This window comes from Cetorhinus maximus, chromosome 9, assembly GCF_964194155.1.
Source record: "Cetorhinus maximus chromosome 9, sCetMax3.hap1.1, whole genome shotgun sequence".
NCBI lineage: Eukaryota > Metazoa > Chordata > Chondrichthyes > Lamniformes > Cetorhinidae > Cetorhinus > Cetorhinus maximus.
Genome location: NC_135887.1, coordinates 14,105,963 through 14,242,193, shown reverse-complemented (window position 1 = coordinate 14,242,193; position 136,231 = coordinate 14,105,963). Strand labels below are relative to the sequence as shown.

At 40.4% G+C, this 136,231-nt stretch overlaps 1 protein-coding gene across 7 annotated transcripts; it reads right to left on the bottom strand.

Annotated features, from left to right (window-relative positions):
- Nucleotides 1-24,697: 24,697 nt before the first annotated feature.
- mettl16 (methyltransferase 16, N6-methyladenosine) lies at nt 24,698-132,276 on the bottom strand. 7 transcript variants are annotated; one of them, XM_078548096.1, is made up of 10 exons: nt 132,184-132,276; nt 129,208-129,336; nt 80,653-80,849; nt 75,593-75,733; nt 64,449-64,564; nt 61,986-62,128; nt 53,309-53,378; nt 52,285-52,374; nt 35,466-35,639; nt 24,698-28,354 (listed from the first exon to the last, which is right to left on the bottom strand). In XM_078548096.1, the coding sequence occupies exons 2-10, from the start codon at nt 129,333-129,335 to the stop codon at nt 27,716-27,718; spliced, it is 1,698 nt and encodes a 565-aa protein (XP_078404222.1). In that variant the 5' UTR covers nt 129,336; nt 132,184-132,276; the 3' UTR covers nt 24,698-27,715. The 7 variants fall into 7 exon arrangements, with proteins under 7 accessions (XP_078404222.1, XP_078404221.1, XP_078404224.1 ...); XM_078548095.1 differs by having other exon boundaries at nt 132,039-132,270; XM_078548098.1 differs by having other exon boundaries at nt 132,094-132,270.
- Nucleotides 132,277-136,231: the final 3,955 nt, after the last annotated feature.

Here is a 136,231-nt window from a genome sequence, read left to right as displayed (position 1 = left end):
AGCTAGGGAGGTGGGGGAAGCCATGAAGCAACTTGAAGGCTAAGATAAGAATATTAAAGTGGAGGCATCTGGGAACCTGGAGCTAATGTAGATTAGTGAGCTCAAGGATGATGGGTGAACAGAACTTGCTGCCTCTTAGGATATGGGCAGCAGAGTTTTGAATCAACTTAAGTTTATACATAGTGGAAATTAGAGACTAGCTAGAGAGCTGTAAAATAGTTGGAGGTAATAAAAGCATGGATAAGGTTTCCAGCACCAGATAGGCTGATGCAGTGGGGATATTACTGAGGTGGAAGTAGGTGGTCTTGGGATGAAGAGGATATAGGGTTGGAAGCTGAGCTCAAGATCATATAAGTTGCTGAGGTTATGGACAGTGTGGAAGGGGATGAAATCAGCAGCTAGGAAACAGATTTTGTGGCAGGTGCCAAAGACAATGTATATTTGGAGGACATTTTAGCTCATTCAGGACTGGATGTCGGATGCACATTTGAAAACACAGGATGAAGAGAGGTGGTGGTGAGATAGAACTGATCATTGGCTGTGTACGTGTGAGACCTGATGTGTCTTTGGATAATTTCGATGAGCAGCAATTGGATGAGAAATTGGAGGAGGGAAAGTAAAAATACTCAGGGGCCTGCAGAAGTAACGGTAGGCAGCAAGAAGAGAAGCCATTACAAGAGATTCTCTGGCTATGATGCTAGGAGGTACGTTTATAAGCCATGGAGAATGTTAACATCACTCTGACTGATCAGTGTTCTATTAACAAGCAGTTGGCTTAAATGCCTAGGAGGCCCTGGCTAATCCGCCTAAGATTTTCTGTGGCTGCCTCAGCGAAAATGCTCAATAACATTCAATATTTTCTCCACCGTCTCAATTATTGCCTTATCCCTTGATTCCCACAGTATCCAAAAATCTATTGATCTCTATCTTGAATATACTCCTCAGTAGTATACATAAATGATTTGGAGGAAAAGTAGTATTCATAAATGATTTGGAGGAAAATGTAACTGGGCTAATTAGTAAGTTTGCAGACGACACTAAGGTTGGAGGAGTTGCAGATAGTGAAGAGGATTGTCAAAGGATACAACGGGATATAGATCGGTTGGAGCCTTGGACAGAGAAATGGCAGATGGAGTTTAATCCAGACAAATGCGAGGTAATGCATTTTGGAAGGTCTAATACAGGCAGGAATTATACAGTAAATGGCAGAACCCTTAAGTGCATCGATGGGCAGAGGGATCTGGGTGTACAGGTCTACAGATCCACAGGTCACTGAAAGTGGCAACGCAGGTGGATAAGGTAGTCGGGAAGGCATATGGCATGCTTGCCTTCATTGGCAGGGGTATTGAGTATAAAAGCTGGGAAGTCTTGCTGCAGCTGTATAGAACCTTGGTTAGGCCACACTTGGAATATTGCGTGCAATTCTGGTCGCCACATTACCAGAAGGATATGGAGGCATTGGAGAGGGTGCAGAGGAGGTTTACCAGGATGCTGCCTGGTCTGGAGGTTATTAGCTATGAGGAGAGGTTGGAGAAACTCGGATTGTTCTCACTAGAGCGACGGAGATTGAAGGGTGACTTGATAGAAGTTTACAAAATTTTGAGTGGCATGGACAGAGTAGATAGTCAGAAGCTTTTTCCCAGGGTGGAAGAGTCAATTAACAGGGGACATAGATTTAATGTGAGAAGAGAAAACTATAGAGGAGATGTGCAGGGCAAGTTTTTTATGCAGAGGGTAGTGAGTGTCTGGAATTCGCTGCCAGGGGAGGTGGTGGAAGCAGGTACGATAGTGGTGTTTAAGAGGCAGCTTGACAAATACATGAATAGGATGGGAATAGAGAGATACGGACCCCGGAAGTGCAAAATGTTTTAGTTGACGGGCAATATGATCGGCGCAGGCTTGGAGGGCCGAAGGGCCTGTTCCTGTGCTGTACTTTTATTTGTTCTTTGTTCTTTGTACACAACAATTGTGCATCCATAATTTTCTGGGGTAGAGAGTTCCAAAGATTCACAACCCTTTGAGTGAAGAAATTTCTCCTCATCTCAGTCCTACATGGCTGGCCCCTTATTCTGACTCTGGGACCCCATAGTTCTAGACTCCTCAGCCAGAGGAAACATCCTCCCGGTATCTACCCTACCAAGGCCCTTAAGAATTTTATGACCTGAATTTTGCACCTGTCGGGCGCGCATGATCGGTAGACCTGGAAGCAGATGTGGAATCCGCTCCCAGCCGACATTGAGGAAGAAACGCGATTTTACACAGGCTGGCCAAACACATGCTGATCGAGCCTCAGCACTGGCGTGGGGGTGGGGGGGGCAGGTGCGTAGGAAGTGGGCGGGCTCCGAGCCAAGTGAGAGCACAGGCAGGCGGTTTACAACGAGCCCCCCGAAGGAGCTGCCGTATTGTTCAAAGCATATTTGTGCACACAAAATGCCATAAACTACCTCTAATGCAACTACAAACAACTGACAGTAATAGTTCCGAACTCCTCAACCTTCAAACATCTTCTGGGCATTTTATCCCGTCCTGGATTGAGAATGATGCAAAAACGTGAAGGCCTCCTGGCCGATTGACCCATGCAGCAAGCGTAAAAGCACACGGGCCACTAAAAACCCCGGTCGATCAGAGCTTTAATTGACTTAATTGGAATTTTAATTGTCAGTGAGCACACTTCTGACTCCCGTGCATACCGAGCGACTGTGATATGATGCGACGTCACTATGATGGTGGGACACCAGCCCATTTTCTCATCATAGTTCGGTATGCACACATCCAATCGCACCACGTAAAATCCTGGCCTATATGTTTCAATGAGATCACTTCTTATTCTTCTAAACTCCAGGGAATATAGGCCGGGTCTGCTCAATCTTTCCTCATAGGAGTACCCCCTCTTCCTAGGAATCAGGATAGTGACTAATCGCCTGACTGCTACTCTGTCCAATAACTTTATGCAATTTTCCACATTTCCAAACAATCTCACTGCATTCCTCACTTTCATTCTGTTGCTGGACTCTATTACACTGCGATTTCAATTACACATGTATCTCATAGTTTTGGTGACTTGCACTTCCATTCTTTTGATGCATTGCACTGTCCCATTAATTTATCCTTTTATCATCTGACCAACATTCATTCCACTTCCTTCAAATAACATGTATTTCCATGGGAACCTGAATGGGTCTTAGCCTTACCTGATTTTTGTGGGATATGTGGAACATTCTTTGCTCCAGTTCTACTCAGGTCCTCTTCCTTACCTAATTTTCTGTTACACTAATGACAGTATCTGTGCCGTTTCCTGCTCTCTCCCCAAGCTGGAAAATTTCCTCAACTTGCTTCCAATTTCCACCCTTCCCTTCCTCAACTTCTCTATCTCCATTTCTGGAGATAGGCTGTTGACCAATATCCACTATTAGCTCACTAGCTCTCTCAGTTATATTGACTACACTTCTTTCCATCCTGTTTCCGGTAAGGAGTCTATTCCATGCCCCCATTGCATTTGTTCTGCTCTGTTCCTTCAACACCAGTGTTTCCAGCATGCCTTTCCTTTTCCCTCACCCAAGGATTCCCCTCCGATGTGGTTGACATCACCCTCCCCCTTTCTCCTAGAATCACAATGGGGTTACCCTTGTCCTCACCTTCAAACCCACCAGCTTCCACATTCACCCTCTGCCATTTTCGCAACCTCCAGTGTGATGCCTCCACCAAACACATCTTTCTCTCCCCTTTCGTCATTGCAAAGGGACCATTGCCTCCGCAACACCCTGTATGATTTCTCGTCCCCTCCCTTTCCCACATCATCTTCTTGTGAAGCCACAGAAAATGCAGCATTGGCTCTTTCCCTTCCTCCCTTCCCAACGTCCAGGGCCCCACACTCCTTCCAGGTGAAACTGTGACATACTTGAACATCTTTCAATTTAGTATCCTCCATTTGCTGTTCACAATGCAGTCTCCTCTACAGTGAAGAGACAGTAGCATAGTTGTAATGCAACTGGACTAGTAATCCAGAGGCCCAGGGACAGGGGTTTAACTCCCACCCATAGCTGCTAGTGGAATTTAAATTCAATTTAATTAATGAAATCTGGAATTGAAAGCTCTCAGTAATGGAACTATCATTGTTGTTAAAAAAAAATCTGGTTTACTAACATCCTTTAGGGAAGGAAATCTGCTGTCCTTACCAGATCTGGCCTCCGTGTCTCCAGATGCACTGGTTGACTCTTAAATGTCCTCTGAAGTGGCATACCAAGCCACTCAGTTCAATGGCAATTAGGGAAGGGCAACAAATTCTGGCCTTTCCTGTCTTCCACTCTATCATAAACCTTCCCTTTTATTCTTTCTTCCCTTCCCCATTTTCCCCATAAAGCCTGTTACATCCCTAACCTTTTCCAGTCCTGATGAAAGGTCATCGACGTACATTAACTTTGTTTCTCTCTGCACAGATGCTGCTTGACCTGCTGAGTATTTCCAGCATTTTCCGTTTTTATTTCCACTCCACTGGGGCAGTGTTCGACATTTCTTCTATTGCCTTTCACTTACCTAACTTATAATGCTGTACAAGCTTACACATCCATTCCACTGCTGAACCTTCATGTGTTTCAGTTCTACTGCTTGCTCTGCCTAATACCCTTTTCAGCAAATGAGGCCACCATAGGGCAACGTGTAGATGAGGAAGAGAAGCAGACCAAAGTAACGCTGGTGGGGATGGAAGAGAAACCATTGGTATGTAAATAAAAATGGATAGTTAAGAAAAGCACCAAGCGAGGACAGTCCCATTCAGCTGGAATGGAGGAGAGACCTTGGATGATGTCTGGCGTGGTCGACCATGGTAAAAGCTGCAGAAGGGTCGAGAAGAATAAGAAAAGGCATGAAATGTGTGAGATTCAAACAGGGAGTTGTGGGAAAATTGTCATTTTGGGAGGCAACAGCACACTTAAGGACGTTACAGTGGGAAAAGAGATTGAAGATATGGGGATACAGGAGTTTGCAAGGAGAGGGGGCTCAAAGGTGGTGCTTTTGAGTCTGGGGTATTGATGGTGACTTTGAAAACGAGAGAGAGAGAGTGCCTCAGGATAGGAAACTATTTAGAATATCCACTGGTCTCGGGACCAGGAAGAGAAATTGGAGTGGTCAGCAGTTTTGTGGGAATGGGGTTGAAGGAGCAGGAGGTAGGTCTCATGGATCTTAGAGAGGTCATGGGGAAAGATGGGACAGAAACAATACAGAGGTGGGGTTGAGGGCTAGGGTAGGAGGGGCTTGGGGTGAGGTTTGGCCTAGTAGACAAGGGTAGGAGGAAGGGTAGAAGGAATTAAAAAAGATGGTCTCTATCAGATTGATAAGGAAATCCATGAGTTCTTTGCACTTGTTAGGGTTAAAGGATGGAAGGGGCAGGACAGACAGTTTAAGCAGGTGGTCCATAATGAAGAAAGTAAGTTGCAGCTACCCTGACTTCCTGGATTGTAAGAGAAGTGGCCTTTTTGGAACAACACAGCTGTGCTGTGCCATAATGACATGCAGAACTGTGCTCCAATGATGATCCATTGACATGACTTACTACTCTCACACTACATTGGCACATTATACTGTGCTCACATTTCATTTCAGCTCATTTGCATGGGGGTCATACTCAAGAATGGAAAGCCTGGCTGAATATGTTTTGCCTCTTTCATAAATTTAGGATGCTGAAGCTACTTGTCATGCTCACACCACTGCCCTGGCTGAGATGAGCTAATACAATACAAATCAGGAATCGAGGCTGTGACCTTTCTAGTCTGTATGGTTCCATTTGTACATTGAACTGTTTAACAAAAATTAAAGTTGTTCTTAAGAATGATCTAATCTCTTCTGTAAGTCAGCATTGTCATAATATAGGCAGTTCAACAGATGCTGGACAAGTACATCAATGTATTTTCACAAACAATAACTCAAGCATCATAACCTACTTGTGATTGTGACGAATATTTACAGGCTATATGGTCAGGTCATCACTGTAAAAGCGTCTGTTGCTGTGTGTCTAATGATTTGCCCTGAGCTCTGGATTTCATTCTCTGACTGGACTTTGTCAAATGTTCCAGATTATTATCTAAACACGTCACTGAGTAATCACTGACTGAAACCATATGGGAAGGATAGTCTAACAGGAATAGTTTATTCAGTACACTGTATTGATTTACAGTCAGGGTTTGATTATTTGGCTATAATTTAGAATGCTCTTGACAACCTGTTGTTTATCTCACTTGACTGCATAAGCAACGTAGTAAAGGGGATCTTGAACTGAATCAAATTTGGTTGCAATTCTGAAATTCTACGCTAAAAATAAAAATTATTTGTACATTTTCCCCAAAGTCTCCTTGTGCCGCGTTTAATACTATAACCCAACAGTTCCAAAGCCTCCGCCAAAGTTGTTTTTTTAAAACAGGCCACTAGGAGATACACAAAGACAATTTGAAGTGGCTCATGAAAATGTGATGAGTAAAAAACATTTGGCCCATCAAAGTTTAGGCCTCAAAAGCATGACCTCCCAGCTTGGCATCTAACTGTATAGTGAATTACCCCAAATGTCTTTGCTTCTATGAGAACATAAGAAATAGGAGCAGGAGTAGGCCATTCAGCCCCTCAAGCCTGCCTCACCATTCAATAAGATCATGGCTGATCTGCCCCGGGCCTCAACTCCTCTTTTGTGCCAGCTCCTCATAGCCCTTAACTCCCCGATATTTCAAAAATCTATCTACCTCCTCTTTAAATACTTTCAGTGATCTAGCCTCCACAACTCTCTGGGGTAGAGAATTCCAGACATTCACTACCCTCGGAGAGGAGAAAATCCTTCGCATCTCAGTTTTAAATGAGTGCCCCCTTATTCTGTAACTATGTTCCCTAGTTTGAAATTCCCCCACTAGTGGAAACATCTTCTCAACATCTACCCTGTCAAGCTCCCTCAGAATCTTGTATGTTTCAATCAGATCACCCCTCATTCTTCTAAACTCTAATGAATAAAGGCCTAACCTGTTTAGCCGTTCTTGTTAAGTCAACCCCTTCTTCTCAGGAACAAAACAACTATTTCTTCTAAAAATGTATCACTTTTTGAGTAAGGATGATTCTTCCAGATATCTTTAGCACTTAATTAAAGGAAATAATTGTCTGCCATTGCAAAAATTGATAGCACTTCCAAAGTAATCCATTAAATACAGAGCACTTTAGGATGTCATGAGGACATAATAAGTTGCTATGTAAATGTGAGCTCTTTCTGTCTGTCTGTTCTCAATTTACTTCCATTGATTTCCATTCATGTTCTATGGTCCTACTTTCTTGGTTACTGTCATGTGATACTTTCCATGTTATCCAGTACTTAAAACCCATTTACTGGCTCAGTTGGCTGGATGGCAGCTGTGGATCAGATTGGTGCCAACACACACGGTTCAATCCCTGTTCTGGCTCGGGTGGATTCGGGACCTGCCTCATTGCCCAAACTCACGGTGCTGTGTGTCAGGCCTGTCTTTGGGCAGAAAACTGAAGAATTAAGGTGCAGTGGCTAGTTGTATAATTTTTATCACCATCTCAGATTAGGGGTTGTACCTGATTCTTTCTAGTTTCTATAGGTCAGAGGTGGCACTTTCACGGGTGGAACTCCCAAACTTGCTCTTTATGTACATCTTCTAGCTGGTTCCCACCCTCAGGTCTCTCCTACTGAGACCATTAGCCCTGTAGTACTCCACTGCTATGGTGACCAAACATATCCTAAACCATTAATCTCATTTTGCACTATAAACAAAACTTTGATCTAAAGTAATTAGAAACTCCAAATAACTGTAACATTTTCTTTGAATGACTCTTCCTTACTTTAGTTTCTTTTTCGGGGGTGGGGTTCATGTACCAGTGCCTGACCTGCATGGCTAGTTGATTGTTCTGTGTATCAGAGAGGGGGAGATTGGGAATTTAATGTAGGGGTATGTGTGCTGTCAGCATTCCAATGTTCTAGCCAGAATTTTTTTTCTTCACATTTAGTTTTTCTGCTCAAGGAAAGGGATGTGAGCCTTGGGCACTTTTACACAGTAGTGATCCAATATCAATAATAAAAACAGCCCCTCATCAAATATGGTGTGGGCAAGGTGCAATGTTAAGCTCCCTCCATCTTTGGCTTACCCAGTGTCTTCACACCAGCTCTAGGAGAACCAGCAGACAGGAGCGTTGTGAAATTTCTGTTGTGCACACTAGCCATCCTTTCTGAGCTTTCTGACTGATTGTACTAAATTGTGGGCAATTCATTTTACTGTAGCCATGAGTAAGTGGGTTGGGATTAACCAAACTCATTTCACAGAAGACCCCATCAGCAAGCAGGAGGGGGAGACTTTCATCCCAGCTGTCTCACTGACCTTGAACCTAGATTCTGGAGGTGAAAGAGGAGTGTGCTGATATATTCTGCTAAGCTGTTCTGCAGAAAAATGCCATATGATTCACACTCACTCCAAACTTCGTAAATTTATTCCACTTAAGTTACTTCTTTGTATAATGACAGAATGAGTTTTATATTTAATTTTTTATTAAATCAAGTTCTTAGAGAGTGGAGCCTACTCTTCTGTGCAGAATTTTGGGTTGAGATGGCATCTGCAATATTAGTAACAAGTACCTTAATGCTTTCATATGATATTCCTTTGTCCATTAGTTTTAAACAAAGATGTTAACCCATTTTTGGTTAACAAATTTTTGGAGATTTTTGGGTAGGAGATAAATACAATAACTATCAATAATATCACTAGAGGAAAAGTACTAGGGAAACTAATGGGGCTAAAGGATGATAAGTCCCCTGGACCTAATGGGTTGCATCCTAGGATATCGAAGGAAGTAACTACACTGATAGTGGATGTACTGGTAGTAATCTTCCAAGAATCCTTAGATTCTGGAAAAGTCCCAGACGATTGGAGAATAGCTAATGTAACACCCGTATTCAAAAAGGGAGACAAAAAACAGGTAACTATAGGCCAGTTAGCTTAACATCTGTCATTGGGAAAATGTTGGTCTATTATAAAGGATGTAATAGCAGAGCATTTAGAAATACATAATATAAACAAGCAGAGTCAGCATGGCTTCATGAAGGGGAAACCATACCTAAAAATTTATTAGAATTCTTTGAGGAGGTAACAAGCAGGATAGATAAAGGGGAACCAGTAGACGTAATATATTTGGATTTCCAAAAGGCATTCAACAAGGTACCTCACATAAGGCTACTTAATAAGATAAGAGCCCATGGTGTCGGGGGTAGTATATTAGCGTGGATAGAGGGTTGGCTAACTAATAGAAGACAGAGAGTTGGGAGAAGGGGGACATTTTCAGAATGGCAACCTGTAAGTAGTGGAGTGCCACGGGGATCAGTGCTGGGGCCTCAATTATTTACAATATATATTAATGACTTAGAGAAGGGAAGTGAATGTACTATCGCCAAGTTTGCGGACGACACAAAAATAGGTGAGAAGGCAAGTGGTGAGGATGACACAGCAGTCTACAGAGGGATATAGACAGGTTAAGTGAGTGGGCAAAAACTTGGCAGATGGAATATAATGTGGGAAAATGTGATGTTATGCACTTTGGCAGGAAGAATGAAGGAGCTGAATATTTTTTAAATGGAGAAAGTCTGCAGAAGGCTGCAGCACTGAGGGATTTGGGAGTCCTTGTGCATGAATCCCAAAAAGCTAGCATACAAGTTCAACAGGTAATACAGAAGGCAAATGGAATGTTGTCCTTTATTTCAAAGGGAATGGAGTATAAAAATAGGGAAGTCTTACTAAAACTATACAAGGCACTAATTAGACCACATCTAGAATACTGTGAACAATTTTGGTCCCCTTATCTAAAGAAAGATATACTGGCATTGGATCCCGAGTATGGAGGGATTTTCTTATGAGAGGTTGAGTAGGTTGGCCCTGTTCTCATTGGAATTTAGAAGAATGAGAGGCGACCTTATTGAAACAAAGGATTCTTAGGGGGCTTGACAGGGTAGATGCTGAGAGGTTATTTCCCCTTGTGGGGGAGTCTAAAACCAGAGGGCATAATCTCAGAGTAAGGGGCGCCCATTTAAGACAGAAGTGAGGAGGAATTTCTTCTCTGAGGGTAATCAACCTGTGGAATTCTTTACTGCAGAGGGCTGTAGGGGCTGGGTCATTGAGTATATTCAAGGCTGAGATAGACAGATTTTTAATCAATAAGGGAATCGAGGGTTATGGGGAAAAGGCAGGAAAGTGGAGTTGAGGATTATCAGATCAGCCATGATCTCATTGAACGGCGGAGCAGACTCGATGGGCCGAATGGCCTACTTCTGCTCCTACGTCTTATGATCTGATCTGTCAGGTAAGACTTTAGAAACCAGGGTTTGCAGTTGGTGGGTTGTAAAGAAAGATCTGGAGGCTGCTCACCAGCAACAACAGGTAGTGGCTGGGGAAGGGCAGCAAGAGGGAAGAAGCGCCCAGGCTTGTCTTGCGTGGGACATCCCCAATGGTTAAGGATTTTTCTAAAACAGCAACAACTTGCATTTAAATAGCACCTTTAAAGTAGTAAAACGCCCCAAGGCACTTTAGTGTATCAAACAAAATTTGACACTAGAACATAAAACGAATAGGATCAATCCCTTCAGGCTCACTGTGCCATTCATCAAGATCATGGCTGATCTTCTAACTCAGCTACTTCTGCACTATTCCTGGATTCCCTTCGTATCCAAAAATCACTGACTTGAATATACTCAGCGACTACAATTCCCTGTGGCAGAAAATATTTAAAATTCAGCACCCTTTGAGTGAAAATATTTCCCCTCATCTCAGTGCTTAAATGGCTAATCCCTTATCCTGAGACTGTGACCCCATTAAGAATCCTGTATTTCAGATTACTTCTTATTCTTCCAAACTCTGGGGAATGCAGGTCTAGTCGACTCAGTCTCTCCTCATAGGACAATCCCCTTATCCCAGAAATCAGTGAGCTTTCTTTGTACTCCCTCTATGACAAGTGTGTCCTTCCTTAAGTAAAGAGAACAAAACTGTACACCTAAATAATTGCACGAAGACTTATTTGCTCCATATGATTCAATCCCTTTGGAATGACAGCTAACATTCTGTTTGCTTTCCTAATTGCTTGCTGAAACTACGATTTGTGTACAAGGGCACCCAGGTCCCTCTGAATACCAACATTTCCCAGTTTCTCACCATTGAAAAATTATTCTGCTTTTCTATTTTTCCTACCTAAGTGGAACTCTCCATATTTCTATACATAATATTCCATCTGCCACACTCAATTAACCTGTCTAAATCCTTTTGCAACTTCCTTGTGCTCTCCTCACAGTTTACCTTCTCACTTCAGTTTGCATCGCCAGCAATCTTCGATACGCTCCATTACACTCGGTCACCTTATCTAAGTAGTGTGTAAGTAGCTGAGGCCCAAGCATTGATCCTTGCGATACCCCACTAGTTATAGCCTGCCAACCTGAATTGATCAGTTCATTCCTACGCTGTTTTCTACCCATTCACCAATCATCAATCCATGCTAATATATTACCACCAATCCCACAAGCCCTAATTTTGTGTAATAATTTCTTGTGTGGCATCTTATTCCATGATTTTTGAAAGTCCAAATATGCTACATCCATAAGTTCCCTCATATTTAACTTACTAGTTGCATCCTCATAAAAAAAACTCTGAACAGATTTGTTAAACATGATTTCCTACACAAGAAAACATATGGGCTTGATCAAAGAAGTAAGCTTTAAGGACCATCTTAAAGAGAGGCAGAGAGTTTTAGGGAGAACTTAAAGGCCTAGGAAGCTAACTAGGAAATTAGCTCCAGGGAACTGATGGAACTTTCCAGATGGGCTCAGATTATCCAAGATGCTACAACCCACCCCCATCTAAAAGCTTCCCTGAAATTATTGTATGGATTCACAACGAAGTTGGAGCATGTTTCTGATTCAGCACAGCCATACCCATGAACAAAGTCCTCAGTTTCCTATTTGATTCCCATATTTTGCTAACATCTTGACAGCTTTACCATAAGGGGCAGAAAATGATAAAAAAAATGCCATCAGGGTCCAATGCACGTCATGGGACCATAATTTGTGTTCGATTTGGAGCCCCGAGGAGCCAAAATGGCAGTGATAAAGCGAGGGAAATTGAAGGAAACAGCACCTCCATTTTAACTACTTTCCACTCTTCTCCTGACAATCCAGGAGAGTTAGAATTCCCCACATTTCATGGCAAGTTAAAAGCAACCAAAGTAAAAATGACTTGGCAATATCCCAAAAATCGGTAAAATAAAATGTACACCCAGGAGTACGTTACACCCAATTTATGAAACTGCCCATTTCTTGAACTGGGCAAACCCATTGCACAGATTATATAACAGGCAGTTTCACTGTTCATTTCATGAAATGGCCAGTGCTATGTAAAAGTTTTAAAATCTTAGTCGTGAAATTGTTGCTCAAGCCTGTTGCTTCGTACAAACTTAACATCATGTACTAAGTTGCTCAATAACAGCATGACCATTGCAAATTTGGGAAAGCAAGTTTGTCCACGAAGGCACACGTGGTGGTTGGTGGAAGGTGTAAAATTTAAGAGTCATACGGACTCGAAACATTAACTGTGTTCCTCTCCGCAGATGCTGTCAGATTTGCTGAGTTTTTCCAGGTATTTTTGTTTTTGTTTTGGATTTCCAGCATCTGCAGTTTTTTGCTTTTATCTTAGTGTAACATTTAATATATGTTTCAAAAGGACCAGGCATGCAAAGTAATTGTTTACACCTTCCCATTTGACTTCAATGGCTCACACAGCAGGTAATGGAAGGTGTGGAATTCCATGCTGGAAGTGAAAATAACATGGTGTTGACTTCCAAAAGTTCATATGGCAAGTAACACTTAGTTCATTGGTGACAAGTTCATATCTCCTTTGTTGTACCCAGATGAAAATGTGATGGCATTCACACCTCTTGTACAACCAGTATATAAGCATAGAAATCTAGAGAGGATATGATGTGCACGAGGCATAGAGTATAAGAGCAGGGAGGTTATGTTGGAACTGTATAAAACGCTAGTTAGGCCACAGCAGTACTGTGTGCACTTCTGTTCACCACACTATAGGAAGGATGTGATTGCACTGGAGAGGGTGCAGAGGGGACATAAGTTCAAGGTGAGGGGCAGGAGATTTAGGGGGGATGTGAGGAAAAACTTTTTTACCCAGAGGGTGGTGACAGTCTGGAATGCACTGCCTGGGAGGGTGGTGGAGGCGGGTTACCTCACATCTTTTAAAAAGTACCTGGATGAACACTTGGCACGTCATAACATTCAAGGCTATGGGCCAAGTGCTGGTAAATGGGATTAGGTAGGTAGGTCAAGTGTTTCTCACGTGTCGGTGTAGACCCGATGGGCCGAAGGGCCTCTTCTGCACTGTGATTCTGTGAGCTTCACCAGGATTTGCCTTGGCTGGAGCATTTCAGCTATGAAGAGAGACTGGATAGGCTGAGGTTGTTTTCCTTAGAGCAGAGAAGGCTGAGGGGGGACCTGATAGAGGAAACACAATTATGAGGGGAATAGATGGGTAGATAGGAAGCAATTTTTTCCTTAGTGGAGGTGTCAATAACTAGGGGGCATAGATTTAGATTTAAGGTAAGGGGCAGGAGGTTTAGAGGGGATTCGAGGAAAAACTTCTTCACCCAGGGGGTGGTTGGAATCTGGAACACACTGCCCAAGGAGGTGGTAGAGGCAGGAACGCTTACAACATTTAAGAAGTATTTAGATGAGCACTTGAAACACCATAGCACACAGGGCTACAGGCAAAGTGCTGGAACATGGGATTAGAATACATAGGTGCTTGATGGCTGGCATGGACATGGTGGGCCTGTTTCTGTGCTGTATGACTGTATAAAACTTTCGTGCTTACATCTCTCGGTGGTGTGGACAAGGTTACCAAGAGCAATGGTAAGTGCATGGCTACCAAGGAAGCAGTCCAAGACATCATACGACAAGCCCACATTGACACTGGCCATAGTGGTGAAGACAGGAAACTTTCTGAAAAGTATGCAAACACCTCATGGTCTCTTATAGGACAGTCGTGAATGGTGGCGGACAATTAAACAACTCACTGAAGGAAGAGGCTCCACAAATATTCCCAGCCTCAATGATGAAGGAGCCCAGCACATCAGTACAAAAGATAAGGCTGAAGCATTTGTGACAACCTTCAGCTAGAAGTGCCAAGTGGGTGATCCATCTCAACCTCCTCCAGAAATCCTCAGCATCACAGATGCCAGTCTTCAGCCAAATCGATTCAGTCCTTGTAATATCAAGAAACAGCTGAAGGTATTGGTTACTGCAAAAACTATGGGCCCTGACAATATTCTGGCAATAATACTGAAGACTTGTGCTTCAGAACTTGCCATGCCCCTAGCCAAGCTGTTCCAGTACAGCTACAACACTGGCATCCACCCAGCCAAGTGGAAAATTGCCCAGGTATGTCCTGTACACAAAAAGCAGGACAAATCCAACCTGGCCAATTACCACCTCACTGGCCTACTCTTGATCATCAGTAAAGTAATGGAAAGAGTCATCAACGGTGCTATCAAAGTGGCACTTGCTTCACAATAACCTGCTCACTGACGCTCGGTTTGTGTTCTGCCAGGACCACTCAGGTCCTGACCTCATTACAGCCTTGGTTCAAACATGGACAAAAGAGCTTATCTCCCGAGGTGAGGTGAGAGTGACTGCCCTTGACATTAAGACAACATTTAAACAAGTGTGGCACCAAGGGGCCCTAGCAAAACTGGACTCAATGGGAATAAGGGGGGAAACTCTCCGCTGGTTGGAGTCATACCTAGCACAAAGGAAGATGGTTGTGGTTGTTGGAGGTCAGTCATCTCAGCTCCAGGACATCACTGCAGAAGTTTGTCGGGTAATGTCCTAGGCCCAACCATCTTCAGCTACTTCATCAATGACCTTCTTTCCATCATAAGGTCTGAAGTGGGGATGTTCGCTGATGATTGCACAATGTTCAGCAGCATTTATGACTCCTCAGATACTGAAACAGTCCACGTCCAAATGCAGCAGGACCTGGACAATATCCAGACTTGGGCTGACAAGTGGCAAGTAACATTCACGCCACACAAGTTCCAGGCAATGACCATTTCCAGCAAGAGAGAACCTAACCATTGCCCCTTGACATTCAATGGCATTACTATCGCTGAATCCCCCACTATCAATACCCTGGGCGGGGTTACCATTGACCATAAACTGAACTGGACTAGCCATATAAGCACTGTGGCTACAAGAGCAGGTCAGAGGCTAGGAATCCTGCGGCGAGTAACTCTCCTCCTGGCTCCCCAAAGCCTGTTCATCATCTACAAGGCACAAGTCAGGAGTGTGATGGAATACTCTCCACTTGCCTGGATGAGTGCAGCTCCAACAACACTGAAGAAGCTTGACACCATCCATGACGAAGCAGCCCACTTGGCTGGCACCCCTTCCATAAACATTCACTCCCTCCACCACCGACAGACAGTGGCAGCGGTGTGTACCATCTACAAGGTGCACTGCAGGAACTCACCAAGACTCCTTAGACAGCACCTTCCAAACCCACAACCGCTACCATCTGGAAGGACAAGGGCAGCAGACACATTGGAACACCACCACCTGTAAGCTCCATCCAAGCCACTCACCATCCTGATACTGTCACTGGGTCAAAATCCTGGAACTCCCTCCCTAACAGGACTGTGGACAGTGAACAGAGGTATCATGAGGCTATAAAGATGGCTCCTTACCAAGCACTCACTGGAAATAAACAGTACGGCCTCAGGTCAATTTTGCCAGATGAGTTCCTCTACAGAATCTTCTCAGCCTTTGAAGAAGAACTGGAAAGACGTCTTGAGTAGAACATGATAAATCCTGGTCCTGGAACTGGCCCCTGGGACCATCCTCCATGGACAATCCTGAGCTGACCCCAGAACCATCCACCATGGAAGATCCTGAGCGAGTCCCAGAACCATCCACCATAGATGACCCTAGGTCAGCCCTGGACCACCCACCATGGATAACCCTGAGCCAGCCCCCGGATCATTCAACGTGGATGATCCTGAGAAATTCCTGGGAACATCTTCCATGAATGACCTGAGCAGTCCTCTGGATCATCCACTATAGATGATCCTAAATCTGATGAAGAACTTGATCCTGCCAGATGTGCAAGGAAGGTGGCACACCAGGGCATTACACAGCAAGCCAAGTGGATGTTGGCACACAGCATAAGATCACTTCAGGCTGTTGGTGTTGGAGACGATGTGGGTGTCCCAGTGTCAGCATTTGTCTGCAGCAAAGGTGACCCACCAAACGTTATAGGCGTGGTGCTGGCAGCAGATGGGACTGACTACACCATTGGAACAGATAAGGGGATTGTGAAAGACAAACTTGCCAGGAATCAATTTGAATTTGTGCAGTACAGTGGACTGAGTGCAGAAGACATTCCGCCAGAACAACTCAGCCTTCATGAGATTGTATGTGCTTAAAGCGTTTGTGGTGGGCAAGGCTTCCAGAGATGTTACTGCAAGATTAACTGCTTATCAAGATGATGTTTCTGCCACAGCCGCAAGTCCTGTGGCAACATTGACCAGTGCTGACATATTAAATATGCTGTTTGCAATGGACAGGGTACAGACCATACTCAACCAGCCTGTGCTTGCAAAACTCAAAACACAGTATCCAACATTAGATGTGATTCTGCAATTAGACAACATTTGCTGAATAATCCTCCATTTACTAAGAATTACGCTGACAACCAATTTAAGATTGTCAGTCAGGCTCAGTGTGGCGCTTATATTTATAAACAGGGCTCTGTTCTTCGCAGACAGAAAGAACATGTACATACATTGCGCCTGTTTCAGCTAAACAAAATATGTGACAGCCATTCACCGACTCATTCCTCAGGGCAATGCCTTGACCAATCAGGGTCAAGCTACCAGGCTTAAATTTCAAACAATGCTTGACAGTTAACTGTCAGTCACCATCAGTGGTGCATTCTCCACAAAAATGCCACTTGCCAACCAATCCACACTCTCTTCACATACAGTATATATTGTTGTCTTCCACTTTATTGGTATTCTTGCGAGTGTCCTGATGAATTCAAGACAAAAAGCTTAGACATTCTTTTTCAGCAATACTCATGTATGATTTATTTATTTGATTTTGCTGTATTGTAATCATTGATGAATATAAGCTACCTCTGAATGGTTTAGATAGAATTCTGGATTTAACATAAGACGACAGTAAACAAAATTAAGCAGATTATACATTTGTGAATGAAATTTTATTTTTTGTTCATAAAAGTTGGTCATTTCATGAACTGGGCAAGTTTTCAAATACTCATTTCATGAACTGGATGGTCAAACTGTCAGTTTCATGAGCTGTGCAGGTAGGGAGGCAGTGGTGTAGTGGTATTGTCACTGGACTAATAATCCAGGGTAATGCTCTGGGGATCCAGGTTTGAATCCCACCACAGCAAATGGTGAAATTTGAATTCAATGGCCTACATGTGACTCCAGACCCACAGCAATGTGGTTGATTCTTAAATGCTCTCTGAAAGGCACTCAGTTCTCAAGGGCAATTAGGGGTGGGCAATAAATGCTGGCCTAGCCATCGACGCCCACAATTTAGCTGGCCATTTCATGAAATGTGCTGTTTCACAAATTGGGTGTAACATATATATATATATATATATATAAAATTAGAGTGAACTTGGTGACAACTGTTGGTCATAGTCTTATCGTTATACAACTCAATCCACTATTAAATTAGATATTTGTTAACATGTTTTGACTTTGTAACAGACTAGTTATATCCTGTTGGGAATATAATATAAAACTGAGCACTGTGCAAATGAATCTGGCAGTACTGAATCAGAAACATGTTCATATTTCATTATGTGAATCCGCACAATTAAGTGTTTAAGAAACTAGTTGACCATGGAGGGTGGGGGGTTGCATCTCAGACAAGCTCAGTCCTGTTTGGAAAGTTCCAGTTATCCACATTAGTTGCCTCTCCTGGGAAAATCTGATGCACCTCTGGAATGTTCTACACTGCAGTCTCTATTAAAAGATGTCATCAACTTTTCATCAGTGTTGGGCGAGTTTTCTATTGCTTGCTTACAAAACGTAGCAACGATAAATTCTGCATCTAAACACATTACTGATTTCCAGCTTTGCTAATGCGTCAGTCACTTCAGAATATTGTCATGAAAAGTGACTCTCATTTGTTCAGTCTCTCTACCTCTAGATTTAAAGATTTTGCAACTTTTTAAATATCACTTACGTCCCATTCTGGTGAAAAAATTCCAGAATGTGGTAAATCAGCTGATGGTCTGATTTTGTCTCATTTAAAATGCACTGATGGCTACTTCAAACCAAAGTTGGTTCAGGCACGGTGGGTTGATGCCCTCCTTCTTTGCAGAAATTTCAATGATTCTGCAAAACAGAAGCCCCCAGTGGGTAGTGACTATCTTCCCATCTGAAAACAATGGGCAAAGAATTTCATTTAGATAATTTTTGGAAGCACAACTGCTCTTAGTGTAAGTTTGGAATGTTAATACTACTGTCTGGTTTACTCATTTCCTTGCAGACCTATGTTGCTGTCTGCTTTAATTTCTCATGGACAGCACCAATTTAACCGAAAACTGCTATACATCCCGTACTCTGTAAGCTTGAAATTTGAATTCAGAGCTCCACCTGCTGGATATTGGTATAATTGACTATTTGTAGGTACATTGTATCTTTGAAAGTAATGTCTATAATTCACAAATTGCCTTTCCATTGAAGTTACTGCACCATGCGCAACACGAGGGATGGCGATGGGGAGAGATGGTTCTTTGTCTCATCTGCAGCCGGATATTAGAATGGGTGGATTTGCAGAGAGAAATCTCAAATCAAACATCATGTCAAGATCTGACAGTCGCTCGATTCATCAGGACCTGAATATCATTGGCCATTGAATGTGGAAGGAGAAATGTTTGTCTGTTCTGTCTGTCGGAAAAGATTTCAACCATCAGTGTGTCTGGAAAGTACCGAGACACATACACATCCGAGTGAGAGTGTCCAAGTGCATGCACCGTGGAAAGAGCTTTAACCAGCTACACAGCCTGAAAAAAAAATCTTCAAAAGTTAAACTGACACCCTGCATCTCTACAGTCTTCTAGACATGTCACATTTTAAATTACCAAGAGTTTATAAAGAGAATGAATGTTATCCTGGAAATTTACAAACACCTTTCAATCTGAAAACTTCCCTCACTAACAATCTATAATTGACCTCAAGATTTACCTCAGACTTTAAACTTTGCAGACTTAAGCGACAGGCCAGATAAACCACAGAACCACCATAGCAGTAGAACATGTACAATATTTCACGTGGTAGAGTACAGTCATTGCAAAACAGATGATTTGACTGTATTAAAGATACTCATATCTACATAAATATTTGTCAGGGTTAAAACCTGCCTTGCATATTTGGGCCCTGTAATCAAATCTAAATGGGGGGAAAAAAACTCTCCTCAGTTTGAGCCTTTTCAACTCAGTTCCCAGTTGTCGCCCACCACAGTGTTAAGATATTTAGTATGCATGGGCCTAAACAATATCCAAAGAATGGCTAGCGTGGGAAGAACATTTTGTAAGCATTTAGTAAGAGTCCCTTTTATGAACCTTAGATACATATTGGGCAGAATGAATGGGAGCTTGCACCTGCACTTGGTCTATGTTGTATTGGAAACAGGAGTGGTTTGTTGAATGGAACTGACATCGACAGAGAGCAAGGCGAAAACCATTCTGTGGCTGAAGTCATAATGAACACAATCATGCAGGTGAATCATCAAAGCCCCAGGACATTGTTGCAGGAGTTTCACAGGAGTGTCCTCACCCCAACCATTTTCAGCTGCTTCATCAACTGTCATCATTCCATCTTAAGTTCAGGAGTGGAGCTAGCTTCACGCTGATGACCCGAGTATTTCGCTTTATTCATAACTCCTCCAAATATCAAGCTGCCCATGGCAGTCTACAAAGCAGGGCCTAGACAACAAGTCTTGACTCCATAGTACACTGAGGGGCTAGAAAATTGGTAGAACCCCCTCAGGCTGTATGCTTAACACTGAATGTGGATACAAAAATATTGACATTGTATTGAGGAACCTCAGACAAGGATATGTTGTACAAATAAAAATTGAATTCTATTGCACACTCTGTAATTTTCAATTTGAGATGTTTTGCCCCAGGCTGTATGCCTGACATGGAATGTCCATTGTAAATATCAAAATAATTACAATTGTATAGAGGCACCTAAGAATGGAACATACTGTATGGAGGCAAGTCGAGTTTTATGGCACTCTGTAACTTTGAAATTGAAAGGTGTTGTAATGTATTTTTATAAATTTTATGAATAACATATATTTTTGGAAAAAAACACCAACAAGCCTAGACTAATCAGTGGCAGGTAACAATGGTGCAATACAACTGCTGGACAATGACCCTCTCCAACCAGCCCCCAACTTCATAATGCAGAACTCCAACTGTGGAGGAGTACAAATATGACTCTCTGCATTTAGCTTGTGACCAAAAGAATTGTGACTACACTCCCATGTATTTAATTGTATACAGGAAACTTTTGAAATGACAGGTAGCTCTGTAAACGCCTGCTCTTTAACTTTTGTAAAAGCCATCACTTTGACCAAGCTTTCACTCACCCTCGTTATATCTTCCCTTTTTATTCTTATGTTCCATACTTAACCCTAATATAAAACTGAGCTCTGTGCAAATGAATCTGGCAATACTGAATCAGAAACATGTTCATATTTCATTATGTGAATCCGCACAATTAAGAACAACCTTAGCACTGTTTGTAATTATGTTAAATTTGTTATTAAAATGCAAGAAGCCATTGTTATTCTTTGCATGAAAAGCCCTTGATTCAATTGTAGACCGTTGGCCCAGTACTTTAGTAGTTTATAGTAATTTATCATCTATTCTCTGAGGCAAATAACTTATATTTAGGAGGTGCAACTGACAGAGAGAGAATATCTTCTCTTCCATAAGCTGCACTGCTCCAGTGTGAAAATGCCTTAATGCAGACTTTAAACAGTCAGCACAATTTTTTTAAAAATTGTTCACAGGGTGGGCATCGCTGGCTAGGCCAGCATTTATTGCCCATCCCTAATTGCCCTTCAGAAGTTGGTGGTGAGCTGCCTTATAAAACAGTCCATGTGGTGTAGGTGCACCCACAGTGCTGTTAGGGAGTTTCAGGATTTAGACCTGGCGATAGTGAAGGAACTGTGATTATAGTTCCATGTCAGGATGGTGTGGCTTGGAGCGGAATTTGAAGGTGGTGGTGTTCCTATGCATTTGCTGCCCTTGTCCTTCCTGGTGGTGGAGGTCATGGGTTTGGAAGGTGCTGTCAAAGGAACCATGCTAAGTTGGATACCCATGCTGGTCACCATTTCTTCTGGCTACAGCCTCAGGTTTTTCATTGCAGTATCAATGAGGAGGTTCCCGCTCAGAAATTAAAGTGACTCACCTGATGACAAAAATGGAGCTGTTTGGCGGTGATAGTTCAGTGGGTCCACTTCAATGGAAGGTGTAGAGGTTCCAGAGCATTAGAAACATATTACAGCACAATTTCCACTTAAGTGCCACCTTCCTGAGCTTGACACTGTGAACAACTTAAAAAATGCCAGTTGAAGTAACAAAAATATTTAACTAAGTCACCCAAGGTTAATGACTCTATCATCAGTGCTAACTGGGCTGCCTCGGATGGTCAGGTCAACACCCCATTTACACTTGCAACAAGCACAATATCCAGTTTAAATCAGTAACTAACCACCACTGTAGCTACATAGAACTACATAGAAATATAGGCCATTCAGTCCCATCAGTTGGCATTTATCCTCCAAATGAGCAATAGTGCTCCACTGATTTTCATATCTCTATTTCCCCCCTTTCTTCCCTCCATCTACCTAACCTATTCTTACATATTGACATGGTTTTCACAGCAGTACAATCTTCTATAGAAACATGTTTTGCCTGTTCCCTGTTCTTCCATTTAATCTTGAATCTATACCCCTTTATTCTGGATGCTTCAATTGTTGAAAACAGTTTGTTTCCCTCTGCTCTGTCCCATTCCTTCATAATTTGTCTATCCTCAGCCTGGATAGACAAATCTGACTGACTCTAGTACCTTGAAGTCCTTCCTATAGTATGGAGCTCAAAGCTGCATCTCTGTGGCTCCATATTGCAGTTATCATATTTAAATTGAATGTAAGGACATTTGAGATAGTTTGCTCTGCACATTCAAGATATAAATTATTTAGTAATATAGGCATTTAAACCACTACCTTCTATCAGTTTCCTTTCTATATCAACATAGTGTATTCAACTGGAGATTGTTTCAAATAAAAACAGAAAATGCTGGAAAAACTCAGCAGGTCTGGCAGCATCTGTGGAGAGAGAAACAGAGTTAATGTTTCAAGGCCGTATGGCTCTTTTTCTGAGCTAAGGAAAAGTAGGAATGTGATGGATTTTATACTGTGTAAGAGGGAGTGGAGCAAAATAGAAGGTCAGGGATAGGTGGGAGCTAAGGAGAAATTTGACAAAGATGTCATGGACACAGGACAAAGGGAGTGTTAAAGACTGAAGAAGGTGCTGATAGTGGCATAAAGGTAAGATAGCAGAGTGTGTTAATAGAACAAGGGTAAGTGCTCTGTGAAAGCAAAACATAAGAACAAGTGACAGATGGCCCTTTTGGGGCGTTGGGGAGAGTGTGTGTGTGAGGAAAAATAAAATAAAAGGATTAAAAAAGGGGTAAAAAAGGAGAGAGTGTTCATGGTATGAAGTTGTTAAGTGCCTAATCAGAAGATGAGGTACTGTTCCTCCAGTTTGCGTTGGGCTTCACTGGAACATTGCAGCAGGCCAAGGATGGACATGTGGGCAAGAGAGCAACATGGTGAGTTGAAATGGCAAGCGACAGGAAGGTCTGGGTCATGCTTGTGGACCGAGCGAAGGTGTTCCACAAAGCAGTCACCATATCTGCGTTTCGTCTCCCATGTGGAGGAGACTGCATTGGGAGCAGTGAATAGAGAAGACCAAATTGAAGGAGGTGCAAGTGAAGCGCTGCTTCACTTGAAAGGGGTGCTTGGGGTCTTGGACGGTGAGCAGGGAAGAGGTAAAGGGGCAGGTGTTGCACTTTCTGCAATTGCATGGCAAGGTGCCATGGGAAGTGGATGAGGAGTTGGGGGTGATGGAGGAGTGGGCCAGAGGGAATGGTCCCTACGTGATGCTGATGGGAAGATGTGTTTGGTGGTGGCATTGTGCTGGAGTTGGCAGAAATGGCGGAGAGTGGTCCTTTGATTGCGGAGCCTGGTGGGGTGAAAAGTGAGGACAAGGGGGACCCTATCATGGTTCTGGGAGGGAGAGGAAGGAGTGAGGGCAGAGGTGTGGGAGATGGGTTGGACATGGTTGAAGGCTCTGTCAACCAGGGACTATTTCACTTTGGGTATTATTTTCCTGGATACTACAAGCACAATGTAGTGAAATGTGCTTGACAAATTAGTTTCAAGTATCCACGTTCCAGCCAATTGCAGCTTGGTTCAGTGGTAACAAGGTAATGGGTACAAGCTTCACTCCAGTAAATAGGCATATTATTTAGGCTGACACAGAAGGAGTGCTGCATTATTGCAGCAGTCGTCTTTTGAATGCGATGTTAATCCAAGGATTCATCTTCCTCCTCAAGTGAATGCAAATGGTCCCATGTGTTTCTGGTGCATGGCAGGGATTTTTGATGATGTAACATTACACATTCAGGGCCTGACAGAAAGGTTAAGTAAATGTGTAGGAAATACTACCTAGGAGAGGAACTTTCCAAACATGCTGGCCAATATTACTTCTTTAACCCATACCACTGAAACATAATCAGGTAATTTATCTCATTGCTGTTTGTGGCTGAGTGCAACTCGAGAAAGTATGATAGCTAATTTCCAACAGGGAAGAAAGCATCGTGTGAGATAAACATGAATTTGTGTGCTAGTCTTACACTTCCTCTAAATGTCTGACGCCACGTAGAATTGGTAGAGGTTTTGAAACAGGTCACCCCTCTTCCCTCTCCCTTGACAAGCTGGTTCCTGGGACCTGACAAAGCATTCTGGATGCAAATGTTATTGTGTGGGGACAGGATAGTATGACCCCAAGCACCTGTTTACACGCATTCCCTATATGGGGAACCAAGCACCTCCATTACATCATGCATCCAATAGTCAAGGGAGACATTGGGGCTACTAAAGCTACTGCATTTCTGTATTTCCCTAGAAATAGTGCCCTACAATTGAGGAGTGTGAACTCCAGCGCCCACCCCCCTGCCAAAACTGCCAACCAACCATTGGAGTGTTGTTTATAAGTAATTTAGATACTGTTAGTGATGAAATGAGTAAAGCATTTATGGCATTTTTTGCAGAGCAACAGTCTAGAAAATATACTGCATAGGGATTACAAAAGTGAAAACCTTTCTGGTATTGGTTGTGACCAGTTACCCTTACTGGTGTGTGAGTGAGTGAGAGAGTGTGTGTGTGTGTGTGTGCGTGTGCACACCCGTGTGTGTGTGTGTGTGTGTGTGTGTGTGTGTGCGTGCGCATGTGTGTGTGCGCGCGTGTGTGTGTGCCAGTCAATGGAAAAAAACACAAAAATCAATGTTATTTTACTGCAAATATAACCATTTCAAAAGCATCAAATTAAGTAACTGAATGCAGATCATTAATCATTGAGCAATACTACAATAGCCATCAAAAGATTTTGGCACTCCTTTTTCTGTGATTCACTGAATCTTGAGAGAATTTCAATGCTCTCACAATTATCCCACATTCCAAAATTTGCCAATGATCTGAAATGATCCTTCTTAGGGATTTTTAAGCTACCATTCTCTATCTCAGGTAATTTAAGTTTTCTTTGTTCACAGATTAATGCTTGCCATTTTGAAAATTTTCTGAAAGGGAGATTAGATTTGCAAACCCATCTCAACTATATATGCCAGCTATTTTATATGCATACCGAGACACCCAATATAAAAACTTTGAACTGCGGAACTAGATATAAACACACAAAATATATCTTTTCAAATCAGTCAGCCACAGGTGAACCTCTCCAGCTGTTTCAAGTAGCAGGGCATAAAGCAGTGGAAAGAAGTTACAGATTTTGTTTTCTATAATTTGCAAAGATGTTGCATATTTTTATTCCCTCAAGTTACAGGCGCATCTCAATCACCTTCCCACTTTGCACTGTTTTGCTCCAATCAGCCAGGAGTGCTGGGTAATGCAAGCCATGAACTTTGCTCCCAAAGCCATTAAATTTTGCTCTGTGGTCAACCAACAGACAATGATCTTTACACAGCTGGCTAGCTGCTCATGTCAGTTCCTATCTCTTTCTCCCTCAAGATGGAGAACTTGACTTCTCTACATTTGGTGACTTGGATGAGAAGCAGGAAAATCTGTCCACTGGAGACCACTGGGTGTGGAAGCTTGAATGCTCCACCAGTACAAATAATACACTGTCCTAGCTATTCTTAAAAACACACACACACATAACAGTGGACAAAACTATCAGAAAGCAATATTGGATGAACAAAGAGTACATCAAAATGAACAACACAAGCAGAACCAAGTGCACCTTTGGCACTATGATTGTACGTACATTTAAGATGGTACCAAGATTACAATATGGATTTATCATGGTCAAACTGGCTAGTATTGCAGAAACTTCATGGCTTTTGTTTCTACACCTGGTTTTAAATGGACACTGTCCTCATAAAATAATTATCATTAACTATTATTTTTCATTTGACAATATAATGGCATAACAGGTCAAAGCAAAAGAATGCACAGAAAATTATCTGTACCTGACATCGCTATGAAGTCAATGGCTTACAGCTTTTCTGGCTCTATGCCCCCATTCAGTAAAAAAGATAAAATGTCAGTTGTGGGAGTACTCTTACCTCTGAGTCAGAGGGTTGTGCTTACAAGCCCCATTCCAGGGACTTGTACACGCAAGTCTAGGCTGACACTCCAGTGCAGTACTCATGCAGTACTGTATTGTCAAAGGTGCCATCTTTCGGATGAGACTTTAAACTGAGGTCTCATATACATTCTCAGATGGATGTAAAAGATTCCATGCACTATTCTGAAGAGGACCAGGGGAGTTTTCCTGGCCAATATTTACCTCTCAATCAACATCATTAAAAAAAGTTATCTGGCCATTCCCACATTGCTGTTTATGGGATCTTGTTGTGCACAAACTGGCTGCTGTATTTCCTACATTACAACAGTGACTACACCTCAAAGTGCCTTGGAACATTTTGAGGTCATGAAAGGCGCTATATAAAATATAAGACTTCGAAAAAGTTTGCCAAATACAAATTCATGAAGACAGAGCAAAGGTTCAATTTTAAAGCCAAAAGATTGTACCTCAAGTCACATTTCACAGTATGCAGATAACATTTTTACATGTACTGATGTATTGATAAAACTTATTGTATTTTCAGTTTGCAAATAAATTCCCAGGAGGCATTTTTAAAAAAATATTCAACCCTCTGAAAAGTGAGACAGGAGGTAGGTGGCCTGGTGGTGGTGGGGGCGGAATCAGAGTTACAAAAGACACTACAAAACTTTTCCATTTATAAACTTGTTTGTTTTTAAATAAAACTGGAAGCCAGAAACTCATTAGTACCTCATCCAAATGACCATTCTTCATGTGTGAGCCGACATAACGAGTGCTTCTGACCATGGACGAGACAACAGCCAAATCCAACGCTGGCCTCACCATATTCTCACACAAAAAAACACTTTGCAAAAACTGTCTTTTCAAATCCAATCCAACTTCTTTCCCTGTTTTCCTTTCACTCTCTCTTTCCTGCTTGGCATACACCCATCTTCTTCCCTTTGTAAAATGCCTCAAGATGTCATTCTGTACAATGACATGGGGATGCAGCTGAGACGTGAATTTATAGGGGTATACAAGAGATAGCAAGCTTCATGAAAAATAAATCTGGAAACTCAGGTCCAAAACATTAAAAAACAAATTTAAGACCAACAGAAGTTGAACATGAACAATCTTAAATGTATGGAATAGACTACAATATGGTATACAGGCAGAGAGAAAACAGAAATAGGAATCATTTAAGAACAAATTGGATACTGTAATGAGGACTTCTTTAAGGTAATTCTGGATGGGTGAACCAAAACGAGCCAAATGGCCTCCTACATGTACAATTATCTCGTGATCTTATGACACTACAATGTAAGCAGCAGTTATTCCTTTCGGTGTCACTGGGATATCTGGTTGTTTTTTTGACTGCAAACCCCTCTCATTAAAGAGGCACTAGGACCAACTGTAACTCCTTGACTGGTAATCAGATAATTGAACAAATTTATGCAACTTAGCCTTCTGGTGGATTAGCACCAAACTATGGGAGTTTATTTGCTCAATTATGTGATCAGAGGAGATGAACATGTCTTTTTCATGTTTTTGATAGTATACTGGATGAGGTGTGCAGCTCGAAAAAGGTGCACAGAACACAATTCTCAAAATTCTGGAAAATCAGGTGCAAACCAGTAAAGAAGCTTCAAAACAATTTTGAAACCTGGGAATTTATCTATGTAAAACTGGCAAAAATACAGTTTGCATGCTGACAATAAGACAGTATTCCTTTAACTAACCACCAGTTTGAAAATCTGGTTTCGCAGATAGGTGGACAGCTGGTTCATTAAGTCCCTATTCTGTCCCTCAACCCAGTGCATTTCTACACGGGCATTCTTTCCATCCTTCTTCACATTCATTAGACACTTGAACAAGAAACAACCTCCACTCTCTTTTGGAGTATCTTCCCCCTCTGGGTTTGGCACGGTTGAAGAAGATATTTCCTGCTCAACTGCATCATCAGTTTTACAGTCAGCAAAACTAGTTTCACACTGGCTACATTTTTCTTCAGTTTCCATATTATTTTCTTGATCTACATGTAGCTTATTCAACAAATTATTACCCCCATTGACTGGGAGCTCCTCTTTGGCAATGACTGTTGTTTTTCCTATTTCAGTATTGCTTTCTGCAGAGTCGCCAAGATCGGACTCTTCCTCATCCCCGACAGAACCAATATTAGTACTGCATTGCTTTTCAGTTGTCTGGTCTGCTTCTGTGGATTTCAGCACATTTGGCGTGGCTCTGGGGAGCTCTCGAAGTTGCCTCACTCTATCCCGTTTCTTTCGCCGAACATGGACCCATGAGTTCTGTATGGCTGTTAAAAATAAACTGACTTCACCTTTCCCACAAGGCACACGTTTATAAAGTACCTGCGGAGACAAAGGAAAATTACTGTGCATTAAAGGTTGACTTTGGCATTCTGGTTCCCAGTTATCTTGTTGCTTTTATACATGGCTGCTTGCTTCTGGTTGTGAGAATGCTCCTCTAAACTTAGAAGAAACCCAAAGTCTACAAAGCAGTCAAGATCTGGCATTAGATAAATGAAGTACATGCCATATAGCGAGGCGATCTTTTGCACCTTAACAATCCAAAAAACTGCTAAACCTCATTGTTTTGCATTTAAAAAGTTTTTGAGTTATCAGATAATTTGAATCAAGTCATGTAAGTAACAAAGGAAAGTGAGAAATTAGTGCTAGACACATTTGAATTAGCAGGTAATTTGAATTAAGGGACTTCAAATTAAGAATTGACTGTATACTAGTTTATTTCCCAAGATGTTGTTGACTGCATCTTCAAACTGGAGTGATGCTGAGGTGTTTACCTGCTAATCTGGCCGGTCCTTTTAAGATCACTGCTCTGGTACTCATTGGGGAAGTGGCCTATTTAGGCCCTGAGACTATTGCTGTTAAGGAGGTAAATTTGCAGATTGCCAGGTGCTTGGAAATTTCCAGCTCTAGGTTGATCTGCAAACTTCCCTCAATCTTAGCAATTAATCTGTAATTAACCTCAGCATGAATCAATTGCCTGAGACAGCTGCTATATGATAAATAAATTGGGATCTGTTGGTCCTGAATCTGAAAATGAGCGTATTATGCACATACAGCCACTTGGGGTCTCTACATAGGCTTACTATACCTGAACAAGGGATACAGTAATGTTTTGGCAAGGCTTTTATTAAACAGTGTTCCAACTATTTTATAACAAAGACCACCAGATTTTCACTTTCACAGAAAAATGGATGAAGTTTGAAATTAGATCCCTAAAACACCGTTAAAAAAAAACACAAAACTGGAACTTAGAAAGAGGGTTCTGCAGAATTGGGTCAATAGTTGCAGGAGCTCCACCACTGAAAGAAATCTAAAAATAATTAGATTAGAATAATCTAAGACTAATTGACTTCTGGCTACTTCATAAAATAGCTGGGCAAGTTTATGATTAAACAAGCAAAAACAATCCTCTTCTGATAGTTAAGTTTTACAAGCTGATGAGCACTCACCTACGATCTACCTCAGTTGCTAAGCAATGTTGTTATGATCCAGGTGAGGTTCCCCAAAGTTGCTGATCCAGGCAAGACCCCTCGATTTGTCACTGCCTGGCTGGGACACCCCAAAATTGTTATGGCCCAGGTGAGGAGGGATGAACTGGCTCCCTGTCTTTATTCAGCACCCCACTCTGTTAGTCGCAACAAGATTTAATCTAAAAAGGATCCCTTTCGCAGATACCTTGTTCCCGGACACAATCACTCTGGTTTTGAAGGAGCCAATTTGATCAGACTTTCTTGAGTTAAAGGTAAGAATAAGTTTATTAACTACTAAAGGCAAGAAAGGATAAAACAAATGCATATACAGTCATCCAGATTAAAAATAAGAATTTTGTTTGAAGTAAGTGAACACATATCTGTATATAAAGAAAAGGAATACAGAACAGTCCTAGACTCGTGGGGAGTAGGTGATTGAATGGGGCAGCCGTTGCGATTCATGGTTCCAGTAGAGTTGACTCCGGTAGATGAGTAGTTGGTTTCGAGGTTCCAGTAGTGTTGAATTCGGTAGAGAGATCGGGATACCTGAAAAATGGCGATTTGCTGGGGTACTGTGTGTGGCTGTTACTTCTGAACCAAACTTCCAGTACTTGCTCTCTCTCAGGACACCCACCAACAGACAGACACCGGGGCAGCTTTTCAGCTCACTTTTAGCCCCTTCCTTTGTATATTTGAAGTTGGAAGCAAATGCACAAATCTGTCTGGGCACTGCTCACAAGAATTCTTGATGAGAAGATATACATCTTTCATCGTCTCTACTGGAGGGAGCAATTAATTTCTGGGTGTCTTTAGAAATACCTTGTCTGGCAAAAGGATGGAGTTCCACTACCTCTTAGGAAGTCACCCAGCAGCATTCCAGCCAGTGCCTTGTGTGAATTTTTAAAAAAAAACTCAGGTCTTACTTTTAAAGTCAATATTTCCGGATTTGGTGTTTTTTCCTTTATTATGATAATGTGTATCAGAAATCTGTTGACTCCTGCTAAATAATTTCGGCTGAAAATCCTTCCCAAGCGCTCCTGTCTTCGGTTTCTAACAGCCAACTGAATGACTTGTGACAAGTGATGTTTTGTAAAACATTACTTAATAGTTGCACGCTTGACCTGCTGATGCTGTAGTTTACAGGTCAACTCCAACCTGCCAGAGATTGTGAATTATTATTCCACTAAAAGTTCATTGGATAAATAAACGGCATGGTGAGGCATGGGATGGTGTAAATCCAGGTAGGCTACAATATACTACAGCACTGCATCACCCATGGAATCAAATAGAGCATCAGGGGACATGTAGTCCTTCTCCCTAACTGGTCACCTATAGTGGCTGTATAGGGAAGATGATCCAAATAGCGAGTTTGTGATGGATGCAAATTAAAAATTTTTAAGATAGGTAATGTAGAGATGTACTACTGAGCGGCTTCTTTAGTTGAACAACAAACTATATTTACAGAGTTGCTGGATTGGTTGTCTGCTTCTAGCAAGGCTACAATACACTCCCCAGGCTAGGAAAACTCCATCCCCTTATGAGATTCCCCGTGCTCAGTGTTGATTGGTTGTTCTGACCACATAACTCTTACTCAGTAAGGCTGGCCTTAAAGCAACAATCACCACATCCCTCCCCCTTTAATTCCTTGTTTTACATTCCTTACTCAAATTACTTTATACAGGTGATTGGAAAACAATATCAAAAATCTTAGAAATAATCGCTTGCGCTTTTTCACGAATTCAGATTATACACTTATATACATAGGCCAAGCAATTACAATTCAAATCATCGACGGGGTTCTCTGTTTCAGGTTCCTCCCGACAATTTTTTAGTCCTGATTTGAAAGTTTGGACAGCCTTCTCGGCTAGTCCTTTTGATGATGGGTGGTAAGGTGCAGTTCGGATGTGTTTAATGCCATTTAGATTGGTGAAGTTCTGAAACTCAGCACTTGTAAATATGGCTCCATTGTCTAATACAATAACTTCGGGCAATCCGTGAGTTGAAAAGCACTGGCGTAACCTTTCAATGGTAGCATGTGATTTCACCTCAAAAATCTCCATCCATTTTGAGTATACGTCGATTATAAGCAAAAACATTGTGCCTAGGAGTGGATCCACGTAGTCTATATGGATCTGCAGCCATGGCCGGCCAAGCCATTCCCAAGGGTGTGGGGGGCTGCGGCTGGCAACTTTTGCTTCAGTTCAGTTGGCACTGTTGATAGTGGTCAACTAGCTTCTCGATATCTGCATCTAGACCAGACCATCACGTGTAACTACTGGCGAGTATTTTCACCTTAGAAATACCAGGGTGAGCGCTGTGTAATTCAGTTACGTGCAGATCTCAGCCTGGTACAGGAACGACTATTCTTGCTCTTCAGATTACGACGCCATCCTGACAACTCAATTCATGTTTGTGGGTAAAAAATGGTTTCATTTCCTCGGAGACTGAGGATGGTTAAATCCTCTAAGTATCTGGTCTCTCACTTTGGACAGAAGTGGATCTTGACTGGTTCAGTTCCTGATCTGCTTCGCGCAGATGGGCGATGTGTCTAAGAAATTCAATGCAAGGATGATTTCTTGGGGTACAGGAGTACACACAATGCTTTCTTGCAATGGTAGGAGCCTAAGAGCGTCCGTGTTCGCTATGTGTATCCCAAGTTGGTGCTTGAAGGTGTATTCACTGGCGGACAGAATTGATGCCCATCACTGAATTCTTGCCAAGGCTACCGGCAGGATAGCCTTGTCTTCTTTGAAAAGGCCCAAAAGCAGTTTATGATCAGAGACAACAGTAAAGTGCCTGCCTTGTAGGTACTGGTGAATTTTCTAACTCTGAAGACTATCGTTAGTCCTTCCTTCTCGATCTGTGAATAATCTTTTTGGTCACCGAGAAGGTTCTTGATACGTAACCTACTGGCCTCTCAGAGCCATCGTCCATTTCATGGGACAACAGTGCACCAATGCCATATGGTGAGGCGTCGTAGGTCTATATCAATTCTTTAGATGAGTCGAAGTACATGAACAAGGTTGAGGAGTGCAGCAGTTGTTTTACTCTGTTGAAGGCTTCCTGTTGTGGAGCCTTCCAGGACCAACGATGGTGTTTCTTCAGCAGTATGTGCAAAGGGGCCAGTACAGTCGATAAGTTGGGTAAAAATTGCCCGTAGTAGTTTACCATCCCTAAAAATGATTTGAATTCAGTGATATTTGTGGGGGAAGGTGCCTCCTTTATCACCTTAACCTTTTCTTCCCCTGGGTATAATCCTCGTGCGTCTACATGCTGTCCCAGATAGGTAACCTCAGTGGCTTGGAAAGTGCATTTCTCCTTTTTTAGACAAATTCCTGCTTCCAGAAATCTTTTTAATACCTCCTCTAAATGTGCTAAATGCTCGGCCTCTGCTGATCCAGTTATGAGGGCATCATCAAGGTATACTACAACCAGTGGTAGACCCTGTAGTAGGCTCTCCATCGTCCTTCAAAATATTGCACATGACGAAGACAGGTCAAAAGGGAGGCACATATACTGGAATAGCCTTTGTGTGTTTATTGTGACATATCCCTGGGATGTGTTATCTAACTCGAGTTGCTGGTAAGCGTGGCTCATATCCAACTTAGTGTAGGATTGACCTCCTGCCAGCATTAAGTACAAGTCTTCAATTCTTGGAATTGGATATTTATCCAACTTGGCGGCCTGATTAACTGTTAGCTTATAATCACTGCAAATGCGGATGGTGTTATCTGGTTTCAGTATGGGGAGATACATGCTGCCCATTCTAACCAGTGAACCGACTGTATGATATCTAGTACCTCCAACCTGTTTATCCCAGCATCCACTTTTTCTCTTATAAGGGATATAGTACCGCTATTTCACATTATGTACTTCTAACATCTTTGCTGGCTGGTTACTTGGCAGTCTGGACTTAGCTCTGCACTGCTTTATCAAATGTTCCCTTTCGCGACAGTAATAGCACTCGGCCTCCTTAAAACTACATGTTTCAGGAGCGTGGTTATCCACACATCGGTAACATTTCAACTTCAGGGTCGCTGTCTGATTGCCTGCTGTATATTTTTTTGATTTCTGGGTGATTGGGAATGATTCCCGCTTCGTGGCTGCTTCAGCGGATTTGGCGCCATGCCTGGCTACAGGTTCCCGCCCTAACTGGTAAATGGTGCCATTCTGCAAGCTCTTTAGCTCTTGCAAATCTTTTTCAGTGCCTTCCACGGCCTGCACTATCTCCATTGCTTGTCATATCGACTTTTACAAGCAATCGACACTGAATGGCGTTGCTGTGCACACCACAAACTAACTGATCCCATAGCATGTCATTTAAGGTCGCTCCGAAATCACAATGCTCTGACAATTGCTTCAACTTAGCAACATGAGTTGTGAACGATACGCATCACCCTCGTATTAAATTTGAATTTTTGCATAATGGCCGATGGTTTGGGCTGAAAATGGCCCTTCACTAAATCCATGAGCTCGCTGAACGATTTGGAGTTGGGCGTGCTTGGGGCTGAGAGACTGTGAATAAGGTTGTAGGTTTGACTCCTACTGACGCTTAAGAATTGCTTTGCGCTTTGCCTCCACACCTATTTTGTTGACCTGGAAATAAAACCCAAGGCGCTCAATGCATTGACTCCAGTCCTCTGTGGAGGAGTCAAATGGGTCAATCCTCCCAAAGAGAGGCATCCTGGTGAGTATATATTTTTTTATTTTCTTTTTTAAAACGAGATACACTCAGTTGTACGGCAAGGGGTAGCGCCAGGATCATTTATCCTCATTGCCAGATGTAGAGATGTCCTACCGAGTGGCTTCTTTAGTTGAAAAACAAACTTTATTTACAGAGCTGTTGGATTAGCTGCCTGCTTCTAGCAAGGCTACAATGCACTCCCCCAGGTTAGGAAAGCTCCATCCCCTTATGAGATTCCCCATGCTTGGTGTTGACTGGCTGTTCTGACCACATGACCCTTACTCAGTAAGGCTAGCCTTAAGGCAACAAGCACCACGGGTAACTCCTGTTTTTATGTAATGAAAGTTGGGAGCATTTTTACAGAAATCATACTTTCCTTCTATAAACTAGCTGTCCTCGAGTTGGAAGCAGAGACTAGCAATGTTTTCAAAAGGAAATTGGATAGGCACTTAAGGAAAATAAACTTAGAAAGAACTACGGGGATAGAACAGTGGAATGGTACTGACTGGGTTGCTCTAGAGAGATGGCATGGACTTGGTGGGCCAAATGGCCTCCCTCTGTATTGTATGGCTATAAATCTAAAACATCTTGGGGTGGGGGTGTGTGTGTGTGTGTGTGTGTGTATGTGAGTGTGCGCGCGCGCTGAGTGATCTGATCTTAACTGAGATAGGTGTGGGACCATTACAGACCTCAGGATCTCCTAGGCTCTGGGAAAATAGTGAGGGAAAGCAGTTAGCCAGAGTTCATGATCCTGTGATATCTCTCTATGTTTAACAGCCCATCAACAATCACCGTAGTACAAAACTGAAGGCTTGTCATAACATGTAGCACCATACTTTGCCATTTCTTTTATTGTCAGTGTAGCTTTTTCATTCATGACATCTGAAAACAGACATCTGTATATTGTAGACTCTTGTGTGCTACAAAAGATAGGTAGTAGGTAGTAATTCTGTGGTTTGTTTAATGTGCAGCTAGCTCTTAATCCATTTTAAAACAATGTTTCTTCCCTTTGTTATAGCGTTTTCCCTAAAAGTCAAATCCCTACATAATATTCCTCAGTGGGAAGGGCAAGAGATAGCTTGTTTCTAAGTCTCAGTGTTGCAATATCAACAGTGGCTTTTCCTATAAGTTTACCTCTTTCCTGGTTAGAAAAACTAAGGTTCCTGCTTAGCACCTCCTTGCAACTCGAAAGCACAACACTGTGAATCCCACACCTAACCTATCTGTGGCAACACACAAGTATTTCATGTTCATAAGTCAAGAGAGATTTGAGATTTACCTTCAGCTCAGCAAGAATTTTCTCTATTCCTGTGGTTACTACCTCAATGTCTTCTGTAGGCACAGGGTCTGAACTTACAACTTTGTTCTTTAGTTCCTTGATTGTAGATTCCAAAACTGTGAAGGTGATGGGTTTCCGGGGTTTCTCTAGCTTTCTTTTCTTGGAAGGAGGAGACTGAGATAAAAAAAGAATGCTTGGTTATGAAAGACAGTGCAACTCCTCCTTACGAATCTTTTACAGTACAAAGTTACCTCCGAATATTGGCAAAAAAAATTCCGCAGTTCTAACAATCAAGTAGAAAGGAAGGAAATCTGGTGGCACAGAATATTTCCCAAAACAGAACACTTGACTCATTAAACGAAAACTATACAGGTCAGAATTTGGTGTAGCAGGTCATTTAATGGAATTTGGCAAGTCAGATTTGCTCTTGCACTGTCAAGAAGATATAATAACTCTCATAATGTTATTGGAATTTATTGTAAAACAGAGTAATAGTAGGATGTGTGTATGTGTCAATATGTGTCTGTGTGTGAAAGATTTAATTGAATTAGAGGCAGCTAATCCGGGTGCTTTGACCTAAGAAGAGAGGGAAGGTTTGAATGTTAATTAGATAAATATGGGGAAGTTTAGAAACATAGGTGTCAGGGAAACATTTGCATTTTGAAATAAACCAGACTAGATTGATTTCAAAGGAGGGGTGAAATATGTCAACTAGCCAGGTGAAGTTTAGAAACAGTGTGTTTATTTTTCCCAAAGATTACTGGTAAACTTAGTGCTATGAGAGTGTTTTATTATCAGCGAGATAAAGTCCAAAGACATAGTGAAACAATGGGTATTTGCATTCAAAGAGGAAGGTATGTATAAAGGAGCAAGGGCTATGCATAGGGGAAAGCATTTTTAAGATATTACGAGAGTGAAAAAGCATTCAGCATCAATGCCTCAAGCTGCTGTCTTCAAAGGACTGAAGTTAAGAAAACTCACATGGAAAGCCACTTTTTCAGGGTTTCATGTTGCTTTGACTGGGTCTTTTAAAATCTGTGTCTTACTGTCGCCTTAATGAAAGTATAACTGGGAGTTAGATTGATTAGGGAGATTGATTAGGGGATTTAGAAGTTATCATAGTAGTGATGTGTAGATCTATGTACGTATTTAAAATCATTTCTCATTAATAAATGTTTAATCTAGTTTTATAAAAATCTATAAGACTTGGTGGTCTTATTATCACTGAATTCAAGGCATGTATCTCGAAATTTATACAAATTGAAAATGAGTTGTGACAGCTGTTCGAAGTTTCCCTCTGGGATTTGAACAGCTCAGCATTTACCATCAGCTGTGTCACAACAGCACGTTAACATTTTTAACACCTTAAACCATTAATACCAGAAGGAATGTGATTCCACACATAACAGTTAATCTTTGGCAGTGATTAACATATCACATTGTTAAACAAGGCACTTACACTTGAAATGACAGGACCCAACTTTATGACAAACTACCATGCAACTGCAGCAACTTTTTCTTCTTTATTCTTTTATGGAATGTGGGCATTGCTGGCAAGGTCAGCATTTGTGGCCTATCCCTAATTGCCCTCGAGCTGAGTGGCTTACTAGGCCATTTTAGAGGGCAGTTAAGAGTCAACCACATTGCTGTGGGCCTGGAGTCACATGTAGACCAGACCAGTTAAGGACGGCAGATTTCCTTCCCTACAGGACCTTAGTGAACCAAGTGGCTTTTTACATAATTGATGATAGTTTCATGGTCACAATTACTAAGACTAGCTTCCAATTCCAGATTTAATATTTGAATTTAAATTCCACCAACTGCCGTGGTGGGATTTGAACCGATGCCCCAGAGCATTAGCCTCGGCCTCTCGATTACTAGTCCAGTGACATTACCACAACAATAGAGTGTCCCCTAAACTTCATGCTATTTAATGCATTTCAATGGCAAGGAAGAAAGTGAGATACCGTTTGGCATGCAACCCAGACAGCGATTTTTGGATATTCATGTTTAACTATATATCTGTTGCTTGCCGGAAGTTACTGTTCCATTTATGCTTAAATAACGACAACCGATGCCTCCCTGTTCTTTTGACAGTAAAATCTGGCCCCGATACAAATTGAACTCAGTTACCAAATTTCCCAAGTAACTTGAAAAGAAGTCCATATACTGAAAAAAAGACTTGTATTTATAAACACCTTTCATACCTCTGAATGTCCCGAAGTGCTTTACAGCCAATGGAAGTTCTTTTTGTAGTGTAGCAAATGTGGCAGCTAATTTGCACACAGCAAGCTCCCACAAGCAGCAATAAGATATTGACCAGGTAATATGTTGGTTGAGGAATAAGTATTGGCCAGGGCACAGCAGATACGCATTTAAAAACAAATGTACCGCAATGTTGCTATCCACGTTGATCAAATAAAGTTAGAAAGACATTACTGACCCAACTGGTATTAAATTAATTAAGTTTAGGTAATCTGAGCACAACAGCAAATGTGGAAATACTGCTTGGAATATCAGTAATATCTCAAATCCTGCTCTGAATAGTGATCAGGAATAGGACCTTGGTTGAATTTTCCCTCTGAGTCAGTACATTACATGCATGTATCTACATACAATTTTAATTATGCCCATTTTCTTCTGCAAATCCTCTGTCCTCTCATGCCAAAGGGGCATGGGTCCATCATTGGCTCAATTAAGTGGCCATTATTTATCCATAAACCTGGGGGTTGCATGGTATTTGACTGTTACGATAGCGACCAAGGAGAGTTATCTTAGTTGGTATTCTTTTCCCTAACACTGGGGGTGCTAATCTATTTGCACTCCTTCCCTACCTCTTGATATCAGGTAACACAAGGCAGATTGGGTGTCAAGCTGGCTTTGCTATGATCCTGAAGGCTCAATAACTTTCTGGATAAATTCCAAGCATGGAGGGTGGTGGAGTAGTAGGGGCAAATCCTAACACCAACCTCCAAAAGTCCACTTATCCAAAGAAAGTTAACTGTCAAAAAGAAAATGCCACATTACTTTCGTGGTTTTCTGTAGTCATTTTCCAAAGGAACCAAAAATCAGATCACGCAAAACTAATCAGATAACACAAAATTAATTATATAATTTGATAAAAATACATAGGAATATTGCAATAAGATTAGGACAAGAAAATTACTCTTCAAAGGATGTTTGGTTTGATGCGAGTTTCCTGTACACATCTTCACAGCAAATACAACGTCTGATGACAGGAAAATTGCTGGTCATGCTTGGTACAAATCAATTGAATAACTCGTTCTAGTGTTTACAGATGTACATGTAGAGCATACAAGTATTCTCGATGTGAATGTTTTTGAAAAAGCAAAATGAGTCACTTTAAAGTTTGCTTAAGTTGTGGTTTAACTTCTAACTTGTTGAAAACGATTCTGATTACAGAACAGAAATCCATATTTAACTGAGGGTTGTGGCAATGAAAATTAACTACGAAAACCCTTTTCCTCAAATAGATTCTCTCTCATCTTGCCGCTTACTGGGGTATTGATAGCCTCCCCTCAAGGTGTTACTTTTTTTTAAAGGTGATCCTAGACAGTGTCAACTGTTAATCAATAAAAACATAAGAAACAGGAGGAGGAGTAGATCATTTAGCCCTTCGACCCACTCTGCCATTCAATGAGACCATGGCTGATCTGCTTCAAAATCATTTTCCTGCACTATCCCCAAATCCCTCAAATGTTTTTAACATGTAGAAATCTATCTATTTCAGTATTGAACTTAGTCAACGACAGAGCCTCCACAGCCCTCTGGGGCAGAGAATTTGAAAAATTCACCACACTCTGAAGAAATTCCTCCTCATCTCAGTTCTAAATGGCTTGCCCCTGATTCGGAGATGGTGTCCTCTGGCTCTAGATGCCCCAGCCAGGGGAAACATCCTTCCTGCATCTATCCTGTCAAGCCCTGTAAGAATTCTGTATGTTTGAACAAGATCACCTCTCATTCTTCGAAATTCCAGGGAATAAAGGGTCAGTCTATTTAATGGCAGAGAGTGCCACAGCCAGATCGGATGCAGTCCTCACTCAACATCTATAGATCTACCTTTATAAACCCGATTGTAGAACAGCAACTAAGAATAGGAACCCTTGATGATTTTTCCTTCTGGACTAGGTACTGAAGCCAACTGCAATGGCTAACAGCATCAGCTCAACTGTTCTGATTGAAAACAGCTGATTCAGAACAGCCTGGCAACTATAATTTATTTCTAATCTTTCAAATTATATTTTGGTATGGACTGTGTAATACTGCAGTTTTGCATCACTGCACTGGACCAGAATGTACGCTAGTACAAGTTCACCTCGCATCATTAGTTCTTCAACTTGGCCAATCTATCAGTGGGAAGTAAACAAAGGGGGAAGAACACAAAAATGTTGCACAAGGAGGAGATAATCATACTGACATTGTCTCCTGCTATTCCCTCAAGAGCAGCACTAGCAAAGATTTGATAGCCCTCTCTGTTGGGAACTGAGAAAGGGGATAAATAACCCTTTTAAATCTGGTTTGCATATGTAATGTCTAACTTCAAAGCAATTAATGAAAGGGATTTGAGATGTTTCTGGGAGACGTAATGGCACTTACATAAATAGAATTATTTACCTTCTTCTGGTCAAGTCTTCCAGATAAGGAACTTGCAGTGTTGGGAGTTGGGTGAGGATGGGGGTGGTGGCGGTAGGGGCCGCACTATACCATGACAGGATGCAGTTTGTTAGTACAGACTGCATAACCTTAATGACACATCTAATTAATTAAATTTGTGATTTGCAAACAAGTGTTGAGACTATATAGAATAAATCTCTTTATAATTCAACTATTGAACACTTAGGCATTGTATATGATTTGCCTCTAACTTATTAATTAGTTAGAGTGCATCAAATCAGAAAGGATATTGTGAATGATTAGCTTAGATATTCTTCCTTTAGCAGCATTAAAGTTTTCTTTTCCCGAGTACTCTTTGCTAACAACGATAATACCCGTGTTCTGCCCCATGGAAATTCCTGGTCCCACAAGACATCAGGTTGCATCTTTTATAGCATGAGGCTCGAGGTAAAGCAGATGACTCACAACAGCACGTGCCAGGGACTTGCCCAAAATGCATTGCTTGTGACTGCAGCTAATGATGTCCAAATATTTAGTAGCCAGATTCACAACTTAGGATACTGAAAGACTGTAATTGCTGTAGTTTTCCTGATTTCTGTTACTCTTTTAATTGATTGTCATTAGGTCTTTGTTTACCACTTTCTTTTTTGTCCCCGTTCTTGTTGATCCCCCCCTTTTCATTCATCAGTGTTTCTGCGAGGTTGTTTACTAGGCCTTACTGATAGGTCATAAGATCATAAGACATAGGAGCAGAAATTAGGCCAATCGGCCCATCGAGTCTGCTCCGCCATTCAATCATGGCTGATAAGTTTCTCAACCCCATTCTCCCGCCTTCTCCCCAGGTCAAGAATGAAACTGGTTTATATTCTTCAGCAATCTGTGTGAGTGTTATCGTTAACCAGGTATAATATTTAATATGATCATCTCTGCCTAAAAATTCTTTCAGGGTTATCTCCCACTAGCTCTTCCTTTGGTGGCTACCAGACTAATGACTATCAGAAAAAAAACAAATAGATTGTCATTGAGGCCGGCAGATTTTGGCACTTTATTGATTTCTCTTTTAAGTGCTGTAGGTTCCACTGTCTGAAAATTGCTACAACCACTAGCAGCTGGCTGAATTTTTCTTTTCTGTGTAAAATGATGCCGCTAATTCCAACAACACTTGTTCTTCACAGAAAATGCTCTAAATTAAGGCTGACCACCAGAGGGCCTCATTCTCATGTTTTTATTCTTGATATTTGAGAAGGACAAAACAAAAGATCTATTCAATCAGAAGCAGCAATAGGTAATAATTGTGCCTTTTATTCAAAATACAGATAGCATTTTAAAAGTTAATTGTGAAAACTAATCTATGATAGCATTGTAAGTAAAGTTAACAATCAATGGAAATACAGCAACAGGACCAAGTCAGCAATGACAAAACAATTCAAGTCAGTCTTAAAAGTGGACATTCAACAGCGCATCCGGAATCCTGCCATCCACCATTTCTTAAAGACATCCTAGCTGTGTGTACAAATTGATTAGTGAAATTGAACTCTCAGTACAACATTCACAAGAAATAAATGTAACTTTCCTTTTAAATTGAAGGTGAAGAATGTGAATATGAATTAATACAATAGAAGTAATACTATCCTCTTGTGAATTTTTTTTCTGTAAAAATCCTCTAATGTTTAAAGCTGAAACTGAGACATTATTCTTCTTTGTGACATCTTAACTTTCTAGTGAGGGAAAAAAGCACAAGATGATACTGCTGCCCAGATATTGCTGTCACTAAGTTTTAAGTTAGATTGATTGTTTTTTTCCATACATTTCTTTAACTATTCACTTTCAGCAAATCTTTGCTATGGTTGGTTTTAGAACTTAATTATTTTGAGACTGCTGATGGTTGTTGTGACATCAGTGGCAGCTCAGGAAACTAAGTGTTGCTACTGCCTTCAGAGACTAGGCCTATCACCCCCTTCAGAGACCAGGCCTATTACCCCCTTCAGAGACTAGACCTATCACCCCCTTCAAAGACTAGGCCTATCACCCACTTTGGAGACCACGCTTATCACCCCCTTCAGAGACCACGCCTATCACCAGAAAAGGCATTTCCCATGAATGATGCAAACAGAGGAAGAAGGGTTTTCTGGCTGTGGAGGACTGAGTGGCTCATCTCAACTGCACAAACCAGTGAAGTTCTTTGCAGTTACCAGGCTACTTCTAGTTTCAGGAGGATCTTCCCAAGCTACTGGGAAATGTACAATGGCATGCACAATGGGAACAGTTGTCAATTAGCATAGAGATACTGATAGAATAGGCAAAACTGTGGCAAATTGATTTCTATGTAGGCAAATGTGAGGTCATCCACTTTGGGCCTAAAAAGGATAAAACAAGGTACTTCCTAAATGGTGAAAAGTGAGAAACAATGAAGGTCCAAACAGACTTGTGGGTCCATGTATACAGATCATTAAAATGCCATTAACAGGTACAGAAGATAATCAACATGGCTAACTGAATACTGGATTTTATACCTAGAAGAGGAGAATACAAGAGGATAGAAGTCATGGTTCAACTATACAAAACCTTGGCCAGAAAACACCTGGAGTACCGAGAGTGGTTCTGGGCATCACACCTTCGAAGGAGCGCAGTGTAGATTTACTAGAATGATACCTGATTCTAAGGGTTAAATTAGATGGAAAGAACGTACAAACTAGGGTTGTATCCTTTGGAATTTAGAAGGTTATGTGGTGATTTGATTGAATTAAGAGGAACAGATAGGACAGATAGAGAGAAATAATTTCCGCTAGTTGGGGAGTTTAGGACTAGGAACTTGGTCAAAACATTAGAGCCAGATCGTTCAGAAGTCAAATTAGAAAACACATTCACACAAAGGCTGGCATAAAATTGAAATTTTCCTCCACAAATGCTAATTGATGTTAAATCAAGTGGTAATTTTAAAACTGAGATTGACATTATTGTCATCAGGCATGGTTTACTACAGGTCTTTCTTCCAATAGTCAACAGATGGAATTGGCACCAATTCTGTTCAAGTAGCTGTTTAATTGGATTTGCTCTCGGTCTTTGTTTGAATTTTCAGGATATATTGAATAGATTCCATATCCTTTCAAAAGTACTCCATTTGTTTACAACGCCATTCAGGTGCTATGGACTTTATTCAATAAAAAATGCATTGAGTTTCTACAGCACCTGGGACCTGAGAAGAGTAGAGAACTGCTTCCTGATGCAATATAAATTTATAAGAGATTAAAAATGGAATATCAACATCCTACTAGTGAGGTCCTTTCACTATTTTCTGTGCAATATTCTGAGGCTGTGTTTGGGAGGCATTAGAATAAAGATACAACAGTTATGAACATGTCAAAATTCCCTTTTCAAAAATACAGGATCCCCATTAGTGAATAAGGTATAAGCAATAGATGTTGCATTGAGTATTATTTGTTTATTACAAACTGGGGCCAGTTAATACATCACAGAATACATAAGAATTCTGGAGCATCTCAGTAGCTGAAAAACATCCTTGGTATAGTTAGCTGCTCATTCCTATATGACAATACACAAGGGAACATTCACCACATTTGCTGCTTTATATGCATTCTTAAGATGTGACACAATCAGCAATATTTTCAGACACCAACATAAAAAGCTTACAGAAAATGACGGACTTAAAAGATGCAAAGGAGCACCACTTGTGACAATGTGTAGGTGTAAAATAACCAAAGCATTCACATACTGCGTTGTACAATGAATGGCTTCTCAGCTCTAACCAGATGCATTCTGTCCATGCACCTTCAAGGACATTCTCTCTTTCCAACACTATAATGTCTAATTGAGAGGGGAGGTGAAGAGGAAAGTAAGACTGACAGAGGGAGAATATGAGAATAGAATGGGAGTCAACATAAAAGGGATCCCAAAAATCTTCTACTGGCATTTAAATAGTAAGTGGGTAGTAAGATGTGGAGTGAGTCCTATTAGGGATAAAGAGGGTGATATATGCTTAGAGATACAGGGCAAGGCTAGAATACATTGAGTACTTTACATCAGTATTTACTAAGAAGGAAGCTGACAATCATTACTGCCACCCGGCCTTCCTTTCTTTCTTTCCTATCTTTTCTGAACACTTTATATCCTTGAATATTAACACCCAGCTTTTGCCATTTTAAGCCACATTTCTGTTATTACCACTACATCATATTCTCACAGATATTTGTACTTGTAGCTCACCAACCTTATTGACCACACTTTATGCGTTTAGATACCTGTATTGTGAATCTGTTTTTGTGTTCCTTATAGTCCTTCTTAGTCCGCTCCTATCTAATATGGTACTACTCCCTTCTCTTGTACTGTCCAACACTCTCACTTTATGTACCTTACTTGGAGTGCATGTCCACAGGTCCTTGAAGGTGGCAGGACAGATGAACAAGTTGATCAAGAAGGCATATGGAATGCTTTCCTTTACTGGACAAGGTATTGAATATAAAAGCAGAGATGTAATGATGGAACAGTATGAAATGCTGGTTAGGCCACAGCTGGAATTTTGTATACAGGTCTGGTCACCACATTACAGGAAGGACATAATTGTTCTGCAGAAAATGCAGAGGAGATTTACAAGAATGATGCCAGGGCTTGAAAATTGCAGCCAAGAAGGGAGATTGGATAGGCTAGGCTTTTTCCTTAAAACAGAGGAGGCTAAGGGGTGACCTAATTGAGGTGTACAAAATTATAAAGGGCCTAGATAGGGTAGACAGGAAAGATTTGTTTCTCCTAGTTGAGGAGTCAATTACCAGGGGGCATGGATTTAAGGTGATTGGTAGAAGAATTAGAAGGGACATGAGGAAAAACTTTATCACCCAGAGGGTGGTGGGTGTCTGAAATTCACTGCCTAAGTTGGCGATTGACGTTGAAATGCTCAACTCATTTAAAAGGTGCCTGGATCTGCATCTGAAGTTCTGTAACCTGCAAGGCTACAGACAAGGTGCTAGGAAGTGGGATTAAAATGAGCGGCTAGTTTCTTTTTTCTCTTTAGGGCTGGCACAGACATGTTGGACTGAGTGGCCTCTTTCTGCACCATAACCTTTCTATAGTTCTATGGTTTTTCTTTTCAACTTCTAAATTTTAGTGTCCTAACCCTGGCTAATTTAGTTTAAACCCACTCCATCCACACTAGAGAACCTCCCTGCGAGGACACTGAGCCAAATCTTGTTGAGATGCCTTCTGTCCCCAAATTGATCCCAACGCCCCAAGAATCTGAAGCCTGCCCTCCTACACCACACCTTAAGCCATACATTGATCCTCACTATCTTCCTATTTTTACTCCCCCTACTGCATGGCACTGGGAGTAATCCAGAGATTACTATCTTTAAAGTCCTACTTTCTTTTGAACTTCCTCCCTGGCTCCTGAAAATCTGACCAGAGGACCTCAATACCTGCCCTCTCTATGTCATACATTCCCTATGAATGCTGCCAACCTTTCAAGTACCTCCTCCTTATTTTTATCCTTACCAATTTCTCTACTTCCTCCTTTACTGTGAAATTGGCAGTTATCTTTTTTAATGAAATCAGATGCAAAGTATTCATTTAGTACCTCAGCCATAGGATCTCCTTTTTGGTGCCTAATCAATCCATTCCTTCTTTTTACTTTTTATGGATTTATAAAAAGGCTTTAGGGTTCCCTTTTAATCTATTCTCATACACTCCTTAGCTCCTTCTACTTCCTTTTTCAGTTCTTCCTTGAACTTTTTGTACCTGGTTTGGTTTTCTACTGGATTATGACATTTATCGAAGCTTCCTTTTTGGGTTTCATTTTAATCTCCGTATCTTCAGTCATCCAGGAAGTTCTAACTTTGGATGTCCTTTTTTCCCCTCATGGAAATATGTCCAGTCTGTACCTAAACTATCACTTCTTTGGAGCCCTCCTATTGCTCATTTAATGTATTACTTACCAAACTTTGATCAAATCTACTTGGGCCAGATTTTTTCTCAACTCACTGAAATTAGATAAAAACAAAAAGCTAAAAGCTACTGCGGATGCTGGAAATCCAAAACAAAAACAGAATTACCTGGAAAAACTCAGCAGTTCTGCCGAAGGGCCATGAAGGCTCGAAACGTTAACTGATTTCTTCTCCGCCGATGCTGCCACACCTGCTGAGTTTTTCCAGGTAATTCTGTTTTTGTTTTGTTCACTGAAATTAGAACTGTTCACATTCTAGGGCTAAGGGGAAAGAGCAGGAGAGTGGGATAATTGGATAGGTCTTTCAAAGAGGTGACACAGGAACAATGAGCTAAATGGCCTCCTGCTGTGCTGCATGATTTTACTGAGTAAATAACTCTGGTTAAAATGGTAGCATTAGTACTGGTATGATGCTTTGTAATTTCGATTATTCAAAAATAATAAAATATGAAATTTAACATATGGTTGCGAAAATGATGTGGGTGGTATGTTGAGAAAGTTCAAATCTCCATGCCACTGAAATCGTGATTTTGGCCTGTTGCTGTTACCTGAGGGTAGGCCAGATGCTTCTTTAAAAAAAAACAATCGAAGGGGAACTCATAAATACCCAGTGAAGATGGAAAGACATATATGCATATGTATATACAACACATTACATTCTTGAAATATCTCCAAGTGCTTCACTCAATTAAATACTTTTAGAGTAAAAGGACTATTGCGTAGAATGAGTGTGCCATTCTGCACCTGCAATGCCTCACAAAAGTCACCAAGGTTAATTGGTGCAGAATGGCACAAAAATGTTCTAGGTGGTTCTAGATCGCACAGAAAAGCTTGGCCAAGACTCAAAGATACTTTGAATAGTGCCTTTCTTTTACATTGACCTGAACAGCCAAAAATATCTGACCTGAAGCCTTTTTGGGTGAAGACTGTTTGCTTGCAGTTGGTATAAGGCCCAGGCAGATCAGGAAGAAAAACAAAGTTTTTCCAAAACAGAAAATGAATCAGCCACCAGGCTACTGTCATTCCTTCATCACTGATGCATCTTCTTTTATCTTTTAAGAGACTAAAAACAGTGTCAGGAGATTTCAGCTACTGCCCACGTGAAGGGGGGGAAACTAGGCCAATTTTTCTGCCTAACTTGCTCTGTTTCTTTCTTTTTTCTTGGCAGCCTATCCTGATTCTGGGTCTTTAGAAGGTGAGTGTGTCAAAGAGAAAAAAAATCCCCCTGAGAAGATTACTAATCGCTGTGCACATCAACTGCACTGCATGGAACTGTTGCTGGGTTACTGCGAATCAGAAACCACCAGCACTCTGGTAGCAGGTTAAGTGCATCTAATGGAAGGCTAGGGAATGCATTATTAACAACATGCTGCTACCCAGACTGACAAATGTCAGCTTCTCCTGTTTTGATGTGTTTATTAATGATAAAAATGTAACTGTGCTCAATATTCAGTGTCCAGCGAATGGGACAGATGGTACACTTATTTTAAATGAGTTAAATACGCAAAAAGCATTAAAAATTTTCTTTAATTATATCAACAATTCCCTCATTTTTCAGTCTTCTACTACGGGACCAAATTCACACTGGGTGCGCTCAATCATACTGGAAAATCATTAGTGTCGCTCTTTCTCTCTCTCCTTTATGTGCTGCTAAATGCTTGCTTTGAGTATCAAAATACCTTCAGGACCCATTTCAGGCTTTAGTAATTTTTTCTTTAATACACTGCTTTGAAGAAAAGCTATACATCTCATGTCCTGACCCAAGAGAAATAAGATGTTACAACTAAGGTTTTTACTGGAGACATGACTGGTAGATGTTGCTATGTCAAGGTCATTTTAGCAATCATCTAAATTCACTTTAAACCTGGTGTCATGCTTAGATATCAATCAGAGTCCAAACTAACAAGGAATTATGTCCCCAGACAGCAGGAGGAGTCCCTAATTTCCAAACATTATATGGCCAAACTACCCCATTAGAAGAGCATCTATGATGATATGGTCCTAGCAATGACACGTATAATCTTTATCTTTAAAAATCAAGAAGTACAGGAGAAAGAAAGAGTACCAAAAGGAAACCTCATTAATTTGCAAAGCAGCTAACATGCATCAGCTGGTGTGCCACTGCAGCTCCAGACTGTGTAACACAAACACTAACAAGCCTGGGAATCCCACACTGTGCCTGGGGGGAATACAGTAACAGGCAGAAGTACCACAGGAGGCTTCTCTCTGTAACTGAAGGCTGCTAAAAAACAGCACTTGCCAAGCAGCACAAATACTGCTGCAAACCTTAATATTCCAGTAAATTCTAGGAAGAAAAATAGTGCAATCAGAAAACTGTTTGTGAAATTTAACAGCACTTCCCATCATCTTACATCAGGGTACAGAGTACACTATAAAAAGCAGGATAAAAGCTAACAAAATTATACCTCTCCTAAGGTAAACCTAAAATCCATGTTGCATTTCTCCATTAATACAAAACAAACCTATTGTCAGAAAAAGTCTCTGTAATTTATCACTTCATGGTACAGTAGTTAGGTTTATGGTTGAAAATTTGTATGGCATCACTTCTGCTTTGTAGCAGCCAGGTTTGAAAGGGCAACAAAGTACTGTTTGTAGGCAGGGGGTGGGATGTGTGTGCTTGAACATGTACACACATTGGGGTAGGGGGAGGGGTATTAATACAAAAGAAGAAGATTAAATTGACAACTCCACTCCATGGCTCAGTTGTTAAATTATACAATACCGTATAGATCAGAAAGGTTCCAATCAGCTTCAAAGTGGCCAAATGAAGCTCAGGTTATTGTGACATTTTAAATAGTGGCAGTATCCCCAGGCAAGGGTATCCAATCACCCTTGTTACGGACACTACTGTACAGGGCTGTGAGGTCCCTATCCTATCTAGCATAGAAGAGAATAACCTTCTGGGACAAATGGCCTAGGATCACAAAGTAGGGACCGGAACTTGGGCAGGTAACTGGAAGGCCCTCGTCACTTTTAGAACCTATCAAAGTTTTAATGCTTTCAGGGAAGAGCAAAAAAACGAAAAGGGAAATTTTAAAAAAATGTACAACTTAATTAAACTGCTCTTTGGTAAAATGAACGTTCTGCAAATTATGACAAATAAATTAGTCAGGAGACAGCACGTCCATCACAGTTCTCTCACATTATATACAAAACTGCAATATGATTTGCTTCTCGTAACATTAGATATTGTAAAAATGGTAAATTTAAAAAAACATTAAAAACGCCAGCAAAACAATGTTTCTGCAAACAAAGATGGCCATTTAGGATACTGAACTCCTTTCTGGGACAGATGCCATGTGTCATGGCAACAGTAATGGAATCTGCATGCAATTTTTTTTTCTTTTAAACAAGAAATTCATTTTCTAGGTTAAGTGTACATCTGCATTACTTGATAATGAACCAATCTTTAAAACTCTTACAAAACCAGAACAGTCTTTTCACTAAAGCCTTTGAGATCAAGGCTGTCTATGTGACTCATACAAGCGTCCTATTTTGTGCTGTTAATCTTCAGAAATTTTGCTCATGCTATTATTGAGTTAATATTATGAATGGAAGGAAGAAACAGTGTGTTAAGAGATTCTTAAACAGTATATTCCTAGGCTAATTAAAAAATCTTTTGTGCATTATCCCTATTTGTCTCTTCCAAATAGTCTAGGAAATCTCACAGAGGATAATGAAGTTAAGTGATTGATTGGACACAGAGATTGGAGCTTTCAAAAATGATAAACTCAGCACAAGGTATCTTTAATCATTGTGTGGTCACCCTTTGTTTTTAAATTTAAATGAGCACAAAAATTAAACAAAGTTATCCTTGAGTCTTTGGAGAAAACAGTTTATTGAATTGGGAATACACCCAAAGAATTGTTATTTTGGTTACTGTAAATCCCCCCCACCCATCCCTCCCATTCATATCATCTAATAGCTGGGAGGGCAAGAAAAAGGCAAATAGAATTGGGAGAGATAGATAGTGGCAAATTTCAAACACATAGCAGCATCAAAATACTCTGCGATGGTCCATACAATATTTGTTGAACAATGTAGTAACCATGTATGCAATCTATAGCAAAATCAGGTACAATAATGATCATGGCAAACGTGTGCTCAGTCATACAACAATGAACACTGAATTAAAATGATTGCTTTCCAACACCTCCATGGCCGTATGCTTCAGTGCTACTTCGGAGCTCAAATAACAGGAAGATTTTCCATGGGATTCTAAGAGTGAAAAAAGGGTAGTGTATTTCTGCAAGTAGCCCAATTATGACTTGGGTAATTTATTGCACTTATTGGTGATCGGAATATCCATTTCTAGCAAGAATCATAACTCACAATAGTGAGAAAAAGTGCCTCCATAGAAGCAGCTGGATTGTGGGAGTATCAATTGGAAAAATGTGGTTTTAAACAGCCAATTCTCCTTGTTGCTGTTTAAAAATTTAAGCATGTTATAGATTACAAGTGTTATGTAATACGAAGTGTATTCAAATGTTATCTTTATCAGAATGTGTATGTTACAGCGAACATTGTGGTATAAGGTGGAGTTAGCATATCAAAAAGTGAGATGCAAGGAACTAAAGCTTTAATTTGAACTCAAGAATCTCTCAAAAAGGTGAAACATAGAACTTAACATCACAGAAAGGGATCATTTGGTTTTTACTTCCTGAGCCATCTATCTAAAAGAGCTATGCCCCTTGGTCTAATTTCCCCGCTATTTTCTACACCTTTCTAAATTTTTTTCAAATATCTATCCACCGCGCTTTTGAAAACCATTATGGATTATTCTTCCACCATGGTTTGCGGTAAAGCATTTCAGGTCTAAATCACCAACCAAAAAAAAAAAATTCCTAATTGCTCCTTAAATTATTCTAGCAATGACCTTACATTTATAATTTCTAGGTACAAACTCAATGACAAATGAAAATAGTCTTTTTCCCAAATGTACTTATCAAAACGTGTCATAAATTTCTATACTCTGTCATGTTTTGGGATTTTTGATTATTTTACTGGAGAAGGAACTTGTTATGATTTATATTAAAATGCTATTTAGTTAAGTTTAAACCTCAAGGAGCCAAATGTATTGAACAGAAGCACTGGAAGATGTATATTAAGGTAAAACAAGTCAATTCATGAAATGATGCCTTATCACTGTAATCCCTCTTCTCTTGGGAAGAAACAAAATTATTTTATTTCATTTCTAAGCATGCATAATCCTTAATTTGAACTTTAAATAGGAAGGCTGGACAGAGTGAGTGGCTAAGGTGGATATTGACACTATTGTTCTTGTTGATAAGTGGTGTACTGGTATATGTACAATTGCTCACTCTGACCCAGCAGTTCAACTTAACTGTGTTTGAAAAATTGGATGAGATTATCAAGCCATAGTTATTCTGGATATTTGGCCAAGCGTTTTAGAAGACGCTAGGATTCAAATCTATTTTCTTTCCCCTCTAGGCAGCAAATAAATACTTATTCCTCACGGATCAGTGAAGCGCAGGGGGATATTTTTCTAAATTACAGGTGCTATGTAAACACCAGCAATCATTGTACATAGCAGGACCTGCATAGCCTATTTGTTAGCTGACTAAAATGGCAAAATGTAGGATTCACTTTGAATAAAATATGAAAACAAAATTCCTTTAGGGATTACATTAAAATGCCTAGAAAAGAAATTATATATTCTTCGACATCTTACTAAACATTTCTGTAATCCTCAATAAATATAAATTTTGATGTTGAATAATTAATACATCATGTGCCATTAGTCCTAGACTTTGCAGTCTACATAAATGTAATATTGTCACATTATTCAGCCTCTAACTACAACTGGACCAGGTCCCATTCAGCAGAAGAGAAAGAATAACCTCAATCCACAAACAAGCTTGGGCCCATTCAGTAAGCGAGAAAGGATAGCCTCAGTCCACAACTAGACCAGAACCCATTTGGTACACTCAAAATTCAGTGGCAACAAGGTTCTAGTATTTTGCATTAACTTTTTAATGTTTAAGTATAAAGTTTACACCACAGCAAGCTAAAGATGGGGCTTAGAAGAGCATAATAATAATGTATTCTCTTCTGCACAGTACACATTTAACTCTACATAATAAATGAAGTTTGATCATTGAAATATTTTACCCTGGTTGTCACCTTCCATTGTGTTTTAAATTGGAATAGAAGATTGAGGACTGATTATGACTCACTGCATGCAATACTTACAGGCATAATTACATCGTCATAAAAACTCCATGCCAAAGCCCACCTCATGGTTCGTCCTTGACAGAATTCAGTGTGGGTGACTTTAGGGACCTGGATGACATACAGCAGGTGCTTAGACACAAAAACAAAAGCTTGACTGATTGCAAATTAACTGGTGCATTTAGCCCAGGGCTGCCAATTTTTGTTATGTCAATCAACGACAGATTCAGTGAAAAAATGCAAATTAAATTCCAAAGTGAAGTACTATTTAGCACAAGATAACCAATATTTAGTGAAAAAAATTTACATCCATATGTATACAAAGAAGCATATCATTCAAAGGGGACAGCGTGCCTTCAACTAGTCAATTTAAATTATTCACAATTAAATCCTGGGATAGACAGCAGTATTTTTGTTTACATGTCTGCAGAATGGCTTATAAAGGGTGCACATCCTTTAAAACCCGAGAGACTTCATTATTCTTAAATTTGTCCCTTTTTAAAAATGAAATTATCTTATATCAAACACCAAGCCAATTGAGAAGTCAGGTAAAAAACTTTACCCCAAGTTCTCCAACAATCTGACGGCAGGTAGAGTGGTGCCAATTAACTTCTCACTTTGCAAAATGCCTTGCGTTCACTCCATGCTTCCTTTTTATTGCCCAAAAGATATGAAATTTATCATGTGGGGAAATCATAAGCACGAATCAGTGTCCCATTAAACAGATCTCAATGAACACTGTCAATGGAGTGAACATTCCACCTTGCTCTTAAGAAGTACAACATAGCCATTCAAAACTTTGTCAATTTAAGCTATTATTTGGGGAACTCAGAACTACAAGATAAGCCATTAATGATAAGTCAAAGATGCTCAATTCACCTTAAGTGTCAGTATTTGCATTCCAGATCTGCCAAATTTTCCAATGACTCAGATGTTTTTAAACTATCATTTTAATTGCTTGGCAGAATGGCAAGTAGGATTCTTATATAAAGTGTAGCCCAACCGCTTTTCTTCCTTCCCTTCCCCTCCAAATCCCAATTCTTACCTCTTGTTGTCGAAGTTCTTCTTTCAAAGGAGCCAAGCTGCATTTCTTTCCCAACATGCAGCTGTACCATCTAGAAATAGGGAAATCAGGTTAGCAAGGAAATACTATCCAAGATGCCCCACCTTAAAGAACTGAGATAGTAAGTTCTGCATGTATATTTCTCTTTAATGCACATCAATTTCTAGCCATTCCTTGGACTCTTCTTATACTCTTACACACTGACAACATGGTGCTTGTTATTTATATATCTTCAATCTACTGAAAAATTAGGTCTGAATATGCTTTTTCCTTTATCAACATCTGTATTCATATCTAATGAAAACTACCTATGTAAACTTGTCATGTAATTATTATACCTTTCTTATAATGGAGGTGACGGAGCATCACCTGCAGAGGGGAATGTGGACACAGGAATTTATAATGGAAGCTATTCTCACACAGAAAATTTTAAACTTTTTTTTAAGAAAATGTCAGTGGGTTGACCAATCAAATCACAGAATCAGACTCAATCACATCACCAAGCTTCCGAATGAACCAATTAGAATTGTCAATTTATTTTGCGTCATATACTTGCCATGACAGTTAGAGGTTCATAGAACAACAAACATTCCTCTCTATATATTCCTAAAATTTTAGGATTTATAGTATAATATATAACCCTTCCCTTCCATCCCTACCCTCATGGCTCAATGTAGAGCAGAAATTGGGTTTGCCCCCAATTTGGACTGAAAAACATCAGGATCAGAGGACACCCATATGCTCTAACTCTCATTCTCCCTCTCAAAATATACAAACATTTCAAAAATGGAGCTACATAGCAAGACTGTTTCTGAACTTTCCACACTTGTACATGCAACTGACTGATACAACAAAATCAGGAGTTAAAAGAAGGAGCAATTTTATTTCACACCTCTGATTTAGTTCTAGTAATACAGCAGAATCAAACACAGAATGCCAAGCTGGAAATTTTATTTAAAGTACATTCAGGGGAGCAGTTTCACAGACTGTTGCTAAACTAATTTTTTTTGAAAGAGTCAATACTTGTACATATAAACATTCTCAAAGATCTCACCAACACAAAAGCACCATAACCATAAAGGAAAGTAGAGCAAATATCCAGAGGAGTCTCAAGGGATTTCAAGCAACAGGAAAACAAATGGGGGAGAAACGAAGAAAGAAAGGATGGGACCATGAGTCCACAGAAAATCTATGTTTCAGTCACAACTTGTGTCTTTGTTCACTGTTGCCACTCAACATTTCAAAGATTCAAATCACTGACTGCTCTGTCAGCATCTGTTCTAATGTCATGCACACCTCTTAATAATTTCAAGTGAACATCTCAAATCTCAACTGCCTAACTGTAGCAGCTCGTCTGGTGCCCCATGCCAAAGCTCCAATCCCAAGAATAATTTTCACAAATAATGAACATCATGTATAAGTGAGGTTCCAAATGGGTGTACATTAAATAATTTTGTTGCCTAAGGTTGCACTCTTCTGTAGCTTAAGTTGCTTTCATGCATTTTCTATATGTGGTATTTACACAATAGGCTTTAAATTTTTTATCCACAAATTCTTCCACAGCCTTGTGCCATTCTACCTCCACAAACTCCTCTAGCCTTATATTACCACCTGAAACCATTTGTCCTCCTTCTCTGGCCTTCTGTGCTCCATTCTCCCTTCGTTCTGCCAGCTGCCTCGGTCCTACTCACTGAAATGGAAGCCCTAAACTATAGTGCCTCTCCACCTTTTAAAACTTCTCAAAAGCCTCATCTTTGACCAACCTTTTGCTCACTCTTATCTCTCGCACCATGGCTCAGCATCTGTTCCTTTATTCCTTTATGTATTTTTTTCCCCATCCATAAAGTGAGGCATTTTCTTCATCAAATTGTAATGCAAGTTGTACAGATTGTTGCCTGGATACATATCCTTTAGGCTACAATAGATCAGGCCACTTCAATAAAAATGACCAATTAGATATAAAATTAGATAATTGTAATAACAAGATACAAAATCACATACCAGTGAGTTTGTACCTGTTATTTCAGTGGTTACAACTTTTGAAAGGCATCATTGAATAATTTTAATTGCTATAAAGCTTTAAATAAACATGGTCAAATCCAACTCATCTTCTCACCTGCACGCTCTGGGATGCAACTTTTTCATTAGCACATGCAGCATTGGTCCATACTTTTATTACCTCCACACAGGTTTCTCCAGTGTTTTATTACTAACCTCTTCTCCACAAACTTAGTCAATTCAGAACTAGGCTGGATTAATCCTCATTGCAAAAAAACCTTATATTCCAAACAAGATCTGTCCTTCTCAAGATTCACTGGTTCTTGGTTGCCCACTTTACCAACTTCTAGACCCTAATTCTCAATTCTAAACTCCCACCATTTAAGACAGAGGCGAGGGGAAATTTCTTTGCTCAAAGGGTCATTAGTATTTGGAATTCTCTTCCACAGAAAGCAGTGGAGATTGAGTCATTGAATTTATTCAAGGCAGAGTTAGACAAATTTTGATAGATAAGGGGGTCCAGGGTTATGAGGGGCCGATAGCAAAGTGGAGTTGAGACCACAATCAGATCAGCCATGATCTTATTAAATGGCAGAGCTAGTTCAAAAGGCTGAATGGCCTACACCTGCTCCTAAGTCCCATATTCCTATGTTCCAAGATTGCTTACCATGCCAAATGAACTGCTCTAACTGTACACCCACATCCTCTTGGCCAGGATTACTGCATAGTCCTCCTTTCCTCTATTCTCCAATGGCAATGATCTGTCCACTGGCAATGATCTGTCAGTCGCTTTGACCCTGCTGTCCTGAATGCTTTCGGCTAACCACTTTTCCTTGTTTGTTCCCTTCAAAAGCCTCTTATTAACCTCTATTAACCATTCCTATTTCTTACTCTGCACCCTCCAGTAAAAGTGTTCTTAGATGATCCTCTATGAAGGGTCATTAGAAATACGCAAGCTGTTTGCCAAGAAGGAAATTATTTTAACACCACCTTCTAGTGAGTCATGAAAGTTGTTGATGATCTTTCTCAATATATCTGTCCATCACCTGTTTTGGGTTCTTGACAGTTAACTTAATGCTCTGAAAACTTTCCACAGTGTTGGTGATTAAGATTTTTGGTACTGTCTGCTGTTGTTAGTTCAAAATTTTATTTTGCACTAAGATTTGAATTATCCAATAATTTGAGTTAAGCAATGTAAATAATGCAGTGATATTTTAGTCTTAAAAACTTTAGATAATGTGAATTATGAAACTTTGAATTGAGTAGACTGCAGTTCTGTCTTTTATGATTTAACTAAAATTAAGCATAAATTTGAATATCTGTCTGAAATACTATAGGGGATATATATATAATATACATATATGTTTCAACACAGGAAAATCAGCTCTGCCTTGCGACAACATTTTGTTAGCCACGGTAACATTTTTTGATTCAAACTCCCCACCTTTTCTCCACAATTCTTAATACCCATAATCCACAAGGATCTGTTTCCCATAAATTGACTTTGCCTTCATGGCATTGTTGGGCAACGTGTTCCATGTTCTCACAATGCTGTACAAGGAAATATTTCCTGCATTCAGTTTCAACTGCTTTAATAAAATTTTCCTACATCACATCAATGACTACTATTTCAAAAAGTACTTTATTGGTTCTGAAGAGCTTTAGGACATACCGAGAATACAAACAGCACTATATAAATGCAAGTTTTTCTTTCTTATTTCTATTATATACCTTTATTCTGGATTTCCTTATCAGATAAAATGTTAATTTCCTTAATTCTTTAAAAACCTCAATTTGATTACCCCTTAGCCATCTCTTTTTCAGAGAATCTAATCCAAATGAATGCAACTTCTCAATGCTCGGTTCTTCAACCAAGTACCTTCCTGTGTGAATCATAACGAGACTAATTCTAAAATGGAATGACCAAAACAGAACAGAATGAAGTCTGAGCAGCAATAGTAGCACAGTAGTGCTTCCTGTTTTTAACTTTTCTAAACTCTTGTGATGAAGCCCAATATCCTGTTAACCCTTCTAGTTGCTTCTTGCATCTGTGAGGTAGCTTTTAATTATTTATGCACTTAGACCTCAAAATCCTTTTGTTCATCAAATCCCCATTCCCACCCCAGCACTTCCCAATTTACATTATATTCTCATCTGCCACTCTTGCATCTATAATGTTCTATGTGCTATATGTGTTAATGAAACAACCCAATGATTATACCGTGGAAATGGAGAAAAACACAGCTGGAAGTTTACTAGAACAGTACCACAAAAAACATACATAGAACCAAAGAAAGATGTAAATAAACAGTAATGAAGAGAAAGGGAAGATGATAACAAGGTAAATATAGAAGTCCATGAAAACAGGAAATAGAAAAAAAAAGAAAAATAGAAAAAGACACTAAGACAGGAAGAAAGATTTGGTTTATAATTAGCAAAAAATGTTTTCTTAAGATAAATGTGATGAGAAAGAATGATGCTTGTAAAGAGCCATTGCCAGGAACTGGCATTAGTTCAATTTTTAAAATTTTTCTAATTTACTCGATAAATGAAATATGTGCTTTTGAGACAGATGATGTAACCAGGCAGTGACACTTACTAAGTTTTCTGAAAAGCCATGACAGTAGTTGACATTTCAACCTAAAGTTGACAGGCAGCAGAAATTACATACATATATTCTGCTGGGTTCTCCAGGGTTAGAAGAAAGATGTGGAAATTATGCAGCATGAGGCATTTGAGTATTTTGACCCTATATACGTTTCTCAGCCTTGAGATCAAATGAATAGCAAAGCATGTGTGCAAAGTGAAATGGAAGATAAAAAGAAAGAGTGCACAAGAATGAATGAGTACATGAGAAGACATGTGTAAGAGCAAGTGGGTGCACAGTAACAGTGAATTCAGTTAACATTTGATTTAAACTAAATTTATATCAAAGCTATTTTTCTTTTAGTTTTGCATTTCATCAGTATTGTCTTATGAATCCTAAATTTTATACAAGTTATGCTTAACATAGAGCTAGAAGCTTACAGCACAAAAGGCGGCTATTTGGCCAATCATGTCCTTGTGGCTCTTTGCTATAGCAATTGGCAATTCAGAACTAACCCTACAACCCAGTGCTCTCCACATGACCCTGTTATCTTCCCCGGCTTCAAATATTTATTAACTTTATATAAACCTGATGGCTCAGTGAGTTTATTCAATGTGTACCATGTAGATGTGGAATGCCCATAACATTTGGTGTGTGCGGAGTTACGTGAGCTTAAGGCACCTCAGTAACTTACATTAGGGAGTGAAATACTGGCCACAATTCCCACTCCTTATCTTTAGCCACTGCTCACTACTGGAAGTGCATAATGTGGCTGTCAAGTCAGACAGGGAGGCGGGGGCCGGCTTAGCGCTTGTCTGTGATATAGCTAGGCTGCCAATACTTAGTGTAAATTCTTACATGAGACAATTGGCCATTTGAATGAGGCACCAGAAGGAACCAACCAAATGCACAAAATTGAGGGGTCAAAACATCAACTGGTCAGAAAACAGGGGCAAAATTAGAAAGCTGACAACAGTAGATGATCACATCAGTTAAGGATTTACAGCTTTCAGCAGGAATTAATGAGTGAAAGTCACATATTTGCTGCTAACTACTTTTTTTTTTAAAAAAGAAAAAGGTTATAATTAGAATTGTAAAGCTGTACTTTTTTTTAAACTGTACAAGTTCACTGGTAAAATTATTTCTACTCGTCAGCTTTAAGCTGCAAACTGCTATAGTATGACCTAAATAGGCAGCTTCTCAGTAACAAATGAATGAGACAGATAAAAAGCTTTACAACAGATTTGTGTCACAGACCTTGACTGGAGTAGAAGGCAAAGCAGGCATGAAAGGGTTTGACATCTGAGAATTCTGTCACAACTCATTGATCTCCAGACGTTCGTTTGCAAATTTCAACCACAGTTATGCTGTTTTACTGTTCATCTCAAAATGCTAGTAAGGGTTAGAGCCTGCTCTTACACAGCTTTCTCTTTGCATTGCCCTGAATAGTGCAATTTCTCATTATCGTGATGTTGTTCCTGAAATTAAAAATTGCCTTCAAGAACAGCCAGTTGGAGACGTCAACTGAAAACAAAAAATGCTCTAGAACACACTATGGAGTTGCTGAAAAATAACTGACTTCTTAATGACGGCTTTGTAACAAGTGTTTAATGAGTTACTTTAATATGTACTATACTTAATAACTGAAATAGTTAACAAATATACAAACTGTTGTATCATATATCCTATTATACTTTTCTAAGCACACAATTATAGCATGTTGCTGAAATATTCAGGAACCAAAGTTAGGTCTGAGGAATGTTCAGTTTTGCAAAGTAAGATATATGCATTAAGGCAAAGTTGGAATCTATAGTGTTTTAATTATCAACTCACTGTGCACCTCATTTGTAATTGAACAAAAACATATTTGTGACTGTCATCTCAGTCCAGCATTTTGTATTAAAAAACAGAAAGTGCTAGAAATATTCAGCAGATCTGGCAGCATCCGTGGAGAGAAACGGAGTTAATATTTCGAGTTGAAAATCATTTATTCGCAACGTCATATTTCACTCAAAATGTTGACTCTGTTTCTCTATCCACAGATGCTGCCAGACCTGTTGAGTATATCCAGCACTTTCTGTTTATATTTCAGATTTCTAACATCCACAGAATTTTACTTCTATTCCATTGTTTTGTATGATAGATTGACAAGCAGGTAGATTATCAGATGATGGATTAGCGTAAAGAATTTGTGAGCATGTAACATACAGTTCATTTGACTTAAATTCATTAATATTTGGAGTCACACGATGTAATAATCAGGCAAGTTTTCAAATTTCCTTCAACAGTGGTTTCAAATTTCTGTCACTTAGATCATGTCCGGGTGCGAAAGGTATTAAGCATGACATTTCTTTATTAATTTACGGGATGTGGGCATCGCTGGCTAGGCTAGCATTTATTGCTCATCCCCAATCGTCCTTGAGAAGGTGATGGTGAGCTGTCTTCTTGAACCGCTGCAGACACTGTGGTGTAGATACACTCACAGTGCTGTTAGGGAGTTCTAGGATTTTGACCCAGCAACAAAAAACCAAAACATACTTTAAGTACATACCAAGTCCGTCAAGCATTTGAAAATAGAGACGGTTAACATTTCAGGTGACAGCCTCTGTTGGAATTTTGTATTTTCTGTGATCCCTGATTTTATTAGAGATTCCAGAATTTTGCTATTTTCAATCTTTCATAATAGTAAACAGCCATGATCCAATCACAATGAGACTGACATATCTTACATTGCGTTCTAAGCGGAAAAGTGCCCATGTGGTGATCAAGGAAAATTACCATGATACATTAAAATTTTAATATTTTATTTCGGTGAGCATGTCTCACAAATCATAATTTTCTCATTAGCCTTTATCAAGATAAAAGAGAAGGTGCTATCTAATGAACTGGGGAACAAATTATTTGCTTAGTAACAGATAATGTCTACTTCACATTGATGTACAAAATGATTCATAAATTCCTCCACTCACAGTTCAACAAAAAATTAAAACAAAGGCGGCTGTTAGCAGCAGGGACTGTGGTCCGAGAGCTTATGGCTAAAACCAGCAGTTACATCAATTAACTGGCCCTCGCACTTGCAAGAGAAAATATTTAATTGTCCACTCAAATCCATCTGAAGTGCAAACGTTAATACCTTTTGCAACAAACAATGCATTAACTTTTACAAGTTTATGAAGCTCAGTTAAATATGATCTTGCTGAATAGCTGATGTTTATAAATCTTTTAAGGGCAATGTTTCCAGATTCAATTCCATTTGATTTCAGCAGTGTTTGATGTATACTTTCCATTATAATACAAATATTAACTGCTGTTTCAAAGCTACAATAAGCCTTCTGTGAAATGCTCTAGGATATTTTTCTACGTTAGCTTTATTATATAAATGCAAGTTGCTGTTTTGTTATTTTTGCTGTAAAGGTTATGGAAGTGACCAGGAACAAGTTATGTCTAAAGCGGAGGTGAAGTGCATTTCTGCACAATGCAATGCCAATTTTACAACCTGAAGGCTATACTGATTATATTTGCTAAAAATTGCTTTGAATTGTTGTTTTATTGTGACTCTAGATAAACATTTAAAAAAATGAATGACACTAATTTACAATCTCAGTCAGGCCAAGAGCATCAAACAAGTAGTGACAAGTTTTCTATCTTTTTTTTTTAAAACGGGCATTTTTGTTTGGTCTGCTGTTATGTGCAGCAGTTCAGCACCTTAGCAATATTCTGGTGAGATGGCTATCTACTCTTTTAAACTCATAGAAATGCCACCATCAGGGTAGAATGGCAGAATTCTTGCTGCAATGTCCTGCACTGCCATGGTCTTAGGAACCAATAATGTCTCCGTCAAATCATTCAAATTAGTCTCACAGCTATGTGCACATAAATGAAGTTAGTGCCAGCAAAATTCAGATCCAACCAAAGATATAAATCCTAATGTTATGGATAGTGCAGTGAAGAATGTGTGTTTACTCAAGTTGTAACAGCTTGAAACATACAATAACTGATCTCAGGATATGTCCCAGGGTCTGCATTCCACAGTAAAATGGTAATTGAAAAGAATGACTTTCCCACATCACTTGCCTCAGTCTCTTTTTCAGCTGCAGGCTATCATGGATAATTCTTTTTACAAATTCCAACTCTCCACCCTCAGCCATAATTTCAGTAATTCCACCTGTGTTTACAGAACTGGGAGGGGGACGACTCGGATTCCTGGAGTTTACACCCTGTTAATAAAAGCACCAATTAAAATCAAGGAAAAGTAGAAGGTTTGCTAACACTCACTTCCTTCTTGCTTTATATAGCCATCAGCTAGAGCTGAAAATGAAATTGATGATGCAGCCTCTTATTCATCACCTTGCACACATTGGGCATTTGCGTATAAAGAACAAAAAATGTCATTGATGAGAAAATATCACTCGTTCCATTGAGGCTCATCCTCAGGTGCTCTAAAGGCACTTGCACTTGCTCTTCAGCTGACAGCTCACAAAGTATAAATTTCCTGCAGCTGATGACCAAATCAAGTCAAATCACAAAGAACTAAGATTTATAGGTTAGTAACCATTCTGCAGCGTATTTTGTTAGTACAAAATGTTAAGTTACTTGTGAACCAGCAATAAAGCACATGTGCATGTGGTCTAGTTTTAAAACCTTTGTCAACATGCATACGGCGAGTTCTGATATCATAACACAAATATGTAGTCCCACAGCCATATACACACAAATTATGCCAAATATTTACCATTTTAAGGTTAATTTATTGTGTGTGTGACCTCCAGTCAAGAATGGTGTGAAGCAACTCACTGGTGGAAGAGAAGGCACCAGGAACATCCCAATTCTCATCCCAATGAGCATAAGAGACAAGGTTAAAGTGTTTTCAAGTGCTCACAAAAAGTACCTCAGGGGATGGTCTTAATCAGTCTCCTATTGAGGTTCTGACCATCAGATGCCAGAATCTGGGTAATTCAGTTTATTCCTCAGGGCATTAAAAAGTGGCTGACTGCTTTGGACATAGTAAAGGTAATGTGTACAAGATTATGAAGGGCATTGACAGGGTGGATAGGGAGCAGCTGTCCCCCTTAGTTGAAGGATCAGTCACGAGGGGACATAAGTTCAAGGTGAGGGCCAAGAGGTTTAGGGGGGGGATGTGAGGAAAAACATTTTTACCCAGAGGGTGGTGATAGTCTGGAATGCGCTCCCTGGGAGGGTGGTGGAGGCGGGTTGCCTCACATCCTTTAAAATGTACCTGGATGAGCACTTAGCATGTTATAACATTCAAGGCTATGGGCCAAATGCTGGTAAATGGGATTAGGTAGGTAGGACAGGTGTTTCTCATGTGTTGGTGCAGATTCGCTGGGCTGAAGGGCCTCTTCTGCACTGTTTGATTCTGTGATTGGGACCTGGCAACGTCCTAGAAGTTCTGCTGAAGATCTGTACACCAGAGCTAGTTGTTCCGCCAGCCAAGCTGTTCCAGTACAGTTCTGACACTTGCATCAACCTAGTAATGTAAATGATTCTTCATACATGTCCTCTCCACAAAAAACATGGTGAATCTAACATGGCCAATTACCCATCAGCCTCCTCTCAATTATTAGTACAGTGATAGAAGTGCCATCAAGCAATACTCACTCATCAACAACCTGTGCGCTGAAGCTCAGTTTGGGTCCCGCCAACACCATGCAGCTTCAGAAAACAGAGCTCTAATCCAGGCAATTCTAACTTCCTGTCTCACTGCTCTTTCATTGTTACAATTCTGGAAGAATGTTATGCTAACATCTCTCTATATTTATTTCTTATGTCTTTAAATGGCTCTAATATATGCACACACATATTAATTTTATCAAATAACACATGCATATTGCTTTATTCACTTCCCCCCTTTCTCCCTCATTAGGAGTTCTCCTTGTTGACTGTTCCCCATGTAAACAAAAAGGCAGGTGAACGATTTATTCCTTAGTGGTTTAACACATGGAGATACTGCGTGAAATAAGCATGGATTATATTACCCATGAACAAAATTGAAGATATGTTTTGCAACATGGCTCCTTACTTATTATACTAAGCTCTTCCCACTACTCCATTAACTGTAATTCTCCCTGCAGCAGATAAGACTACTCTCCTTACATCAGTCCAGTCTTCAAATGTATTTTACAGATGCAACCAACTGCTGCTATTGGGATATGCACTTTTTTTTTTAGGGATTATAGCTAATTTTTCAGTTAAGTTGGGTACTAAGTGGTGTAAAGTTTAAAAAAGGATGATGGTCAATTAATATTATCAAGAGGAACCAGCTGAACGAACGCAAGAAGCTCACAAAGAAAACTGGAGAATCATTCATTTGAGGTGGCTGACAACAGAATATCTGAAACATCATTTATAAAAAATGATCAGGATAATTATTCGATAATGGGTGTGGAGGTCAACAAACATTCAGTGGGAAGGCTGCATGGTCCAAAAGGCCTGGACTACTGAATGTAAAAGGGGAAGAAAAGAGATGATATGTATTAAGAAAATATTTTTGTAAGCAAATGATTACAGAAGAGTTACCTTGGCTTCCAACTGATTTGCGAAGAAAGGTGGGTTACACATACAGAAATCATAAACAATCTCCGATTCCTCTTTCAGAGCATCCATCAACAGTGTCTTCTGAGGTACCTTCACCACTAGAAAGAGATAGAGAGTCAAATGATTCAAAAGTACAAGCTGCTAGGCTCTTGCGAAGGATGTCTATTTTCCTTCTTCAGAACTGGCAGGGAGAAAAAGCTCACGAGGTTACAGAAAATAAATACTTAATCAACATTTCTATAATGAAAAATGCATGCAGGAAATGCTCTGACATGCTCATAAGACATTTAAATTACCTATCGGTAATGCATTTTTGTTGCTGTGGGAGGTGAACACATTGGTATATCACAAAAGTTTATTTAGCAATTCAACATTTGAAAATGAATTGTAAAATTTGGCAACATTCTTCTATTGTTACAAAGGAATCAATTAAAATTAAATCTAATATTTCATCTAATCCTGATTTAATTTTGGCACAAATCCATATATTGCAAAGACCCAAATTGAAAATCTAATTAGTGGTAAAAGCCCAAAAGCAGCTATGGAAGAAATACAATACTATAGGGTCTTAATGTATCAAAGTCTTATGGTTTCAGGGTTGATTGATGCAAAACTTTTGATTAGGCGATGTTAATTTTGAAGCAATCGTCACAACATTTATTTTGCCAGCTGTACATTGTTCCTGTTTATTCCACAAGGTATTGTGTTCAAACATAAAATGCTAATAATGTTTAAATTTTTAAAATTCATATTCTCACTCATTCTTACAGTAAACGTACTTTTTGTTCACAACTTTATAAAACAATACTCAACTGGAAATATGCATTTAAAATGTACAGCTCAGCAAATGATTAAAAATGGTATTAATAATTATTTTTGATTTTTTTGGAACTATATTTGATGATTACTGGGAAGTGCTTAGAATCTAAAGATAGTGGGCAGAACTTTCCTGCAGGCTTCAGGGCCCTGATGAAGGATTAAATGGGGATGCTGAGCCTACACTTGCAGGCACCAAGACAAGCATCACAATCTTCCAGAAGGTGGCCTCCTAATTGGCTATCTCCTGTCTTGCTGTCCTTAAGGCTCTTGATGCTGCCAGCTAAATCAGTGGGCTAGCAGCTCCAGAGACTAGGCAGCCTCACCAGTAAAGTTGGGCACCACTGATGCAGGTCAGGACCACGAGGGCACCTCAACATGAGGAACCTCTGGATTCTTGCCTTCTCTTGATCTTTTCATTGAGAACTGTCGGCGTGACATTAGTCGTCTCAATTTCTCTGCTCCTCTCACCCACTCTAACCTGTCTCTCTCTGAACTTGCTGCACTCCGTTCTCTCAGGTCCAACCCTGACATTGTCATCAAACCCGCTGACAAGGGTGGTGCTGTTGTTGTCTGACGCACTGACCTCTACCTCGCAGAGGCTGAGCGTCAACTCGCAGACACTTCCTCCTACCTCCCCCTGGACCATGACCCAACCACTGAACATCAAGCCATTGTTCCCAGGACTGTTACTGACCTCATCTCCTCTGGAGATCTTTCTTCCACCGCTTCCAACCTGATAGTCTCCGGCCCACTTCTACCTCCTAAAAATCCACAAACAGGACTGTCCCGGCAGACTGATCATGTCAGCCTGTTCCTGCCCCACAGAACTCATTTCTTGCTATCTTGACTCCATTCTCTCTCCCCTTGTCCACTCCCTTCCCACCTACATCCGTGATTCCTCTGACACCCTACATCATATCAACAATTTCCAGTTCCCTGGCTCCAACCGCCTCCTCTTCACCATGGATATCCAATCCCTCTACACCTCCATCCCCCACCAGGATGGTCTGATGGCTCTCTGCTTCTTCCTCAAACAGAGGCCCGAACAATCTCTATCCACCACCACTCTCCTCCGTCTGGCTGAACTTGTTCTCACACTGAACAATTTCTCCTCTCACTTCCTCCAAATAAAAGGTGTGGCTATGGGTACCCGCATGGGCCCCAGCTATGCCTGTCTCTTTATCGGATATATGGAACATTCCTTGTTCCAGTCCTACTCCGGCCCCCTCCCACAACTCTTTCTCCGGTACATCGATGATTACTTCGGTGCTGCTTCATGCTCTCGTCTGGACCTGGAAAAATTTATTAATTTTGCTTCTAATTTCCACCCCTCCATCATTTTCACATGGTCCATCTCTGACACTTCCCTTCCCTTCCTTGACCTCTCTGTCTCAATTTCTGGTGATAGACTGTCCACCAATATCCATTACAAGCCTACCGACTCCCACAGCTACCTCGACTACAGCTCCTCACACCCCGCTTCCTGTAAGGACTCCATCCCATTCTCTCAATTCCTTCGTCTCCGCCGCATCTGTTCTGATGATGCCACTTTCAAAAACAGTTCCTCTGACATGTCTTCCTTCTTCCTTAACCGAGGTTTTCCACCCGTGGTGGTTGACAAGGCCCATCTCCCGCGCATCCGCCCTCACACCTTCCTCTCCCTCCCAGAAACATGATAGGGTCCCCCTTGTCCTCACTTATCACCCCACCAGCCTCCACATTCAAAGGATCATCCTCTGCCATTTCCGCCAACTCCAGCATGATACCACTACCAAATACATCTTCCCTTTACCCACCCTGGCGGCATTCCACAGGGATCATTCCCTTCGGGACACCCTGGTCCTCTCCCCCATCACCCCCTACACCTCAACCCCCTCCCACGGCACCTTCCCATGCAACCGCAGAAGGTGCAACACCTGCCCCTTCACTTCCCCTCTCCTCACCGTCCAAGGGCCCAAACACTCCTTTCAAGTGAAGCAGCATTTCACTTGCACTTCCCTCAATTTAGTCTACTGCATTCGTTGCTCCCAATGCGGTTTCCTCTACATTGGAGAGACCAAACGCAGACTGGTGACCGCTTTGCAGAACACCTTCGGTCTGTCTGCAAGCATGACCCAGGCCTCCCTGTCGCTTGCCATTTCAACACTCCACCCTGCTCTCATGCCCACATGTCTGTCCTTGGCCTGCTGCATTGTTCCAGTGAAGCGCAACACAAACTGGAGAACAGCACCTCATCTTCCGACTGGGCACTTTACAGCCTTCTGGACTGAATATTTAGTTCAACAATTTTAGATCATGAACTCTCTCCTTCATCCCCACCCCCTTTCCGATCCCCCCCCCCACTTTTTTCCCAATAATTTATATAGATTTTTCTTTTCCCACCTATTTCCATTATTTTTAAATGTATTTCCATCCATTGTTTTATCTCTACCTTTTAGCCTTTTTCGATTCCTTCACCCCACCCCCACTAGAGCTATCTGTACCTTGCTTGTCCTGCTTTCTGCCCTTAATTAGCACATTCCTTAGATAATATCACCACCTTCAACACCTCTTTGTCCTTTTGTCTGTGACATCTTTTGGTTATCTCCACCTATCACTGGCCCTCTATCCAGCTCTACTTGTCCCACCCCCCCTTAAACCAGCTTATATTTCACCTCTCTTCTACTTTTACTTCGTTCCGTTGAAGGGTCATTCGGACTCGAAACGTTAACTGTGTTCCTCTCCGCAGATGCTGCCAGACCTGCTGAGTTTTCCAGGTATTTTTGTTTTTGTTATGGAGGAACCCTTATTGGCCTGTACATCAATAGTTAAATAGCCAAAATATAGATTGATAGGTGATTCGGATTGGAAGGGAAACCCCTCTGCTGGGTCAGTCAGGTACAAATGCATCCTTCTGTTAATTAAGCTCTTCTTTGTTTCACAGAGCCTCCGATTATAAAGACTCCCTGGCCTGCTGCAGCAAGGCTGCCTCCAGTGAGGTGTCAGCCTCCACATATGGTGGAGATCACTGCCAAAATGGCAGAGAAGCTGCAAAATCGACCCCAATTGGGACCTTTACTCAAATTGGCTGTCCACCTTGGTGCAGTGAGTAGCTGAGCTGTTTGCCATCCTGCCCGAGAAAGTTCCCTGGCAGCAGGAATGTGTCGGGGAGCCACGCTGACACAGCTCCCTATTTTCCCATTCCCCCCCACCTCCAAGTTCGCCACCACGGGACCAGGAAAATTCAGCCCAATATTATTGCCTCCTCTGCCTTGAATGAATAAGGTAGTTGAAAAGCTGACAGGAAATCTTCCATTTCAAATCTCACACGTAGAAGGCAAGTGACATTGTGACTCATGGGGCAGCTACTTCAGCCAGGGTGTTTTGCATGGTACTCTTACTGCACCATACCTTAGCAACCTTCTCCTGCCTCGAATTTCCTGCTTATATTCTTGCCATTCTGTCTACAGTCTATTTTGTGCTTTTCCTTCCCTACACCCTATTATCAGTGACCGACATATTTTGGAATTCTCAGCATAAATTCTTGCTTCATCTGTCTCCTTATAAACAAATGCATTGAGCATATCATAGGTTCAGTCTCCTACCAGATTCCTCTTTGGGTCCTCCCAACATTTTGCAACATCAAAACTCTATATAAATTCCAATTGCTGTTCATATGCCTCTTTTCTATTCTTGGAGCTAACCTTGGAACTGGAACAACGTTTACCTGAGTTAAGTGGTGGCTGGAGTTCATAACATGCTTGTGGAGCATGGAATAACTGACAGACTGAAACGAACAGTTTCTGATTTGCTGACATCTTAAGTATCAGAAAATCTTACAGCCTTTTTCATGTCCCTCATACTGCACGGCTGTGTTAGCCAACTCATTTTTATCTTGCTGAATATTCCAGCAGTTACAGAAAACAATCAAGTGAATGTTGGCATATATTAAATGACCATAAAAATAGTACCATATTGTAACTAAATGTGCTGTCAATGTCACACAGACTATGTCATCATCACACAAAATGAGCTCTAGCTCTTTCCCATTCCATTTCTTCTTTCAGTTAATACATCAATTGCTGAGCAAAAACCATGAAATGTCAGCATTTCTTTTAGTGGTTTTTCTACACATCTAAATAACTATCATGCACATCCACTAATGTCCATGTCCTAATGTCCTTAATAATTGGCTATAACAGGATGATTAATTAATTGACAAAATTTAGTCAAGTATTCAATTGATTATATTCAGTTAATCAACACAAATCCATTGTACCACACCAAAGTCTCACAGCAAATTAAATTTAATTCAAAAGTCATTATGTATGAACACAATCCAAGAAAAGAGTACAATACAGCAAGGCAATTCCAGACATCAATTTGTGACAACCTTAGAACCGGAGCAGAGCCGCAATTGAGCATGTTCAAAAAACACTTACAAGAGTTGCATCTTCTTATGGGGAACGTGCAAGTAGGGAAAAAATATAGATCCATATTTGTCCCATTTAAAATACCGAGGTGTGCTTTGGATATTTGTATCATTTGACTTCTTACATGATATAGTTAGATGTTTTAATTTTTTTGGATTTTAGCTTTCCAAAATAAGTCAGCTGCAAGTGAGTCAAAAATGGAACAAAACAGAATCAGGAAATGTTGGATTTAATTACGAAATCAAAAAAGAGGAAAATGTACTCGATGTGACAGAGAAATCAATGAATATCAATTTACTTTTCAAGAAGAGGGGCATACTATTTATCATGTAACATGAATCCTCCTACTCTCTTTATGGCTGGAGGGATGGTTTTTAAACCTATGATTTCCATGAGACATTTTAAGATTTTAACACTTTTATCTGCAATTTTGGAATTTGTGTTCGCCAAATAAAATGCTCTTTCGCAATGTCTGTGGACATTGAGAGTAAGGATGTGGGAGAAGAACGAACAGAATGAACATCTGCTCAAAATAATAAATTAATTTCTTCAAAGTCATGTTTAAAAAAATCATGCCACTGTTAAAAATGATTCAAATCAATATTATTTAGATGAAACTGCAGTGCATATACATTTAAACTAAACCAGTAGTATATTCGACTCATCATGAACACAAATGATTTCCACTTATGTGTCGCATGCGTTAGTATAAGAACTTTGATTAAATTGGAAATACAATGCCTTTAAGATAGAAAAAAAACTGTTGTCTTAGCGATGTTGAGGAAAAATGGATACTGACCCAGGAGATATTAGGAGGGTGATCAACAGCTCAGTGAAAAAAGTGAGTTTTAAAGAGGGTTGCAAAGGAGAAGAGGGAGCTGAAGAGGCAGATTGGGTGAGGGAGGGAATTCTAGAGCATAGGGCCTTGGTGACAAAAGGAATAGTCACCAATAATGGGAGAGAGAGAGGAGGTTGCATAAGAGGGGATAGTCAGAGCAACAGAATTCTGGCTGGAACAGCTATAGTGCTGGAGGAGGTTGAAGATTGGGAGGAGATGAGGCTCTGAAAAAATTTAAACATGAGGATGAAGAGTTTACATTTGACACAATGTAAGTCAATGTGGACAAGAGTTATGCATGATCGAGGCAACCCCACTGAAATGGACAATGGAGGAGGACAATTGTGTGGTCAACCGTGTTAAAGGCTATAGAAATGATGAGGAAGAATGACACATCATTGTCACAGTCGGCCATTTGTTTTTTTCATTAGGGCTATTTCAGCACCATTGTGAGGTAGAATGGACAAATTTAAACAAGGAGTTATACGAAAGATGGACACATACTTGGAAGGCAATAGCATCCTTAAGGACTTGAGAGACAAGGGAGATCAGAAATGGGGCAGTAGCTTGCAAGGAGATATAGGTTTTTCAAAAACGGGTGTGATGATCAAGGTTGTTAAAGGGGGCAGGGGGCCATTTACAATGTCAACTCGCATGGCGGTCAGGAATGGAAGTTGGATGGGCAGCGGTTTTATATCAAAAGAGCAGGAGATGGCTTTTGTAAACAAGATGAGATCAGTGAGGGCATGAAGGAATATGGAAAAGAACCTAACAATGTCCTATATCACTAAAAACTCAACTTTAGAAACTGATTTCTAAAAAATTAAGAAAGCAAGCTAGAGACCAGATGATTACTGAGCATCTAGGATGATATTTCTTTTAGACAATTGTCTCTCAAAAGTGCTAACATTGACTTGGCTTGGTTTTCATTTTTTTCTCCAATATGCTCCAAAGCTTCCTCCATCAGTTTGAAAAGCAGTACAGTGCACGCCCAGTGACTCCTTCACAGCCACAAATTTTGTATTAAGAGAGTATAGGATCTTTTCAATGAGCTCTACTATCTCTCAGTATAGAGTGCTACTCTGCCACATAGTTACAGCGAGTGCTCTAAAGTCACGCTAACAAGTTCACAAACTATGGGGGAAAACAAACAGAAAACTTTAATTCAAAGCATGCATTGACTGAGATCTCTGCACTCAAACTATGAGTCTAGCCTATTAGTAACATCTTTAATAATGCTGACCCAGGGCTGGAGGCTGGTCTCTGAGGGGTCTTGGCAGGCCAATTGTAAGCAAAGCAAATCTAAGCTTTGTGTAAAAAAGACTAGCTTCTGATTCTTGAATTTCTAACCTACAGAATCCCTTTGAAATCAGTTGAAATCATTGGAATATGAGGAGAATCATTCAGCTAAGGTTCTGACGATAATCTAAATCAAATAAATATTTGCAGTAATTCTCACAGGCATTAAGAACAAAAAGTAACAGCAATCAGTAGAACTTGTGAACCAGTTTGTTTTAAATAGACAATTAAATTATTAGATTAGCTAACATGAAGAAAATAATTTAGGATATGTCACTTGGCTACCAAAGTATAAAGATCTGATTCTGGCTTACTGTTGTTTCCCTGTTCCCTTCACTCTATTACTGGCAAAAGACCTTTCAGTTAACATGACCCTTTCCTGAGGAAAACTCTCCCGAAATCACCACGCATCATCACTCCTTCAGTCCAAACGTGCCTTCAATCTCCCCACCTTAATTTCTCTCATCCTCAATCAGCATCTTATTACTCTCATTCTTGCTTATCAGGAGGCATTCTCCTACATAAGATGCTATATCTATCTATAAATAATTTGGTCTTGTTGGGCATTGACTTTTAAGTAATGTAATAGTTTTGATGCAAATTAAATTAATCTAGAGAAAGGTTGTATGGAACAGATCATACAAAACTGACTTGATAGCATTGTTACAATTGATGTGACTAATGCTGTGCTCACTCCAAATCTATTACTCGTTACCTCCTTGACTTTTTTCAGCAAATTGCCCTCTGCAATGCGAAGTGAGGAATTTTTTAATGTTTGTTGCGGGATACTATTCCAATAAATAATTTACCTCAGCTAGGGATAGCCAGTGTAGCCAGTACAAGCTTCTCCTAAGGGACGAGCAAAATTTATTACTTAAAATTTATTTGTTTTTCTTTTATAAAGCAGGATCAAGTCAAATTTGAATTTGTGCTTGTGGAACAGACACGGCCTATCAATGACAATAACAAAATTGGGGGAGAATTACTGTTTTGGGGGCAATTGCAGATTCTGATGCAAATTAGACTCAAAATTGCACCCATTTTGAAAAGTGGTTCTTTGTTCCCGCCCCACCACTTTCAAGTTTCCACTCAAACCCATTTGCATGTCGATGAATGCAAAGTCTGCCATGATCGAGTGCCATCAGGCAACGTTTTAAAAAGTAATGTAAAAATATTCCTTGATGGACTTAAAAGCAGGAATTTGGTAAATTTTGATTAATACAGCTGAAAATGAGTTTAATCAAAAAATAAACATTTTTAATAAATGTGCCAATTCATCATCTGTAACTTAATTTTAAGTTACTGAAAATGACAAGAACAAAGAACAAATAAAAGTACAGCACAGGAGCAGGCCCTTTGGCCCTCCAAGCCTGCGCCGATCATATTGCCCGTCAACTAAAACATTTTGCACTTCCGGGGTCCATATCCTTCTATTCCCATCCTATTCATGTATTTGTCAAGCTGCTTCTTAAACACCACTATCGTACCTGCTTCCACCACCTCCTCTGGCAGTGAATTCCAGACACTCACTTCCCTCTGAGTAAAAAACTTGCCCTGCACATCTCCTATAGATAGTTTTCTCCTCTCACCTTAAATCTATGTCCCCTAGTAATTGACTCTCCACCCTGGGAAAAGCTTCTGACTATCTACTCTGTCCATGCCACTCATAATTTTGTAAACTTCTATCAAGTTGCCCCTCAATCTCCGTCGCTCTAATGAGAACAATCCGAGTTTCTCCAACCTCTCCTCATAGCTAATAACCTCCAGACCAGGCAGCATCCTGGTAAACCTCCTCTGTACCCTCTCCAACGCCTCCATATCCTTCTGGTAATGTGGTGACCAGAATTGCACGCAATATTCCAAGTGTGGCCTAACCAAGGTTCTATACAGCTGCAGCATAACTTCCCAGCTTTTATACTCAATACCCCTGCCATTGAAGGCAAGCATGCCATATGCCTTCCTGACTATCTTATCCACCTGCATTGCCACTTTCAGTGACCTGTGGACCTGTACACCCAGATCCCTCTGCCCGTCAATGCACTTAAGGGTTCTGCCATTTACTGTATAATTCCTGCCAGTATTAGACCTTCGAAAATGCATTACCTCGCATTTGTCCGGATTAAACTCCATCTGCCATTTCTCCACCCAAGTCTCCAACCGATCTACATCCTGTTGTATCCTTTGACAATCCTCTTCACCATCTGCAACTCCTCCAACCTTAGTGTCGTCTGCAAACTTACTAATTAGCCCAGTTACATTTTCCTCCAAATCATTTATGTATACTACAAACAGCAAAAGCCCCAGCACTGATCCCTGCGGAACTCCACTAGTCACAGCTCTCCATTCAGAAAAGCACCCTTCCACTGCTACCCTCTGTCTTCTATGACCAAGCCAATTCTGTATCCATCTTGCCAGCTCACCTCTGATCCCGTGCGACTTTACCTTCTGTACCAGTCTGCCATGAGGGACCTTGCCAAAGGCCTTACTGAAATCCATGTATATAACATCCACTGCCCTTCCATCGTCGATCATCTTTGTCACTTCCTCGAAAAACTCGATCAAGTTAGTGAGACACGACCTCCCCTTCACAAAATAATGCTGCCTCTCACTAATAAGCCCATTTGCTTCCAAATGGTAGTAAATCCTGTCACAAAGAATCTTCTCCAATAATTTCCCTACCACTGATGTAAGGCTCACCGGCCTATAATTTCCTGGATTATCCCTGCTACCCTTCTTAAACAATGAAACAACATTAGCCAATCTCCAGTCCTCTGGGACCTCACCCGTAGCCAGTGAGGATACAAAGATTTCTGTCTAAATGACATTAGAAACTATTTTCTAGTTATGTTGGTGCACAATAGTCAGTTCCTTTGTAAATATTTTAAAAATTGTATTCAAACCCTTTTGAATGTACCTATTAATATCCCTTGCACCCAAAAGGTCCAGCCTAGTTTTTAGTGTCTCATTGAATTCCTGCAAACAAGCGCAATTAGTGGAAACTCCCAATGGTGATTATATCACCCTGGGTGCTTCAGTTTTGTGGGTGAGGTCTGCTTCAAGTGTGATGGTTTTTCAAACTAGCATAAAAGTTCATGGAAGCTCGATGTGCGCTGAAAGTTTTATGATCTTTTGCAGCAGTTACATTGACTTCAGCCTAATTGCACCGAGAAAAGCAATGCAATTGAATATTTTGCTAAAACTTTTAACAGACACAATGTTCTGTGCCATGAACTAGGAGACCTGGGTTTAAATCCCAGTCTCCAATGGTATTTGCAGCCCCACAGGAAGCAAATTACTACTCACTGTCAAGCGTAGCGCCAAAAGTGCCATCCGCATGTGAATCAGACTGAATTAACCTGCATTTAGAATGACAGAAGTTATAGCATAGACAATCTCATTTGCCCTCTGGCCCAAGGTAAAGGAACTGAGGGAAGAAAATAAATAGCAAAGACAAACTAAGTCTCCTATGACAAGATTAGGAATCTAGGAATGGGAGTTGGTCATTTAGTCCCTCAAGCCTGTTTCCCCATTCAATGAGATCATGGCTGATCTGTGATCTAACTCCATATACCTATCTTTGCTCCATAATCCCTTAATACCTTTGGTTAACAAAAATCTAACAAGATCTGATTTAAATTATATGAAAGGTTTAGGGAGAGAAAGTAGAATCCCTAGAACACTTTATTTTATAATAACTCGATGACAAGTCAGGAGGTCATTTCCCATGGATCCGAGAAAACAAATTCCTTTTTACCAACCTTTAATGAGGTCTGAAAGATTGTTCTGCTCCACATTTTTCTTTGCATAGTTAAAGCACATATCATCCACTTCAGTCGCAAGAAAGAACCAACCATTCATAGTGGCTCCAAGCAAAGGGTAAATGCAGGAGGCCCCAGTTCCTGTAATGTTCAAAACAGTATGTTATTAAACTCAAATTTCTAGCATGTGTTGTAAATAAATATGCATCAGTTTACATATGGTAGTATCCATTGAATAGGACGGTGAACCTCTCAGTCAGTGGCTATTAATAAGTAATGGGCTGGGTTGACTCAAACTGTCAGTAGTCACGTACAATTTTTCTGATACAGGCAATTCCTTCTAGCTTGACCCAACGTAAATAAAACCATTTGAATAAATTTCTAGCATATTTGGTGATCTGCATGGTTTTTTTCTGTATTTAGACAGGATGTGCAAGGAATGAAGCTGCCATCAGGTGCATTGGCTGCTTCTTGATAAGTCATATGACCAAATTGGCCTGCAGCAGAGCAGGAAATGTCAAGTTTTCACTCAGTCTTCTGATCTTTTGAGATATTTCTCATCATCATTTGTTCAGTCCCACATCAGGGGGCGAGAGGGCTGGCTACTAAACGAACAGTAGCAGAGTGATTATGTTACTGAACTTGTAATCCAGAAGCCTGGGTTAATGATCTACAGACAGGAATTCAAATCCCACCATGGCAGGTGGAAATTTAAATTCAGTTAATAAAATTAATCTGAAATAAAAAGCTAGTATCAGTAATGGTGACCATGAATCCCCTTGACTGTCCTAAAAAACAATCCGGTTCACTTATATCCCTGAGGGAAGGAAATGTGCTGTCCTGACCTGGTCTGGCTGAGATATGACTCCAGACCCACAGCAATGTGGTTGACTCTTAACAGCCCTCTGAAGTGGCCTAGTTAAGGGCAATTAGGATGGGCAATAAACGATGGGCTTGCCAGTGACACCCACATCCTGTGAATGAATAAAACACAAATCCTCAATCAGCTATAATATATGCAAGAACAGCCTGCTTTAGGTTGCCCTCCTCTCTTCCCCAGTCCACTTCCCATAAACCTTCTGGGAAAGATCCATACATCTGTTTGGTTCCTTCCTCAGTATCCCAGCTGAGATCACAGACTTGCCATGTGAGGAACTGACAGCATGAATGAATGCATTAATACCTTCTGGTGCATTACAATAGTACACAGTGAGCATTCTGAGAAGGACTCCACGTGGTTGGTATTGCTCAATGGTCCCATAATAACTGTCAAATTAGATTCATTTATTTTTGGGACTGAGATTAGATAGTGACTACAGACAGGTTTCATTGTAAATTATATAATGTAGTTATGGTGTTCCAGAAAGTTGGCTAATTCAACAATGAAAAATAATACAAATTTGCATGGTCTTAATACTCCTGAGGAAAGACCTGTAAAACCTACCCTTTCAGCAATCGACAAGCACAGCATCCCTCTAATTAGGCTGCCAATCTCATGCATATGTAGAGGCCAAGAAAGCTGCAGCAGCTTCCTGGTAATTGAGTTCAAAATTTTAGCATTGTGTTTTTCCACATAAATTTACTCAAAATGTACAGTACTTTTCAATGAAAGTATTTTACTTTTATTCATCTGACAGAAGAGAGGGAAAATAGATAGGACAGAAAAATGTTTTTGTTATTTACATCTAAAAATAATGACCAGGCTTAAGTATTATCAAATGTACAAAAAACACAGGGTTACAGAGTTAGAATTTTACCAATGTGGATAAATTTGTCACACCTCAATGAGATAACATCAGCATAATTCTTGTCAAGGAAAGTCATGAGCAAAGTTCTATTCAGGGTGATTCTGGAAAAATAGCTAAAGAATAGTAAGAATGCCATTTCCAGTTTAAAAAATTGTGATCGACAGCAATTATTGGCATCTGACAGCAGCCACTAGTTCAAACGGTATTGTAGTCTAACCATCAATGGCATTAGATTCAGCATTCTAGTATGTGTGTGTTAATTGAGTACGATTAACCCGGTTTCCATTTTGTCCTGAGTTTTCTGAAGCTAGTGATTCCACCTGAGCTACTGGACAATAGGCAAGAACAACATTCCTGCCACTTATGGAAATGCTTATTCATTCATGTTTTCATAGTGAGTACAAGCTGACTATTTTACCAAGCAAGACATCACATCTGAACTGGATTCTGAAATTCCTGCAAGCACACTTTTGTCAATCAGAAACAAGAACTCCAAGCGGCTGGTTTCACTCTATTAGAATAAGTAGTCTAAAGTCATATTGTGATGCTCTTCTGCAATTTCAGCTGATAACAACTAATTGAGTACACACCGGTGAACAAAGTTGAAATTTTCTTCGTCTGCACCTATTATTAGCACATGTATGGAACATCTTCCCATTAAGCAGACAAGGAACCATGAGCTGCCTGTTCGGATGACTCAATAGCTTGATTAACATTTGATTATTCAAAAACAAAATGAAAGCTATCGTCATGTCCCTAAGATATGAAAGAGATCATAAACTATTTAAATCAAATCTTACCTTTTTGCTTAATTAAAAAGTGGACTTTACTGAACCTGGTCACATAATTCACAAGTTAGCTACAGTTTCTGAAAATTTCCAACGGCATTTACAGGACAAAAGCTCAATCCACATCCTTGTGGAATTTCACACCTCTCATTGTGAGGACACATTACAATCAACGAAACCAGGGACCAGCAGGTGATCTGTCTCCCCAGCCTGGTCCTATAACAAAGGGAGAGCCATCGAAGCTCATTATACCTGCAGAAGCGCTAATAGACCATTTACCTCCTAAGGTGAACATTGGATTTTGACCAGAGGCATAGAAACCGTGTTAGCCTGAAACTGATTTATTTATGGGCAACATCACATGACCTAAGCTTCTGGCCTTTGGAAAATTTAACATAGACTTGCAGCTCACTCTGCTGTTTAACTTCCAGCCTGCAAACACCACAGCAGGACTCCACGCTGACCAATAGCCTGCATCAAGCCTAAGCCTCCTCAAGGCTTGTTTCTCTGAAAGATTCCTGCCATCACCTGCTGAACAGACCAAGTCTCTTGTATACCAACCTCATCTTGCTGCGTCACCATCAAATTGAAAGGAAACCTGCAACTCCTGCTTCAGCTAGCTAAACCCGCCTGAACTGTAACTGCTCTGTGAAGGAGCCCTTACTGAACTCTGACTTTATGGACTCTGGCAATCACATGAACTGACATTCATGTCTGTGTTTTTTTTTCCTTTTAAATTATTCGTTGTTGTAAAAACTCCTCTTTCCTATCTTCTTATTGCGTGCTTGTGTGTGTATGAAGTTGTGACCATTCCCCGGGTTTGAACGTATGAATAAACAATACTTCTGATTTAATTCTTGAGAGTTTGGTGCGAGTCGCTTTAAAAATTGACCTCAAAAACCGAGGGTTTGGAGAAACACGCCACAGCTCCTTTCAAAAATTACAACACCTCTACTTAAGGGCAGACGGCGAGGAAATGAAGGAGTTCAGGTTTGCCTCTTTCCCCTATCCATAAAACTGTGCAACCACATTTAACCTAATTTAAACTTGACAGTGTTTAATTGTGACAGCTAGTACATGAGGGAGACTTAACAACACAGAAGAGACTAGAGGAGGTTATTTGAGTTGGTTGACAATTTATATCAGTAAATGTCTGAATTGACCTGGTTTAATGGCAATTTAAGGTGGGTCTCATGTAAAACATTAAGATTTGGAACAAGTAGCTTGATCACTTTAAAACAACAAATGAAGGTCATGATTTGGATTGCACTTGATTTTTTAACTATGTTAACAGGGGTATTATTTCTCATCCTATTCATTTCCTTTAAAAAAACTCAATTCTCATACCCTCGGACGACATATTTGGCGATCTGCAAGTCTACCTACAACACTGTTGTCAAAAAGATTGGTGGTCCTTCATAAAGAAGCATCGTGGGAGTCATAATCAGCTGCATGCTTGCCTTGATTAGTGGTAATGTCAAGGTTTCTGTATTGAATTACAGTATAAATCCCAGATTCACACAATTTGGGCATCAACTTAGTGTTAGGTACCACTAGTCCCAATGGTAAATTGAAAAAACAAAGAATCAGCATCTGTGGGACAAAGGCAGATTAAGTGCTATGGCTGGGATTTCACTGGTAGGACTAGTTGTTGTCTTTATGTCAGAATGGAACAGCATTACAGGATAATGATTTAGTGCTATACAACTTAAACTTTTCTGCTGTTATAGGATTTGTGGTTTACTACAGCACTGAGATTTCCAAATTATTCATGCTCTTGCAGCTCAGCAGACTGAGTACCACCAGTATCAACTAAGTATCACAATGTATCAACCAAGTCTTTTGTCAAAAAAAACTTACATAAAAGTTTCTTTTATATAAAAGAAATGTCTGAAGTATAATGTCTAATTACACCACAAAGAGTCAGAACACTGACTCATCCTTGTGATTTGTCACGTGGCAAGTTACCAACCTTGAGAACTCGGTCAACTCAGAAGTCAGAGGCCCAAAGCATTCCCCAAGCAGAAAGAAAAAACAGACAGGAATTTAACGTCATCAACAAAAAGTCCAATTTACGCTGGGCTGCTTCCAGGCAATAGTGAAAAAGCGACCAAAAGTGCCAGTAACCCCTCCTTCACAGAGCATCTTTCTCATAAAGACAACATTGTCACGAGGCTTACCAATACATTAATATGGAAAACAGCCTGTGCTTTAGTGATGTATTACCAAGACTCCAGCTCAGTATCTTATATCACTTCAAATTGCTCCCACTGATACTGCAAAGTTCAAAATGCTCTCTAAGTTTCACAGGGCAATATCTATAATTGTGTTGCCCACCATTGTCTGGCTTAAGTAATGCACTACGAAAATTTCACATGCCTGACATTATACCTTACTAAAACCCTCGTTAAACGGAACTAAAAATGTGCTCATCGGGGTCCAACATGAAATAATTATTTCAAACTAATAAGCAATCCTTGGTTAGACTTCGATGAAAGAGATAATGAAAACTGAGGCTTTATACCAATGTCAATTCCTCGGATGAGTTTACTTTTAACAGTGTCACTGCCGATCAGGTCTTCAACCCAGTGTATGTAGTTCAGCCGCAAAGGGACAGTAGGAATCAATCTCTCCAATGGGATGTCAATCGTCAGTCCAAAGTCCTCTTTTAATAGTGTACATGTAAGGGCTCTGACTGCCTCAGGATCTTTAAAATTTAAACTGAAATTAAAAGAAACAAAATGTTAATATCTAGAAACAATTTTCTGCCAGGTAAAAGCATAATAACATTTTGCTCTGCAGCAAGACACATAAGAACTGACACACTCCACTATGATGCCTGCCAGAATCAAATTGTTTGCATTTACCACCATAAGTTCACAGATGAAGAATGATCACTTAGGCAAAGACCTGGAGGACTCTATATACCTGTGGAATGTCTTCAAGAAAGGAGGGGTAAATGTTAAAACAGTAAAAGCAGAAGACATACCCCTCTCTTTCTATAAGGGTATAATTTTAAATAATTGGTCTGGTGCACAACTAACCAACCCAGTAAGTTCCACACCCCTCAGATCAGCTGAAATAGCAGACACAATATTGAGCAATTACATCCATCATTATTCCACATATTGTTTAGGGATAGATGTACAAGTGCAGATAGTTCTATCCACCACAATGGAAAATGTCAGTTCTGACTGTAACAGAAATGCAACTCTTCTAGAAACTGTTAATATATTTTAATTGGCAAATTGGTGGCAAAGTCACAATATCAGTGATTCTATCAACAGCAATACTAATCAGGGATTCTGTTCCCTTAAACTGAGTAGGGCCTCTTTGTTACTCAAATCAGCATATCCAGTTGGAGCAGAACACCATTGGAACATGGTACACTAATGTAGATGGTTCTGTCTGTATGATTTAATTGAATTAAGAGTCAGATAGACTGCAAGCTTGAAATTAACAAAACAAGCTAGGGGTAAAAGGCATTTGAAATGCTAATGAGTAAACATGGATGAGGGCTTAGCATATAGATTGTGAAGGGAATTTGCATTTTTAGATAAGTGGAGGGGTTGTTTAGGTTTCAAAGGGATGATAGGATGTTTACAACTAACAAGATAAGCAAGGCCAAGCAGTATGTTTATTTTTCCCAAAGGTATTGACCATATTGGCAACATGAAAGACTTATATTATGGGAAAAGTAAATTTCCAAAGACATATAGAACAATGGAATTTACATCTTAAAGAGAGAGAAACATATATAAAGAGCAATGAAAGGTTATGTGGGGGGGGGAGGGGGGGGCATGTAAGATCTAAAAGGAGTGTGTAAAACAGTCCTGGGGAAGCCTCCAGCCACTTATGAAGAAATCTGCTGTGTCCAGTAATCAAAGGTGGAGGAAAGCCTTTGGAATTCCACTGTCGAGTGAGTGCTGTGGTAACCTTGCTGACTTGCCGATTTAAATTTAAAATCAATTTTGGACTGTTGCCTTAAAGGGGGGTGCTTAGTTGGAGTCAGGTTAATTTTAATTTTGGGTTTTGTTATAGTATTAATTAACTGTAATCTTATGTACGTGCTTGAAATCTTTCCTTCTGTTAATAAATGTTTTAATTTTGTTTTTTAAATCTCTGAAGGTGTTAGTGGATTCATTACTTCTGAATTCAGTACACAAATCTCATAATAAATACAAATTGTAAAACTTTTGTGATAGCTTGGCCAAGTTTCTCTTGTGAATTTGGTCTGCCTGGCACACATCACCTGCCACATCATAACAATTGCCGAAAAGAATGGAATAAGGAATTTAATTCCCATGAATGAACTGGGGTTTGAAGTGCATGCTTAATAAAATGACCCCATTATCTAAGTACAAATACATGCCCTGGTCACACAGCAACATAGTGCAGAGTAACACAATAGATATTACAAGATTTTTGCATGTCTCATTCAAAATATAAGGCTGTATTTAGTTAAAGTAGTTGACATGCCCACTGCATGGTGAGTACATAAAGCGAAACCCATCCAGATTTAAGGGCAATATATGTCCAGCATTTATAAAGCTACAAATCCAAACTGGATTCACATTGTAATGGTAAATTTATATTAATCTCAAAACTGAGCTGGAGTACTGCATGCAGTTAAGGCTCCACACAATAGCAAGCAAGTTGAAGAAAGAGAGAGACAGCATAGGTTCAGTAGAATGCTGCTTGGTACGAGGAAATATAAAAATCTGGGGTGTTTTCAGAAAATCAAAGGATATTATCAATACAAAGTATACAGCACAGAAGGTGGCCATTTGGCCCATTATACGTGTTCCAACTCTTTTGAGTTGAAAGAGCTATCCATTAGTCCCACTCTCCTGTTTCTTTACCATAGCTCTACAAATCTTTCTTTTACAAGTATATATCCAATCTCCTTTTTTAAGATACTACTGAATCTGCTTCCACCACCTTTCAGGCAATGTAGTAAAACGGTACGCGCATTATTAGACAATTTATTGGTTGGTATCAGCGTTACTTCTCAGGAAATCAAGAAACTTCTGTTAAAAACCAGATACAATATTTTTTTTAAATTTGTCCATGGGATGTGGGTATTGCTGGCCAGGCCAGCATTTATTGCCCACCCCAAATTGCCCTTGAGAAGGGCATGACAGCAGTACCTTTACACAGAACCTCAGGCTGCAGCACTCTACATATCTTTACAATCAAACTTTCTAAACTGCACAGATAGGCACTTCCTTGGTTAAAAAGGAGAGGACAATTAGAAGTATAACACCATCAATCTTGACAAGAATGCAACAAGAATGTTCTTAACAAAAACTTAATATGGCAGTAATTTTGTGTCCTTTGCCCTTCATGATAATATGACATTTGCTAAAACATAGTAAATATTCCCATGATAAAACAGCAAGCGCCTAATCCACAAAAATTAGTCACAAATTGTTTTCATGTACAAAGGCAGTCTGAGTGCCACTTTTGGGTCAAATCTGCAGAGATACATTTGAGTATTCAGGAAAAGAACTCTGTTTCTTTCGGTCTCCCACAAATAACCTTGTAAAGGCAGAAAAACTCACCCCATAAAGACTTAGAAATGTTACTGGAGTCAAATACTGTATTGATTGTGTCAACAGATGACAGATTCAGTGGAATGTGCATAAGGATCAGACACTGATGTTCTTGCAGGAACGGAAGTCTGCAGCATTGATGAAAGTCCTTGGAAAATATTAGTTTGGAGATTCATGCGGATGTGAACTTGGATCTCCAGGCTGAGCATAGCACCGTATTGCAGCTAATAAGCTGAGAAAAAAGGCAGCTTCTCCTAATACACCAATTTTGCCCTGCTCTCCTACAGGTCAACAATATGGTGGAATTCAGATCACCAGTAACTCACCCAACTGGCATTATTTGTGTTTCAGCCATAAATAAGGTCAGTTGGCTTGACAACTGTGTGTTTGGGGATAATGTGAGCGAAATTTCACAGCTGGGCTTGATCTTCCTACCTACAAATAAAGTCACTGGATAGCAATCTGAACAGCTTAGTGTACATACACATTGGTGCAGAAAGAATCAAATTTGGTTCTGCTGGTTCCAAAATTGGACAGCTTTCCCAACATTCAGAGTTCAAATACATAAAAAAGCCATTGTGTAAGATAGCCAGTACATACGGAACCATAGACCAACAAGAAGTCAATCTCAGGGGACGGGGGAGAAAACTTAACAAGCAAAAGATTGTCAATAAGGTGGCTCAAGTTCATTTATAAAATAAATCTAATGATTTATGGTAGGACAAGATGTGCACATTTTCAAAAGTGATAAGCCACCTCAGTATTCAATACTTCCATCACCAGGCTTCCATTTACCATAAGAAAAATTCAAAAAGGCTTGAGAACGATCAGTTCAAAAATATCAGAATGAGGGTTAGAACATGAAAAGGCAAGATCAGCTTTTAAACCACTAGGTGCATTGTTTTCATTGCATGTATGCTGAGGGTGCCACATTTCTTCCCTATAACCCAAGATATATGATAGCCCTGTGTTGTTCAAAGAAGCATCCGTTGTTAAATTATTTAGTAAGCTAAGAAATTCATGTATGTCAAATGAAATATGAAAGTATACTGATATACTTTTTGTGCTGGGGTGGGGTTGCTTTCCCATTTGTTCTAATGCTGAGGGGTACAATATGATCAGGTCCTTAAAGATAGACTCAAATATACAAGCTGTACAATTGTCATCCATCCATAATTAGCTATAATTCACTTTGATGTTTTTTTACCAACATTTACTGCATCAAGGAATCAAATATTTGACATCGCTCATTAAAACTTGGACACTGCTGGCAATTGAAGAGAGTGAAAAGGAATGAGTCTTCGACAGAATTTGTTAAACCAGAAACTGTTGAGAGTGCAACATGAATTTAAATTTAATAATTTTCCAATAGGAAGCTCATCTTGATCATGAAATACTTTTTCCTCCTCTCCAAAATTCTCCCTCCAGGCTAGCCACAGACTCCCTTGCTCCCTTTCACAAATGGTGGGCATCTTACAAATACCTCACTGGCAATTGAATTAGTCTAATTCTGTTTTTATTACCTTGAACTGCAGGGTTCTCTAGAACCTTTATAGATTGTTTTGGTGACTGGGAAGAAATGGATGGAATTGCAAAATGCAATCAGTGGCCATGGCCATTATCCATATGTGGACAGCAATAAAATACCAGCAAGCAATTCAAGTCGTAAAAACCCCCAGAGGACTCTAATCGTGCTCTCACCCAATCACTATGCATCCACATTTCCAGCCAGGGTTGGGAATCAAAAAGACCACCTGATTTTCCATTTCCCAGCTCAGGGGCATAATAATGTTATCTCAGCCCTATCTGAAGCCAAGTAACACAGCAATAGCCAAAAAACTAAACCTGGGACACTCTGCTCTGCATGGTCAAACTGATACACACTTTAGCCACCAGGAGAACTGATTTTTTTAAAAAAATAAAAGTAATTGATATTATTCTATCTATATTCTAGCCTTTCCATTGCTGTTAATTTGTGTCTAAAGCTGTAAATTTCACTATAGTCAACTGCTTCCCCTTCAAAAAAAAGTAAAATAACACGCACCTTGTAGGGTACTCCTGGAGAACAGATAAAAATTATGGCACTAGAATCAAACCTAGGACGGTCATGAAACATGCCTACTTAATGCTACACTATCAATTTGTCCCTGTTAAGTACATCTTGTTGATTTTTCTCTTTGCAATGGTGCTCATGACCTTATCAGGAAGCACCTTTTAATTATTCTGTAAAGAAATAACTGCTAGCCTTAGGACTAATAATCTCATTAAATTCAGGTTATGATTCCTATTATCTATCTGCTTAGGCGATTTTGCAATCTGTCCTAGCTATGCAGCATCATTAACTGAAGAAATTATTGCTCAAGACAGAAACTTCAAATGCATTTCTCAAAGATCAGCTGGAATTGTATTCATGGCACTTTATATCAAGGTAATAATCCCAAATACATTCTGCAAAACATTTTGACAACTTTTGCATCTAAGCATAATGCTTCTGAAATGTCAGACCATCATGATATATGACAAAGCATGATAAGTGAAAGTCTCTTCCACTGTGTGAAAACGGCAAGGATTAATGAGCCAAAAAAATCATGGGAAGGTGGGACATGCTTAAAATCAGAAACTGCAATGACTGTAACAGGTGAATATTGAAGCAGAAAGGTACTACACTGGACTATGAACAGAATCATAAATCAGTGCCAATAAAGGAATAGCAATCTATATGAAGACAAGATAATGACCAATTAAGATTTCAATACATTGCTAACAAGCCAAAAAAACAAACTTTTCCAGAAAAGGCATACAACTGAAAAAAAGACACCAAGAATGTTGGCAGGACTATTCTTTGCTACTCAATGTTTTTGAAACTCGCAGCCTTCTCAATACTGGTGATAAGCAGCTTCCAGAAGAAATATTTGGGGGGCAGGGGTAGGGGCGGGGGACTAGGGGGTAAAACATAGATCAAAATAAAATCCAACTCTGGGCCGAGTCCCAGGAATTCTTTTCCTTGTGGGCTAAAAAGCACTGGTTGACAAAAATAAGATTTTGAAAAATACCAGTCTAAGTCATGAAGAGAAGTTACATTTGTTATCCCAACAGCAGTATTTCCATTCTTTAAAAAACACTAATGCCAGTGAACAAGTGCAACATCAGGCAAAGTTCTACACTGGATGCAACTGTGCCAATTCCTGTTTGTACAGGAAGAATATGGTGATGTTTGCAATGAACATCAGTCTCATTTCAAGGCTTGATTTTGTCAATTTTAATTACATTTTTTCTGACAGCTGTCCTAATGTATGCCTTGTTGAAAAATATGCCTTAGCAGCAAAAAAAAAACCCTTATGAATAATTTACTGCTACATTTTCACTCAGGAATACTAGGTTGGAATGCAGTTCATATTGAGCAATGATACCTGGGTTTTTAGTACAGCCTCAATCTTTCATCAGACAATGAGTATGTTGGCTGTCTTTTCGGTTATGACTTTACAACATTTTTGCCAATAAAACAGTCAGAGATTAAATGAGCACAGTGCCTAGCTGGTTCAAAACAGATTCTGCTCATCAGCAATTTACAGTGCATATATATCTTTCAAAGGTGTACTTTTAATGTCAGACTTACTTTTGAATATTCAGCTTGAAAATTACTCCTGACAATTGGGTGAATCAACCAATTGGGCAATCAATTTTTGAAATAAAGTTTCCAGGTTGGATGCAAAAGTATGTTGGTTTGTTACCTGCCTTTCGTTTTCACCATATTCCACTTTCATGAGAAATAAGGCAAAAGGATGCTGAGAATTGATTGAGCAAAGTTTTGGGTAGAGATTGGTATGGGGTTTGCCCATAAAGCAGACTAATTTTATAGTGGGGCTGTCTGTACCCAATCTGCGTTTCTTTATTTTTGCCAAGTATGAAGGTCGCTTTAGCGATGTGACGCTTTCGAACAGCACCTATATATTTGGAGAGTATTGCTAAATTATGGCCCCATTTTGTGTGTCAAACAACTTTGAATCTGTAAAATAGAAGCCAAATGTCTGTTCATTAACCCTTGTCAAAGTTAGTTAGTGTTGAGCCCAGCTCACGATTCTTCAGTGATCCTTAGCAACCAACAGGAAGTAAATTGTAAATGAACTTTTTTCTAAAAAATGAGACCACAAGGTACAGAAGTCTCTCCCCTGCCTCCACAGGTGGCCCAGTCACCCACCTCAGCAGAGCCTGGACTGACCAGCCTCATCTCTCAGAATTTACCAACGGCCACTGCCAGTCTCAGCAGCCAACAATGACACTAGCTCTGCCAGTGAGCCACCTGGGTACATGCACCAAGTGTCCACAATTTGGTGGTATAACTTAAATAAGACACAAGACCCAATTTCAATCAAGCCTCACGCCTACCAGTTCCAGTGCAGAGATGGTTTCCTTCACCCAGCTTGCGCTGGCAAGTCAGCACCATGCAATTTCCATGCCTTTATCTTTTTGTGGTTGGAGCCTGTGAAGATGATGGCCAGACATAGCAAACAAGCCTCATTCATTTTTTGATTCTTTATTTTTTCAAAATGGATACAGTGTTATTTTCATCGCAATGCAGATCCTTATCCTGCAGTATGCATAAATGCTTTTGTTAATTAAAGAGGTAGGGTTGACAAATTAAGGTGCATCAATTACAAATCTACCTGCTGGTACCTTCCAATCTGTGGATTATTGTTTATGTACAGTCTAACTGTAGACAACTGTTCTAGCTTAAGACACCAGACATTTTTAAATTGTCCTACTTTTTAAACAGAAGTCATGAAAAAATAATTCTTAAGTTACTGCATTGGTTATTCATTTTTAACACTACTCAAAAGATTCATGGTAATCTTTAAAAATTAAATATTCCTCAAGCTTGTTCTAGAAATGATTACAAAACACTATTCATTTTAACAAAAAGAAAACACCAATCTGTGGGACATCCTTCAAGGAAAGAAATCTGCCATCCTTACCTGGTCTGGCCTACATGTGACTCCAGGTCCACAGCAGTGTGGGTGACTCTTAACGTTCTTTGAAACGGCTGAGCAAGCCAATCAATTCAAGGGAAATTTGGGATGGGCAACAAATGCTGGTGTTGCCAGCGATGCCCACATCTCATTAAAGAATCAAGGATTTTAAAAAGGAGTAATAATATTCATAATGCGACCCAAAATCTGAACTGTAACTATATTTTCATAGGAACAAAGGAAATAGGAGAAACAGGCCATTCGGCCCCTCAAGCCTGCTCCGCCAAGCAGCGAGATCATGGCTGATCTTCTACCTCAGTGCTATTTTCCCGCGTTATCCTCATATTCTTTGATATTTCTAATATCTAGAAATCTATCGATTTCTGTATAGAATATGCACAATGACAGAGCCTCCACAGCCTTCTGGGGTAGAGAATTCCAAAGATTCACCACCCTCTGTGTGAAGAAATTCCTCCTCATCTCAGTCCTAAATGGCCTACTTCCCACTGAAACTGTGCACGCTGGTTCTAGACACCCGCCCCCTGCCCTGCACCCCCAGCCAGGAGATACATACATTCTGCATCCACCGTGTCATGTTCTGTAAGAATTTTGTATGCTTCAATGAGATCACCTCTCATTCTTCTAAACTCGAGATAATATAGCTCAATCTCCTCAGGGATCAGTCTGGCCAACCTTCATTACATTCCCTCTATGTCAAGTAAATTCTTCCTTAACTAAGGAGGCCAAAACTGTACACAATACTCCAGGTGCAGTCTTGCCAAGGCTCTATACAATTCTACTTTACTCCTGTACTCAAATCCTCTTGCAATAAAGGCCAACATACAATGTGCCCTCCTAATTGCTTGCTGCACCTACATGTTAGCTTTCAGTGATTACTGAACAAGGATACCCAGGTCTCTTTAGACATCAATGCTTCCCAATCTCTCGCCATTTAAAAAATACTCTGCATTTCTGTTTTGCCTACCAAAGTGGATAACTTTACACTTTTCCACATTATATTCCATCTGCTCGCTCACATAGTTTGTCGAAATCCCCTTGAAGCATCTTTGTATCCTCCTCACAACTCACATTCCCACATAGTTTTGTGTCAACTTGCAAATATTGGAAATATCAATTTCATACCCTTATGCCCTCATCTCAATGAATTTCGGGCTGGGCACGATGCTGAACTCTTCTTCCGCCGCCTTCATCTCGATGTTCACTTCTTTGGGCAGGAATCCTCCCCACCGTTCCACTGATCCTTTCACCCGCCTCCAGTATTCTCCCTCCATCTGGACCCCTCCCTCTGGCCTCTTACCTGCTCTCGATCTTTTCATTGAGAACTGTTGGTGTGACATCGGCCATCTTAATTTCTCTGCCCCTCTAACTCTATTCCGTCTCCTTCTGAACTTGCTGCACTCAGTTCCCTCAGATTCAACCATGAGTTTGTTATCAAACCTGCCGACAAGGGTGGTGCTGTTGTTGTCTGGCATACTGACCTCTACCTCGCAGAGGCTGAGTGCCAACTCTCAGACACATCTTCCTACCTCGCCCTGGACCATGGCCCCACCACCTAACATCAAGCCATTGTTTCCATTACCTCATCTCCTCTGGAGATCTTCCCTCCACAGCTTCCAACCTCATAGTCTCCCATCCCTGGACAGCCCGCTTCCACCTCCTTCCCAAAATCCACAACAGGGCGGTCCTGGTAGGCCGATCATGTCAACCTGTTCCTGCCCCACGGAACTCATTTCTTCCTATCTTGACTCCATTCTCTCTCCCCTTGTCCAATGTCTTCCCACCTACATCCGTGTTTCCTCTGATGCCCTACATCATATCAACAATTTCCAGTTCCCTAGCCCTAACCACCTCCTCTTCACCATGGACTTCCAATTCCTCTACACTTCCAACCCCCCCCCCCCACCAGGGTGGTCTGAGGGATCTCCGCTTCTTCCTCGAATAGAGGCCTGAACAATCACCATCCACTACCACTCTCCTCTGCCTGGCTGAACTTGTTCTCACACTGAACAATTTCTCCCTAAACTTGTCTCACTTTCTCCAAATAAAAGATGTGGCTATGGGTACCCTGGTGGGTCCCAGTTATGCCTGTCCCTTTATAGGGTATGTGGAACATTCCTTGTTCCAGTCCTACTCAGGCCTCCTCCCACAACTCTTTCTTCAGTACATCGATGACTGTTTTGGTGCCACTTCATACTCTTGTCTGGACCTGGAAAAATTTATCAATTTTGCTTCCAATTTCCACTCCTCTATCACCTTCACGTGGTCTATCTCTGCCCTTCCCTTCCTTGACCGCTCTGTCTCCATTTCTGGTGATAGGCTGTCCACCAATATTCAATACAAGCCCACCCACTCCCACAGCTACCTCGGCTACAGCTCCTCACACCCTGCTTCCTGTAAGGCCTCCATCCCATTTTCTCAGTTCCTTCGCCTCTGTTCCGATGATGCCACTTTCCAAAATGGCACTTCTGGCATGTCTTCCTTAACCAAGGTTTCCCTGCACTGTGGTTGACAGGGCCCTCAGTTGTGTCCAACCCATCTCCCGCGCCTCTGCCCTCACACCTTCCCCTCCCTCCCAGAACCATGATAGGGTCCCCCTGACCTCACTTTTCATCCCACCAAGCCTCCGCATTCAAAGGATCATCCTCCGCCATTTCTGCCAACTCCAACATGATGTCACCAGCAAACACATCTTCCCCTCAACCACCCCCCTTCAGCGTTCCATAGGGACCGTTCCCTCCAGGACACCCAGGTCCACTCCTCCATCACCTCATCCCCTTCCCACAGCACCTTCCCATGCAATCACAGAAGGTGCAACACCTGCCCCTTTACCTCATCACCGTCCAAGGGCCCAAACACTCCTTTCAAGTGAAGCAACGCTTCACTTGCACCTCCTTCAATTTGGTCTACTGCATCCGCTGCTCCCAATGTGGTCTCTTCTACATCAGGGAGACCAAACACAGACTGGGTGACCACTTTGCAGAACACCTCCGGTCTGTCCGCAAGCATGACCCAGACCTTCTGGTCGCTTGCCATTTTAACACACCATCCTGCTGTCATGCCCAAATGTCCATCCTTGGCCTGCTGCAATGTTCTAATGAAGCCCAACACAAACTGGAGGAACAGCACCTCATCTTCCTATTAGGCACCTTATAGCCTTCTGCACTTAACATTGAGTTCAACAAGCATGAACTCTCTCCTCCATCCTCACCCCCTTTCTTCTACATCCATTTTTTACCCACTTGTCTTAATTTTATTCATTTATCTGCAGTTTTATACCCCTTTCCCCCCATTTTCTATCCTTTTTTCCCCCCACCACAGCCCCCTCTCCCCATCCCATCCCCTACAGGGCCATCTGTCACTTGTTCCATGTTGTTCTTTCACATAATGCTATCCTTATTCTGCTATAACCACATTTTGCTTTCTTACCTTCACATCACTATTAGCACCTTTTTTAGCACTAACCACTACCATTAACAGTTCCTTTGTCCTCTTGTTCATGACATCTTTGTCAATCCCTCCTTTGTCCCCACCTATCTCTGGCCTTCTATCCAGCTCCACCTGCCCCACCCATATTAAACAGTATAAATTTCATCACATTTCCACTTCTCCTCAACTCTGAAGAAGGGTCATAAGGACTCGAAACATTAACCTTGTTTTTTTTCTCTCCGCACAGATGCTGTCAGACCTGCTGAGTTTTTCCAGCATTTTCTGTTATCGTTGGAAATATTACATTTGGTCCCCACATCCAAATCATTGATATAGATTGTGAATAGCTGGGACCCCAAGCACTGATCTGTGCAGTACCCCACTAGTCATAGCCTATCAACCTGAGAATGACTCGTTTATTCCTACTCTCCAGGGGTATGTTGCCAAATTTTGCCAGAGCTCCAAGGAAATGTGTTCGCCATAGCATTTCTAAACCTATTTTGTTGTTTTCCTATGTATTAATCACGAGTCCCCAAACGTCAGTAAAGCTATGCTTCCTAAGTGAAAAATATTAGTGCCAATAGACATTTTATTTCGAACCGTGTGGTATTTTGAATCATTAGTCTTGAGCATAGCTAGAATTTCATTATGCAACAGAGTAATTATTTGGTTCAAACCTATTAAAAACATGAATTACAGAAAACTTTACTTACTTCTGACTGGGGGATGGTATAAAAAAGGGCCACTGCTTTTCTTGATTTATATTAATATAACCTAAACCTGGGTGTACAGGGCACAATTTCAAAATTTAAGCATGATGCAAGACTTGGAAGTATTGTGAACTGCAAAAGAAGTCAGATTTAAGGAATGTCTTCAGAGAGGAAGGGGAGGTAGAGAGGCAGAAAGATCTAGGGAGGGAAATCCAGAGTTTAGGGCTCCACCATTATAATAATATTTTTGCTAATACATATTGGTGTTTTAGATTATTCTTTTTCACCCACACAAAGTAGGGAGAAGGTAATTGGAAACGAGCTGCCAGATGTAAAAGACTTGTGTCAGCGCCATTATTTCTCATGTGCTGTCCCTTCTGTACTCAGTAGTGCGTGATATATTACATAGCCGTAGCTTTAAACCCTGCAGTCCCCTGATGTGGAATCCCGGGAACTCATGTTCAGTTAGAATTCAAAAACAAATCCCTTCTCTGGACTGCCTCCAGTGCCAGTATATCTTTCCTTAGATAAAGGGACCAAAATTGTTCACAGTATTCTAGGTGTGGTCTAACTACTGCCTTGTACAGTTTTAGCAAGTCTTCCCTATTTTTATACTCCATTCCCTTTGAAATAAAGGCCAACATTCCATTTGCCTTCCGTATTACCTGTTGAACTTGTATGTTAGCTTTTTAGGATTCATGCACAAGGGCTCCCAAATCCCTCGGTGCTGCAGCCTTCCGCAGTCTTTCTCCATTTAAATAATATTCAGCTCCTCTATTTTTCCCACCAAAGTGCATAACCACACAATTTCCCACATTATATTCCATCTGCCAAGTTTTTGCTCACTCACTTCACCTGTCTATATCCCTCTGTAGACTCCTTGTGTCATCCTCACCACTTGCCTTCCCACTTATTTTGGTGTCATCCGCAAACCTGGTGATAGTTCATTCACTTCCCTCCTCTAAGTCATTAATATACATTGTAAATAATTGTAGCCCTAGCCACAGATCCTGTGGCACTCCACTACTTACAGGTTGCCATCCTGAAAATGCCCCCCTTATCCCAACTCTCTGACTTCTATTAGTTAGCCAATCCTCTCTCCATGCTAATACACTACCCCCAATACCATGGGCTCTTATTAAGTAGCCTTATGTGCGATACCTTATCGAACACCTTTTGGAAATCCAAATATATTACATCTACTGGTTACCCATTATCTAACCTGCTTGTTACCTCCTCAAAGAATTCTAATAAATCTGTTAGGTATGATTTTCCCTTCATGAAGCCATGCTGACTCTGCTTGATTAGATTACGTATTTCTAAATGCTCTGCTATTACATCCTTTAAAATAGACTCCAACATTTTCTCAATAACAGATGATAAGCTAACTGGCCTATAGTTACTTGTTTTTTTGTTTCCCTCCCTTTTTGAATAAGGGTGTTACATTGGCCATTCCCTAATCCACTGGGACTTTCCAGAATCTAAGGATCTTGGAAGATTACTACTAGTGAATGCACTATCTGTGTAGCTACTTCCTTTAATAGCCTAGGATGCAACCCATTAGGTCTAGGGTACTTATTGGCCTTTAGCCCCGTTAGTTTCCCTGGAACTTTTTCTCTAGTGATAACTATTGTATTTATTTCTTCCCCACTATTGCCCCTTGATTATTTAATATTACCATGAAGACTGAAGCAAAGTACTTATTCAACTCCTTTGCCATTTTCTGGTTCCCCATTATTATTCCCCCAGCCTCATTCCCTAAGGAGCCTATGTTCACTTTGGCTTCTCTCTTCCTTTTTATATATTTAAAGAAGCTCTTACTGTCTGTTTTTATATTACTTGCTAGTTTACCCTAAAAGTTTATTTTCTCCCTCTTTATTTTTTTTTTGGTCATCTTCTGTTGGTTTTTAAAACTTACCACTAATCTTTGCCACATTGTATGTTTTTTCTTTCAATTTGATATTTTCTTTAACTTCCTTGCTTAACCATGGTTGGCTTATCCCCTTCCTCGAATCCTTCTTCCTCACTGAGATATATCTATGTTGAGAATCATGAGCCATTTTCTTAAACGCCTTCCATTGTTCATCAACCGTCTTTTCTGCTAAACTGCTTTTCCAGTCCACTCCAGCCAACTCTGCCCTCATTCCATTGTAATCACCCTTATTTAAGTTTAGCACAGTTATTTCCAACACAAGTTTCTCACTCTCAAACTGAATGCTAAATTCTACCATATTAATCCTGGGTATGGAGGGGTTTTCTTATGAGGAGAGGTTGAGTAGGTTGGGCCTGTACTCATTGGAGTTTAGAAGAATGAGAGGCAAACTTATTGAAACATATAAGATTCTTAGGGGGCTTGACAGGGTAGATGCGGAGAGGTTGTTTCCCCCTGTGGGGGAGTCTAGGACCAGAGAGCATAATCTCAAGAGTAAGGGGGCACCCATTTAAAACAGAGATGAGGAGGAATTTCTTCTCTCAGAGGGTAGTCAATTTGTGGAATTCTTTACTGTACAGGCTGTGTCGTTAAGTATATTCAAGGCTGAGACAGACAGATTTTTAATCAAGAAGGAATCATGGGTTATGGGGAAAAAGCAGCAAAGTGGAGTTGAGGATTATCAGATCAACCATGATCTCAATGAATGGCGGAGCAGACTCGATGGGGCTGAACGGCCTACTTCTGCTCCTACATCTTACGGTCTTAAATCCTGGTCAATACTGTGTTGTGGATGGACATCAGAAACCTCAGAAAGATCTCTGCCTGTTAAAAATGAAGTCCTATTTTTGAAAGAACGTTTGCTTCTGATTGATCTATTGGGTTATCTGTATTTTGTTAGAATTTGCCAGTATATAACTGCTAAAAACAATATAACAAGAAATGGGCACATACGTTGCTGTTAACTTGGCACCTTGAGTAGCTTTGCCTTTTTCTTTTAAAAACACAAAAGTGTACATAGGGATGTATACTTTGAAACGTACATACAAGTTATTTCTATTGAACTTGCATACACGTTTACATACGGAGATGGAACTTCCCTGCAGCCGCACCCAAACATTTTACATCACCCACCAAATTGAATGGATTATTACTCAAGCTTTATTTTGTGGCTGAGAAGTATGGTACATAACCGTAAAGGTCTTGGCATATCCAGAAAGCTGGTTTAAAAAGAAACACGGGGCTATAAAGTTGATTGAAAAATAAATATACAATAATAGTTTAACATATTTCTTGGGACGGATCAAGTGTGGTATATTAACAACCCATGTCTCCATAAGTCTGAAACATCAAACATACGTTTGAAAGGCAACGCACTTTTTTCCAGTAATCTAGAGATGTAGTATATCAGCTCTTGACAGTACATAGCATTATATTATTGTCCAGTGTTCACAATCACGATGCAGCATTGGGAATAAAAGAAACATGACAGCAGATCTCAATTGTTCCTGTTCCATTGTTTGGCCTTGCTGCATGTTATATACTTAATGCTGTAAACATTAATGTTCAGATCAATCTGAATAATTATACAATCGTTCAAATGGTTCTTTGCCACATCCTTCTGTTCTTTGGGATTTTTAAAGGTCAGATTTTCTTCTGAATTTAAGACAGCAGAACACCAATCATGCTGTTTCATGCCTGGAATGTTTCCCACCAGTTTCTCCTTACGTTCTGATTTGAGTCCCAAGTATTTTAAACTTGATTTTTAAAAGAAAACAATCTCTTAGACAGTCTTGCTTCCTTTGATGTGATATGCTAGCCTTGGAATCCAAGGTCTGCCAGTTTGAGTCAGCTGTGTGGTACACCGGAGAGAGGGGGACAGAGCTAAAGAAGCTTTGACAGTCAGGTTTTTTTACATTTCTTGCCAGTTTACTTTCATATTCTACTTTCTCTTTATCAGTTTCTTGGTCCTCTTTTGCTGAATTCTAAAATTCTTCTTCCTTTGATCTAATACATGGTTAGATCACCTTTCCTGCTGGGTTTCTGTGCCTCAAAAGGAATGTAAATTTGTTGTAAACTATGTATTAATTCTTTAATTGCTGGCTTTCGTCTGTCTACCGTCATACCTTTTAATGTAGATTCCAAATCTACCACAGCCAATTCGCCACTCATACCTTCGTAGTTTCCTTTGATTGGATTTAGGGCCCTAGTTTGGGATTGAACTACGTCACTTTCAAGTTTAATGTAAAATTCCTACATATTATGATCACTCTTCCCTTGACACTCCTTTACAAGATGATTATTAATTAGCCTTTTCTCATTGCACAACACTGGATTGAAATAGCACATTCTCCAGTTGGTTCCTCAACATACTGTTCTAGAAAACCATCTTGTTTAATTCCAGGAATTCATCCTCCACATCATTAGTGCTAATTAGGTTTAACCAGTCTATATGTAGACTGAAGTCCCCCATAATTACTGTATTACTCTTTATACATGCACCCCTAATTTCCTGATTTACACCATGCCCTACTATTATTTGGTGACCTATAAACAACTCCAAGCAAAGTTTGTTGCCCCTTGCTGTTTGTAAGCTGCACCAAAACTGAATCTACATCTTGATCTTCTGATCTAAGATCCTCTCTCACTTATGTACTGAGGTCATCATCCTCCTCCCCAGCTCCTTATCCTTTTTGCCTATCCTTCCTAAATGTTGAATACCCTTGAACATTCAGTTCCCAGACTTGATCACCTTGCAGTTACATCTCTGCAATGGCAATTAGATCATATCTGTTTATTTCCATTTGTGCTGTCAATTCATATATCTTGCTGCGAATGCTGTGTGCATTCAGATAGAGTGCATTTAATTCTGTCTTTTTATTACTTTTGCAACTTCTAGCCTTATCTGCTGGCGCACTCCTCAGTTTGTATGTTCTATTCACCAAAAGTTAACAGTTCCAAGGATTTGGCAAAAGGAATAAATAAGGCAGATAAGTTTTTCTTTGGATTTACTTAACAAAAAACATTTACCTAACAGCACTCTTTCCTAATAGCACTGTGGGTAGACCTACACCACATGGACTGCAGCAGTTCAAGAATCTGGCTCACTACCATCTTCTCAAGGGCAATTAGGGATGGGCAATAAATACTAGCCTAGTCAGCAACGCTCACATCCTGTGAAAGAATAAATATAAACACAAGTCAACAGAGAGTCAGGTTAGCCACTTGGGGATCAATAAATTTACATTTTTGAATTTGAGCTCAAAATTCTGTTTCGCATCAGTTCTTTAAGTCAGGAATGCCTGTCATTCTATATATGGCTTGGCACCAATTTTGTTTTTGAAGCCTGAAGTTCAGATACATGTGTAACTAAATAGAAAACATAGTGGGGCCCATTGACATGACAGCTATCTCATTGAAATGAATCACTCAAAATGTCAGTCCAATGCACGTTATGATGGTGGATCAATTCAACAACAACTTGTCTTTATACAGAAAGAAAGAGTTGCATTTATATAGTACTTTTCATGGCCACTGGATACCTCAAAGTACTTTACGGTCAATTAAGTACTTTATGAAGTGCAGATGTTATAATGTAGGCAATCTGGAGCCAATTTGCACACAGGAAACTCCCACAAACAGCAATGACAATGACCAGGTAATTTGCTTTTTGGAATGTTGGTTGTGAGCTAAATATTGGCCAGGACACCTGGGATAACACCCTTGCTCTTCTTCAAACTGGTGCCATTGGATCTTTCACAACCAACTGAGCAGACAGATTTAAAATCTCATCCAAAATATGGCACCTCCAACACTGCGGCACTCCTTCAGTACTGCTTTGATTTTTATGCTCAAACCCTGGAGTCGGACTTGAACCTGGAATCTTTTGACTCAGGGGTGATAGTACTCCCAACTGAGCCATGCCTGACACTGACATGGCACCTTTAACATAATACATTTCTCAAGATGCTTCACAGGGCAATACAAAATAAAAATATGAAAGAGTCACATAAGGAGGTATTAGGTCAAATGACCTAAAGCTTGGACTGGGGGGAAAGTGAGCTAGAGATACAGAGAAGTGTAAGGAGGGAATTCCAGAACTTAGCGCCTTCAGCTGCCAAGGCCTTACCACCAATGGCGGAGCAATTAAAATCGGGGATGCACAAGGCACCAGAATTAGATGAGCACCGATATATCAGAGGATTGAGGGGCTAGAGGAGTTTACAGAAATAGGGAGGGGAAAGTTCATGGAGGGATCTGAAAATAAAGATGAGAATTTTAAAATCAAGACATTGTCTGACCAGGAACCAATGTCGGCTAGCCAAAACAGAGGCAATGGGTGAACGGGATTTAGTGCGAGTTAAGACACGGGAAGCTGAGTTTTAGATGACCTCAAGTTTATGGAAAGTAGAATGCAAGAGAAAAGCCAATGGTGCAATGGAATCATCAAGTCTTGAGGTAACAAAGGCATGAATGAAGGTTTCAGCAGCAGATAGATGAGACAGAAGCAAAGTCAGATGATGTTACAGAGGCAGTCTCAGTGATGGCGTGACCACATGGTTGGAAGCTCATCTCGGGGTCAAATATGACACCAAGGCTGCAAACATACTGATTTAGTCTCAGACTGTTGCCAGGGAGAGAGATGGAATTGGTAGCTAGGGAATGGAGTTTGGGGCAGAGACCAAAAACAGTAGATTACATCTTCCCAATTTTTAACTGGAGGAAATCTCTGCTCATCCCAGTGTTGGATGAACTCATGGGGGAAGTGGAAATAATAATATTCATCCAGCCCTCTCCAGTAATGTCAAGAGGCTGGTGCAATAAATCACAAAATAACATGGGTTACTAGAGAAGATCTGAGGAAGTGAACTGTTGGTGAAAGTATATCATCCAAGCATTCCTTTTCCCTCTGAGCCAGAAAAGTCAATCAGAGAAGAAGTCAAGATTTGCAGACCATTCTGGAACCTTAAATACCAGAATGTGAGATAGAAATTCCTTAATCAGAAGAGGATGTGCTGACAGATATTTTGTGAACTATTGTTAATTGTCACAGAAAAGCTAAACTGCACCTGTGTCATTGTTCCCAAAGAATCCAGTTTAATATTGGAGCTGTCTCAGCATCCCTTGGTGCCTTAATATGAGAGATAGAGAAAGGGTACTGAATCACAGAACATTAATCATTTTCCTTTCAACCCTGGAGATTTCTAAAACAATACTCTTATAACAACTGACATCAATGCCAAGCTGTGCAGGATAACTTTTTGACCCATAATATTCATTTGCTTCTTTAAGATTGGACTGCAGATTCAATTCCAAAGATTGATTCCTGGTAAATGCAATGAAGCAATCCAACTCAACCAAGCTGCAGGAACATAGTTATGGATGTTTCAACTTGTAAATGGGAGACTTTTTCCAACTGGAAAAGAGCCCTCCACTGCAAATAAAGAATCTATAGTGAATGTCTCCAACTGAAACAAGATAAAGGTTATGCAAATAGCATGTTATAATTATTAAGTGAATCAAACGACCAATTTCAAAACACAGGCAACATAGAGGCACTGATGTCAAGAACAGCAGAAGAGCCAAGAGGAATCAACAGCTACAACTTTTATGCTGCATGGAACCAAGAAAGATCAGGTGGCTCTCGTGGGATTCAGCAAGCACAGCTTTTAAAAGGGCACTTTCATTGTAATGGTTGCAGCACTTGTCTACACAACAGTCAGTGCACTTGAAAGTAATTTGTAATAGTTTTGACTTATCTTGCCATAATAAAGAGCTTTATTTCAATATTATCTAACATTTTCCTCCACTTCATGACAGGCATACCATATGTGGAAATTTAAAGAAAACAAACTAGCTTTATTTTTCCCTCAAGACAGTCTATTTAATCAAGCATCACCGCTCATTTCCTGCATATTAAAAGATTCCATTTCATGGGCATGCCCTTTTTCAGTTAACTGTTTAATAAAATAAGAAAACAAATAAAAATGCAAAGAAAATTCATTTAACAGAAGCCTGATGATCGGATGGCAGGATTAATGCCTTCTAGTGAAGAAATATATATTGATGAGTACTGAATGGCTCTGAATGAATCAAAGGTAAATGTACCAATCTATTGAAAATAACCTATTTCTACACCAAAATAAAATTATTTATGAATTTAACCATTTAATATTGTGAATTAGAATTTTGTGGTTCCATAGTTTTTCCAAATAATTAAACTGGGCATTAAATTTGCATATAACAAGATTTTAAAACATATGCAGTGAGGAATGTATAGAGGAGATTCACTACTAAAAAAAAGACAGTCAAGGAAAACGGATGATGCAACTTTTAGAGGTCAGCTTCAGCTGTATTCACTGTGTGTCTGCCTTCCACTGCCACATTTCTTCCTTCTAACAGACTTCTTGAAGGATGCTTTGAATTGTGCCCTGTAACTGTTTGGCAGAAAGTACAAGTGAGTTGGGTGTGATTGATCTGATCAGTTCCTTCTGCTCTCCTCCCTTTCTACTGGGAGTGTCAACATCATTTGCACTGCTGACTGAACCTTTCGCACCCATGTCTAACCTTCTGTCCATCTTTTAATTAAGGCTTCATTAACAGGCATAGCTAACACTAATGCAAAGTAGCCTAAATTTCCACAGTTTATGGATATTTAATTAATGTTTTCTTAGGAATTACCAAAAAAGGCAAATTAGACTTGATTAATGAGTCCTATGTGGCTAAGTGTTTATTAATTTTCTTTTCAACTCAACAATTTGCTTTTATCATGATAACTCATTAATGTAAACAGCATATCATTGGGTTACACTGATAAATACAGTAATTATGGAGATCTTAACTAATGCTCCATCTATGAACAATTAGGTGCGCAAATATCGTACTCACTGATATTACTAAACCACTTAATATCAGTTTCTCTTCCCTCACTTTTACACTATTCTTCATTAATGTGGGTGAAATAGTAGATTAAAAAAACTTCAAAAAGACCCTTTTTATGCACCCTGCTCAACAAGTTGGAAGTAAATTTTATTTTTCCATGTCAATTTTTGCCCCTCAGCTCCTTGTTGAGATGCGATTATGTGGTCACTCTCTGGCACCTTACCCAAATGGCCATTATTTAAGTGGAAGCCTTGATATGAATTTCAAGAGGTTAGCTGAGTGTTGGGATGGCGCATCACAACTGAGTCTGATTTTGTTTCCATCCCCAGTACCTATACATCCACGCTGCAAGGCCAACAGGGACAGTAATGGTGACTAATGTTCATCTTAACCCAGGGGCATTCAAGGCAATTGCAGTATCCTAGCTGAAATTAGCTTAATTTAGCACTGACTAGGGATTAAGCCTAGGACCTTGCTGGTGTATATGGCTCAGCTACTGGTTCTATTTCCTTAGGGACTGAAGCCTGATGCATAATCTCCAAGCGCACATTAAAACTACTGCTTGTATGAAGGATAAACAATGCTATGGATTGTTAAATTTAACAGCTGTTACAATGTTGTAATTTGTATGTAAGGACAAAAGAAATAGGCTATTTCTATTTACTTTAGTTGACAGTGACCTGATACTTACAGAGGTCAGAAGTTTGCAGGATAAACAATCACTGAAAGCATCTTATTTTCAACTATCAATTGACCTAAGGCTAAAAATACAAGTGAGTATTTATTTTACTTTTAAGATGGGATTTGAGTAAACCAGGTTAACATAGAGCATCAGGCACTTCAGTTACCAAACAATTTAATTAGTTTCTAATCAATAATATAATACATTATTCTTAACTACAATGTAGCTTTGATTTTAGGTTCCCAACTATCAAGTAATATTCTGTATCTGAGGAGGAAGAATGCCAACCTGTTTCCAATCCACTGTCTAGCTGGAGTGCTGACAGAGGTCCAATTGTTGCCCAGGATGCGTTGACTCCAATTTAGTTCCACCTCTTGTGGTGAGGTTTGCATGGCTCTCCTTGGAACAGCCAAGGCTAAGGATTCAGCATTTGACAAAATAATAAACACAAATGTGGGTCCTGCTATTCTGTGATTAGATATATCTCAATTTGTTGACATCAACAAATCCAAGACTGAGCCACCAATCAGGCAACAGAAATAAAAACAACTATCGCCGAAACCCTAAACCTACAAATTTCAAGAAGGGCAGAGTAGTAAAAATGTGTAAAATATAAGTGGTATGTTTGAATGGCAGCAATGTCAGGTCTTACATGCATACAGGAAAGTATTTAAAGGTGTTCCCAGGGGTTGGTACTAGGGCCACTGCTTTTTTTGATTTTATTAATGTTTAGACCCGAGTGTACAGGGTACAATTTAAAAATCTGCAGATTACACAAAACTCAGAAGTACAGTGAACTGTGAGGAGACTAGAGACAGACTTCAAGGGGGCACAGACAGTTTGGCAGAATGAGATGAAATTTAAAAGAGATGTACGAAGTGATACATGTTAGTAGAAAGAACAAGGCGAAGCAATATAAGCTAAAGAGTACAATTCTAAGGGGATGGGGGTGTGCAGGAACAGAGGGATCTGAGGATGTGCGCGCACAAATCGTTAAAGGTGGAAGGGCAGATTGAGGAAAGTGTGTTATGATCCTGGACCAGACCCCCAAGTTTTTGGTAAGATCCGATAATGACTGATACGTTTTGTTTAAAGTAGACAAAGTTTGAGGTTCAAGACACTTGCTAAGAGAATAAAGCCACAAGATTCTACCGGTTTGGAACAAACCAAAATAAACTTTAAGATACAAGGTCAAAAAGGTAAAACAATTTACAATATCTATCTAATACTCTCACATTCAGGGTTAATATGAGGTACATGTGAATTACCAGGCAAACTACTGTCGAAAACACCACACTGTAAAATAAATAGCAAAAGTAACCAAGAGAAATCCCATGGGTTCTCAGTAACCTACCAGACATCAGTAAACACTGCGAGTCATCCAATCTCGTTGAAACTCTGCCTCCCTCACGAGGGTCACCAAGCTTTTCACTTTCAAAGATCAAGCCTCTGAATTCCCTCAAAGCCACTCCAACTCTGACTGCTTCAGATTTCCGAGACTGCACTCCAGCCCCTAACTGGTGTAATTTCAGCTCTTTAATAGCTGGCCAGCTTCACTGAGCTGGCACTGCCCCTGAATTTCACCAGGCTCCAGTTTCTGCAGCAACACCAAGCTATAAGTGGCTCTCAGGGTTTCTTCTGAACCTGAACCTTTCCAGCATGGAGCCAGTAACCTTCTGCCACTTTCTCAGCTCCGCAGGACTTCTCCTGAGCTCTAACTGCACAGAGCTATCAAACGGCACCTGGGACTTCTCCTGAGCCCCAATTACAGAGCCAGCTAACAGCAACACTTGTGCTGTCTGGAGCCTGCTAACAGAAGCACCTTTTTGGTATGGCCTTTTCCCTGCTGCAGGACATTCACTCCTCCAGCAAACACACAGATAAATTGAAACCCAAGAACTTTCTTAAGCTCCACCCATCTCCACAACAACATAAACTTCCAGGGCTCACTGAATGCTTTTAAATTAATTGTAGCTTTCATGCCCCCCCAAAACAAAACAACTCTCTGGGCTGCATTTCTTTGCAGGCAGTGTGGACACCTCTTCTCCGATTCTTCTGCTAACTAAGCCCACCTGCTGTTTTATGGTCTTACCTTTCTAGTTGTTAACCCCTTTAGTCAACATGGCCCCAACCTTTTGAGTGTAATAGTCTTCAAGCTGCTTTAGTAGCACTTATCCCATTTTCGACAGTTAAACTTTAATCTTGCCAGAATTAAACATTTACCTCTATACTATGAACCACGAACTAGGTATTTATCATGAGTGGTTAAAAAGGCATGAGATATCCTGGGCTTTATAAATAAAGACATGAAGTACAATAGCATGGCATTAAGATTAACCTTCATAAAACACTGGTTCAGCCTCAATTGGAACAGCAAATTCAATTCTGCGCACTGCAGTTTAGGAAAGATGTAAAACATAAGACTTCAGAGCAGGAGCAGGCCATTCGGCCCTTCATGAGAATGGTTCCAAGGATGAGAGACTGCAGTTAGATCGATTCGAGAAGCTGGGGTTGTTGAAGGTTATGGGGAGATTTGGGAGAGGAGTTCACAATCACTGGGATTTAGACAGAGAGAAAGAGTACCCTTTGGCAGAACTGTGGAGAGCCAGAGGAGACAGATTTAAAATTATGGCAAAAGAACCAAAGGCGACAGGAAAATCTTTTTCATGCAGTGAGTGGTTACAATCTGGAACGCACTGCCTGAAAACATGGTGGAGGCAGATTCAATCGTCATTTTCAAAGAGGAATAGGACAAACACCTGAAGGGAATTAATTTGCAGCGCTACAATGAAAGGGCAGGGGAAAGGGACTACTTAAATTGCTCTTTCAAAGAGCCAGCATGGGCTTAAAGGGCCAAATAGTGTCCTACCGTGCTGTAACATTTCTATGATTCTATGTGGCTCACCCAGCATAGTTTTGACATCCTTACTGTAAAACATTCTTTGTGCCACTAACAATACAGATCAATGTGCAACTGGCATTGCATAATTGGCTTGAAGCAATAACTAAAAAGAAATTACTGAAAACACATGGTGTTTTTCACTTAAAATATATAAAAGCAATCTGTCTGGATATACTGAATGTTTATTGATTTGCTCACAATGCAAGTTTTAAATGATGAAAGAAGTGGATGAATAAAATTTACATTTGACATGAGATAGACATTACTAGGATTCATACAATGATGCAGCAACTGTCTCTATACTTCTATAGTTCAACAAATAGATTCTGGAATCCCAACAGCATTTCTCAGTACTGGTGCAATAATGAGCATCAAATCATACAAATGTCAGGTGTACCACAATACTAATTCCTTTGCCGTGGGACAAATTGCAATGGTAATTTAATCATTTGCAAAGTCATAAAAAATTACCTATGCCTCTATTTACTACTACAATAACATAACACCCCTTAAAGCCACTAAGTTGCATCATACCGTAAAAAGGAATGAAACTGGATGGACCCACCATTGACCTAAGCACCAGATATGACAATGGCAAATTCAGCTCTGACAATCCTGCAAAGTCCTTCTTGCTAACATCTGAGGGCTTGTGCCAAAATTGGGAGAACTGTCACACAGACTAGTCATGCAACAGCCTCACGGAATCAGACCTTACAGATAATATCACAAACCACCATCAGGGACAGGACAGACCCAGCAGAGGTGGTGGCACATGGTATACAGTCTGGCGGGCGATGCCCTGGAAATCCGCAAGATCGACCCCAGGCCCCATCAAGTCTCAAGGTATCAATCAAACACAGGCAAGGAAACCTCCTGCTGATTACCATGTACCCCACCCACCTCAGCTGAAGAATCAGTACTCCTCCACATTGAACACCACTTGGAGGAAGCACGGAGGTTGGCAAGTGTGCAGAATGTGCTCTGAGTGTGGGACTTCAATGTCCATCACCAAGAGTGGCTTGGTAGCACCAATACAGCCCAAGCTGGTCGAGTCTAAAGGACATAGCTGTTAGGCTGGGTCTGCGGCAGATGGTAAGCCAACCAACAAGGAGGAAAAACATACTTGACCTCATCCTTACCAACCTGCCTGCCGCAGATCCAACTGTCCAGGACAGTATCAGTAGGAATGGCCACCACAGAGTCCTTGTGGGTACAAAGTCCCGTCTTCACATTGAGGACACCCTCCATCGTGTTGTGTGGCTCTACCGCTGTGTTAAGTGGGATAGGTTTTGAACACATCTAGCAACTCAAGACTAGGCAATGATGAGGCACTGTGGGCCATCAGTAGCAGCAGAATTGGACTCAACCACAACCTCATGGCCCACTCTACCATTACCACCAAGCCAGGGGATCACCTCTGGTTCAATGAAGAATGTAGGAGGGCATACAAGGTGCAGAACCAGGCATACCTAAAAATGAGGTGTCAACCTGGTGAAGTTACAGGACTACTTGCGTGTCAAACAGCATAAGCAGCAAACGGTAAACAGAGCTAAGCGATCCCACAGCCAACGAATCAGATCTAAGCTCTGCAGTCCTGCCACATCCGGTCGTGACTGGTGGTGGACAATTGAACAACTCACTGGAGGAGGAGGCTCCACAATATCTCCATCCTCAATGATGGAGGAGTCCAGCACATCAGTGCAAAAGATGAGGCTGAAGCATTTGCTGCAATCTTCAGCCAGAAGTGTTGAGCGGATGATCCATCTTGACCTCCTCCAGAGGTCCTCAGCATCACAGATGTGAGCCTTTAGCCAGTTCGATTCACTCCACGCGATATCAAGAAATGGCTAAAGACACTGGATACTGCAAAGGCTATGGGATCTGGCAATATTCCGTCAAGAGTGCTGAAGACTTGTGCTCCAGAACTTGCTGTGCCCCTAGCCAAGCTGTTCCAGTACAGCTACAACACTGGTATCTACCCGGTAATGTGGAAAATTGCCCAGGTATGTCCTGTACACAAAAAGCAGCACAAATCCAACCTGGCCGATTGCCGCCCCATCAGCCTACTCTCGATCATCAGTAAAGTGATGTCACCAACAGTGCCATCAAGTGTCACTTGCTCAGCAATAACCTGGTCACTGATGTTCAGTTTAAGTTCCGCCAGAGAGCTGAACTCCAGAGGTGAGGTCTGACAATATTCCGTCAAAAGTACTGAAGACTTGTGCTCGAGAACTTGCCGTGCCCCCTAGCCAAGCTGTTCCAGTACAGCTACAACACTGGTATCTACCCGGTAATGTGGAATGTTACTTGCTACTTGCCAGCCCAAGCCTGGATATTGTCCAGGTCTTGCTGCTTATCGGCATGGACTTCTTCAGTATCTGAGGAGTCACGAGTGGTGCTGAGCATTTTGCATCCCCACTTCTGATTTTATGATGGAAGGAAGGTCATTGACATCAAGGCAGCATTTGACCGAGTGTGGCATTAAGGAACCCTAACAAAACTAGAGTCAATGGGAATCAGGGGGAAAACTCTCTTACGGTTGGAGTCATACCTAGCACAAAGGAAGATAGTTGTGGCTGTTGGAGGCCAATCACCTCAGGTCCATAAGACATAGGAGCAGAAATTAGGCCATTCGGCCCATCGAGTATGCTCCGCCATTCAGTTTCTCAACCCCATTCTCCCACCTTCTCCCTGTAACCTTTGATTCCCGTACCAATCAAGAACCTATCTATCTCGGTCTTAAATACACTCAATGTCCTGGCCTCCACAGCCTTCTGTGACAATGAATTCCATAGATTTACCACTCTCTGGCTAAAGAAGTTTCTCCTCATCTCTGTTCTAAAAGGTCTTCCCTTTACTCTGAGGCTGTGCCCTCGGGTCCTAGTCTCTCCTACTAATGGAAACATCTTCCCCACATCCACTCTATCCAGGCCTTTCAGTATTCTGTAAGTTTCAATCAGATCCCCCCTCATCCTTCTAAACTCCATCGAGTATAGACCCAGAGTCCTCAAACATTCCTCATATGTTAAGCCTTTCATTCCTGGGATCGTTCTCGTGAACCTCCTCTGGACCCTCTCCAGGGCCAGCACATCCTTCCTGAGATACGGGGCCCAAAATTACTCACAATATTCTAAATGTGGTCTGACCAGAGCCTTATAAAGCCTCAGCAGCACATTCCTGCTTTTATATTATAGTCCTCTCGAAATAAATGCCAACATTGCATTTGCCTTCCTAACTACCGACTCAACCTGCAAGTTAACCTTAAGAGAATCCTGGACTAGGACTCCCAAGTCCCTTTGCACTCCAGATTTCTGAATTCTCTCCCCATTTAGAAAATAGTCTATGCCTCTATTCTTCCTACCAAAGTGCATGACCTCACACTTCCCCACGTTGTATTCCATCTGCCACTTCTTTGCCCATTCTCCTTACCTGTCCAAATCCTTCTGCAGCCTCCCCCCTCCTCAATACTACCTGTTCCTCCACCTATCTTTGTATCATCTGCAAACTTAGCCAGGATGCCCTCAGTTCCTTCATCTAGATCATTAATGTATAAAGTGAAAAGTTGTGGTCCCAACACTGACCCCTGCGGAACTCCACTAGTCACCGGCCGCCATCCTGAGAAGGACCCCCTTATCCCCACTCTGCCTCCTGCCAGACAGCCAATCTTCTATCCATGCTAATACCTTGCCTCTAACACCATGGGCTCTTATCTTACTGAGCAGCCTCCTGTGCGGCACCTTGTCAAAGGCCTTCTGGAAGTCCAAGTAGATAACATCCATTGGCTCTCCTTTGTCTAACCTACTCGTTACCTCCTCAAAGAATTCTAACAGATTTGTCAGGCATGACCTCCCCTTGATGAAACCATGCCGACTTTGCCCGATTTTACCATGAACTTCCAAGTATTCTGAAATCTCCTCCTTAATAATGGACTCTAAAATCTTACCAATGACTGAGGTCAGGCTAATCGGCCTATAATTTCCCGTCTTTTGCCTCACTCCCTTCTTAAAAAGGGGGGTTACATTAGCGATTTTCCAGTCCTCTGGGACCCTCCCTGACTCCAGTGATTCCTGAAAGATCACCACTAACGCCTCCACTATCTCTTCAGCTATCTCCTTCAGAACTCTGGGGTGTAATCCATCTGGTCCAGGTGATTTATCCACCTTCAGACCTTTCAGTTTTCCTAGCACCTCCTCCTTGGTAATAGCCACCATACTCACCTCTGCCCCCCGACTCTCTTGAACTTTGGGGATGTCACTCGTGTCTTCCACTGTGAAGACTGACGCAAAGTACCTATTCAGTTCCTCCGCCATTTCTTTGTTCCCCACTACTACTTCTCCAGGGTCATTTTCCAGTGGCCCAATGTCCACTTTTGCCTCTCTCTTACCCTTCATATATCTAAAAAAAACTCTTGCAATCTTCTTTAATCTTTAATTTATTTAATCTTCTCCCTCCTTATTTCTTTTTTAGTTGTCCTCTGTTGGTCTTTGTAGGCTTCCCAATCCCCTGGTTTCCCACCGCTCTTCGCCACATTGTATGCTTTCTCTTTAGCTTTTATGCTGTCCCTGACTTCCCTTGTCAGCCATGGTTGCCTCGTCCTCCCTTTAGTATGCTTCTTCTTCCTACGGATGAATTTTTGCTGTGTCTCCCAAATTACTCCCAGAAACTCCTGCCATTGCTGTTCCATTGTCTTTCCTGCTAGGCTCATCTCCCAGTCAATTCTGGCCAGCTCCTCCCTCATGCCTCTGTAGTTGCCTTTATTCAACTGTAATACCGTTACATCTGATTCCAGCTTTTTCCTCTCAAATTGCAGGGTAAATTCTATCATATTATGGTCACTTCCTCCTAAGGGTTCCTTCACCTTAAGCTCCCTTATCAAATCTGCCTCATTACACATCACTAAATCTAGAATTGCCTGTTCCCTAGTGGGCTCCACCACAAGCTGCTCCAAAAAGCCATCTCGTAGACATTCCACAAATTCCTTTTCTTGGGATCCACTACCAACCTGATTTTCCCAGTCTACCTGCATATTGAAATCCCCCATGATCACTGTAACCTTGCCTTTCTTACATGCCTTTTCTATCTCCTGGTGTATCGTGTGCCCCACATCCTGACTACTGTTTGGAGGCCTGTACATAACTCCCATTATGGTTTTTTTAACCTTTGCGGTTCCTCAGGTCCAGAACATCACTGCAGGAGTTCCTTACGGTAGTGTCCTAGACCCAACAATCTTTAGCTGGTTCATCAATGACCTTCCTTCCATCATAAAATTAGAAGTGGGGATGCACAATGCACTCCTCAGATACTGAAGCAAGACCTGGACAATATCCAGACTTGAGCTGGCAAGTGGCAAGTAACATCCACACCACACATGTGCCAGGCAGTGAGCATCTCCAACAAGAGGGGATCTAACCATCACCCCTTGACATTCAATGGCATTATCATCGCTGAATCCTGGAGGTTGCCATTGACCAGAAACTGAACTGGACTAGCTATATAAATACTGTGGTTACAAGAGCAGGTCAAAGGCTAGGAATCCTGGGCGAGTAACTCACCTCCTGACTCCCCAAAGCCTGTCCACCATCTACAAGGCACAAGTCAGGAGAGTGATGGAATATTCTCCACTTGCTCGGATGAGTGCAGCCCCAACAACACTCAAGAAGCTTGACACCATCCAGGACAAAGCAGCCCGCTTGATTGGCACCCCATCCACAAACATTCACTCACTCCACCACTGATGCACAGTGGCAGCAGCGTGTACCATCTACAAGATGCACTGCAGGAACTCACCAAGGCTCCTTAGGCAGCACTTTCCAAACTCACAACCACTACAATCTAGAAGGACAAGGGCAGCAGATACATGGGAACACCACCACCTGCAAGTTTCCCTGCAAGACACTCACCATCCTGACTTGGAAATATATCGCCGTTCCTTCACTGTCGCTAGATCAAAATCCTGGCATTCTCTCCCTAACAGCACTGTGAGTGTACCTACATCACATGGACTGTAGTGGTTCAAGAAGGCAGCGCACCGCCACCTACTGAAGGGCAATTAGGGATGGAAAATAAATGCTGGCCGAGCCAGTGACACCATAAAAAATTCTAAATCACTGGACACATTCAAAACATTTTAAATGCTCTGACTAATATTAAACCATATAAATAATGTGGAACCCTAACTTTTGATGGGAAATTTGTCATCTAGTTTCTGTGGGAAAAAACACAATCCAGTGCATTTTATGGAGTTATATTTAAGAAAAATGAATAAAATGGTTCGTTAATGTCAACTTGGCTCCGTTGGCAGCATTCGCACCTGAGTCAGGTGTTTATGGGTTCAAGACCCTCTATAGTAGTTGAGCACCTTGTGCTAAAAATAGAGCTTCCTAAGATGCACTCACTCAGCACTCCTCCTCACCCCAAATGCTTAAAATAAAAAATTCTCATATTCATCTCCAAATTCCTCCCTGGCTTCACTTTACTCTACCTGTCCAATCTCTTCCCAACTTACTTCCCCTATTGCACCCTTTAATTTTCTATTCTGGCTTCTTGTGCATCTCCTTCCACTTGTCCCATTATTAGTGGACAGAGCTTTCAGCTGCCCATACCCTGTTCTCTGGAATTCTCTCCCTTACAACACCCGCACCACATCACCCCACCCCACCCACACCCCTCCCAGCCCCCCACTGTTCTGCACTCCCCCAACCTTTCTAATTTTTCTCCTTTAAAGCCTTTTCAAATACCAACATTTTACCTGAGCTTTTATCACCTCCCCAAAGCTCCCTCCCCTGGCTCTGTGTTCCAGTTCTCTTACTGTAACTCTGAAATGTTTTGGGACACTTTGTATGTTAAAGGTGCTTTGTAAAATCAGTGAATTTGTTTTGACAAGGATGAAGTACCATAATGCTTGGATGGAGTGCTGGGAACGTTCTTTACAAAATTGGTTGCATAACAAAAACTCTTATGAGGGGCTCGAAAAAGTAATTTACTGGTAATCCTGAAAAGAACAGATTTCATGAAGCATGTATCATATTTACTCACATTGGACATTGTCAATACTTGCAATTTATTGTCTAAACTACTTCACCTATTTTGCACACATTCCATAATAATGTCACTTAAACTTGATTTAAAGTAATAAACAATCAGGATTATTGAGAAATAACATCAAATGATTTAAAGCATACTTGTCCAGAAAATCTCCATGCCACTTCAAATAATTATGAATCCCTTCTTTTGATCAAGCAAAATGGAAAGTGAGTGACACGCACCTATCAACTAGTAGGTGCCATGAAGACACTCTCCAATGTCCACTCTCCGAAAGACAGACTGGTTTCTCCTCTAAATCTTTAGTGAAGTGTTGGGAAATAATGGAGACAAGTTCATATTCTACCACTTTCCCGGGTAATTTGTTGACATAACAGCCTTCTATTGGAAATATTTTCAACATTTAATAAAATTTTATGTCCAACCTTCCAAACAACCTCACAAGAATAGCAGGATGACAGTCTAACTATTAAAGTGTCAGCTGATTGTACTCCAAGTACCAAGAAACAGTCAATGTCTGCAAAATTATTTCACTCTTAAAGCATACATGCTGAAGGTACTATACTTAAGTGATAAACAAAATAAAAGCCTGCAGCTATTTAGCTTTCTCTTTGAAAAAAATATTTCTTAGAAAATCTAAATGAAATCTTGGATAACTCCATAAAGATTCTAAAAATCACACATTTTAATAACTATTTCTCAAAAGCCTATTTTTCATATTAAAACTCAGACAAACCATTTTCAGCATGAAGGATTAATTTATGTACTGCACCACAAAAAGCACTTGTAAAATGTATCTAATATCCTTAAAACCCCAAACTCAGCAAAAAGGACACTTACCACTAACCTTAATTTGAATTGACTCCCACTAATTTAGCTTCAAGTAGATAGGTTCAAATTCATCTTCTTTCAAGTCAAGGTCATTGCCTAAGCTTCATGAAGTAGCTAGTGGAGGCTCAAATTACTCATCTTCTGCATTCAAGCTCAAGTAATGGATGATTGAAGCACGCATGTTATTGGTCCATCCTGTTAACAGTGGAAGGAAGCTCCAGTAGCCAAGTCTTGTGTAAGTGCAAGATGTACAAGGCTAAGTTTTTGGTGATATGTATTATGTACCATTAGTTTTGTTGCTAATGCTGATATTCTGTGCACCTCTTAAGTGTTTGTATGTTTGTATGTTGTGGCTGCACAAAGACCAAACAGTAATTAGTCCAGTTGGACCAGAAACTGCAGCAACATCTAAATCTAATATTAGCAGAATTTGCCTTACTGGCTTACTACACAGTGCTGTGTATATATAATGTGACTTCAAATGGAATTACCAACAATTTACAGATTAGGGCAATTGTAATCCCTGCATCAGGACAAATCTCTCTGGTGAGCAACAGGCTGATGGAGGACTTTCCTAACACAGTCAAAGCTTTATAGGGAGACTGGGGTTGATGAATTAAAGGGTTTCCTCACTGGGGAGTTAGAGAATAGTGGAAAGCAGTTATATTGCTGAAAAAGCCCATCTTCCCTATCAGTCTTCATACAATTATCAGGCTTGAGTAGTTTTGCAGACTGGTACTTTGCACATGACAGTCTAAAACAGTAGCTGGCTTTTGAACTGTAGTTCCTTTAAAACAGAATCTGATGCTGTCTTTGCACTCCTCCAGAAAGCACCACTGGAACCCAAGCCAACTCAAGTCTCACTGTGTAACCTTCACCATTCAGATGAAATTGGCACACTCAAAACACAGTACGGCACCCATTATTTTTTAACCCACAGTCTGGTGCCCTCGAATCAGACACCAACTTCTGCCAAAAAAAAATGAAACCTGCTCACAGTTGCTCTCCACTGGCTGCCAGGTGCTGCATGAGAAAGCCCAGGAAGTAAAACAGACAAACTTGCATTTATATAGCACCTTATTAAGTCTCTCTGAAACTTTTTAAAGCTCTTCCATTACAATGAATTAAATTGTACAATTGATGTTGGTCATGTTAGTAAACAATGCAGCCATTACACAGAAAGGGCACAACCAGCAATCAAGTGAATGAACAATTGAAGTGGCATGTCTTGGTTAAGCACTTAGCAAAGCAACATGGTTGAGATTGGTAACTGGGAATGTAGAGGATTTTGGACAACACAATATTGGCATGAGAATGGAATTTTTTTGGAGTACATATTATCAAACTGATCTTTCCAAATTTATTTTTTAGGATTCTATAACATATCTTCATCTGGAGGAGGGAAGAAAAAGAAAGATTCACAGAACTGAAGATGTATATAATTAAATATGTTCTGAGGAATGAAAGGAGCTTTTCAATCTGGAAAAAGAATTCTGTACTACCATGAGGGTATGCTCCTATTATGAGAATGGATTTTTAAAAATATATTTTGAGGAAAATTGTGTTATTCTTTATAAAAAAAGGCTGGATGTCTGTGTAAGATTTAATTAAGCTGGGCAAGAGATTGATAGGAGCCAGGCTCTGCGGGAGTTGGAAACATGAATAGGAAAGAGATGTTAAATTTGAGGTAGAAGTAAATAGGTTAGATCTAACATTTGCATTTTTAGATAAGTTGAGAGTTGTTTCAATATCAAAAGGGAGGCGGAGGCTACAAGAAACATGTTTGCATCTTGCAGGAGTTCCACAGGTAAATAATAGTCAGGATATTAATATTTTATTGATCCGAAAGCAAAGACAAGATGGAAACATGAAAAATCTTATATTTGGAAGGGTCTGAGTTTCAAAGGGGTGTGAAAACAATGGTACTGAGATGAAAGGGAGAAGAAAAGGTATTTTAGAGTCGCTGTTGAGCTGGAGCTATAGAAATGGCTGGAGATAGCTGGAGCTGTTTGAGCTATTGAGAAAGATGAAGATCTGGGCTAGGAGAGGATGCAGTTTGAATCACCCATCCAGTCAAGGCAAAAAAGTCTTGGACTGTAGCAAGCAGCTTTATTCTGAAATGTATTCCACTGCAGAGCGGAAGAGGGTAAAGGTCATGTGGTACGCCTTTATTGAAGCTACAGCAGTTTGCCTTGTGTAATATTACTGGATTTCAGAGTAGACATCTATAACGGAATGTTGCCTGGAAGGTGTTTACTTGTCGGTTTAACCGAGTAGAGTTTTTGGGGGAATGTTTTGTAAGACTAACCTTAATTGTGTAACTATAATCTTGTGTGCTTAAGTTTTCTTTTATTTTTGTTAACGAAACTCTTAGTTTTAATTTTTAAAATCCCAAAAGCGTTACTGGGCCTCTTACTGCTGAGATCGGTATGTCCTCTTCTCGTTTTCAGAATACAAAAAAAACGTTGTGGTCCATAAACCAAGTTGCCCTCTGGGATTTGGTTTGCGCAGTGATCAACACCGGCTATGGTCATAACACTATCAAACTGAATTCATCGCTTCCTAACTCAAAACGTTTTCTTCTTATGTCAGTAGAGGACTCTGTTACGGTTAGCCAATGACTTCATATTCTATAAGAAATTATAACTTACTTTGTTGAGCTTAACTCAGCATCTTAATTAGAGAAATATTACTTAATGTCTTAAATTAATTTTAGCATACAAATAAGCTAAGTAAAGCAGAGGCATTACTACTTATACTTAATAATACATTAGAACAAAGGTGTATAGCCAGAGGACTGGCGGATAGCTAATGTAATACTTTTTTTTTTACAGAAGCGGGGGAGAATATGTCAAGGAAATTACAGATTAGACAGCTTGTCAGTGTTAGGAAAAATAATGGAATCCTTATGAAAGGATAGAATAGAACAACATCTAGAAGTGAGAAATATAATAATGAATAGCCAGCATGGATTTCAAAAGGGAAAATCTTGCACGACCAACCTATTGAATTTTTTGAGGAGGTAACAGAGAGGATAGACAATGGTTATGCAGTCGATGTGGTTTATTTGGATTTTCAAAAGGCAGTTGATAAGGTGCCCTAATAATAGTCTAATGAATAAAGTCAGAGAATAAGTGTCAGAATGGGTTGCTAGTTGGCTTCAAAACAGGAAGTAGAGTGGGAGTAAAGGTTATTCAAAGTGGCAGGAGGTGGGAAGTGGTGTTCCACAAGAATCAGTGTTGGGATCACTGCTGTTCACAATTTACATTTATGAAATAGACTTTAGAATTAAAAACACCATTTCTAAATTTGTGGATGACACCAAATTGCACGGATCAGCGGAATAGTCAATACCGAGGAGGACTTCAACAAATTACAGGAACACATTAATAAATTTGCAGAATGGGCAAATAATTGGCAAATGAAGTTCAACACAGATAAGTGTGAGGTAGGACATTTTGGTGGGAAGACTAGGGAGGTCACATATGACTTGGAAGGCACAAGTCCAAGTGGGGCAGAGCTACTAAGGGTTGCTCCACAGGTTACCAAGGCCAAAAAAAAGCAAGCATTAGGCTTTATTTCTGGAAGGACAGAATAAAAAAGTAGAGAGGTTATGCTAAATCCACATTGAACCTTGGTTAGACCATACTTTAGAGTGTTGCGTGAGGTTCTGGTTGCCATGTTATAAAAAGGATATAGAGACATTGGAAAAGGTGCAAGGATGACACACTAGGAAATGTTGACAGGCTGGGTCTCTCTTGAAAAAGGAAATCTGAGGAGTGACCTAATACAGGTCTTTAAAATTATGAAAGGTTTTGATAGAGTAATGGCAGAGAAAATGTTTCCTCTTGTGGGGAAGAGGATAACTAGAGGCCATTAAAATAAGACAGTTACCAAGAAATCCAACAGGGTAGTCAGAAGAAATAAACTGTTTTTACCCAAAGAGTGGTGAGAATGTGGTTGAAGTGAATAGTATAGATGCATTTAAGGGGAAGATAGACAAGTATTTGAGGGAGATGTGAATAGATAGTTACAATGGTAGATTTAGATGAGAAAGATCGGGGGAGTTTCCGGTGGAGCATAAACGCCGACATGGACTGGTTGGACAAAAGGCCTGTTTCTGTGCCATATATCCTAAGTAATCCTGCGTATTTGGCTAGGGATGAAAAAAAATTAATTGCTAAACAGTGATATTCTTCATTCAAATACACACCTCTGAGTTTGCTATTAGTGTTAGTTTACAAGATTTGTATTTGAATTATTTGTCTAATAAAAATGTTATGCTCTGTAGCTGGGATAAACTCTATTAACAGGTGTAGCATTAACAGTCAGTCATTCAAAATGTTTTACCAAATCACCTATTATTTATAACACTTATTGTTTCACTGTAATACAATACACAGCAATGTCAAAACTTTACATATTCTAAATTCATATAGGGCTGAGTCTCTCATTGAAGGCTATACGCCCCACAATAGGGTAACCAGCAGTCAGCCTGATAGTTTGAATTTTTATTGCACAGTTAAGATTAGCCATGCTGTGTTCCTTAATGATGCCAGATCAATCTGATAAAGGCTTAGTGACAGAACAGTCAGCAGCAGGGGGGCTTTACACAAAGGAAGCAGAGATCTTATTGTAAGGTTAAGATGTTGCAGGGTATAGCTCCCAATTATTTATAGAAGGTTTGGAAATCATCACTGTTTCTTCGGTATGAACACAGCTTTCTCACAATATAACACTTCAGTAAACTGGTCTAAGCCGCACCTCTGAACTTTTCTGAATAGTTAAAAGGAGTTTTATCCTTCAAGAGTCATGAATGAACTATGAAGGATGGCAGGTAGTGTAATCATATGAACATATTACTAGTAAGGCATGCTTTTGAAAAAAAATGTTACACTCTAAATGAAAATCACCGCACAAATACTACGTTGTGCCATTGCTTCCAATTTTAAATTTGTCATGCTATGCAGATAATACATAAGCTAACATCCCAACCAGAAGCCATCAATAATAAACTGAACCTAAAGATAGAAGCAATGACATAAGTAAATGTTTTTACAGTGATCGCCAAATGTAGTGTAACACATTGTATTTTTTTAAAAAAGCATCCTTTAATAATAACATGTGCATATGGTTATTAGTTGACATTGTCTATGATCCTTCAAAGTCCACTCCTGAGCATATGTACAGCACCTAGTTACTTGATTATTTTAAAATACATCTGTCTTGCCTGCAACTATCATGCTACATGGATTCATATTTGCTTTTTGAAAGAAAACATAGAAGTCATTTATGTTGGAGTTGTTCTAAAAGGTCATCCATAATTGTCATCATTAAACAAAAATATAGGGAGGGGGTGTGGTCAATGCTTTGCCTAAGAACTAAACTAAAAGGCAAGCTATTAGTACATTGATAGCTTTCTCAGAGTCCCAACTATTACAGAATTTCCACACAAGACCTGGGAAACAAATTAAAGATGAGAACCTGGCAGGAACCTGGAGGCAGCAAGAGCCAATGGTAACAAAAGGCTGCTGATGCAAAACCCTTTCATTGTTCTATTGTTGTCAGAGTAAGAGCTCAGATGAAGGAGGTGGGAAGTGTATAGCAGGTTTCTTTAACCTTTGTTTGGTATGTAACTTTAATGGAGAGAACCACATTTCATATTTCAGATACATCATTATGAGATGTATCTTATGTTCTAGATTCTTTAGTAGGCCTCTACCATGCTGAAACCAGCTACAAGGAGATATGAGAGGGAATAATAGACCATTTCCTGAATTCCAATTTGAAAAGATTCTAGTTGATATCTAATCAACCCTCAAAGAAAGAAGACGACAATGCTGCAGCAAAATGAAGCAATGATATCATTCAGTCCTGTCAAAAGATATCTTCTTAGTTCTTACTTCCGAGGGAACACGGTAGGGTTGATATTTTAGAAGGATGAGGTGAAATGGACCAAAGGCCCTACATCTAAACTAATCGCTTGAACCGAATAGTAAAACAATGTGCAACATTTATCTCATGATCAACCTCACCTACATATCCCAAATGTTATTCAATTTTGCCCACTTCTCCACCCCCAAAACCAGCCAACTGATGCTTTTATCCAAATCGTAAGTTTTGGAGGTTAAACTTGCGCAACACCAGCTGCAATAAAGACATTCCTATTGTTTGCAGATATTGAAGCTACAACAGAAAAGGTCACTGTTCAGAAAATGCAAATCACTTCCCAACTTATGTACAAAAAAGGACAAACTTGCTTTCTATTTACATACTATTGTCAGCTCTTTTGTATGTTTATCATATATTTATATTCATTTGGAGTAATGAATTCATATTTTCAGTCAACTGAGAAATGTGTATGGAATAGAATCTTCAAATCTTAAGTGTCTTATTAATTATGCATAAACCAGATCTGCAGCAAGGTAGGAAAATATATGCATGCAAATAAGAAAAATGTTGAAATGAGCTGGATTGATCAGCTATGTACAAAATAAAACGCTTCAAGGTAGGGCAACGAGTTGAAGCTCAAACACATTGTATTATGGAATGGCAGCTTTCGAATTTATCATCCACAGGCTGAATGCCTATTCTTGGTTATGTTACTTATAATTCAGAGATCTCCATAAAAATCAAAAAAATATTGCCACACTTATCCCCTCTCATATCTCCTTGTAGCTGGTTTAAGCATGGTAGAGGCCTACTAAAGAATCTAGAACATAAGAAATACAAACAGGAGAAGGCTATATGGCCACTCAAGCCTGCTCTGCTATAGTAGCTCACGGCTGATCTACTACCCCACCATATCTCCATATCCCTCGATTCCCTTTGAATCCAAAAATCAATCACTCTCAATTGAATATACTCAACAACTGAGCATTCACAGTTCTCTGGGGTAGAGAAGTTCAAAGATTCAGAACCTGTTAAGGGAAAAAAAATTCTCCTGATCTTAGCCCAAAATGGCTGACCTCCTTATTCTGAGACTATGACCATTAGTTCGAGACTCTCCAGCCAGGGGAATAGCCTTTCAGCATCCACCTAGCCATGTCCTCTTTAGAATTTCATACATTTCGATGAAATCGCCTCTTTTTATTCCAAACTCCAGAGAATTTGGCCCATTCTAGTTGATCTCTCCTCATGGGATAACCAGGAATCAACCTAGAGAACCTCTGTTGCACTCCCTCCATTCACCCCCCGCCCCCCCCAACAAACACCACCCTTCCACCCCCCACAAGGCATGCATATTCCTCCTGAGGTAAACTGTCAGCTCCTTCAGCCAGGTTATTGTACCTCACAGAGCAAAAGCTACAATTAATGAAGAGGAGAGAATGCCTTGTAGAGTGAAAAGGGGGTCTCATTAAAAAAAAGTGACCATCAAGATGCAAGGTACTTGCACTCCAATTGTACAAGCCTTCATCTTCTCTCTCTCTTGGGAGTGTTATGTGAGCCAGATTAACAAAATTAATTCTGCACTTAAAAGCGGGGCAAGCTCTGAACAGTTTGATTGATGGGGACAGGGTGGTGTGTGGTGGTAATGTCACTGAACTAGTAATCTAGAGGCCCAGGCTAGTGCTCTGGGGGCACGGGTTCAAATCCCACCATGGCAGCTGGTCGAATTTAAATTTGAATAATTAAAATCTGGAATTATAAAGCTAGTCTCGGTGATCGTGATCATGAAACTATCATCGATTGTCATAAATACCCAACTGGGTTTCCCTATCCCACCTTTGGGAGGGAAATCTGCCGACCTTACCTGGTCTGGCCTATATGTGTCTCCAGATTCACAGCAATGTGGGTTGACTCTTAACTGCCCTCTTAAATGGCCCTAGCAAGCCACTCAGTTCAAAGGCAATTAGGGATGGGCAACAAATGCTGGCAATGCCAGTGAAACCCACAGCCCATGAAAAAATAAATAAATAAATTCCAAGGTTTTAAAAGAGTCAAAGCAACATAACTTGTGTCAGTAAATCACAGGTTAAGAGGAAGATGAATATGAAAACTGAAGAGGCTATAACAACAGGATCAGGACTTGATTTCACCAACACATCAAAGCAGGCTGTCTGCTCTGACCTGGACAAACCTGATCCTATTCCACTTTGATGCCAATGCACTTGATGGGTTTTTTTGGGTTTCATAGATCCCATGCAGTCCGTGTAAAATGCACAGCTGTGATTATTACAACTGTGCAAACCTTTTCTTTTTTAAGCCAAGGCTGTGGGAAAATCCCATTTCCCAGCAGTCTGGTGATGGAGGCGGAATCAGGACAGTGGGATTAGTCCCATCTCTGACGTGAAAATCTGGCCCAAAGTGTCAGAAGGTTGCGCAATTTGGGAGCAAACATTTCAGCTCAGCCCAAATATTTATCAGCAACTTAGTCTTCATTACCCCACTTTAGAACTGTTACTTAAGGCAACTTAGCCTTCCAGACAGGGACAGTTCTGAGTTAACTAATCATGACCTGGGCAGCAATAAGAGGGCTACAGCTGACCTCAGCATTCATCAATTAGGGAATGGAAAATTGGACAGTTTTTTGCTCCCAACAACTGTCTACCAACTGCCAGTGGAAGTTTGTGTTTGGACATCATATAGGGATATGGTTTGGTTGCAGCAACTGTTCATATGAACTTCTAAAAGGTTCTGCATGAGTTGACAAAAAATAATGGACGTGGAATTGGGGGTACAATTGACATGTGACATGAATAGGTTTTTTTTTAATATTCATTCATGGGCAAGGTCAAAGTTTATTGTTGATCCTAATTTCCATGAGAAGGCAGTGGTCAGCCACCTTCTTAAACCACTGAAGTCATGTGGGGTAGACACACCCACAGTGCTGTTAGATAGGGAGTTCATGGAGTTTGACCCAGCCACAATGAAGGAACGGGAATAAATTTCCAAGTCAGGGTAGTGTGTGACTTGAGGGGGGTACGGGGGGGAGAGAGTTCCAGATGGTGGTGTTCACATGCGCCTGCTGCCCTTGTTCTTCTAGGCAATAGAAGTCAGGGGTTTGGAAGGTGCTGTCAAAGAAGACTCGAGAGATGTTGCACTGCATCTTGTAAATGGGACATACTACTGCACTGTGCATTGGTAGTGGAGGGAGTAAATGTTTTAGGTGATGAGTGGCATGTTAATGAAGTAGGTTACTTTGTCCTGCATGGTGTTGAGCTTGAGTGTTGTTGGAGCTGCACTCAGAGGCAAATAGAATATTCCATCACAATCCTGACTTGTGCATTGCAGATAGTGGAAAGGCTTTGGGCAATTGGGAGATGAGTTACTCATCTCAGAATAGCCAGCCTCTGGCCTTCTTTTATGGCCATTATTTGTGTCGCTTGTCCAGTTAGGATTCTGGTTAATGATGACCCCCAAAATGGTGCAGGATGCAGCTATGGTAATCCTATTGAATGTCAAGAGGAGGTAGTTAGATGCTCTCTTGTTGGTAATGATCCTAATCTGCCAATTTACCTGGTAGCAGGGGATCCAGACCAAGGGGCTATCTTAGATCTGTGCTTGGCCATTTTGGAGTTAACTTGGGAAGCATTTTTTTCAAAGGGTACCACATATGTGCAGTTCTCACTCCCAAAATACTTTATATGCTGAAAAGGGATGGGGGTTGGGTCAATTGAAATTTTCAAGAAAGGCAACAGATCTTTGTTAGGGTATCAATGGATATGAAGTGAAGGCATGTAAATAGAGTTGAGATACAGATATATCAGTATTATTGAATGGCAGAACAGATGGAGAGGCTAAATGACCTACTCCTGTTACCATGTCCTCAACCATCCCAAACCTGGTAAAATCATTGGCCCATTCTCAGGCAAGTGATGTACTGAAGTTAAACAGTGCTTGTGCAACTCTATTCCAGCAACTATGGTTGGAAGTAGGAAGCATTTGGTCATGATACTCCAGTCATCATGAATGTGAGTAGGGCAGGCTTGATGGAGCAGCTCATCATTTTCATGTTTGGCTGCTTGTATTCAAACATGACATTTCTGTGAATATTTCATTTCTGTCATGAGCTACACCTATAGCACTGTCCATCACAGCAACGTCTTGATTATCAGCTAACAATATTATCTGTAAATATCAGGAACTCCTGGCATTAAAATTTCCATTATAATTAAAAATCTAAGGTTTCAGTAGCTTTTTAAAAAAAGTGCACTTTATCAATGACTTTGTTTTGAAGGCTAGGTTTCTGCAGCCTCACTTTCTGCTGCATTTAAATGATACCCTCACTATAAACAGCTCCCAGAGCAGTTTACAATACAGAATGCTTTGTACCTTAAGCACGCTAGATTGTAAGTGCAAGTAATTTTCTTTATTGCAAGGATAGGCACATTGTTTTACCAAATATCAGGGACTGGAGGCTGCTTGGCTAGTTAGGCAGAGCTCCTTTGCCTATCCAATGAGCCACACTACAAATTGTGTGCGCGGACACTGGAGGTTGCTTGGCTAGTTAGTCAGAGCAACTTTGCCTATCCAATGACCCACACTACAAATTGTGTGGGGATTTTAGTGAGGACAAGATTAAGATGAAGTTCTTCTATCCCATCTCCCATCCCCCTAAATCAAGCATTTATTATCTGGGCTCACTCATGAGGAACAGGCACTTGGGTGAGATCAGGCAGATCATTCTACTTTCTGAACTATGGTCCTTTTGTTTGCATGTTTACATCTTATTTTGAGACACTTGCGTTTCCTTCAGCAGCTCTAGGCTGTTCTCCATATCATGAGGGGAAAGGCTGTTGTTTACGAGGCCTAATTTTTTCAGGCAAGATAAACAACGGTTTGATTCTTCAACTATTTGGTTCAATAAGAGTTGGCTACATTTTTTATGGATTTAAAGTATGATGTTCAAATTCTTATTTTTTATAGCTATAAAGGACAGCACCATCTTTCAGTATTTGATCTGTATATTTCTAAATTTAACATTTGTGGACAGAGCAATAATGGAAACAAATTTCCAAATTTTACAGGAAATAGTTTAAGTATTTATACAATGAACACCTTGTTGTTTAACTTCAGTAAGCACAGGCAGTTACTGAAACAAATGCTACGGCTTCATGGATTAAATTGTGAGCCACTATCAGTAAGAAAGGTTGCGATCTGAACTAAAAATAAGGAAATACCCTGATCAGTCAGTGTCTGAAAGAGGATCTCTCCCAAAATATGAACATATCTTTCCCTTTGATATGACGCCCAGATTACTTTCAGCGCGCCTGTGTCCCAAGGTGATGGGGGGTGCGAATGCCTCAAAATAATTTCAATAATGATCATTTTTCCATGTGTTTGTTTCATCTTGTCCATCAATATTAATACAGGCATCTATATGATGAATGATGAGGTTTTTCAGTGATCTAACAGGACCATGCCCTGTGAAGTGATAGGACTGGCCCATGGTGGTGGGTTAGAATTAGCGCAAATTAGAATTAGAGCAAACAATAATCAATACCAGGTAGAACTGAGGGCACCAACCTATACAGTGTAGAATACTGGTATGAGATGAAGTAACCTGGTGTGTACGAGCTGACATTGACACTAATTGATGGTAATGGCAGATAATGCATCCTTAGGGCAATTCCTTTCTTAACTTTTTAAGAAAGATAGCCTCCGTTTTCTGAGTCCCTCTGGTTCTGGGTATGAACTCTACATAAATCTAATTAGTTTAAAATTACTGTCTGACAAAAAAGATCTAAAGCATTTGTCACAGATACCAGTCACAGTAAATGAAGTGTTTACTAAGATGTTTAAAACTAATAGGTTGAGAAGCCATCACAATTCAATACCACGTAGTGATTTTTGACAACATCAGTGCCTCTTGGCTAGGGATGCAGACAGAATTGATCTTTGCTTTGATGTTTCCCCACTCATTCCCCAGCTATCATTATCCAAACTTACAAAGAAAGAATGGCTATTTGGGTAAGGTACCCATGGGCAACCAAGTCTCTAGCATCTCAACCCCACACACTGTTCTTTGAGAACATGACAGATAAAGCTGAACTCTTATATTATAGTTTATTTGGATTTTCATTCACTTCTGGCAAGTTTCACTTAAAATGCTCCTAAACTAAAATTCCACAGAAATTCCATAGTAGACCATAAAATACTTGAAGTGGAAAAATTAGCAGGGCTATGAGGAATAAAGAGCAGAGAAGTGGGGCTAATTGAATAGCTCTTTCAAAGAGCTGGCAAAGGCGTAACAGGCTGAACAGCCTCTTCGTGTGCTGTATTGTTTTATGATTCTATGACCAGAAAAATAAATATGAGTGACAGTGAAACTGTAGAGAGTAATTTGGGCTGGATTTGGGTGACAGAAAAAAAAACATTGAATGGAGGCCCACAGGCGATCACATGGACTTTGTTTGAATCTTTATATGTAGAGCATCTGATCATATCTGAGGATGTCACAAAGCACTCCACGTACTATGAATTACTTTGAAGTGCAGTCAATTTTTATTATGTAGACAAACCAGTAATTTTTTTCATGCAGCATGGTCCCACAAACAGTAATGAGATGGATGCCCGATTTTTGTTGATGCTGGATGAAGGGTTGGCCATATCACGCTATCTTTAACATTGACCTAAGCCATCAAACAGGCAAGCAAAGAAGTTTCCCTGTCAAGGCACTGAAATACCACAAATCAAAGTCACAAATTACACCTTATGTGACAGTTTCTGTGGTGTGCTGTTCCTCACTCTTCTCAATGACTTTGACTTTGATGCAGTCAACTCCTTTCTCCAACAGCTCTCCTCCATTGGCTGTTCAATAGGATTGCCCTCACTTGGTTCATCTGTTCAACCTGAGTTGAGGAATCTCCAGACATTTCTTATTCTGCCCATATTATTACCTTTGGAGACTGCATGAATCTATCCTTGGCCCTCCCTCCTCTTCTTCATCTACAGGTCTACCCTTGGTGACATCATCTAAAGACAGGGTCAGAATCCACATGTACGTTGACGACACAAAGCTCCATCTACCACCACCTCTTCTTTCAACCCCTCCTCTGACTTGTAAGATACCTAGACATCAGAGGACTATCTGATGCCAAATTGAGTTTCCAACCCATAAGTTCTCCATTACAAAGACTGTTTGCTTCTACCTCTGCAACATTGATCATTTTTGCCCTTACCTCAGGAGAGGTGGTGGAGGAGGTCAGAAGAGATAGTAGATTTAAAAAGCCTCTTCAACTGAGCAAAAATTGTAATGTGCTTAACAGCTTAGATATCGATCCAAGCAAGAGTAGGAGGGAAATTTGGGAACTTAGCCAAAGGCAGAGGATATGTTTTAAGGAGGCTTCTGACACTGGGGAGCATGAAAGAAAACAGTAGGCTTTGGAAAGTAAATTATTGAGTGTGGGGGCTAGATTGCAAAATGGAGACTAGGGATAGAGAAGCTGTTTAACAAATTAGAGGTAAATGAATAGACAGTATGTGCAGGGAAGAAGGACTGAACGGATTTTGAAAATTATTGCAACACTGGATGAAAATTTAGAAGTTGCTGCCATAAAGCCCAGGTCCAGTGGATGTTGGCAAGAATGCTTAATGATTTCATGTTTACGTATGGTGGAACTTTAGAGACTCCAAAACTGAAAACAAAATGTTCAGCCACAGATTGATCAGAGGTTATCCAGTTAGGTTTTCCCAAGGAAACTGCCCACAGCAACAGAGGGAAAAAAACAGTTAAATCACTTGTCTGATATGGTGCAGCTTTTTCAACCAGCTAGAAAATGGCACAGGCAGACATATTAGGATTGATTTTCTGTCAATTTGCTTCAATAGGGAAGAGTCTTTGAACCATGCAATATCCATTAATTCACAGAATTGTTGGAACACATTTGCAGGTTGTAATCTAATGCAATTTTGATTTTGGGAGAGAAATGCTACTGCAATGTCCAATGATTAGTTCCCACAAATCAGAAAACACAAATCTGGATGAGTAAGGAAGGCATTACATTATCAGAACTATGAAAAGCATTTTAAACAGAAGAAAATCCAATCTCACTTAATTTCACAAGGTGTCAAAAAATTGTGGCATTCTGACAACTTTGTGCGGAAACAAATGAGACAAATACTAGTTTGTAGAATCAGACACTGGCATCTTGCCGGTTCGCTAAGCCAGAAGTACTGATAGGCCTTATTTTACAATATCCCAGAATTGTACAAATAGGTCCCTCTTCATTCCTTTTAAAAAATGTCCCAAATGGAAATTATTTGGTGCCCATACAGACAGCATATGCCATTCCTAAATCAGACGAATATTTATGATAAAGACTGACTAATGTTAAATCTATCACTAGTATCAGTTCATTACTTTTTGCTCTTGGAAATATTGTGTAATTAAAAAATAGTAAATTCACAAAGATATTTTGTTTTGCTGAGAGATAGGGTTAAACTCAATGTTTGGCAAAGGTTTATAATCAACTACTTCATGACTGTCTATTTTTTTTAAAAATTACTAGGAGACCTTGGTAAAGAGCCAAGGCTCACAGTGTAAGACACCACCCTCGACTGAAAAGAAATGAGGTAAATGATGAAGCAGTGATAACAGAGATATCACATTTGGGTTTTAAAAGCTTGAAGATTTGAAAAGAAAGGAAGTATTAAAGGCAATGAAGATTTTCTAGCCCTGAAAAGGAATGACTTGGAGCAGAATACTGCAGTGAGTGCCTAATTCAATGTGCTAAAGATATAGACAGCCAGTTAAGATGGCATATTTGGGGCTTAGAAGTTAAAAGAAAGGAAAACGTGTTGAACCCAAAATGGTGATTGAAGTGTCCAGGACATGGGCCAATAGACATGATTATAAATGGACTACATCAGGCTGCTCTTGACAAGTCTCCCAACTTGCGCACCAACACAATGTTAACGAGGAGACCTTTACAAGATCAACTGAGGTGACTCTGTCCATATATAGATTGTTGCCAATAGCTCTGTTTGATATTTCTCATTATTGTGTTTTGAAGCAATTATTTTAAACTGAATGGCTACCTAGATCACTTCAGAGGGATTAATAGTTATTTTTTCTATAAATGTCAGTAAATATGTTAATTTAGTGATCAGTAGATTTAACCAGTTGCTAAAAACTAAGAGTAGGCTAGAATTTTGACATACTGGGATAAAATTTAATGGCCAATACCTCTAGTCACTGGCCATTTTCTACACATAACTTCAGCCATTGTGTGTTACTGGGCTATTCCATCATGGGTGTCATTACAGTAAAGCTCAATCTTACATCAACAGACATTGACACATGTACTTTCAGCAGGGATCACTTCATGGTGACAGGAAGTGACAATACTGAACGCTTTCCACCCCGCCCCCCCCACCCCACCCCACCCCCCACCCCCCAACACCCCCCCCCCACCCCCCAACACCCCCCCCCACCCCCCAACACCCCCCCCCACCCCCCAACCCCCCCCCCAAACCACCCCCCCACCCAAACCACCCCCCCAAACCCCCCCACCCCTCAACCCCCCCCCCCCACCCACCCCCACCCCTCAACCCCGCCCCCCACCCACCCCCACCCCTCAACCCCCCACCCCCACCCCATATAAGACAAGGCAAATTGTAAATCTTGCAAATCTTGTTAAAAAGTTAAACATAATTGGGAACTAAACTTAGGACCTTCCACAGGGTGCTTTCTTCCACTTGGCCACTGGGGAAATCTCAGATTTTATAAAAACCGGAGTATATAGCAACTCAATATACTCACACCCCTGACACCATGATCAAATAGTATGCTAAGTGCTCACTGTTGTGGTACAGGTATGAAGAATGGCTTTTGAACAGACACCAGTGCACGTGAAACTACTGGACAAAAATATATGATGTCTTCAGGAGTCAGTAAAATGATCTAAGCAAAAAAGCAGGTGCCACCATCACCACAATGCCTCCGTATAATACTCATCTCTAAATTGTAGACAATTTCCAGAGCACTTCTTACAAAATCATATTGTTACTAAAGAAATGAAGAGCGACGTAGAAGAAAATCAGCTCTCCAAGGAGGAAAACAATTCGATAATACACCCCTCAGGACAACAGCAAATCTTTTACAGCATGGACCAAACAGATTTTGTCACACAGTGAAACAAGTGTTAGTTGGTACGAATGGGGCAATTTCACTTCTTCATTAGCATACCTCACTTTCCCAGTCAAGCTTGTATGTACGTGTTGCTGGAATTCTGTGTATCTTGATGCTAAATATGTAAAATCTGGTGGCTTGTCTTTATATCGGTTCCTTGGATGCATAGATTTGTTAAGGGCCATCCTAAAACAAAGGAAGAAAGGTGGAACAATTTTAAATTGCCAACAGGATGCATGGATGCCGAGTTAATTTACCGGCATGAAAATAGCTGCTGCTATTTAAACAAAACTAATCAATTACTTGCAACCATTTGTTGGGGCCATGAAAAATAACAATTTCTCTCTTATCTCTATTTCTGCCTAATGGTCTTTAAATTACAACAGCTAAGCAATAATGTCAATGTTATCAGTTGTCAAGTAAATAATGAAAACAAATCATCTAAAGTAACATTCATCTCGTAAAACTAATCATTAGGGAGAAATTCAGATATTTTTCCTCCAACCAATTATTCATATTACTTCTCGCAGTTCCTTGTATTTCCCTCACTTCCTAAGTCTATCGTGATACCTCCATAAATGAAACCAATATATGGGGGAGCCTGGCTAAGAATCGCTGGTCCATCAAAAACAGAAGATGGGGCTGAGATAAATGATAAGTTTCTGGCAGCCTTTGGGATAATCAGGACAATTGTGTTAAAATAAATGAAAAAGCACAGTAACCAAAATTAAAATGATGCAAAATGCAACTGAATTCTCTTAATTTTCTTGTAAATGCAGCCAGCTTTGGAAAAGAGCCAAGAGGAAAAATATAGGAAATATGAAATGCCTTCATTTTCTGACAGCCTTCAATTTTGAACTATCTATTTAAGATAAATGCACAACTCCAAGATACAACTACTGGTCATTCACACACGCCAATGCATTATCTCTTTCAAACTCACGTTTTTCATTTTAAATTATGAACAGTTCTTCCCTGCCCTTTTTCCAGAGTTTCATACAAAAATTTGTTTAATCTGAACACACAAAGTCACAGAAAATTTGGCGCTATTAAACAACATGGTTCATGCTTTATTTTTCCTTGTAAAATTTTCCATCTCTTTTATTGTTGAAAAGAATAGAAGGAAAGATAAGGGGAAAAAAAGGCCAATTAATGATGCCAAGTAAAGAAAACTTGCATTCATATGCCCTCCCACTCAAAGCACCTCACAAACTAATTTAACGAGTCGGAAAATATGGCAATATTTATTGCACCACAAATCCTAGAAAAATAATGAATAAAATGACGAACTTTCGTCTTTGATGGTGCTAATTAGAGGAAGAATAGAAGAGGTTAGGTAACATATGTGCCGCATCAATGGCCAATTCAACCAAAACGGGACAGCCACCTCACATTACCTTCAATGGTTCCACTAACTCTGAATCGCTCACCATCAACATCTTGGATATCACCATTAACTAGATGCTGAACTGGAACAACCATATCAATGTCGCTGCAAGAGCTCTGTATTCTGTGATGAGTGGCTCACTCACCGTTTCCTCAAAGTCACTCCACAATGATCAAGTTGGGAGCTGGAGTAAAGCATTGCCCAGTTCCCATTTGCTAACATTGTGTAGGTCCCCACAAAAAGTGGGTGGGCGGCTGACTGGGATGGGTCAGTTAGTTAGCTGACTGATATTCACTGGTGAGCCTTGACAGATAAGTTGTACAGTAACTATAGAACCTTACCCCATCAAGAAACCAATTCAGAAGGGGAGAGAAACATTTAAAAAAAACTTAATACAGTACTCTATGCTGCATCACCAATGTTTTAGCAAACCTACTTAACTGATGATTTCTATCCTTGATTTTCCAAAGCCAATTTGCAATCAAACAATATCCCTTTAGGCCTCCCTAAGGTTGCTCTGAAACCTGCTGCTGGAAGGGGGAACACAGGAATTTAGAGTCTCAGAAAAGATTATTGTAATCCATCTCGTTTCCCCCAGGTAGCTTAACTGAGATCACAGACTAAACAGAAGCAAGGTCAGTGGGTCGAAGTTTTGCCTTACGATTCGTTACTCCAAATGTTACTCTTCCCATTGCAAAGTTTCTGTGATCATACAACAACAGAACTTTTAACCTAACGGAATGTCCCTCGGTGCTTCATGGGAGTATTAAAAAACAGTATATGATCAAGCCACGTAAGAAGATATTGGGGCAGTTGATTAAAAGTTTGGATAAAGAGGAAGGTTTTAAAGGGGAGTCTTAAAGGAGGAGAGCAAGGTAGAGAAGTGGAGAGGTTTAGGGAGGGAATTCCAAAGCTTAAGGCATATGCAGCTGAAGACACAGCAGACAATGATGGAGCGACCAAAATCTGGGATGCTCAAAAAACCAGAATTCAAGGAGCGCAGATATCTCTGTGGGTCTGGAGATTACAGAGATAGGGAGGTGTAAGGGTATGGCGGGAATTGAGAACAAGGATGAGTGTTTTAAAATCAAGGCATTGTTTAACCAGGAGACAATGTAAGTCAGCAAGCACACGCTTGATGGGTGAACTGGACTTGGTGAGAGTTAGGACACAACAGTGCACGTTATGCATAAAACTCTTCTATACCAGTAATATAGATGTCAGGAGTAATCACCCCTATTTCAGAATCTAACAGGAACTCACAATAAGCCCATTTGCTATATCAAAGATGATACGATACACAAAATAAATAAGATTAAATTAACGGGAAAGGGAACGAACTGTCTCAGATGGTCAGGTGGTGTACCAGTCAGGCGGGAAAACTAAACACTGTGAATTTATTTATTTTTAAGATCAAGAATTTTAATTTAAAAAAGATAACAAGATTATAATATAACGAACAATTCAATTCCTTTAAATATACATTTAACAAGGCCCATACTTTCTGGGATCAAACTTGCTACTTTCCCAGATTTTTATGATTAAAACATTGGCACCTTGTAAACGCAATAATTCAAGTACTAGACCACGATGCTACTTCTTACCCGCTCCTCAAAGCTTTACCCTCGCACTAAACAATTACAAACCTCTAGTGTTTTAGGACCTTAAAAACAACTATAGGCCTCGGCAACTGCGCACAAAAACCCCCTTCACCGCGACCCGGAAGGACCTCCCTCTCTGGCAGTTAGAGGTAAGTGCTGCACATGCGTCAGTTACTTGGCGGTTTTACAGTGCAAACTACATCAAATTGATCTATGTTGGACCAATGCACAACACGCAACATTAGGGAAACGCCGAGTAACATTTACATATTTGCTACATACACAAAACCCCGCTGTCTTTTTCTGATTTTAAGCTCTCTATGAAGATATAGGACTCTCTTCCCCTCTTTTCAAGATGATGGTTTGTTCCAAGACGGGTCACTGTTCTATCTTTCACCAATTGAATCTGGACAGGGAGGGCATTTAAACAAGGCTGCGCTGATAATTAATTTCTCACAAGTGCAAAATGAGGTATTTAATTTTAAGATTTAAAAGCGTGGATCCTCATGTGTATGTGATTCCGCCCCAACTTACAATGTTTCTGTAAAAATGTAGCATGGGACCTTTTATATTGTTTTAAACTTCTCAAAATTATAAATCGGCTAGTCCAAGCTGCCAAAATAATAGGGAAGTACAAGCTATCCCTTACAATTAATCAAAAATATTCTCTGAAGATCAGGAAGCAGAAGCAGTACGGTGGAGATGAGGAGTAACAAGGTTCAGAAAACAATTTATAGGCCTCTCAACAGTAGTTATATATTTGGATAGAGCATTAAGAAAGAAATAATTGAAGCTTGTAACAAAGGCAATATAATAATTGTGGGGGATTTTAATCTTCATATAAACTGGACCAATCAAATTGGTAAAGGTGGTCTGGAAGTGTTTGTAGAATGATTTTGTGATAGTTTCCAACACTGGGCCATAACCTCCGAGCTCCCCAGTGTCCAAAGATACGCTGGGGTATCCCTCTGGGAAGTTCCAGGTAAGGGTTTGCACAGCAAGTGCCTAGAAGTGCACACTTCCTCTGGACAATTGCACTATGCTAGGAACCATCCGAAATGCGATTTAAATTGCAAACTTCCGATGGTTCCGCCAGTGTTATACCAACAGTCACCCAGAGAAAGTTGGAGGAATTAAAATCTCTTCTAACTTCTGGATAACTATTATAAAGACCCAGACTGATCCCCCCACAGGACCCCTCCCCCCACAGCCCCAAGCCCCCAGGGGACTCCCACACCCTTGACTAACCAACCCCGCCTACAGTATTCCCCACCCACCAACCCTCCATGGGATTCCTCCCACCCGCACGGGACTACTCAACCGACACCCACATGCCCCCATGTCTGACCCATACTCCCTGAAATTCCAACCCCCACCGAATGTCCAACCCTCCCCAGCCCTCACCCCCACCGAATGTCCGGCCCACTCCACCCCCTCCTGATGTCCGATCCCTGCCAGCCCTCCACCCCGACAAATGTCTGACCCGCTGCACACCCCCTGACGAACATTCGGCCTGCTGCACCCCCTCCCGATGTCCGACTACCTCCACACCACCCCCTATGTCCGGCCCCATCCCCACCTGACCACTGAACACCTCCACCCTCCAAATCCTTTTCACTTACCTTAGGCAGTTACCTTCTCCCTGGCCTGTCAATTTCAATGGGACCTTTACGCTTACCTGCTTTATGGCAGCTAGTGCCATAAAAAAGAGGTTGTACCCTCCTTCAATTCAACTCTGCTGGACTTCGACACTCGACTTCAGAGACAGCTGCACTGCTTGGATCTCGCCCGGCCTGAGTTGGAAGGTCAGGTGAGACAGGCACGGAAGATATTTAGTGTAGGTGAGTGGGCACAGTGGCAATCCGATGCTGGTTGCCACTCCAAGCAAGTTACTATCCACTATGTTGTGGAACCAACTAGGGATAAACCTATTTAAGATCTAGTTTTGTTCAATGAGGCAGGGTTAATTAGTAATTTCACAGTAAAAAAAAATCCACTGGGAAAAAATGTTCAGAATACAGTTGAATTCCGTATTAAGTTTGAAACCTGACATGCTCCAGAGCCAAACAAGAATCTTAAAACAAAACAATTACGTGGATGTGAGAAGAGGGCTGATTAAGGTTGATTGGGTAAATAGATTAAAAGGTATGGCAATAAATAAACAGTAGGAAACATTTAAAGAAATAATTCAAAATGTTCAACAAAAATGCATTTAATTAAAAAGCAAAATCTCAAGAAAGATCCATCCCTAGTTACTAGGGAAGTTAAGGGCAGTATTAGATTAAAATAAGAGGCTAATAATATTGCAAAGAACAGTAGTAAGCCTGAGGAATGGGAGTGTTTTAGAAACCAGCAAAAGGCCATCAAAAAGTTGATAAAAAGGGAGAAAAATCTGAAAACAAGTGTAAACTACCTGGAATATAAAAACAGATTATAAGAGCTTTCACAAGTGTATAAAAGGGAGGAGAGTAGCTAAAGTAAATGTTGGTCCCTTAGAGGAAGAAACAAGAGAAATTACCATGGGGAATGAGTTAACAGCAGAGACATTGAACAATATGTTGTGCCATTATAAAACCACAGCTCACAAAACAAGATTACAGTTGTCATGAACAAAAACATACTATTTGCTTTGCCTACTAACTCACCAGCTAAGATTAAGGAAATGTTAACAGTGACCGCATTGTCCCTTCTATACATTTTGGCCAGATTACAAATTTACATAAAAAGTTTAAATCCACAACTAATAAATTGAAACTCAATGAATCACCAGTACTTAAATTCAAAATTTAAATACAGGTTATATTATCATAATTCACAGATGCTCAAATGCATAATTTGCAACCAAAGTAAAATTCTGATTCATATTTAGTGCAATTTCTCTGAACTGGCTAGCATAGCCTTATTGTATTCTTATATTTATATGTTACATTGTCTGCAACCATCAATGAAATAATATTTTAAAATGTGTTTTCTAACATACTTTCTTGGGTTAATTAACCTATGATAGTGGATTGAAATGATCAAATTAGTTACACACAACTTCTCATGTTGATGAAAAAGAACTTTTTGAAAATTTGTCATGCTGTTCTTCAAAAAAATCTTGCACAGTGAAATTGTGATGAGTCAAACTTGGACGACACAAAATTCAAGTTATGTTGAAGTTACCAACCGTTCCCACTGGCAGAATAGCAAATCCCATAGAACGATGGCCATAAACCAGACTTCCACCTGGATGAGCCAATCTTGTCTAAACTTGTCATATGACAGTACCAACCAGAGTAGAGTTAGACCACACAAGAGCACGAAATCATGGCGCGCTGGGCAAGCCATCATTTGACATCAAGATCTCCCTGTGAAAGGGCATGCAAAACTGTGAGCATGGCTAACTTTGTGAGAAAGTTAAAAGGGTTGTTGATTGGAGAGAAGGTGAAGTTAATACACCAAGTGGAAAACCGTGGTGTGAAGGGGAAAGCAGACATTGCAAAAGAGTGGGAGATTCCGGCATCAAGTTTGTCCACCATTATGAAACACAAGACAAACATCTTGGAACAGTTTGACAAACAGGCATTCTCTCCAGCCAGGAGAGCTGTAAGCTGCAGGGCTATGGGCCGGGTGCAGGAAGGTGGGATTAGAAAGGGCACCTGGGTGTTCTCGGGCTGGCATGGACAAGATGGGCCAAATGGCCTCCTTCTGTGCTGTAACTTTTCCATGGTTCTAGAAAGAGGGTGAGAATGGCTCCCTATCCCGACGTTGAAGAAGTTTTTCTAAGGTGGTTCAAGGCAACCCGAGCAGAGAATGTTCCCATCTCCAGTCTAATCCTGCAAGAAAGAGGAGTCGCCCTGGCAAAGAAGCTGGGCCACATGGAGTTCACCTGCAGCGATGGATGGCTGTACAATTCAAGACAAGGCATGGCATTGTCTTCTGCATGGTACATGGTATGGGTGCAGTTGTTATGGCAGCAATGACAAATGATTAGCTCCAAAATGATCTCACCCATGTCTTGAATGAGTATACACCAAGAACAATTATTAACATGGATGAAACTGAACTATTTTACTGTCTTTTGCTCGATCGCTCTTTAATGTTAAAAGTG

Coding starts and splice junctions, on each gene's coding strand:
- mettl16 (XM_078548096.1), bottom strand. CDS start 129,335: ATGGCCCTTAACAAATCTATGCATCCAAGGAACCGATATAAAGACAAG. Junction 64,565..75,592: donor TCTTTCAGACCTCATTAAAG/GTTGGTAAAAAG, acceptor ATCTCTTTCTAG/TGGTGAAGGTACCTCAGAAG. Junction 62,129..64,448: donor CAAATCAGTTGGAAGCCAAG/GTAACTCTTCTG, acceptor TTTTATTAACAG/GGTGTAAACTCCAGGAATCC.